At 40.9% G+C, this 117,843-nt stretch overlaps 1 protein-coding gene, 1 long non-coding RNA gene and 1 pseudogene across 4 annotated transcripts; 1 reads left to right on the forward strand and 2 right to left on the reverse strand.

Moving 5' to 3' along the window:
- Positions 1-7,272: 7,272 nt before the first annotated feature.
- Positions 7,273-82,013, reverse strand: RMDN2 (regulator of microtubule dynamics 2). Of its 3 annotated transcripts, XM_027033579.2 has the most exons (11): positions 81,882-82,013; positions 74,800-75,267; positions 50,716-50,890; positions 49,476-49,578; positions 45,729-45,789; positions 39,669-39,744; positions 38,247-38,324; positions 27,314-27,412; positions 18,911-18,964; positions 18,742-18,822; positions 7,273-7,642 (listed from the first exon to the last, which is right to left on the reverse strand). In XM_027033579.2, the coding sequence occupies exons 2-11, from the start codon at positions 75,249-75,251 to the stop codon at positions 7,589-7,591; spliced, it is 1,233 nt and encodes a 410-aa protein (XP_026889380.1). In that variant the 5' UTR covers positions 75,252-75,267; positions 81,882-82,013; the 3' UTR covers positions 7,273-7,588. The 3 variants fall into 3 exon arrangements, with proteins under 3 accessions (XP_026889380.1, XP_053056995.1, XP_014932223.1); XM_053201020.1 differs by lacking the exon at positions 38,247-38,324; XM_015076737.3 differs by lacking the exons at positions 74,800-75,267; positions 81,882-82,013 and adding an exon at positions 67,477-68,618.
- LOC106978957 (PR domain zinc finger protein 14-like) lies at positions 34,804-37,135 on the reverse strand (annotated as a pseudogene).
- LOC113592490 (uncharacterized) lies at positions 67,489-68,966 on the forward strand. Its single transcript, XR_003412378.2, has 2 exons — positions 67,489-67,813; positions 68,342-68,966. It is a non-coding gene; the product is annotated as an uncharacterized LOC113592490 (long non-coding RNA).
- Positions 82,014-117,843: the final 35,830 nt, after the last annotated feature.

A 117,843-nucleotide genomic window follows, 5' to 3' on the forward strand; every position in this document is an offset into this window, starting at 1 on the left:
AGAATCACGACAACCAGTTCGGTCTGGAAATGCAGACAGGGCGTGTGTGGGCGCAGGCGCATGCGCAGTGCGGGGGCGTATAGGGCGCCCCCTTGGAAAACAGACTGGGTAGGAGGACGGGAATGGGGGCTGTCTTCAAAGCCCTGCTGAAGACGTTGGCCTTTATGCTGACGGCAGTCGGAAGAAGATGGAGAAATATTGGTTCAAGTCTGCTCCTAATCGGGGGACCTCACCTGCATGGGTTGTGCCCACCCCCTCCTGATCCTTGTTCCCTCCCCACACAGGAGCATCCCCAGCCCCAGGAAGAAGGGTTGGGGAGCGTTGGTGAGAGGGTCCACTACATACCCTATGGAGGATTTGGTAGCAGGGATGGTCAGTGGGTGGCTTCCAACCTCCACATCAGCCGGCCCTAGTGACAGCTCGTTTCTGGGGCCTGTATCAAGCTTCTGACCTTGACTTTGACTCCAAGGAGAAGGATATGAACAAGGTACTGCTTGGCTCCCTCCTCAGGGCCCCCTATGACCCAGGCTTCGAGGCTCACCGGGACCTCCTCATGGCTGGGGGTGAGACGGGGCTGGGCATCAGAGGTGCCAAGGCGGAGCAGAACTGGACCCATTGAACAGACCATCCGGGCCCAGCCCAGTGTGCTGGAAGGGCTGGAGTCCTCCAGGGCCCGCTCACCCTGGGCAAGCAGTGCTGCGGAGGAAGTCACCACGGGCACTACCAACAAGAAGTGAGGCTGAGAGGCGCTTTTCTAAACCATCAGCAATAAAGAATAAACATTAATCATGCTAGAGGAAAGACCAATTTTTCTATACTCTATCCTCTCTATAGAAAATGATGTTAAATTAATATTATGTGATGAACAAATAGTACATGGCAAAATGAAGGGGAAAAAAGTGGCTTCGAGGTGTGCCGCACCCTTAGTACATAATGATACATTATTTTTCTGGATTTTGTAGTATTTGTGACATTTGTCAGCTTTTAAAATTTTGTAACTTATTGTGATGTCTTTTCTAGGTTTTTTTTTTAATGTTTATTTATTTTTGAGAGAGAGAGAGAGAGTGTGAGCAGGGGAGGGGCAGAGAGAGAGGGAGACACAGAATCCGAAGTAGGCTCCAGCTGACAGCTCAGAGCCTGATGTGGGGCTTGAACTCACGAACCGTGAGATCATGACCTGAGCTGAAGTCAGATGCTTAACCGACTGAGCCACCCAGGCACCCCTGTCTTTTTTATTCTAAATAAAGTTGCTTTCATACCTAATTTTGTATTGGAATTTTTGTATTCTTTTTCTTAACGATTCTCCAAATTGAATAACCTTGAGGCCTCACAAGCTTGGGTCAGCCCTTGGATGATTCCATAATATTAGCTCAATAAATATTTGAGTAATTACTACTGCTATGTACATGGAGCTCCTAGGACTGAAGAACCCTAGGGAAGTAAAGTACATTTCAAATGAAAAGACTAAATAAATAACTGAAATGGTAGCTTGGCTGGAAAGTCACTGTCTTCATGACTGAAACCTTTTAAAAGTTAAGACAGCCAGGGAGCCTGGGTGGCGTCTGTCTCTTAATTTCAGCTCAGGTCCTGATCTATGGTTGTGGGATAGAGCCCTGTGTCGGACTTCACGCTAAGCGTGGAGCCAGCTTAAAATTCTCTTCTTCTTCTCCCTCTGCCCCTCCCCTGCTTGCTTGCGTGTGCTCTCTCTCTCAAAAAGGGAAACTATTGGGACAGCCCATGTTGGGCTCCAGATGAACTCCACACACACCATGCCTACCTGACTCGAAGTGGCTGACCACTTAGGACTCTGCCAGCAACATAGTTATGTCACAATAATTTTGAATGTTCTTTCTACTTGTAACTTTCATCAGCTTCTTTTTCCAGTCAGTTTCCCAATTTAAAATTAGTCAGGTTGTGTAAATATGAAGTATTCAAGAAGGAGGAAAGGTATAATGTAATTCTTCATCTGTTAACTTAATTTGCCAAAGTTTAAGAATGCTATTTAAAAACAAACAAAAAAATTATCTGGCTTCTAGCCCAAGTCTCAGGAAATAATGATTTTCATAGTACAATTGCTCAACTTGTTTTATATTATAGAATGCATACATTTGAACACAATAGGAACTTGTTTTAAAAAGCAATTTAATATGTTTGAGTTTGCCATATAAGAAATAATGGTTTAGAGGCCCGGAAAGTGCTCTAGAATGACAAGTCCCTGAAGTTACAATGTCTGTTTTTCAAAATCCAAATGTGGACAAAATATAGAAATCAGTGTCTTTCAAGCTATTGGACAGCAGGAAAGAAAGGACAATAATCCCTGAGAGATTGTAACAAACGAGGAAAGCCCTACAATTGCCTCAGATTACTCCTCGCGAGAGTTTCCAGACAACACACAGAGAGGGAGCCCTGAAGGAGTCCCACAGTCTCCTTGAGTTGAGGAGACAAATTGATCAACAAAATCCCAAAATCCTAGCTAGATTTTTTTTTTTTTAGAAATTAAAAAGCTGATTCTAATCATTAATACTGATAAATAGTTCAATGGAACAAACTAGAAAGTACATACGTAGATCTACACATATATGGAAGACTGATTTTTGACAAAGGTGCAAAGGCAATTCAGTAGGGAAACAATAGTCTTTTCAGCAGATGGTGCTAGAAGAATTGTCTGTCCATATACACAAGTGAACCTCAATCCATACCTCACGCCGTATACAAAAATTAACCCAGAATGGATCACAGATTTCAGTGCAAAACCCCAAATATACAATTTTTAGAAGAAAATATAGGGGGAAAATTTTATAACCTTGGACTAGCACAGATATTTAGATACAAGACCAAAAACAACATACGTGAAAGTAGAAATCGATTCACCAAGAGGAAAAACTTTTGTCCTGTCAAAGACACGTTAAGGGAATTAACATGAAGGGAATTCTCTCTGCCACAGAGAGAGAGAAAACATTGGCAAATTACGTATCTAATAAAGGACTTGTATCTTTCAGAATATATGAAGAACTCTTAAAAGTCAATAAAGAAGAAAACAAGGATCTCAAGTAAAATAATGGGCCAACAATTGGAAGGGCCATTTCACCAAAAAAGATACACGAATGGCCAATACATACGTGAAAACATGCTCAGTGTAATTTGTCACTAGGGTAATAAAAACCCCAATTAGATAGCACTACACATCTAGAGCAGTAGCTCAGATTATGAAGAGTGACCATCCCAAGTGCTGCTGAGAAGGTGGAGGAGGTAGAAAGCTCATTCATTGCTGGTGGGAATGTAAAATGGGCTAACCAGTTTGGAAAACAGCTTGACAGTTTTTTTTTTAATGCTAAACACAGATCCACCACATAATTCAGCCATTCTAGTCCTATTTATCCAAGAGAAATGAAAGCAGAGGTCCATTTAAAGAATTCATATGAATATTCAGAGACTTGTGATAATCAAATACTGGGCGCTCCCCAAAGGCTCATCAACAGTTGAGTGGAGAGAAAGAACTGTGGTCTGTCCATGCAGTAAAATGCCACTCAGCAAAAAAGGAATGAACTATCAGAACACACTGCAACATGGACAGATCTCAAAATAATTTAGTTGAGTGAAAGAAATCAGGCAGCAAAAGAGAGAACATAATGTACAAGTCCAGTTTTATAAAAGTCTAGAAAACACAATCTATCGTGACAGAAAGCAGGACAGTGGTTGTTTGGGGATGGGAGGTGCAGGGACAGTCAGGAGAGAGGGGCTGCAGAAAGGTGGGAAGAAACTTTTGGGGTGATGGAAATGTCTGCTATCTTGCGATGGTTTCAGGGATACATATGTCAAAAGACATCAAACTATACACTTTAAATATGCATATTCTAGTATGTCAGTTGTACCTCAATAAAGCTATTTTTAAAACTTATGATTTGGCTTCAGGCACCTAGAGCAAGATACTGGTTTGAGAGCTGCAAAAGTCATGGAACAATCAAGATATTAACTATGCTTGGTTCTAAAACGTGACATTGTCTTTAACTGTGAAATAACACATTCTTGTTAAACACCCCAAAATAGGTCATAAAGTCTATACTGAGGCTCTCAGGACACACACCGATCACTTGATCGGTAACAAGTCATTTCAAATGGGTTTCACCACCTCCTTTTTTTCTCTTTCCTTAACTTGGGAAAGGAGAAGGTGGGGATATGAAAACAGATTTAATATAAGGCAAGATATACAACAGGTTGTTGGAAAGTTATTTGAAACCAGAAAATGGGTATCAGTATCCAAAAAATAAATACAAGGAAAGATTTTTCTTCACCTTTACCATTTTTTTTTTTGTATACCCTTTCTTCCTTTCCTGTCCTTTTTCCCGTTCTTTCCTTCCACCTCCTGCCTCTTACCCCCACATCCCACCCCACCTTTGCTGGCAGGGTTGCCCAGAAGTTCAGACTATAGCACGAACTGGAACAGACTGTCCAAGTTCAAACCTCATGCTGTACTCCTGTACTCAGTATGGTATTTAAGATCTCACGCTTTAGCCCCCCCCTGTCTGTAAATAGGGTAATACCAAAAGTTCCTTCTCTCTGGACTGCTGAGGATTAAATGATTTGATATAGGTAAAGCACTTAAAACAGGCAGAACCACGGTTAACAGCATGCAAGTGTTACCGTTCTCATGGCCCCTAATCTACGACAGACATGTTGGACTCCAATCAGTTAAATGTAAAAAGCCCTGGGCTCGGAGAAGACGGCAGAGGGCATGAGATTCCAGGAGCTGGAACCCAGTCCTGGCTTGGCCAGTCCCCAGCTCCCTGCCCCCATCTGTGCTACTGATGCACCAGAGCTTAAACTGTTTACTGGGGAAATGAGGACGGTCTCCATGGTCCCGTCCAGGTGTTAGCACTGCTTTTTATCATTCAAAGTTACATAAATATTATCAAATGAAGAGCTTTTTGACAACTGTTAGGCACAATGGCGATTTTCATGTTACAACGTAGGTCATTCATTATTTAGTAAGAAAGACAAGTAACCTTGCCAATTATATGGACGGAACAACTGATAAAACTTCAGCAGAACACCAAGTGACTTCTTCAATGTTTCATGAGAAATTTTAACACGCAGTTTATCGTCTTCTGAAATGGGACCCATGTGAAGTTCTGGATGGGAACTCCCGCTTCTCAAAGCTATGCATGAATCTCTTGGAAGTTTAAGAGTTTGTGTACTTTGCCTGTGGTGGACGGGGCACCACTGGCTTGGCCTTAGTGACCCCCGTGCCCCCAGGAGAAGTCATTTCAGAAGTGCCCTGGAGCTATTCTGTCTTCTCCCAGGGTGGCAGCAGGAGTGGTGAGTGAAGTAACCATAGAAAGGAAAGCTAGTCAGTTCACATGGCTTCCTTCACGGGAAATTCACCGGACTAAGTGTAACAATAAGTGAAACAACCTACCTATGATGCTGCCATCCAAGACAAGCTCTTGGCTTTTAAAAGGGGGCAGATTTCATGTGGAGACCGTCTTCAGTGGTGAGCCAGACAGCAGGGTTGTAATGTTACTTTGAAGGGGATACAGTATAGCCATGATGAGGAGGGAAATTTCCTCTGTTAACATCCTCCTGCAGTAGTGGTCAAGTGTGTGAGCAACTCCTCACACTTTAAAGATTCAGGTAACTTTTAGGAGTGTTATACTCCCATCGGGTCAGGTCCTTATCCAGAAACGGAATCACTCAATCTGTCCACTGAAGACATACTGACTACAGGGACCAAACAGGAATTTTATTAAAACAAATGGAGATTGATTAGCCCTTATGATGAGTCCCCAGTCCCACGGAGAGGATTTTTGATGTTCCTTCTAATTCCTAGCAGAAGTCCTTGCACTGATCTCTGCTCCCACAACGTGGTTCATTCTGTCATTTGCTGCTAGTGACGTTCACCCGTCTCAACTGGCACATTGTTGTAGCTGTTTCGAGAAAGCCGGAGGTTATCGGTAGCCTTATGGACACTGTGTAATCTGTTGGGGTACGTGCCAGACTCCTGTCCCTTCTAGCTAGTAGTTTCAGAGATTGGGCAAGAGCAGTTGAACTGATTCAGGTATCTCGATGGGTCATTGTAAAAGACCAGAAGCAGGAACTGGCTTAGTTTGATTAAACAGCATCTAGGTTAGGGCTTGAAATTTTGAGTGTATAAATGTATGTGTGTGCCCATATATTTGGGATAGCAAACGGGAAACTCAGATTTTGACCTGATGTCCAAGATGAGGCTGGTTAAAGCATAGTGAGGAATCTTTATAGATCACTGCTAAGTACCATGGGAAAAAAATCCTTTTAGTTTATTAAAACTTGGGAAATATAAGAAATAAAACACAACTCCACAGAAATATGAACTACCAGTTTAGTGTATTTCCAATAGATGCTTTTCTGTGCACATTTTCATATAGTTGAGATCAGATGTATACACTATTTTGCCTCTTACTTGCACTTAAGATGCTCTATGCATTCACTATTTTTGTAATTTTTTCAACATCAAAATAATATCCTACTGTAGTTATATTCCAATATGGTTAACCACTTCCTTATTGTTGGCCATAGTGTTCTACTGTAATAAATAATGCTGTCATAAACATTTGTGCATAAATCATTATACCTTTTCTCCTTAGGACTATTTCCCGGAAATGACATTACAAGATTCAAGAATCAATACATTTTGAAGGCTCAGGACATTTTTAAGGGTATTTTGACACAAACATTTGGTAAAGTGTTTGTGTCAAAATACCCTTCTACCGGCTGTGTATGGGAATGTTCCAACTCGTGCCATCATTATCAGCATTGAATATTTTTAAAGTATTTTTCACGTTTTATTTATTTATTTTGAGAGAGAGAGAGAGAGAGAGAGAGAGAGCCAGAGCACAAGCTGGGAAGGGGCAGACAGAGGGAGAGAGAGAATCCCAAGCAGGCTCTGCACTGTCAGCACAGAGCCCAATGCAGGGCTTGAACCCACAAACCGTTGAGATCATGACCTGAGGCGAAATCAAGAGTCAGATGCTTAACTGACTGAGCCACCCAGGCACCCCGGATATTTCTTGAAAGAAAAAAAATCCTTGCTAATTTAATATTAAAACATTACCTTACTGTAATTCCATTCACATTTCTGATTACTGGTTACAATATATTTACTCTTTTGTTTTTCCTCTTCTGTCAACAATGTGTTCATGACCTCTGCCTATTTTTTTCCGTTTTTCATTCGCATTAATGAAATTTTGTTTTGCCAAGTCTCCACTGAAGCATTAATCAGACACTCACTAGAGGTCATTTTATTGAATTGATTTAAATATTTTATTTAAAGAAATATTCTGAAGACTATAGTTTATTGGTAGGAAAAATAGAAATCATACGTGTTTAAAGATCATTTTGTACTGACATTATGCGAAATCGACTTCTCCAAGTAACATTATTAGTTTCGCAGTGATACTAGTGGGATGCATGCTGCAGAAACATGGTTTTACCTTCAAATCTGAGCACATTACCCTTACATCAGAAAAGAAAAAGGGATAATAAAAAACGCCACTTGGATTAGTTCAAAGTTTAGTAGACCACATCTGATTTGTTGAAGAGTGAGTTCTTTTATTTACCTCTTCAAGGAAGTGCTTATTTTTTTCACTTCTTTCTGTGCATCTTTATCCTATAAAGAAAATACAAATACACAATGAAATTTCACACATTTATCCTGCTACTCTAGCTACTGTGAAACAATCTTTGGTTGAGCGAGGGGATACTTTGTGAGGGACCATTACAAGGAAACTACAGATTTCTGAGATCCAGGCATGATTCAGATCTCCGAGACCATGTGTAATGCAGAGAGCTACTCCCAGGCTGCTCCCCCACCGGGTCTGGAGGGGTGGGATACCGGAAGAGGAGATCCTTCAGTGTAAGCTGACATATTGGCCCTCACCACTGTGTTAATGGTGACATTGATTTTTTTTTTTTCTTCAGCTGTATGATGTGGAAGAAGCCCTAGCCTCAGCAGCAGGATTGGAAGAAATTGGAGATTCCACTGCAAGATCCAGGCTAGCTATACATTTCATCACTGACGTCATCAAGTAGTTTATATTAAAGGTGAAAAACCATATAATATGTTTTCTACATGGTCTAATATATTCCACTTGTTATTTCTTTAAAACAAGAGTGGAGGTTAGAAACAGTGGCAATAAATTTAGATGGCAGGGTACTCCTATGCACTTTTGCATTTAACATTTATTGAGTACCTATAATTAGAAAGAATTTAAGGGATGTAACAAATTAAAACAAATAGATGAGAACAAATGAACAACATAATATTTGGAAGTGGCTGTTAGATTAAACAAACAAACAAACAAACCTGGAAGTTCTTCATAGTTTTAATCATAACATAGTGTCTGGTCGATCAGATGTCTACCTACTAGCAAATCAGTATTTTTTCAAGGTTGTGAGAAACTATGATTAATGAATTTAGGGGATTAATGCATTACTTAAAATAACATATAAAAAATACGTTTATCTTGGTAATTCATGTTTATCTTGGTAACCCTGGGGATAGTTCAGTGCCTGGCACCGATAAGTCCCTCAGTAGGATACCTATTAGCAGTAACATTTCCCATTAATCGATGTTTACGGATCAATTTCTTGCAGAATAATGACATAAGCGAGAGAATCGTTTCAACTAGATGCCTAAAGGAATGAACGTGCACAAACCAGAAGGAAAGATTTAAAATTAAGATCACAGCTTGGCAATATGTGTCCTCGCGCACCCCCACCCCCCCACCCCAATTCAACTGGCAGTGAATGCGCTCACCGCACACCCACAGCCACACCCGCACACACAACACCCCTCCCGTTGTACCTTGTTCCCGGGGCTTCCATCCAAGCATTTTATTTATTTATTTGTTATGTGCAGGTTTTTTAGCTCAAAATGCCAGCTAACGCCGCTACCCCCAAACACGCTTTCCTCTGTTATTGCCCCAAATGTCTGCCCTTCCCACCATCAACCCTCATTGGGTACTCCCCCCAATACCACCCTCCTTGAGCCAACCTCCCACTTTTCCTCTTTTTCTCACACATGTCTACAGAGCTCCCTGGCACTCCTGTTAGGGGACTTGTTTTGAAGTCATTTTTGTATAACCAGCAATGCATTTGCTGAGAATATATTTTGGGGGTAGAGGATAATTGTCCTCTGCCATTTCTTATAGCTGTTAATCTCCTGGTCACCCTCCTTTTACATTTGTTTTTTAAGACTTTGGCACCTGGGTCACTCTCCATGCCAAGGTCTGCCATCACTGTTGGAGACATCCTAGTCCCCATGGACCGTGGATCCCACCTTCCTGGAGTTAGCCTCCTCACCTCTGATGCCCTCCCCCATCTCCCCAGTGAGCGGACCCTGGGCTGTGTCATGACCTACAACTGCCCTACCTCTGAAATAGGTGTCCTGCCCTCTGAACACAACTGCCCGTCTTTTCGTGTCATTTATCCAATTACTCTCAATAACAATAATTTTTCAACTTCCACAGATTGAGATTTTTTTTCCTTCTTGTTCTCTGCCCGCTTTCTCCTGCTTTGACTTATTTTTTTGTTTGTTTGTTTTGCCTTGACTTGTTTTCTACCCACTTTAGACTCTATATCCAGCGACCTTTGAACTGAAAGACAAAAGCCCTTTCCCCCTCTGTGGCACCTGCCCTGGGTCTCTGCAAACCCCCAAGTCCACAAATCCATCAACTTTTCTATTGTGTTGGCAACAAAAAAAGAGAACCCTGATGCCCTCTGGATGCCTTTCTGACCTCCTCAGGGCCTCCCTTATTCTACCAATTATCTCCTCACTCCTTGGTCGTTCTTGAATCCTTCCTTCTTTGCGGACCTTCTCGTCATTTAAATATGCTCCCCTATTTCCCATCTAAAAAAACACAACAATTTCTCACCTCTGGCACCACTTCTCTCTTCCCCATCAAACTGTTGGAAGTGCATCTACCAGCACCGACCGCGTTGTCTCAGTGCTCTGCACGGCCTCCGCGGCTACCGTTCCACTGACAACAGTCTGGGTTAAGATCACCAGTGACACACACATCATTGAACTCAGCTCATTCCAGTCCTGACTTCTCCAGGGTTTCTGACAGAGGTGACCACTTCCACCATCCTTTGGCTTCTGAGGCCCTGTCTCGTGGGGTCACTTCTGCTGGTCTCCCTTGTAGCTTCCTTTTCCTCCTCCCCTTCCATTATGCTGCTGTTTCTCAAAGCTGATCCTCTGCCTGCTGCCTTTCAAACACTACATAACTTCACTGGGTGACCTCTGCTACCTTGTGGCTTCAGACATCATTTATGTGGCAAATATAAAATCAGTTTATGGATTTGAAAATCTCACAAACTCAAAATGTCTATAACTGAGCTCACCTTCTCTACCAAATCTGGCTCTCCAATGCTCCCCGGGTCCTTAAAGGGTACCTCCATCTACCCTGGTCCATTTCTAAAGCCAGGAACCCCGATCTCATTCTTGAGTCCTCCAACTTCTAGATATTCAATTTCTAAGTCTTGTAGAGAACACCAGCCACGAATCCGTTAAGTCTGTGTATCTCCGTTCACTGCTCACTGCCATCATCTTAGTCGGCATCACCGGCTCAGGTCTGTGCTACTTGCGGTAGTTACTCAAATGCTACTCCTTCCTCTGGTTTTGCTTCCCTCCAAGCCACGTCAGTCCCCACAGGGTAGCCAGTGTGCCCGCCCCAAAATCTCATTTGTCACTTGTTGCTTAAGACCCTGTAATGGTTTTTCCCTGCCTTTAAGAAAAAGACACAAGGCTCTCATCTCTTCTTTCCCTCTCGTGCCCAACATTTCAGCCATATTGTTATTTGATTCGACGCTTTTAGGCCTATTTTTCCATTCCAAGCCTTTGTCTGTTTTTAGTGTTTCATAAAATAGGGCATGTCTGCTACCTGCGTCAGTATCACCTGAGATAATGTGAATTACTTACAAAGTGTGTGTTTAATTGTCCAGGTCTCCATTCGCCCTTGCCATGTAGATAACATATTTCAACACTAATATCATCATTAGAACACATTATTTTGTGTTCTACATTTTTTTTCAGTTACATTAAAAGTTGTTTTCTGATTGAACAAAGTTTTTGGAAATATGTTGAGAGCTGCAAAAAGAATAGAAGCTGATAGCTTTCGACAGTGATGTAATAAAGGAAAAATGGCCCCAATACTCAGCATAACGTTTCATTATTTTTTTTTAATTTTTTTTTTCAACGTTTATTTATTTTTGGGACAGAGAGAGACAGAGCATGAACGGGGGAGGGGCAGAGAGAGAGGGAGACACAGAATCGGAAACAGGCTCCAGGCTCTGAGGCATCAGCCCAGAGCCAGACGCGGGGCTCGAACTCACGGACCGCGAGATCGTGACCTGGCTGAAGTCCGACGCTCAACCGACTGCGCCACCCAGGCGCCCCTCATTATTTTTTTAAAGACAAATACCAATGCGTTAGATTTTTTACCAACAATTTTTATTAATCTACTGAGGAGAGGTTATCTTATTGCCCATTACAGCTTACAAATTCTGCATTCAACATTTCCAAGAATGCATCACGGTACTTCTTTCTACTACGTTTATTTTCAGTGATATGTCATTTGCCAAAAGTCTAAATTATAGACTGAATTGTGTTCTAAAGGGTTCTTGATAGTTTCATTTTCCAGTATGAGTTTTCTTATATAAATTGTAGATAAAGGCATTTCTACTTTGACTTGAAGCCTGGGAGACTTCCCAGTGTGAGCATTTTAAGGCTGACTAAGGTTTATGTGATCACGGAAGTCTTTCCTTCCATCATGATACTGAGAGTGTCCTATACAGTGACAATCCTCACATGTCCTGTAACGTTGCTCTACGAGGAAAGGGGTTCTCATGTTCATTTCATTGAATTGCTTCTCTAACATGAATCATCTAGTATTTCCCAAATGGCTTCTTCCTCCTGGTAAAGACTTGCTCCCTTCCTGCTTGGTTTGCTCAGTGTTCTGTGCATTTGAAGCCTTGAGCTTTGGCTGAAGGTGACAGAGTTTCTCCCCTGTGGGAACTCTTGTGTCTATAAAGGTTAAAGCTGAGGCTGAAGGTTCTTCTCCATTCATTAAATTTATAGGGTTTCGCTCCGGCGTGTATTCTCATGATGGCTAAGGTTAGAACATCAGCTAAGGGCTTTACCACATAGACGACATTCGTGTAGTTTCTCTGCCGTGTGAATTCACTCAGGCTGTTTCAAGGATGAGTCGTTACTGGAGGCATTTCTGCTCTGATTATAGGCAAAGGGTTTTCCTCCTGTGTGAATTCTCTGCTGTGAACAGAAGTTAGCTCTCGGGCTGAAGCGTGTGCCACGTTCGTTACATTGGTAGGGTTTCTTTCCAGTTAACACATGCTGGATCAGTTGAGCTGTGGGTATTTCCCCATTCTCAAAGAGCTCCTCTCCAGTGTGAAATCTCAGCTACTAACGGGGACAAGAGAGGATGTGAAAGGCCTGCCTGCATCCACTCGTCTATTCATTTTTCTACATACGAATTCTATGCTGATCCTTCAACGATGGTCTCCAAATAAAGTCTCTGCCGCATTGGTTACACTCACATGGTGTGATACTCTCCTCCGTGTAAGCGTTTTTCTTCATAGCATGTCAACTGCACAGGCATCTGATCAATTCTGGGGGCTTCACTATGTTTCAAGCACTCGATATATTGTCCACATTTGCTCAAATGTCATCTTCTAAGGACTCAGGTTATGGTTTTGAATTCAGGGTATTCCTTCCTTCTCCAGATTCACACTATCCAAACCTTTCTGCTGAAGCAGCACACTTTCTCTCCATTGAAAACACTGCAGTTTCAAATTCCGGGGATACAAGGCTGCTCACATGTGTGAATCTAGGCCCTGGAGCCCAAGGGCTGACACTCTCAATACCAAGTGCAGTGTGACGAGCTTAGGGCTCCCTGGGACATAAGACGTGTCACAAGTAACTATCATGCCAGGAAGAGGTTACAAGTGCCACAAGAAAGAGGCATATGAGGGAAAATATATCAATACTCTCCGCCAAAGGCTTTGGATAAGTAAGAGAGAGACTTACTTATATTAAATGGTTACACTCCTGGCATGTGCGTGATGATTATCAAACATCAACCTGACTAGACTGAGTGCTGGGTAAGAATGACTGATCCCAGACTGATGCCGTGTCACCAGTTATTTTAAGAATATTATTAAAGGAGGTCTAAGAGCGACGCCTGGGTAGCTCAGTTTGGTTAAGCATCCAACTCCTGATTTGGGCTCAGGTCATGATCTCACAGTTGTGAGATTGAGCCTCATGCAGGGCTCTGCAAGAACATGGGGCTTGCGTGGGATTCTCTCTTTCTCTCTCTCTCAAAATAAATAAAATAAACATCAAAAAAAAGAGGTCTAAGAAACTTCTTTAAGGTGTTTTTAAGATCAACCTAAGAAATATAAGCAAGGCCATTATATATCAAGAAAGCTTAACAAGTAATATATTTTGGACTGCCAATAAAAGGTTAGAATCCAAAGAGTGGAAACAGGGGGTTGTAAACAGAGTAATAGTCCCTGCCTGCAACTCATGAAAATGTCTCTTCAGAGAGTAGGAAAAGTGTGTCCCTTCTTTAGTGGCCTTATTCATTTCCTTTTTAAAAAATATTTATTTTTTTATGTTTTATTTTTTATATTTGAGAGAGAGACAGAGAGACAGAGAGCAAGTAGGGGAGGGGCAGAGAGACAGAGGCAGAATCTAAAGTAGGCTCCAGGCTCTGAGCTGTCAGCACAGAGCCTGACGCAGGGCTCAAACTCATGAACAGTGAGATCATTACCTGAGCCGAAGTTGGATGCTTAACCGACTGAATCACCCAAGAGCTCCCCCAAAATATTTATTTTTGAGAGAGAGAGAGAGAGCTCAAGCAGGGGAGGGACAGAGAGAGAGGGAGACAGGATCCAAAGCGGGCTCCACGCTGATAGCAGAGAGCCCGATGTGGGGCTTGAACCCATGAACTGTGAGATCATGACCTAAGCCAAAGTTGGACCCTTAACCAACTGAGCCATCCAGGCACCCCTAATTTCTTTTATTTTTTATTTTTTATTTAAAAAAAATTTTTTTTTAACATTTATTTATTTTTGAGACAGGGAAAGACAGCATGAACAGGGGAGGGTCAGAGAGAGAGGGAGACACAGAATCTGAAACAGGCTCCAGGCTCTGAGCTGTCAGCACAGAGCCGGACGTGGGGCTCGAACTCACGGACCGCGAGATCATGACCTGAGCCGAAGTCGGATGCTTAACCGACTGAGCCACCCAGGCGCCCCCCTAATTTCTTTTAAAATGCACCAGGAAGCATGAATTCTCCAGGCCCAGAAAATAAGTTCAAACCAGAAATAAACAGGCAAATAAGAATTTCTAACAAATGAGACCATGGGCAATATTGCTGGGTTTCAGTAACTGACCCTACTCATACTCTGAGCTGTAGCATTCCCTTAGCTGGAAGGCAGGCTGAACATCTGTGGACTAATTATAGCTTATAAACTTATCTGAGAAACCAATCTCTTAATTAAAAAAAAAATCAAATATGAGGGACGCCTGGGTGGCTCAGTCGGTGGAGCCTCTGACTTCGGCTCAGGTCATGATCTGTGGTCCGTGGGTTCGATCCCCATGTCGGGCTCTGTGCTGACAGCTCAGAGCCTGGAGCCTGCTTCGGATTCTGTGTCTCCCTCTCTCTGTCCCTCTCCCGCTCATGCTCTGTCTTTGTGTCTCAACAATAAATGTTAAAAAAAAAATCAAATATGAGGTCTTAATTAAGACAGAAAATTAAAAGCATGATTAGGATTTTATTACTAAGAGTGGTTACTAATGAGAGGGATGATTCTCCATTTATATAACAGGATGGAAATAACAGCCCAGGATTTTAAACAACAGGTTAACTTTAAAGCCAACTACACAACTTGTTAGCCAGGAAGACGTGTTCTTTACATTGAACACTCCCGGAGTCCTTCTCTTCCTGACACTATTCCCAGTATAGTTTATTTCCTATCCTACAAGAGTTTGTCTTAGAAGAGCAATTAATGTCACTTCAAAATGTGACAACAATTTCAAAACAGTTTTTTTCTTTACCAAATTAGCACATCCCTCGCCGTAAAACAAAAGATTACATAATGCTTCCTGCACCGAACGTTGGCAGCCTGCCCCAGGTCAGTAACTTGGATACTTTGTCCAGGCAAACAACTCCCAGGCTGCCAGAGTGGTCATGATTTCCTTCATCAAGCATTCTCACACTGCCTTTGACACAGGAATCCTTTTTCAGTTTAAAAGTGGAACGTTTCTGGGGCTCCTGGGTGGCTCAGTCGGTTGAGCGTCTGACTCCCATTTTCGGCTCAGGTCATGATCTCATGTTTTGTGGGTTCGAGCCCCACGTGGGGCTCTAAGCTGACAGCATAGAGCCTGCTTGGGTTTCTCTCTCTCCCTCTCTCTGTCTGCCCCTCCCCCATTTGTGCTGTCTCTGTCTCTCTCAAAATAAGTAAATAAACTTAAAAAAAATTTTTAAAGTGGAACGTTTCTCAGGACCCGAGATGACCTTCCTAGAGTCAAGAAAAGGCCATGTGAATAATAAAATACTGTAGTTTCAAGTTCTGGGGATGTAAAGTTGCTCACATGCAGGAATCTGGGCCCTAGAGCCCAAGGGCTCACACCCCCAATATCAAGTGCAGTGTGGTGAGCTCAGAGCTCCCTGGAAGGGGCAGAAGACATCACAAACGACTCCAATGTCAGGAAGAGGTTACAAGTGCCACGAGAAAGAAGCAGGAATGTCAGGCAGGTTCACATGACAGAGGGAAAACTGATGGCTGGGTTGCCTTCACTGTTATTAGTGGCTCTGCTGGACATTTTGGAAATGAACAGACTTGTCAGCAAAATCACTAATGGGGTGGGTATACTTCAATCTGGAAAAACTTACAGAGATAGGGGGACTGCAGATAACTCTCCTCAGTCTATTTTCTAATTGAAAAAAATTGATATTCCTGACATTACATTTACTACTCAAAACAAAACAAAACAACAAAACAAAACAAAACCTCCTAGAAAATATAAATGGAAACATCATTGGAAAAATAAGTAACGCAGGAAATACTTATTAATGCTATTTTGCTTATTACCTAAATATTTCCACAGTGCCCAGCTTTTTATTTTTATGCTATGAGTCTTCTGATTTTTCCTATCAGTACTTATGGGTGCTTATTACATGCCAGGCATGGTAATTGGCACTGGGAATAGAGGGGTGAATGAAACACACTTAGCTGTGACTTTCCTGGAAGAATCACACAAACAATTATACAACCACAAACCGTGCTAGATGATGTGAAGGAAAAGTACGAGGTACTTTCTTGCCTGGGAGTGGCAAGGAAGTCTTTCCTAAAGAAATGACATTTATGGTGAGACCTGAAGGGTGAGTAGGAATAAAGCAGGGGAAGGGAGTGGAGGGCTTGGGTGGGAGTGTTTCAGGAAGAGGCAAGAACAGGTCCGGAGGGTGTGAAGCAAGGAAAGGCATAGTGCAGAGGTGGGGGGAGTGGGCAACAGAGATCAGAGCCTTGAGGGACATGCTAAACATTTAGGACTTTATCCCCAAAGCAAAGGGTTTCAAGTAAGAAGTGACAAATTGAGGTTTACTCAATCTGTTCCTTTGCTGCTACTGAGAGCCAAGAATGGCCTGGTGGAAGGAAGAAAGCCAAAGACCAGTGGGAGGCTCGCACGTCGTAGTTCCGGTGAACTCGGGTGGTTTCCTGCTTGGAGCGGTAGCAGTCGAGTGAGAGGGCAGTTGGCTAGCTCAAGGCATGCTTTAGAAGAGGAAGACTGAGACTTGGTGAGTGGGTGGATGCCTGTGTCGGGAGCTGAGGGAGCTGATTCCCAACTGATGGACGGATGTGCCATTTACTAGAGAGGAAGTTGGAAAAGACGAGATCCAAAGGCCCAATGACGAGTTGAGTTTGAGATGTCTGCGAAACATCTCGGTACAGATGTCAAGTAGGAAGTTGGATACTCAGATCTTAGGGCTCAGAAGGGAGGTCTAGAGATACGAATTTGAGGACTCCTGGCAGGTAGATAGCATACAAAGCCATGGACCGTAGGTTTGTGGGGCAGGAAGGAGGAGAGAGGAGAGGAAAGGGGAGGAGGGGAGGATAGCGGAGGGGAGGCGAGGAGAGGGGAGGCTTAGGGACCAAGGACCAAACCCTGGGGGGGGGGGGCATTGATATTTAGCCCTTGTGTGACAGCTCTGGATATCGTGCACAACTATTTGCACGTGAAACCAGGTATTATGCCTCACTATCATACTGTATGCTAATCTCAAATTCTAAAAAGAACGCACAGACCCTCAGTTTTAAATGACTGCATATAACCTGAAACATCATTCAGGAGAGGTGGAAAAGATGGCAGGGTCCCCACCGCCTCTATGGAGCAAGCAACCAGAGGGACAAAATCTGTTTTCTGCCCAAACAATTGCACAAAGTGTCTTCCGGAGAAGTGCCGCTCCTGAGCCGAGGCTGTTGTGCGCCTCGACCAAGTGAGGGATCGAAATGAGAAGGCCAATCAACCCCTCAGGAAAGCCCAAACGTAAGCCGTCCGAGACCTTGCACGGTGGTTGCCAGCAAGGCCCAGGGAGGCCTGATCAGCCCTGTTTAAAGACGGAGGCATCCCTGAACCCTGAAGTTCCCGGCAGGTCTTATTACGCTCCCCCCTTTCTTCCTTGTTTCCCAGGACTGCGCTGAACACCCCTGCCCCTCCCCCTCCAGGCAAACAAATCTCGCTTTTCCACCTCTGTGCCTTTGTTCACCACCTGCGAGGCACTTAACTCTCACCTCCACCTTGCGTACACTCTCAAAGTCCACCTCTGATGCTACCGGACCTCTTCCAGGTGGAAATAATTTCTCCCTTTCCACTATTTCCATCACCAGTTATTTGCACCTCTCTGAGCGCTTCAGGCTTTCCACCCTGGGCTACAGTTACTTGGGTATATGGCTTATATTTTCCCCCAGGCTGTGAGCTGCTAGAGAGCTGTGGGCGTGTCTACATTTGAGGTTCACAACAACCATCGGAGCCGGTTTTGCTTCCGCAGAGAAGACAAGGGATGCTCCTTTCTGAGGCATTTCTTTCCGCTGTGATTCAGAGGACGGTAATGTGCGGCGGTACGAGAAGGGAGCAGGAAAACACTGATCTATTTGCTTGTATTCCTATAATACCAATATACGGCTCACAGCAACACAGACTGGGCCATTAACTCTGAAATTCCTAAAACAGAGCACATCCAGAATCCTGAATTAGTGAATAAAAGGGAAAGAAGCAACGGGATAGTTTCTTCTTCGTTAGCGGTAGGCATTCAAAGACCAAGAAAATGTCAATGCATCATTTTTAAGCTTCTTCACGGTAGAGGATAACCACACCCTACTGTGAGCAGGAGACTGAAGACGGCAGACCCCTGGATGGTCTTCTTGCAGTCTAATGCTTAACAAGCATCAGTATATTTTAACTGCTAGCCCATGATTTGTGTGTCCCTTAAAGAGACAGGGAGTCTGCTGGTGAAGGGTTACCCACAGCAATTCTAAAAACTTCACAGCACATGTTCAATCCCAGTGAAATCCCAAATGTTTTAGTATGGAAGAAAAATCCAGATGCATCTAAGCCAGCTGTTCCTATCTGGAGCTAGAAAAGTACTGGTGAAAATAACAGCCTTCGCTGTCCCTGTTGGGACTTACCTCTTTGGTAACACAAGGGAGCAATACTGCCAAATTACAAAACTTCACAGCGTCATCTGTTTGTTCAAGATCGATGTAACACTAGAAATGAAAAGTTGACAATGTGAAAGGGAATCCCATTTTTATGTAATGCATTCAAAGTGATCTTAAAACAAGTGGTCTTCCTTACCTTGGCCAAGAACAAGTAATTGGACTTAGAAAAACCAGGGTGTAGCTCTTCAACCTGATTTTAAGAGAGAACAGAAAAAAGAATAAATGGGGCAATATTATAACAACCAGTAAAGAATCAGATATTAAGCAAGTTGTCTGAAAAATTTAGATTGGTTGTATTACATCTGACTCGTTTGATCAATTCAAGTATGGTGGAAATACAGCTTTTGAGATTATCCATTAAAATGAGATTATTATTGGGGCGCCTGGGTGACTCAGTCGGTTAAGCGTCTGACTTCGGCTCAGGTCATGATCTCACAGTTTGTGGGTTCAAGCCCCACGTCGGGCTCTGTGCTGACAGCTCGGAGCCTGGAGCCTGCTTCGGATTCTGTGTCTCCCTCTTTCTCTGCCCCTCCCACACTCATGTTCTGTCTCTCTCTGTCTCAGAAATAAATAAACATTAAAAAAATGAGATAATTATTATTATGCTCATAGAGCTTATGAAACAATGAGATCCTTTAAGATTTCAGGATTCCTTTGTATAACCTATCCTTTCTCTTTTTTTCTTTTCGAGGACAGAAACAATTGGCGATACATGCTCCCAAGACAAGTCCTATACAATTTAGTCTATTTAGGAGACAATTAGAGGATGATAGGTATCCCATGACAAACATCCTCCACCACGTTAGTATTTGATTTCTTATGATTTCAACACATCCCACGGGCTGAATAATATCTAAAGTCCATCGCGTCAAGTATTTTTGAAGAAAAGACAGACCCGGGAAACAACTAGTCCAAGTAGCAGACCTACTTACAGATTTTAATAAGTGGGTATTATGAAGGCACTTTACTAAACTCTTATGCACATCTACTAAACTTTTTTTTAATGCTTATTTGTTTTTGAGAGGGAGAGAGAGAGAGAGAGAGAGAGAGAGAGAGAGAGAGTGTGAGCAGGGGAGGAGCAAGAGAGAGAGGGAGACACAGAATCCAAAGCAGGCTCCACGCTCTGAGCTGTCAGCACAGAGCCCAGTGTGGGGGTTCGAACTCACAAACTGCAAGATCATGACCTGAGCTGAAGCTGGATGCTTCACTGACTGAGCCACCCAGGCACCCCACACATCAGTTCCCTTTCTTTATCAGTTCCCTTTCTTTATCTCTGGTGAATAAGAATTCTTGCAGGCGTCTGGCATTGTTACTAGAGAGCACTTCTTAGAACCTAAGTTAATCTTCGGTCAGCTGCTGCTGTATTAAGGGCCAATGCAAATAAGCTCCCAATCTGACCTTGGAACCCAACCCAGAGAGACGTAGAACCCAAGCGAAGGAGGTTACTTTTTTTTTTAATGTTTATTATTTATTTTGAGAGAGAGAGACAGCAGGGGGAGGGGCAGAGAGACAGAGAGAGGGAGAGAGACAATCCCAAGCAGACTCCGTGCTGTCAGTGCAAAGCCCAATGTAAGGCTTGAACCCATGAACTGTGAGCTCACAACCTGAGCCGAAACCAAGAGTTGGATGCTTAACTTCCTCCAGGAGCCCCAAGAAGGTTACTTTAACAAATTTACAAAGATATGCATGTTTTACAAGATACAAGTGATACGAACATTTCCAAAACTAAAAAGTGAGTGCTTCTTTGTTCTGACTTTATTTTCAATTTCAATCTCATCTCCCAGGGGTAACCACTATCAACAGTTTGACATGAACCTTACCAGACCCTTTATCAAGCATACACAAGTAAAAAAAAAAAAAAATTCACTTTGGAAAAAAATGAATATGGGACCATTTCTGTATATCGGTCCAAAACTTTTTTTCCCACAACATATCACAGACACATTTCTGTGTTTGCATACACAGATCTACCTCGTTCCTAAGAGGTGTATTTCATATTACGCATATGCCGTAATTAAATTAAGCATTCTTTATTACACATTTAGACTTTTTTTTTACTGTTACCAATAATGATCAGTGAAATACTTTCTCCTGTATACTTGTGTACAAGTGTGATTATGTCTGTAGAAGAGATTCCTGGAAGTTGAATTGCTGAGTCAAAGGATACATGCATTTTAAAGATGGATACTATTGGGTGGATCTAAGACTTAGGGGGCTGAGGAGTTCACATCTTTGGTAAAGGGCATATACTCTACAAAACCCAAAAGGGAAGGATCCTAGGATAAAGTGTCTTGGGCTGGAGAGTCAAACTGGGTGTTTATTCTTTAGGACCGAGTAGATGAACAGTGTGTGGATCTGGCCAAGAACTTGCTAGTGAAACAGCAAGGCTGCCAACAGATGGGAGGACACTGTCAAGTTCAATCCTAGCCACAGCCTAGAAAAGCCTAGAGAGCCACCCATGGTATTGATGAGTTCTGGTTCTGCTGGTTCTCTCTTGTCCAATCATTTCCATCTCTACTCTTCAAGTCTACTAAGTGCATTTTTTAAGTCTCTCTAAAAGGAAGACTTTGATTAAACTTTGTTCTGTTGCACCTTCTTCTACGTCCAGTAGTTGCCCAGCTCTGTCCAAAACCTGTTCATAAAACTTGCTTCAACATATGAGAATAAGCAGCTTATTTCTTTTTTTTAGTTAATTAATCATTTTTAAATTTACATAAAAGTTAGGCTATAGCGCAACAATGATTTCAGGAGTAGATTCCTTAATGCCCCTTACCCATTTAGCCCATTTCCCCCTCCCACAACCCTCTGCTTGTTATCTATATTTAAGAGTCTCTTATGTTTTGTCCCCTCCCTGTTTTTATATCATTTTTGTTTCCCTTCCCTTATGTTCATCTGTTCTGTGTCTTAAAGTCCTCATATGAGTGAAGTCATATGATATTTGTCTTTCTCTGACTGACTAATTTTGCTTAGCATAATACTCTCTAGTTCCATCCACATAGTTGCAAATGGAAAGATCATTCTTTTTGATTGCTGAGTAATACTCCATTGTATATATATATACCACATCTTCTTTATCCATTCATCCGTCAATGGACATTTGGGCTCTTTCCATACTTTGGCTATTGTTGATAGTGCTGCTACATATATAGGGGTGCATGTGCCCCTTCGAAACAGCACACCTGTATCCCTTGGATAGATACCTAGTAGTGCAATTGGTGGATCATAGAGTAATTCTATTTTTAATTTTTTGAGGAACCTCCATACTGTTTTCCCGAGTGGGTGTACCAGTTTGCATTCCTACCAGCAGTACAAAAGAGATCCTCTTTCTCCACATCTGTTGTTGCCCGAGTTGTTCATGTTAGCCATTCTGACAGGTGTGAGGTGGTATCTCATTATGGTTTTGATTTGTATTTCCAGGATGATGAGTGATGTTGAACATTTTTTTTTTATGTGTCTGTCTGCCATCTGGATGTCTTCTTTGGAGAAGTGTCTATTCATGTCTTTTGCCCATTTCTTCACTGGATTTTTTTTGGGGGGGGCGGTGTTGAGTTTGATAAGTTCTTTATAGATTTTGTATACTAACCCTTTATCTACTATGTCATTTGCAAATACCTTCTTCCATTCCATTGGTTGCCTTTTAGTTTTGCTGATTGTTTCCTTCGCCGTGCAGAAGCTTTTTATTTTGATGAGGTCCCAATAGTTCAATTTTGCTTTTGTTTCCTTTGCCTCTGGAGACGTGCTGAGTAAGAAATTGCTGCTGCCGAGGTCAAAGAGGTTTTTGCCTGCTCTCTCCTCTAGGATTTTGACGGCTTCCTCTCTTACATTTAGGTCTTTCATCTGTTTTGAGTTTATTTTTGTATATGGTGTAAGAAAGTGGTCCAGGTTCAATCTTCTGCATGTCGCTGTCCAGTTTTCCCAACATGATTTGTTGAAGAGACTGTCCTTATTCCATTGGATAGTCTTTCCTACTTTGTCAAAGAGTAGTTGGCCATATGTTTGTGGGTCCATTTCTGGGTTTTCTATTCTGTTCCATTGATCTCAGTGTCTGTTTTTGTGCCAGTACCATACTGTCTTGATGATTACAGCTTCGTAATAAAGCTTGAAGTCCGGGGGTGTGAGGCCTCCAGCTTCGGTTTTCTTTTTCAAGATTGCTTTGGCTATTTGGGGTCTTTTGTGGTTCCATACAAATTTTAGGATTGTTTGTTCTAGCTCTGTGAAGAATGCTGGTGTTATTTTGATAGGGACTGCTTATTTCTTTAATATTGGCATTTTAATCCTGCATATATACCTTAGCACTTATGTTTAATTAGCCATCCTGATTATAAATCAGAACATCTCTTTCTTTTTGTGCTCATGGTTAAAAAAAAAGAAGCCGCCAAAGGTACACAGGCTACTAACAACACCAACTTCCTAAAATGGAGCAGATTCTAACTTTTTACCAAAGGGCTTGCCTAAATAACAAGGAAGGTAGTTATTTAGGTAAGTACCTAATGCTCAGTAGAATGTTCTAGTTAAGAAGCAGTTCCTAGCTAGGCTCTTAGAACACCCTATAATAATACCTGGCAGAGAATATTGTAGCTGTTTATTTGGTCTTGGCTGTACAAGTTCCCTGGAGACAGGAGCTGCATTGGTCATTTCTGCATTCCCTACATTGGCCATGCTGGTACTAGGTATGTGCTTAATAAACATTACTGAATATGTAGCATTGTTTTAAAAACATCTCATAAACTCAAGCCATAGCCCTCTACCACATCAGGGCATAGAAGAAGGCTCTGCAGGTGGGAAAACCACTCAGGGAGATCCAGAGGTCTTATGTTGCAAAGAGTGAGTGAGTGAGATCAGGGCCGCCCGTCTATCCCCCAACACTGTCACACCTGTTATCTACTACACACACCCGGGCACTGATTTCAGGCTCTCAACCACGCCATGGGCTGCACAGGAATAGCTCTGAGAGCTTTAAAAACACTGATCAGGTTTTAAAAACACTTTGTTGTGACCCAATAATTCCATTCCTAGGTACTTACCAAAGAAAATTAAAAACATGTCTACACAAAAGCTTGCGTATGAATGTTCATTGAAGCTTTATTAATAATAGCCCCAAACTGGACACAACGCAAATGTCCACCAATGGGCAAATGCATAAGCAGACTGTGGTATATCCACAAAATGGAATATTACAAGGCAGTAAAAAGGAACTATGGATACACCGATGAAATGAATGAATCTCAAAACATTATGCTGAGCAAAGGAAGCCAGATACACAAAATAAAAGCTCAATGATTCCATTTATATAAACTTCTAGAATAGGTCAAAAAAACAGAAAAGCAGATCAGTGGTTGCCTGGGGCAGGGGCTGAGGGAAATTGACAGCAGAGGGGCAAAGAGAACTCTTGAAAGTGATGGAAATGTTCTAAATCTTAAAATGGTGGTGGTTACCTGAGTGTATTAATTTGCCAAGCTTCAATGAACTGCACACTTAAAATAGGTGCATTTTATTGAATATAAACTATATCTTAATATATTCAAAGATTCTGAAATAATTAGTCTGGGTCATGGTCTGGGCTGGCATTTTTTTTTCAAAGTTCACCCACTTATTATTTGAGAGAGAGAAAGAGAGAGAGCGAGCAAGTTGGGGAGGGGCAGAGAGAGAGGGAGAGAGAGAATCCCAAACAGGCTCTGTGCTGACAGTGTGGACTCCATGCAAGGCTCAGTCTCCGCTCTCCAGATGATTCTAATGTACAGCCAAGGGTGAGAACCACTGCCCGAGGGAATTATGCCAGAATTTTGGATGAGGTGGGAAGCATGCTATAGTTTGAAAGAATTCCCACAGAGGATTCACAGATGACTCCTGATCTAAAATCACCTCCCTGGATTGCTGTGATGCTATGGGGGATAAGATTTCACCAGTTATAAGAGCAAAATAATAGCAGTGAATGTTTATTTGTAGTTAGAGTAGTTAATGTGCAAGGTTCTGGGCCAAGAAAATTACAAGCATTATTTGATGAATTGTACCACAAATCATATAAAGTAGGTATTCATCTGCTTCACAGATGAAGAATTTAAGATTAGGAGAAATAAAGAAACACGGCCAGGTCACAGGGACAGGGAGAGGCCCAGATCTCAAACTGATTCTAAAGCTAATGCTCTACATCTCTCCAGAACTGAGATGGATGGTCTAGGGACACATTCCTGGCCCCTATGAATCCTCTTTGGAGAGACAGAGCTGGGGACAGGAGTCCTACAGTCTAGGGTCCAAAAACACGACTTCCTACTGGGACTAGGGGTTGCAGACTCTCCTAGGGCATGGGATCCAAGTTCCTTCTCCTCCCCACACCTCCCAGATTTCTCACTTCCTCCCCAGCCTTTGCCCTTAGCACTCTGGGCTCCTCGGTACCCCCAGATGTTGCAGTCAGTGTAGAGGGGAGCTTTCCTGATGCCTTCTGACTCTCTGAACAAACACCACCAAATGCATTTTCAGACAGAATCTAAGTCAAGACTGAATGGGGAGGTCCCCAAGATGGTTTGCCAAGGTGTTTACATTTTAATAACATTAACATTTTCTGAGCTGATATGGAGCACTTCCTAGGAGCTAGGAAATCGCTAAGTAATTTACTTGTATTAACTTATTTAACGTTCACAACAACACTCTGAGTCAGGTACTATTCTCTCCATGTTATTGATGAACTTGAGAGAAAGGTTAAGAAACTCGTCTAATGTTAATCAGCCGGTAAGTGGCAGAACTGAGATTTAACCAGGTGGTCTATAGAGTTCTAGAGGTTGCAATCCTTACCTCTACATCGCTGGGCCTCTGATCACTTTTGATTTTATCTGTGTAATATTTCAGGTACATTAGCACCTTAAGAATTTGGGGGCAGTGTCCTAAAGATCTGATCCCCCATTTATAACTGCTACTATGGAGAAATGAATTTCAAGCCCTAACGACATTTTTCCTAATTAGCTTAGCACCTTCTATGAACCATTTAGCTTAAATATACCCATGATCTATATTCTTTTTTTTTAAATGTTTATTTATTTATTTTGAGAGACAGAGAGAGAGAGAGAGAAAGAGAGAGAGAGAGTGTGTGTGTGTGTGCGTGTGTGTGTGTGAATGGGGGAGGGGCAGAGAGCAAGAAGGAGAGAGAGAATCTCCAACAGACTCCACACACAGCATGAAGTCCAACTTGGGGCTTGATCCTACGACTGTGAGATCATGACCTGAGCAGAAATCAAGAGTTGGTCACGTGACCGACTAAGCCACCCAGGTGCCCCTACTATGATCTGTATTCTTATAAATTTAAAATGAAATAACAAATTACCAGTGGTGGATAAAAGGTGAAGAAATAAGGATGATACAGTTTTAAACTACATTCATGTCTTTGGTCTGCCATTGTGTGACACTAGAAAAAATTAAGTTCCTGGGGTCTTGATTTCCTTTTTTTAAGTTTTAATTTAATTTAATTTTAATTTAATTTAGAGAGAGAGAGCACAGGTAAGGGAGAAGGGCAGAGAGAGAAAGAATCTTAAGCAGGTTCCATGCTCAGTGCAGAGCCCGATGTGGGGCTCGATCCCATGACCCTGGGATCATGACCTGAGCCAAAATCAAGAGTTGGATGCTCAACTGACTGAGCCACCCAGGTGCCCCTTGATTTCCTTTTTATAAAACAAAAAAGATCACATTAAATAAAAAATAAGAAACATCTGGCCCTTGTACTTTTATTCCCTGTACTTTTTCCCACTGGACTCATGCTTAAGCTCAGAACATTTATTTTTTTCCACAGAGCACAGTAGGTAGGCACTAAGCATTCATTCGTAAATGGAAAGTACAATGAAATGTACTTGTGATCTTAGAATATGTGTTCTCTAAATCCCTTTCAGTTCTACAAAACGGATCCCTAAGATACAACAAAAAAATATGAGAAGGTACAAAATGTTGGACAATACAATTTAGAGTCTGATTTTGTCTCTATTGTTACAAATCTGAAATAGGTAGACGAAAAAGATGAAACATCTTAGTCTCTATAAGATTCTGTAACTGGTTCCAGAGAAAGATAAAGGGATTAGCCTACCAGAAAGTTGATTATATGCACACACATATATTACTGTTTAGAGTTTTATTATACATTTTAAGACAGGAATGAAAATACTGGTTTGGTCTGATACCCTAAGAATGTTCTAGAGAACTGTCTGCAACCTGTAGAATGGCTTTTGAGATAACTCTCCCTTTTGGCATCTTTTAGTTCTTTAAGATTAAACTGGTTCTATATTAGGCTCATTACGAGAATTTGGAACCAAGTCTAATAATCAGGGCATGAATGCTTTTGCACATGCTCACACAACCTGGAGAGCTGCTCTTGGATTTGGTAGTAAGGGCTGTACCTAGGACCTAGGGAATAACTAGCTGCTCTGGGAAGCAGTTTGGACATGCTAAAACTAGGACTCCACCCCAGGCTTCCATTGGAGATCTACATGAAGAAGGGTAGGGGGGACTAACGCAGATCATAGCCAGTTCGATACTAAAATAATGGATACACAAAATATACCTTAAGGAAATTTTGCAAAGCTTCTTCTACAGTTGAGGATGGTATTTTTCCAAACAGAGTAGCAGCCATTTTTTTCTCAATCCAGCTCAGTTTCGAGACCTGCAAATATGAAGCAACATCATTCTTAGAGAGTTTTCACTTTTTGAATGAAGAATCTCTCCTCAGTTAGATGTGTGTGTGTGTGCGTGTGTGTGTGTGTAGGTGTATATGTGTGTGTATGCGTATAATACATAAATATGAACATATTCCTAAATAACATACATGACAGAGATCAACTTAATGATATTAATATTGTACCTTCCCTTTTTTATAATTCTAACAAACTATGAGCTCTAAAAAGCACTGGTTACCAAACCAATTTAAAATACTCATGATGAGGGGTGCCTGGGTGGCTCAGTCGGTTAAGCATCCGACTTCAGCTCAGGTCACGATCTCACGGTCTGTGAGTTCGAGCCCCGCATCAGGCTCCGGGCTGATGGCTCAGAGCCTGGAGCCTGCTTGGGATTCTGTGTCTCCCTCTCTCTCTGCCCCTCCCCCATTCATGCTCTGTCTCTCTCTGTCTCAAAAATAAACGTTAAAAAATTAAAAAAATAATAAATAAAATAAAAAAATAAAATACTCATGATGAGATGTGTGTTCAATCAGAGTCAGGGGTGGGGATGGGGAATAATGCTGATCCTGTTTGTTCATGTGATTCAAGAGTCTGAGATGGCCATACAGTATTTCTTTGCATGGAGTATAGGAGCTACCAGACCCCACCTTTTCTTTCTTACTGCCTACTTCCCGCTGCCAACCTGATCCAGAATACAGCATCACAGAAATGTAAATAGAACAAGGATCCTCAACCCAGGGGGAGTGTAGAGTGAGGTCTCAGTATACATATTTACAATCCAGGAGAAAAAATTTTTAACCAATAACCACCAAAATTCAATTTCCTATTATCATTTATTTTTTGCTTCCTTCCCCCATCATTTTATTTTAATTCCAGTTGAGTTAACATACAGTGTTATGTTAGCTTCAGGTGTACAATATAGTGATTCAACACTTTCATATATCACTCAGTACTCTACGAGATAAGTGTACTCTTAATCCCCTTTACCTATTTCCCCCATCCACCCGCCACTGCCTCTCTGGTAACCATCTGTTCGTTCTCTTAGTCAAGTGTTTGTTTTTTGGTTTGTCTCTTTCCTTATTTCCCTTGTTTGTTTCTTGAATTCCACATGTGAGTGAAATCATAAAATATTTGTCTTTCTCTAACTTATTTCACTTAGTGTTAAACCCACTAGATCTGTCATGTTGTTGCAAATGGCAAGATTCCATTCTTTTTATGGCTGAATAATATTCTACGTGTATAAATACCACTTCTTCTTTATCTATTCATGTATCAATGGATACTTAGGTTGCTTCTATAATTTGGCTATTATAAATAATGTTGCAATAAACATAGGGGTGCATGTATTCCTTGGAATTAACGTTTTTGTATCCTTTGGTAAATATCCAGTAGTGTGATTACTGGATCAAAGAGTAGTTCTATTTATAATTTTTCAAGGAACCTCCATACTACCTTCCACAGTGTCTGCACCAGTTTGCATTCCCACCAACAGTGTATAAGGGTTCCTATTTCTCTATATCCTCACCAACACTTGTTATTTCTTGTGTTTTTGATTTTAGTCATTCCAATAGATGTGAGGTGATATCTCATTGTGGTTTAGATTTCCATTTCCCTGATGATGAGTGATGTTGAACATTTATTCATGTGTCTGTTGTCCATCTGTATATCTTCTTTGGAGAAATGTCTGTTCATGTCTTCTCATGTTTTAGTTGGATTATTTGTTTTTTGGGTATTGAGTTGTATACGTTCTTTATATATTTTGGATACTTAACCCTTTATCAGATATGTTATTGGCAAATATATTCTCCCATTCAGTAGGTTGTCTTTTAGTTTTTTTGGTTGTTTCCTTTGCTGTGTAGAAAATTTTTATTTTGAGGCAGTCCCAATAGTTTATTTTTGCTTCTGTTTCCCTTGCCTCAGGAGAATCATCTAGAAAGATGTTGTTATGGCCAATATCAGAGAAATTACTGCCTGTGCTCTCTTCTAGGATTTTTATGGTTTCAGGGCTCACGTTTAGGTCTTTATTCCATTTTGACTTTGTGTATGGTGAAAGAAAGTGATCCGGTTTCATGGTGCTGTCCAGTTTTCCCAACACCATTTGTTGAAGAGACTGTCTTTTTCCCATAGCATATTCTTGCCTCCTTTGTCAAAGATCAATTGACCATGTAATTGTGGATTTACTTCTGGGCTTCCTATTCTGTTCTATTGATTACATGTCTATTTTTGTGCTAGTACAAACTGTTTTGATTGCTACAGCTTTGTAATATAACTTGAAGTCTGGAATTCTGATACTGCCAGTTTTGCTCTTCAAGAATGCTTTGGCTATTCAGGGTCTTCTGTGGTTCCATACAAATTTTAGGATTGCTTGTTCTAGTTCTGTGAAAAATGCTGTTGGTATTTTGATAGGGATTGCATCAAATCTATAGATTGCTTTGGAGAGTACAAACATTTTGACAATATTTGTTGTTCCAATACATGAGTATGGATGTCTTCCCATTTCTTTGTGTTATCTTCAGTTCCTTTCATTAATGTTTTATAGTTTTCTGAGTACAGGTCTTTCACCTCTTTAAGTTTATTCCTAGGCATTTTATTATTTTTGTTACAATAGTAAATGGAATTCTTTTTTTAATTTTTAAACATTTTATTCATTTTTGAGAGACAGAGAGAGACAGAGTGTGAGTGGGGGAGGGGCAGAGAGAGAGGGAGACAGAATCTGAAGCAGGCTCCAGGCTCTGAGCTGACAGCACAGAGCCCGACATGGGGCACGAACTCACGGACTGCGAGATCATGCCCTAAACCAAAGTCAGACGTTCAGCCAATTGACTCACCCAGGTGCCCCAGGATCATTTTCTTAATTTTTCTTTCTGCTGCTTTTAGAAACTCAACAGATTTCTGTACATGGGGATTTCTTGTCCTGTGACCTGAATGAATTCATTTATTAGTTCTAGCAGTTTTTCGAGGAAGTCTTTATTTTTTCTATATATAGATTCTCCCAACTGCAAATAGTGAAAGTTTTACTTCTTCCCTCCCAATTTAAATGTCTTTTATTTCTTCTTCTTCCCCTTCTTCTTCCCCTTCCCCTTCTCCTTCTTTTTGTCTGATTGCTGTGGCTAGGACTTCCAGTACTATGTTAAATAGAAGTGGTGAGAGTGGACATCACTGCATTGTTCCTGACCTTAGGGGAAAAGCTCTCAGCTGTTTTTCCACATAAGGCCTTTATGATGTTGAGGTAGGTTTCCTCTAAACCAACTTTGTTGAGCATGTTTATCATGAACGGATATTTACTCTGCCAAATGCTTTTTCTGCATCTATTGAAATGTTCATATGGTTTTTATCCTTTCTCTTAATAATGTGATGTATCACACTGACTGATTTGCAAACAATGAACCACTCTTGCATGCCAGAAATAAATCCCACTTGATCATGGTAAATGATTTTTTGAATCTATTGTTAGATTTGGTTTGCTATTATTTTGTTGAGGATTTTTGCATGTATGTTCATCAGAGATATTGGCTTGTAGTTATTTTTTGTAGTGTGTCTTTATCTGGTTTTGGAATCAGGGTAATGCTGGCCTATTAGAATGCATTTGGAAATTTTCCTTCCTCTTCTATTTTTAAGAAAAGTTTGACAAGAATAAGTATTAACTCTTCTTTAAATATATGGTAGAATTCACCTGTGAAACCATCTGGACTTTTATTTGTTGGGGGTTTTAAATTACTATTTAATTTCACTGCTGGTAATCAATTTGCTCAAATCTTGCATTTCTTCCTGTTGCAGTTTTGGTAGGTTATATAGTTTCTAGGAATTTATCTATCTCTTCTAGGTTGTCCAGTTTGTTGGGATAAATTTGCATAATATTCTCTTATAATCCTTTGTATTTCTGTGGGGTCAGTTATTTCTCCTCTTTTGTTTCTATTTGAGTCCTCTTTGTTTTTGTTTTTTTTTTTTTTTTTTTTTTTTTTTTGATGAGTCTGGCTAGAGGTTTATCAATTTTGTTGCTCTTTTTAAGGAACCAGCTCCTAGTTTCACTGATCTGTCCTTCCTTCCTTCCTTCCTGCCTTCCCTTCCTTCCTTCCCTTCTTTTTCTGTATCATTTATTTCTGCTCTAATCTTTATTATTTCCTTCCTTCTGCTGGATTTGGGTTTTGTTTGTTCTTCTTTTTCTAGCTCTTTTAGGTGTCATGTTAGGTTATTTGAGATTTTTCTTGCTTCTTGAGGTAGACCTGTATTGCTATAAACTTCTCTCTTAGAACCACTTTTGCTGGACCCCAAAGATTTTGTATTATTGTGTTTTCATTTTCATTTGCCTCCATGTATTTTTTTATTTCCTCTTTAATTTTTTGGTTGACTCATCCATTGATTAGTAGCATATTATTTAACCTCCATGTATTTGTGTTCTTTCCAGATTTTTTTCTTGCAGTTGATTTCTAGTTTTACAGCATTGTGGTCAGAAAAGACGCATGGTATGACTTTTTGAATTTGTTGAGACTTGTTTCATGGCCTAACATGTGATCTCTTCTGGAGAATGTTCCATGGGCATTTGAAAAGATATACTTATTTTTATTGCTTTTGTGCTTTCTACCTTTCTTACTCTTATTGATGGTTTTTCCTTTCCACTCACAGAGTCCCCTTTAACATTTCTTATAGGGCTGGTTTAGTAGTCCTGAATTCTTTTAATTTTTGTTTGTCTGGGAAACTCTTTATCTTTCCTTCTATTCCGAATGATAGCCTTGATGGATAGGGTATTCTTGGCTATAGATTTTTTCTTTTCAGCACTTTGAATATATCATGCATCCCTTCTGGCCTGCAAAGTTTGTGTTGAAGAACCTGTCTCTAGCCTTATGGGGTTTCCCTCATATGTAACTGTTTTATTTTCTCTTGCTGCTTTTAAAATTCTTTACCACTGCTTTTTGCCATTTTAATTACTATATGTCTTGGTGTGGACCTCCTTGGGTTGATTTTGTTGGGGGATCTCTGTACCTCCTGGATCTAAATTTCTGTTTCCTTCTCCCAAATCAAGAAGTTTTCAGTCATTGTTTCTTCAAATATTCTGCCCTCTTTTTCCTCTTATTCTTCTTCTGGGATCCCTATAATGCAATTGTTAATTACATTTGATGGAGTCACTGAGTTCCCTAAATCTATTCTCATCTTGCATAATTTCTTTTCTCTCACTTGCTCAGCTTGATTCCTTCCTATTACTCTGTCCTCCAGATCACTGATTCGTCCTTCTGTTTCTTCTAGCCTGCTATTTATTCCATCCAGTGCACTTTTAATTTCAATTATTGAGTTCTTCAACTCTGATTGGTTCTTTGCTATTTCTGCGTTAAGGGTCTTGCTGATGTCCTCCACTCTCTTCTCAAGTCCAGTGAGTAGCTTTGTGATCATTAATCTAAATTCTCTATCAGGCATATTACTTATCTATGTTTCCCTTAGGTCTCTTGCTGTCATTTTGTCCTATTGTTTCATCTGGGATATATTCCTCTGTCTCCTCATTTTGCCTAACTCTCTGTGCCTGTTTCTCTGTGTTAGGAAAGTCAGATATATCACCTGCCCTTGAACATAGTGGGCAGGGTGTGTACCCTTAACAAGGTGGTGCTGGTCCTTTTCCACAGGAGATGTGCAGCTGCTGCCAAGACAGGGGCCAGCTGGGCCACTCTGCAAAGCACATGTGGGCAGGGGCACGGTGCTTGGAAGTTGTGTGCGTCAGTCCTCTTCTACAGGGGATGCACAGTATTTTTTGCTTCCTTTTAAAAACTTTTCTTTTTTCCCAAATATGAATATTAGAGGTTTACCATAAAAGATTAAAAGGATTCAGAAATGAATACTTCGAGGGTACTGATACTCTCTCAACCCCATCAAGTGCCTTCCTTCCCAGTATCATCTTCTAGGTTTCTAGTAGCCATTAACCTCTATTAAACAAAATTATTCCCTTGCTTTCCTACATAGTGTTACTTATTGCTCCGTTTATTTTTGCTTTTTTTTTTTTACTTAAAAAAAATGATCCCATGTTGTTTATTTCTTTCTATGACTTATTTTTTTCACTTATTATAGTTTTAAGATTTTATCCAGGTTGCTGAGTGTGACTGAAGTTCTGTCATTTAAATAGCTGTGAAACATTCCATCATTTAAACATATGTCAGTGATTTTTCATCCACTCTTTTGTAAATGGACATTTGGATCTTTTTCATTTTTTTGCTCTTAGGAACAAGGCTGCTGCAGGCATTCTTGTACATGCCTTCCAGAGTACATTTGCAAGACTTTCTCTAGGGTAGGCACCACTGTGGGTCATATGGTAGGCAAGTAATCAGATTTAAAAGATAGTATCCGATTATTTCCAAAGCAGCATGCTCCTACAACAATGCAAAAGTTCCTATTGCTCCATATCTTTGCAACATCTTACACTGATATTTATAAATTTTATCAAATGAGTAAGAATAAATGGCATCTCCTTGTTGTTTTTTAATTATAATTTCTTATTTCAAGACTTACGTTTCTTAAGTTGTTTTATTTCAAAATTTGAATTTAATTGCATTATGATCAGGAAACCTGTTTGATATCAATCCTTTGAAATTTATTAAGACTTGCTTCATGACCTCATATTGATCAATGTTGTCAACACTCTACATATACTGGAAAAATGTGTACCCTCCAATGGTACATTATTTTTATATGTGTATTAGATCAAGGTTATTAAATGGGAAGCTCCAACGTTTTACATGCTTAATATGGTTTTTTTTGCCTTCTTGTTTTATTAATTACCAAGAGCACATGAAAATTTAGCACTGTGCAATATCCTTTCTTCCCTTCTATGTCTTTTTATCTTTCCTTCATATTTTCTATCTCTTTGTTCCTCTGTGCTGCACTCCAGGCAACTTTTTCAGATTTACCTTAAAGTTCACTAATTTTCTCTTTAGTGGTGCCTATCAACTGCTAAATCTTTCCACTGAGTTTTCTTTTAATGTGAAATAATAGACTTTTATACCAAAATTTATCTTATCTTTTTTCTAATCTACCTGGTCAGTTTTGTAGTCTCATGCTCCTCATCCATTCCCCTCTCCCCGATTCCTTTTATTTGAAAAAAAAAAAAACCCACACTGTATAAGTAGCTATTTAACATTGTATATTCCACGGTTCCAAAATCTGAAGTCCTTTTAGATCTATTCCTGATTTTGGTTTCTGTTGACTGTCATACTTGATGCCTTATTTCTTTGTATATTCTATTATTTTTGACTGTGACCTCATCATCCTTGGGCTACTCTGCAGTTTTATAAGACCTATGTGCATGTATATTCTTCCAGGGAAGATCAACATTAGCTTCTGCCGTTTGTTTATGCCATGAAGATCAGGATCCACTTTAAATCAGAATTTCCTTCTTGGGTTTTTTGGAACTTTTAAAGAATTTATTCTATGAAAAAGAGCCCAGGTGATGGCCACAGGCATAACAATTGGGGTCCAAAACAGAGAAAAGGTCTTTTTCATCACAAAAATCAAACTCTACTCCTAGTGTCCTTCTCTCAGGGTTTGTGTTGAGTTTCCAGACCCTTAAGCTCTATTAAGAGCCAGCTTTCACTACTTTTAGGTAAATTCACCAAAATTCCGTTCTTGTTAAAAATTGTGAATAATAATGGGGCGCCTGGGTGGCTCAGTCGGTTGAGCATCCGACTTTGGCTCAGGTCATGATCTCGCGGTCTGTGAGTTTGAGCCCCGCATTGGGCTCTGTGCTGACAGCTCGGAGCCTAGAGCCTGCTTTGGATTCTGTGTCTCCCTCTCTCTCTGCCCCTCTCCTGCTACATGCTCTGTCTCTCTCTCTGTCAAAAATAAACAAACATTAAATTTTTTTTTTAACTGTGAATAATATTTCTGTGAAAGCTGGTGAAATCAGTTAAACTCAGCTTTTTGGCCGGTTCCATTTTTCTGTTTCTCATCTTAGTATAACTATCATCTGTCCGTACGACACACCCATAAGCAAGGAAAACAAAGACAGAATCCTAGCTTTTAGTTTTTACATTGTCCCCATACTCTCTGAGGGCTAGTAGCCTTCATGAAGCTTCGTGTGGGAGTAGAAGGCTTCTTGATCCGGGAAGGATTTTCCACAGATGCTGCCCAAGCAGCCATCATCCTCCTTGCGTGAGTGACGGACGTGGCTGTCATGGGCAGCGTGGGATGCGAAAGATTTACCAGAGTGCTTGCATTTGAAGGGCTTTTCCCGAGTGTTGCCTGATATATGTGCAGAGGATGTTAGAGGCAGTGAACCTCTTTGTGCAATACACACACTGGGATGGTCTGTCTCCAGAGTGGATTCTCATTTGTTTGTTTAGGCTGGAAGACTGAGAGAAGCATTTCCCACACGTAGAACACTTGTGAGGCTGGTGCTTCTCATGAACGTGCAGGACAGGGATCCGGAGCTGGTCCCACTTCTCAAAGGATCGTTTGCAGACAGAGCAGGGAAATTTCCTATCACCCTTGTCCACACAAGGGGTGTGCTTGAGGTGCTTATCTCTGTAATATTTGTAGGTAAATACTTTTCCACATCTTTCACACCTGTAGCCTTCTGCAGACTCTTCAGAGGGCCCAGGCTCCTGCTTCCTCTGTTCTGTGAGCTAAAGGCTCAGGGGAATGTCCAAAAACTTTCCATAGCAGTCTCCATACCACACAAGGAGCTCTTGGTTCTGGCAGATATCCTTGCAGCTCTCGTAAGATATCTGCCTTCGACATTGCAACCAGGCTCTGCTCCTTGGGGAAACAGGCACAGTTGACAGAGGACATCCAGTTCCCTGCACCTCCTTTTCCATCTATAAAGTGGCTCAAATGACCATCTTTGACAGTCTCGCACATCAGAGAAATTGTCTCCATAGGTCTTGACTTCACTGGCATTGACCACTTTACCTTGAAAAGGTCCAAACCTGACTCCTTTGGCAACAAGGCTACTGCAGAATGCACCAAAAATGCCACACTTCACCAAACATCGTCTGCTTGAGGCAGAGACCTTCTGGTAGTTGAAGGAGTCTTTACCCTGAGTTCGACAAAGAGAAGCAGATCCAGAGCTGTCTGTGGGGACCAGGAACCCGGAGAGACGACTTCCCTTGCTGGTTCAGGAGTTTGGAGCCCTCCTCAGACCGCTTGCTGGGGGAGCAAGATAATAACTGGGAGGCCTCCACCCCCTCAGGTCACTGGGAAGCGTTCGTAGCCAGCAGGGCATGAAAATTTCAGGTCCACGGCATTGGCCACTGTCACGTCGGCCACCAGTATGGCCCAAGCCTTCACTGGTGGCACCTGTATACTCGTGGCTGCTGTTGAGGAAGTGGGGCACCTCTCTGGGGAGCTGGGGAACTGGGTACCGTGCTGGCGGCTGGCTGTACCAGGGCGGATCGTAGAGCTGCTCCCACCACAGGGCCAGGTTGGAGCTCAGCAAGGGAGGCATGGACCGCACCGGAAGGCAAAGGGGGGGGCATAGCGTGGGATGCAGGCACGGTGGCCTCCAGCTGCGGAAAAGTTGGACATCTTCCCCCGCAGCGGTTAGCGTGTTCCCATAGCGGCCACAGGCCGGGAAAGGTGTGCAAGAGGCGTCCAGGTGTTGGGGGCGTCCTGGGCCGCCCTAGGCAGATAGCACATGTTGCCCTTGGATCCGGTCTCACCTGGTGGCCGCAGAGCCATCCCGGGGCACAGCGCGGGTCGGGTCTTCCAGAGGGCCACCACGCAACCAGCACCTCCATGGCGGGGGCTCCGCACTGGTAGGCTGCAGGCTGGTGTTTGTTTTTAACAGCCATTTATTTTTGAGAGACAGGGAGAGACAGAGCGTGAGTAGAGGAGGGGCAGAGAAAGAAGGAGACACAGAATCCAAAGCAGGCTCCAGGCTCTGAGCCGTCAGACGTTCGAGGCGGGGCTGGAACCCACAGACCATGAGATCATGACCTGAGCCACCCGGGCGCCCCTCCTTCTTGGGTTTTTTAAGCCTAAACAAATAATGGACATTCAAGCCCCAGACTCGTGTGAGGTCGGGTTGGTGGGTTTTAAGCCTTTGGAATCTTGTACCTTCATGAAGACTCAGATTCTTAATACCAAAAACTGGCATGATAAAAACTGCTTACAGGGCTGTTTTAAGGATCAAAGGAGATAAGAAATATAAAGTATAAACTGCACATTTGATACATAGCAGGTGTTCAACAAAAAAGCTTCCTTTTCCATTCCTAATCTTCAAACCTCAACTAACAAGCTTCCTCTTTTGCTTATGCTAATCTTCTCATTCAGAAATAGCATTTCTCTTAAGCATAATTTTTTCATGCATCCCTGAAGACGTATTTTCACATTATGTTAATTTTCTATAAACTAATGTCACTTAACACACCGGGGCTTAGACTCGCCAGCTGCCTTTATTTATTCCTGTATATTTCATGTCCTTTTCTAAATTCAGGTCTTTCAAGGCAAGAACAGTAGGCACATAAATGCTCAAGACACTCTGTTAAGTGACAAAGTCCTCTCACGAAACAAAGAGTAGGACACCAACACAGGGCACACGCAGGTAGGTGGCTGATCGCCAATTGAGAGAGCACAAAGGAGACGGTGTGATTGTTGTGAGGGGAGATGGAGAGATGGTGAGTGGAAAAGCACAGACATCTATGTATACATATAAAACCACACGCCATATGTAACATGGTATATAAACCAATCAATCATAAACTCATAAAACACGTACTGATTTTATCATTTTCCCTACAGCAGGCACCTGGTGAGACAACTAAAGAAAGAATAAGTCACTAAAAATATATCACGTAATCAAAGTATATTGAGATAAGAATTATGGATAAAAAACATTCGGCTTACAGTATAACAGTATCTTCCTTTGAGGTAATACAAAAAAGGTTCTTCGGGTAAAAACTGGATTGCTTTATCCAGATGCTCCTAAAAGAAAAGTCCAAAACAAATACCATCTCTCAGGGTTCAGGTGGTGCTGAATGCAGCTGTGCCGAAATTCAAAGGGGCTTTACGGTGTTGTTTAGTCCCCCTCCTTAATCCCTACCGTTAACATAAGAAGTCATACCAATAATTCAATTATCAGAAATGATTGCTCACAACTAGAACCTGACTGTGATGATGATTTCATTAAGCTATGCATAATTTAAAGCCAACGTCACTATAAAAAGTAGAAAACCTCCAAGTGACGCTTTTGTCTGCCCATGACTTGCCTAGCTAATACTGATTCAGCAGCATACTTGCAAGTTTCAAATGATTAGGATATAATGGAAGACAGAATAGCAGAACTGGGTTGTGGAGGAAGCTATTCCCCTGACATTATTAAAATGGGTATAGGGAGCTGGGAAACAAAGAAACTTCTTAGCTCATTTATTGAGCTATCAAAGCTACGGGCACATTACAAATGATTTACACGTATATTACTTATTTTATTCACTTATCACGGTATGTTGAAGTCCTAGATTGGATTCTATTCCCCCCACCAAATCAATATGCAAGTAATGTTAACTAATTAGTCCCAATCATGTTTCTGATGTTGGTGAACTCATCACCAAAAGACTAATCCTGTCTTTGAAAAAATAATACTCATCTACTATGTAAGTTTTTTCAAGATCTAGAATAATAATCTTCAATCACTCAAATAGGTTTCATTTTTTTGGCACAGTACTATTTAAAGACTGTCACTTCATTTAAATAAAAAAGATAGGGACACCTGAGTGGCTCATGCAGTTAAGCATCTGACTCTTGATTTTGACTCAGGTCATGATCTCACAGTTCGTGTGCTGGAGCCCCACCTTGGACTCTTTGCTGACAGCATGGAGCCTGCTTGGGATCCTCTCTCTCCCTCTCGCTCTGCCCCTCTCCCCTTCTCGCACATGCTCTCTCTCTCTCTCAAAATAAATATATAAACACTGAAAAAATAAAATAAAAATTAAAAAGATAAACTTCTTGAGATTGAGATTAATTTGGGTTTTATAACTTTTTTTTTGAGAGACAGTGAGAAAGAGAGGGAGAGAGAGAGAGAGAGAGCATGAGCAGGGGAGGGGTAGAGGGAGAGAAAGAATCTGAAGCAGTTCCCACACCCAGCATGGAGCCTGTCATGCGCTCAATTCCATGACCAACAGATCATGACCTGAGCCAAAATCAAGAGTTGGACGCTTAAGTGACTGAGCCACCCACACACCGTGAGAGATCCATTTATTAAATAATTTGATTTATGCCTTTTAATGGAACACATAGCTACATTAAAATATCTTTAATATCAAGAAATACCTTGAAGCGATGTCCATAGTTGATTTTATTTTGTAAGCCCTCAAACTCGGACACATAGCCACACAAGACTGCATACCTGAAAAGGATAAAAACAGTGGACAGTGCGTGAACTTTTTAATCAAATATACCAAATAAACATTTTAAGAATATCTCTAAAGCGTTCATTAATATTGATGAAAGGATTCAGACAGATACAAGGGCCCTAAAAATAATAAATACTTGACATTAACATGAGGCTGGTTTCCTCAGCTATTACTGAGGATACTCACACCATCTACCTCATATGTGTGCCACAAGGGCAAGGTACCTAAAACGTGTAATTGCTTAGAATACTACGTGGCACACAGTGAGTTTCAAGAAATATTAGCTGCTTCTATCACCATCATCAGCATCAAAGTCACAAAGAGGCTCTCAGAAAAAGTCTAGTCATAACAGTGATAAATTGAAAAAATATATTGTGTCATCATATCCCTGTTCTTCCTTAATAGAATTAAAAATAAAAATGTCACGGCCTCCCTTGATATCATTTGAAAACAAAAATAAGTATCATGACTAAAACAAACAAAGTCAAAGGTAATTTCAAAATACACTTTTTTTTTAAAAGTTTATTTATGTATTTTTGAGGGGGGGGTTGTAGGGGCAGAGAGACAGGGAGAAAGAGAATCCCAAGCAGGCTCTGCACTGTCAGCATAGACCCCAACACAGAGCTCGAACTCACACACCATGAGATCATGACCTGAGCTGAAATCAAGGGTCAGATGCTCAACCCACTGAGCCACCCAGGCACCTCCACTTTTCTTTTTCTTGAAATTTTTTTAAAAATTTGTTTATTTATTTTGAGAAAGAGAGAGAGAGAGAAAGAGAGTGAAAGTAGGGGGAGGGGCAGAGAGGGAGGAGAGACAGAATCCCAAGCAGGCTCTGCACTATCAGCACAGAGGCTGACGTGGGGCTCAATGACAAAAACCGTGAGATCGTGACCTGAGCCAAAATCAAGAGTTGGACGCTCAACCATGTAAGCCACCTAGACGCCCCATGAATACGCTTTTCCAAAAAATTCCCCATGACCTTCGATCCTTCCTTGGAAACACTGCATACGAGAATATGGCATCCCATGAATTACTTTTTTTTCCCACTGGGAATACAAAAGTTACATCAATAATTATTTGAAATAAGTTGGGTGCCATATTTGTTTAGCAATTTGCTCACTCCAAAACCTGGGGATATATTACTTTTCATATTCAGAGGGTTTCTGTCTGTGCAAAATATTCATTTACCTAAATCTTTCAAGAGTAGGTATTAATTGTTACTTGCATTATCATAACTGAAATGAAAGATGTAACTTTGGGTATTTATCTTGATCATTTCTGTGGATAAGCATAACTTTCAAGTACAAAAATGAAGTGAACAATTTTCTTAATTTGGAACAGTGAGACCATTCCTGAGCACAAAAGATCCCACAATTCGCACAACTTATGACAAACAATAAAATGGTCACTTTTCAGTTATGACTTTTTTGACCTCTTAATTTTCAGTTTCTATACAGTCAACCAAATCTGCAACAGTAGAAACAAGAATGATGACTAAATCAACCTATCAAAAGTGACCTGAGAACTTAACCAGATTAGGAGATGTTACTATTCACAAATTCTACCATCACATTGCCTGACACATACCTCTCACCACCCACCAGAGATTGTTTGTAGGAATAGATTACTGGACTCGTGAGTTCCCCTGGAAAACCGTTACTGTCACCTCCGGTCTGACCATGTTCTTCTGAAATTCTCTCTGTCGTTCTGCTTTATCATTCCTCCAAGGGAGTTCCAGAAAGTGGAGCAAATTTCCACACAGCTACATCCCCAAATTCCCCCATTTCTGTTGTGGGCATTATTTGTATTTAAAACCTTAGGTCACTTTATTTAAAAAAATAAGCTTTTATTTATTTAAAAAAATTTTTTTAATGTTTCTTTAATTTTGAGAGAGAGAGAGAGAGAGTGGGCAAGGGGTAGAGAGAGAGGGAGACACGGAATCCAAAGCAGGCTCCAGGTTCTGAGCTGTCAGCACAGAGCCTGATGTGGGACTCGAACTCACGAACTGTGAGATTACACCCTAAACCAAAAGTCTGACACTTAATCGACTGAACCACCCACGTGCCTCAATAAGCTTTTATTTTAAAATAGCTTGAAATGTATAGAAAAGTTGCAAAGATGGTAGAGAGAGTTCCCATCTACCCATACTCAGTTTTCTCTACTGTATACATCTTACGTTACTATAGTACATTTATCACAACTGTACTAATACTGTCAGACAAGATTAATATGTAATTTTTGCAATGTACCAAAATTAATGTTATTGTTAACTAAACTCCCCACGTTATCCAAATTTTCATGTTTTCCCCTAAATTAAATTTTGACACTTTTCTTTCCATCCCTCCTTCCACGTTTATCTCTATTCATTCACATATATGAAAATCTTTTGTTTTTAATGTGAAAGTCGTTTGAATTACTCTTGTCACCCATCATACACTCTGTTCCTCATAATTTTGTGTTACTTGCAACTTTTATTACATACTTATTCTATCTTCATCCACTGACAAAATTATGGAACACACTAGTGTCTAAGATACAGACTTGGAATCCTGGAATCGTCTCCAGGTTGATAGTGATGTTGCCAACAGTTACTCTGTTGAACAACTGGCTTAAACCCTTCTCTCGATATGGGTAACCCAGAGGCCTGCCCACATTTCTATATCTTGCCCACAAGAATGTGGTAAGTAAACTGACCTCACTGCCTTGCTTAAATTCACCTATACTAGTTCCCTACTCTCTACACTGGCAGAAAAATTAAAAAAACAAATCATGTCACATTTGTAGAAAAATCTGTTGGATCTATATGAACTTTCTCAACCAGAGATTTATAGAACGAAACATTTGTACTGGAAGCAAAAGAAAAGAATCTGTGTTCACTGATCTAGGATCAATCATCTATTTTCTGAACATCAGCATCAGGTTGATGTAATGCACACCTCAAGGCATTAATAGTGCTGTCTCAGCACATTCTCTCCAACTGACTCTGCGCGAGGAGAAAAAGGAAAAACAAAAACTATGACTTATGAATACCATTGCATGAAACACGCACATTTCCCTTATAATAATCTGTCCTACAGTCTTACGCATTTCCCAATCTGTTTTGAAGTTTTTTTCTTTACAGCCTAAAATATTATTTATCTTTCTAGATATCATAAATTCAAAGTTCACCTGACCACTTTTTTCCCAAAGGATCATCATTTCTTTTCTGGCAATCAGTTCCACCTATGTCTGTGTGTGTGTGTGTGTGTGTGTGTGTGTGTGTGCGCGCGCGCGCGTGTGTTGTTGTTGTTGTTCTTGTATATTGTTCATCTTTAAAAATGTAATTTAAAATCTTATTTCATAAACCATCTCATGTTGATGGGAACGCTGAAGAATGTTAATTCGCAATATGGTCTTTTACCTCCATCTAGAGGTCATTCTCACCATACATGCTTTGACAAAAATTCTGTATTTTCTTGGCATTGATATGGAATATATCTTTAATAAGTGACACACATTCCTGTGTCAACAACTACTAAAATAACTCCATTACCTCCCTGCGGTACTTCTGATTCAGCACAAATGCTATTTATGTCGTGAGAAAGCAGAGGAAGAATAATGTAATAGAATACCGAGTATATACGAATAAAAGATCTGGTGTTTGCTTTTCTACTTACTGTGTGACCCTTGCTCACTAACAACCTATCCCCCCCCACACACCTCCCCCATACACTACCTTGCTCACCCTAACCCCTAAAACGGAAACAGGTTGTTCTGTAAATCACATGCTGTTAAGTCATGTGGATACAATTTGTGAACAATAGAGCACAACAAATATGTAAGATATTATTTGTAATTACGGTCAAGCCTATGGGGCTGACAAACTACAAAGCCACAGCGACTTTACTCTCTTGATCCTAGAAGTATTTTGGGCTGGTTCAACAAAAATAACATTTTTGTGGACAGCTTTATGAAGACTTAAAGTTTTGAAGCTTTCTGGAAGAAATGAAGATGGAAAACAAGTCTTAAGATGCTATTTGTTTTTCAACCATCCCCTCAATGTGAATCCTTTCTGATAATTATTCCTGAAGATTGCATCTTGTATTTCAAACTGAAGCTTATAAGCCATCACATAGTCCTTTCAGTCATGGATGTGCAAAGTTGTGCTGCAGGGCCAGGTAGCAAACATTTTAGGCTTCGGGTCAGAGAGACAAGGTTGCAACTACTGAACTTCACAGCTGTGCACAAATGCATGGACGGGGCTGTGAGCCAGTAAAACTATTTATAAAAATAGGCGGTTGGCCTGGCCAAAGTTTGTCATTTATGACAAACTTATGGGGGGAGGAGCAGATCAGAGTTAAGAGGAGGGCTTGGGTCCTTTTTCTGCCTCTAAATCTGGCCAATTAGCTTCCAAACACTCCCAATATCAGAGGACATGAAGAGAGTGTGGCTTGATCAGTACAAATTCATTATAGTTACCACTAAAAGTGGAAGAAAGGAAGTACTTTAAGGCATACATATGTTAATTTATTAATATTAATGTGCAAATTAGATGAGAAGGTAAATTTGGTTATAGAAATAATACCCTCATACATTGGAAAAATGACCCTAAAGATATGTACCAAGACGCTAACTGCAAAAGTACCTTTCTCCTGGCGGGAGGTGGAGGAGTGAGGGCTCCTGTGGATAGAACTGTTCTGGGGACTGTGGCTTCCACAGTCCTGTGGCTTTCCCCTCGTGGAGGGGGCCGGGGCAAGCTTGCACCTCGTCTTAGGCAAAGTGAGAGCAGGTCAAAAGATCTATTTTTATTTTGGCCTGTGTCCCTCCAGGGACATAGAAAATGTCCTTGACTCCTAACCAGAGAGGCTTGAAGAGGACAGTATGAGTGGAGCTCCCCCTGCTGGTGGCAGAGTAAATAAACAGGTTTGCACTTGAGAGTTGGTGGAGTGAAACCAATTCCCTGTGGGGCAAATGCAGACCTGTAGAAAGGGAACCATTTTTGCCTCAAAGTGTTCCAGGAGAATAAAATAATTCTGAAGAGGGGTGGATTTCTGGAAACCGAGGTCTGAGAGAAGGGTCATAAATTAATTTATTACTGTTATCTTTCTAGCACCTGAACTACCTGTATTGCCGCAAAAAACTAAAAAATGTTGTAAAAATGCAACTACAAAGTGTTAATTAAAAACAATATATGTCTTCTTATTTGTGTTTTATAATTCTAAACAAACAAAGGATCCAAAATAAAACATATTCAAGAATATATTTGTTTCCCCAAGGGTAGTCAGCTACACCCATCCAACGAATTAAATTCCCTTTGTTTGAGCTTTCTTATATTATACACGATTTCTCTTTGACCTGTAGTATTAGTATACACAAGCTCATTAAGGTATAAAAAATGAGCGATATGCTTTTATCCTGTGAAGCATTCTTTCCACATTTCATTTAGAAGCATGATATCACTTTAATATTTGTTTTCAAATAAAATGTTAAATCACACTTAATTAGAATTTATCATGTTCGAAGGGGCTGCACTTGGTAGATTCACTTATGAAATCTTCGATGAAAGTTTGCCTTGAATATATTTAAAATATACATATTGGGGCGCCTGGGTGGCGCAGTCGGTTAAGCATCCGACTTCAGCCAGGTCACGATCTCGTGGTCCATGGGTTCGAGCCCCACGTCGGGCTCTGGGCTGATGGCTCAGAGCCTGGAGCCTGTTTCCGATTCTGTGTCTCCCTCTCTCTCTGCCCCTCCCCCGTTCATGCTCTGTCTCTCTCTGTCCCAAAAATAAATAAAAAACGTTGAAAAAAAAATTTAAAATATACATATTGTAAAATACATGAGACTAAGAATAGTTACTCTGCTATCTATTAAATATATTTTTCAGTGAATGTGACTGACAGGTTAAAGGGTCAATAATATCTTAAAAATCAATCGTAACTTATATAGAGGCATATGAGAATTCTAAAAGACTGCGTAAGTTCTATGTACTTACCACAGATGACAATGCCCATTCATGGGCGCTCTAGTAATAGCTTTTTCCCCCAATGTCTTCCCTGAAAGAAAAATGTACTTGCATTTAGTACCTTCACATGAGTCGGTGGGGGGGGTGGGGGGGAGGTAGATTACTGAATTAAGTCAGTGGTTCCTAAAATATGCTCCTAAGACCAGAAGCATCACTTACAGAAAAGCAGATTTTTGGCTAAAAGAGAGACTTACCCTATAACAAAGTCTGGGGCTCAGCAATCTGTTTTAACTAGCCTGTAGAGATTCTGATGAATGCTCAGGTTTTAAGCTCACTGGACTAAGGCGATGTAACCAAGTGCAAGAAAAGTCATCCAATCATTATTTAAAAGCATTAATAAAAATCGTTCTATAATTGACCGACATTTACTGTATGCCTTCTGAGTGTCGTATCATAATCTCTGGGAATAAAAAGTCAAATTAAGACACAGTTTTTGACTTCCAAGGGTTCACATTTCAGTAGAAAGCAGGTATATAAGCAAACAAATTGCGTGTAAAAACCAAAAGTGAGATGAAAAACAGAGAGAGCATGTTAGAGAACAGAGTGTTGAGATGTAGAGAGAACTCCATCCAAAGGGAAGGCTTCCCAGAGAAGTGCTTACCTAATCGTGCACAAAAACGAACAAGCTCGACACATAAATCACCCTGCCAAATCATTCCACTTAGTTTTAGAAGTAACTTTTCGTAATGTCATAATTACTTTGGATAGAGGTTTGTCTAGCGGCCTGAAAAACCAAAATGCTTGCAATGAAACTGGACAACATTCTGAAAATCCTTCTCTAAAAGGGGCTGCTTTGTTTTATACCATCTCCCTTTACCCTGCTCCATTTTGTTGTTGCTCTTGCCTTGAAGAGAATATCCAGGAATCTGCAAAATGCTCTTCTAAGTTAAGTGGATGATGTAATCTTTATAACAAGGATCCTTAATCCTAAAACCATTCTGTTAATTTGTTAAGGTGGGACACTTCTATATTTTATAGCTCTATTCATTAAGGGAAATATCTCATGTATAAATCTACCTAAAGTGGAAAAAATTAAAAAGTGAAGTGTTTTAATACTGACATTACATTGTAGACCTATATTCAAAGAGTGATTTTTAAATAAACAATTGAAAAACACAGCTTTAAATGTACAAACGTTAAAAATGAAATCAGCATGTAGCTACTTTGCCAAATGAACAAAAATAGCTTTTGATGTACAACCACCAGCCTAAAATAGAGGAGAGTCCATAACCCTGAGAATACAAAAGGTAGGAAGCTGGGTCGGTCATATGCAGGCTGGTTTTGCAGCCTCGTTTATGTAGCTGAAGTCTGAAAGGAAAGCTGTTTCACTTACAAAATGGTACTTTGTGATCTATTTGAGGCACATGGATCGATCACTTAATTCTGGAAATTATAATAATGTTCCTTTAGATATAAGATTCATAGTTTACTTCGAATACAAATTATGATCAGAGTACTTATATGACACACTGTGTAATGCTATACCCCATCCTGAGTTTTATGAAGGAATTCTGTGCTCTCCAGTGATCAAATCATGCCTTGGGGTAACAATTTTAAATATGCTATTATGGGGAAAACGAGTCACCACTTCCTCCTCCCGCACACTGAGTTCCAGTGTCCCCCAACGCTGGTCTCAGCTCTAGCACACTGTCATCACCTTTCCTAAGCACTCACTACCCGAACACTGAAGTATATTGGGCTGTCTCCATGTTGATCTATCTAGCAAGTTCCTTAGCATGGCACCAACTTAATCACATTTACCTCCCTCCTCTCTTCCTTCTCTCCCTCCCTCTAGCCCTCATTTTAACATCACTCCCGGACACAGTAATTTCAAATAAATATTTCCTAAATGGATAGAAAAAAAAAGAATTATTTTTAATATATTTCAATACGTGAATGACTAGAATACATCGTAGGCTTTTACTCATTTGTCTTGACACTATAAAGGTTTCTCATTTTTTAAGATACATCCTATTCCAATCTCCATTTTTGTCCCCAGATTTCTTCCCGCCTATTTCTTTTTCCATTTTTACCACCTCTTCCATGAACTCAATTAAACTTCTCCGCCGTTTAAAAATAGAGATTCCAAGTGATTTCACCTAAGTGAAACTCTTACTTTCACAGTAAAGACTTCCCTGCATCAACCCCCAGATGCTGCCATCATATCCTTTCTGTGATTACTCTTTTAACACCTTGCATTCTCCTCTACTCACAATGTATTTCTGTTTCTTTATAATATATGGTTATTTCAGTGATACTGCTCCCCCCCGCTCAAAGCCATAAGCTTGTCTACAGTCTGAGAAGATGTGATTTTGCTCTCATTTCTACCTCCTATCTCACACAGGACGACCCCTGATGCCCAGGGTAGGGCAGGAGCTTACAGGCAATAAAAAGTCTTTCCTACTTTAGCAGTTTACATAGCGAGACTGTGATTTTCTCAGGAGATATGAAAATAAATCAGTTTTTTCTCTTTGGTTAAATTTTTATTTACCCTAGAGTTAACAAACCTCTTTTCTAGAATTCGATTTTGTGTATGGCCTGCAAGATGGATCACTACAGAAAAACTGCCCCACAAAGCTGATGATGAATAATGTGGCAAGGAAATCTACAAGTGGAAGGAATATAATTACAAGGAGTTTGGAAATACTTCCTTCTTGGAAATAAAAAAGACAGGGAACTACCGTGGAATGAGATGTGTAGTATCATTATTTTCGTGCTGTTTCTTCCTCATGCTAACTTAAAGAAAGAAAGCTTAGAGAAGAGAAAAGTTTAGAATGAAAGAAGAAATTAAAGAAGTCTGATGTCAGATTATTGCCCCGAAGCTCAGAGAATTGGCAGCTAACGGGCTTTTTGCAAGAAAGAGTTTTGATATTAAGTGACAGAAATAGATATGTATAAAAGCTTTGACATTCTGGCTATTACTATGTTGTTACACGCTGTTGTTATTAGGGAAAATTTCAAAAAATATGCATAAAATGTTAGAGGACAGTATCATGAACCATCATGTACTGGATCAGTCAGCTTAAACAATGATCAACTCAAGACTAATCTTGTTTTATTGAGATAAATTTTGAAAAAAAAAAACAAAACACGGGGCTCCTGGGTGGCTCAGTCGGTTGAGCGACCAACCTCAGCTCAGGTCATGATCTCACGGTTGTGAGTTTGAGCCCCGCGCAGGGCTCTGTGCTGACAGCTCGGAGCCTGGAGCCTGCTTTAGATTCTGTGTCTCCCTCTCTCTCTGCCCCAACCCTGCTCACGCTCTGTCTCTCTCTGTCTCAAAAATAAATAAAACATTAAAAAAAAAAAAAGAAAAAAAGGCATTGAAGTTTAAGTAGTTATTTCTTTGTGGCACCTGAAGTTCTCCCTTATAGGAGTCAAGGAAGGTTTTTTTAATTGTGCTGGAGATACCTAACCTCTGCCTCTTACTGTTCCTCAAATATTACCTAATTGTCTTTCTGTCATAAACTTAGTATCTGAAATTTGAGTTTTTCAGCTGTCTATTTTAGTATACTCAAATATTTTTAAAGAATATATACCTTAGTCCTGAAAAAAATTTCTGGCCTTAGACTACATGTATTTTCCAGTACTAGGATATATAAAATAGATTAAATATATTGGTTTTAGCTAAGATAATTTGGCTTTAATTAAAATTCATTGATGGGTTATTATAGATAACAATTGTCACTTGAGAATAATCAGTCTTTATAAAATACTTACCAATATTAGCATAATGTTTCTTTTCTTGTGCATTCGTAGATAGCTCATACATGTCTCCATAAGCGCGAGCAAACCTCCAAATAAACTCTATTTCATCTCTAAACTGAAAAGAAAAAATAGCACTATACATTAGATTAACTCAGTCACTTGATGAAACTATAAATGTTTTCCACTGTAACTTTTAAAAAATTAGGCAGATGAACTGGTATTTATAGATGACTGAATCTAGTCACGTGCATACAATGAATTTGTGCATAAAATTTGAATTTTAAATTCAAATATTCAGGCTACAAAAAGTGATTTAATAGGGTTACATTTGGATCTCAAAAATAATGAATGTTATCCAGACTCTACCTCTACACCAACATGGAAGAGAGAAATGATAGGTACCAGAATTTGTAAGTTTTCCCTGGTGGTAGTATCTTCTTCTTATTTCTAAGTTACCTACCTTCAATATGATGTCTCAGTGAGCATTAGAGATCACATATACTCGAAAGAGCAGTCACATTTTTAACCTATATTACCTAAAAATAGAATCATAATGCTGGAGATTTAAAAACTTTTAAACAATCTGTTTAGAGTTGCTGAAGCCTCAGACAAAGGATTTAAATTGCTCATGGGAAAGAAAGATTCATTGCTCACTGGGCTATTGAGAACCTCTTCTTACATCTGTCCTTTCTTTTTTCCTTCCTTCCTTCCTTCCTTCCTTCCTTCCTTCCTTCCTTCCTTCCTCTCTTTCTCTGTCTTTCTCCTTCTTTCTTTTTCTCTTTTTCTTTTTCTTTTTTTTGGTGGTTGTAGTGGGAAGGATGGGCTTTCCCAATTCAGCCCAATGTTAAACATTGAAAAACAACCATTAGTAGAAATGGACTGAAATACTGTACTGATAGCTGTTACATTAATAACTACAAGACAGAAAACTTAAAATGTAGTTTTTCCTGCCCCAAGAGGAGTATGTCTTATTCTTTATCTTACAGAGTATGTATTAAATACAACAAATTAATAAGTATCAAATAAAAATAAAACTGTATAATCATATCTCTGGTTCTCATATTCATGATCTTAGAGCATAATAAACTCTTAGATTTACTTTTTTAGAGTTTAGTTTAGATTATAGAAAAAATTTGCATCAACCAATTTGGCTTGGGTAAACTAACCCAATGGTTATGGTCATAACATAAATGGGATAGCAGATTAAATAAAAATTAAAATCATACAGATGCTATTATCTCACATCTCTTACCTTTTCTTTGTGGTCACAAAGTAGTTCAAAACTCTCCATCTTGCTAGATTCATTCATACGTAAATTATCAACCTTCTGAAGAAGGACATCTAAATTTAATTCCTCTATGTGTGTGTTAAATGCCTTAGGGACAGGAAAACTCTGTTCTTCTGTGTCAGTATTAGCTGTAATATACCTAAAATTGCAGAAATAATAAATAATGATCAACTCTCTTGAAAGTTATAATAGCCAGAGTGATCCTTTTAAAATGCAAGATATGCTATTAGTACAGGAACAGATGAGTGACTGATGGAATAAAACAAAGGCCAGAAATGGATCCATACATATATGGAAATGTGGTACATGACAGAGTTGGCAGGTGAGATCAGTGGGAAATTAAGGGATTGACGGGGGGGGGGGGGGGAATGGCTACTCCTATAAAAAACCAATGAAATTGAATTTCTATCATATAATATAAAAACAAGTCTGGATGATATAAGGAATTAAATGTTTAAAATAATTTTTTAAACTCTTAGTAGAGAGTATAGGTGAATACCCTTTAGTCTTTGGAGCAAAAATTTTTCTTCACCAGAATATGAAAGCATTAATTATAAATGATTATTAATTACACATGATTAATCAGTTTGACTATATTAAAATGAAAAACTGTTGCTAATCAAAAGACACTTTAAAAAATATAAAAACGCAAAATAAAAACCAGGAATGGATAGTTTTGCAACACAACTGGAGAACACGGATATCAAGAACACATAAATACTTTCCTAAAATTCAATAATAAAAACTCAGTGAACTCAACAGAAATATGCTTGAGAGATATAAATAGGCTTTCCCAAATGAGAAAATACATATAGTCAATAAACATAAGAAAAGATGTTCAATGTTCAGCCAATTAGAGAAATACTAGCAAAGACCACAAAGAGATATTGCTTTAAGCTCATTTTGTTGATAAAAGCTAAAAAATCTGACAATACCAAATGCTGGGGAGGAAGTCAATCCACAGGATCTGATGAAGTGTAAATTGGTGAAACCCTCAGGAAAACACTTTGGAATTCTCTTTTAATACTGAACTTTCACATACGCTAGGACCCAGTAACCCAGGTCTCTTGCCTATGTGCAGAAAGAGATGTATAATAAAAAGAGCAGTACTTTCAAATAGCAAACACCAGGAAACAAACTAAATGCCCATCCAAGAGTGGATGAATATTACACAACAGTCAAAATGAAAGAAACACAGTGATGTGCAAAATTATGAAGGAATCTTTTTTTTTTTAATGTTTATTTATTTATTTGGAAAGAGAGAGAGAGAGTGTGTGCATGCACACGCAGTGAGGAGCAGAGAGAGAAGGAGACACAGAATCCCAAGCAGGCTTGGATCTGTGCTATCAACCCAGAGCCCAACGCAGGGCTTGACCTCGCAAACCGTGAGATCATGACCTGAGCCAAAATCAAGAGTCAGACACTTAACTATCTGAGCCATCAGGTGCCCCAATATGAAGGAATCTTAACAAATTTATATTAAGTGGGGAAAAAAGCTCTTAAAATTATATACAACACAATCCCCATTCCATAAAAACAATCGAAATTAAATGTGTTTTAAGGAATATACACATGGATGCAATAAAATGATGTATTAAGAAGAAGGAATGAACAATATACATTATAGATTCACGATAATAGTTATCTTCAGGTGAGGGGAGGCAGGGGAGCCAAATGTTTGATGAGGACTACTGTCTACATCCTATCTTTTGTTTTAGGACGTGGTTTCATGGATGCTTTCACATTATTTATAATAACTAACTAAATGAATAAAAGTGGCACATACATGGACCAGTCATGAGAGTTTGTAAGAGCTAAAAGTAGTTTTAGTCCAATTCTATGCACCTGAGGTATAAGAAGAAAATAATAACCAAAAGGTGTAATTAGTTGAATATCGGGCAGGATACTCTTTAGAGCAAAAAGCTTTAAATCTAAAGAGGGACACAAAACACTAAAAATGGTTCAATTTATGATAAAGAAAGAGCAGTTTTAGACTTCTATGCATCTACAAACACGAGTCTCAGATATATAGAAAACACAAATTAACACATACAAGGAGAAACTGAATCCACTATCAGAATGGGAGATTTGTAACATAAGATTCTAATTGATAAAGTGTGAGAGAAAGTAAGGATACAATTTAAACACCGTATGAACTAGCTTAAATGCAATCAAGATACTAGAACTAGACACAGAACCCCTGGAAAACAATGTCTCTTCCAGTATATATGGAATATTTATGAAAACAGCCACGTACAGAGGGCCATGAAGCAAGCGACAAATGATAATAATCTATTGTGTAGACCACATTCCCTGTTCACAATGCAACTAAGTTAGAAAATCACCAGTAAAAGGTAGGAGAGAAAACCCCAATATTTAAAAATAATTGATGGGGCCCCTGGGTGGCTCAGTCAGTTAAGCATCAGACTGAGCTTGTGGGTTTGAGCCCACGTCAGGCTCTGTGCTGACAACTCGGAGCTTGGAGCCTGCTTCAGATTCTGTGTCTCCCCCTCGCTGCCCCTCCCCCACTCATTCTCTCTCTCTCTCTCTCTCTCTCTCAAAAATAAACATTGAAAAAAAATTTTTTTAATTAAAACAGTTCACAGCTCCAATCATCATCTCATTCATATAAAATCCTAATGAATCCACAAAAAGTTATTAGAACTAATAAACGAGTCCAGTAAGGTTACAAGATAGAAGATCAACTTATAAAAGTCAATTGTATTTCTGTAAATCTAGCAATGAACAATCCAAAAATGAAAACAATTTCACTTACAATAGTATTAAAAAGAATAAAATTCTTAGGATTGCATTTAACAAAAAATGTGCAAGACTTGTACACTATATAAAACATTGTTGAAATTAAAGAATACGATCTAAATGCATGAAAAGAAATCTCATGCTCATGAATCAGAAGATTTAGTATTATTATGATGGCAGCACTCCCCAAATTTACCTACAGATTCAAAGCAGTTTCTACTAAATCTCAGCTGGTAACATTTTCCCCCAGAAATGAGTAAGCTGATCCTAAATTTCATATGGAAATGCAAGGGACCTAATAAGGCCAAAAGAATTTTGTAAAACAAGAGCAAAGTCAGAGAATTCACACTTGCAATTTTCAAAATTTACTATCAAGTCATAGCAATCAAGATAGTACTGTCAGAAGGCTGATAGACATGGAATAGAGATTAAGGGCCTATTAAGAATTAAGGGTCCAGAAATAAACCCTTATGTTTATTATGAGCAATTTGTTTTGGCAAGAGTACCAAGACAACTCAGTGGAGGAAACAATTTTATTTTCAACAAATAGTACTGGGACAAATAGATATCCATATGCAGAAGAATGAAATTGAACCTATACCTCGCACCATATATAAACATTAACTGAAAATGGATCAAAAGTCTAAATGTAAGAGCTAAAACTATAAAACACTTAGAAGAGAACACAGGAGCAAATAGTTGTGACCATAGACTAGGCAATGATTTCATAGATATGACATTATAAGCACAGGTGACAAAAGAACAAATAAACAAAATAGATTTTATCAAAACTTAAAATTTGTGCTTCAAAGCAAATTTTTTTCATCAAGAAAATGAAAATATAATTCACAAAATGGAAGAAAATACTTACAAATCATATATCTGATAAGGGACCTATATAGAGAATATATAAAGAAACCTTACAACTCAATAATAAAAAGAGCTGTATAAAAAAAATAACTTAAAAATGGAAAAAGGATTTAATAGATATTTCATCAAAAGATGATTAACAAATGGGGGCGCCTGGGTGGCGCAGTCGGTTAAGCGTCCGACTTCAGCCAGGTCACGATCTCGCGGTGCGTGACTTCGAGCCCCGCGTCAGGCTCTGGGCTGGTGGCTCAGAGCCTGGAGCCTGTTTCCGATTCTGTGTCTCCCTCTCTCTCTGCCCCTCCCCCGTTCATGCTCTGTCTCTCTCTGTCCCAAAAATAAATAAACGTTGAAAAAAAAATTAAAAAAAAAAAGATGATAACAAATGGCCAATGAATACACAGAGATGCTCAATATCTTTAGTCACTAGGTAAACGAAAATCGAAACCACAGTGAAATATCACTTCATAGCTTCTAGGATGGCTAAAATAAAAAAGACAATCACAACTGTTGATAAGAATATGGAAAAACTGGAACTCTCCTACACTGCCAATGGGGATGTAAAATGCACACGCATCAAGTTTGGAAAAACAATTCAGTAGTTCCTCAAAATGTTTAACATGAAGTTATCATATGACTCAGCAATTACACTCCTAAGTACATATCCAAGAGAGCTGAAAACATATGTCCACACAAAAACCTGTATAGGAATGTACATAGAAACTTAATTCATAATGGCCAAAAAATGAAAACAACCCAAATACCCATCATCAGATGAAAGGGTAAACAAAATGAATAAACGATGAAATATTATTTGGTAATACAAAGGAATGAAGTACTATTGTATGATATGACATAACAGCCCTTGAACACATTACTTAGTGAAAGGCCACGTATTATTATGATTCCATTTTATGAAATGTACAAGATAAGCAAAACCATGGAAACAGAAGGTAGAATAATGGTTGACAAGGCCTGAGGATGAGGAGAGAATGAATGGATACACAGTACAGGGTTTTCTTTTGAATAATGAAACTGTTTGGAAATTAGAGAGTGGTGATGGCTATATAACTCTGTGAATAAACTAACTCCCACCAAATTATACACTTTAAAAGGGTGAATTTTATAGTATATGAGTAATATACTCAATAAGGACTTTATTTTTATAAGAAAAAACAAAAACATGAATAGTCCTATAGCCATTAAATAAATTAAACCAAAATCTATTTCAACACACACACACCACAGATTGAGAGAGAAAGAGAGATAGGGAGAGAGAGAATCAATTTCCCTTAAGGGGAATTCTATCAAATATCCAAAGAATTAAATTTATTCAAATTCTTGCAAGGAATTCAAAAAGAGGGAAAACCTCTTAGCTCCTTTTTTGAAGCTGATAAAACTGACACCAAAATCAAACAAAGATAGTGTAAGAAATGAAAATTATAGACCAATTCCACACATAAATACAGATGTAAAAATATCAACCAAAGGTGTCAGAGACATCACAAATATCAACCAAAAACTGCAACAAACGTGAAAGAATGCATCATAACCAAACTGGATTTCTCCCAGGAATTACAAGCGTAGCTTAATATTAGAACATTTCTCTAGCACAACAAGTAGAATTAGAAAAACTGCGTGATCATTTCAGTGGTTACCGAAACTTTTTTTTCAATAAATGCAATAATACCATGTTAGGACAAAGGAATACCAAACCCATAAATAAGGAATAGAAGGGGTCTTCTGAACACAGTAAAGGTTATATGCCGATAACTATAATACATTTCACACTTAATGATGAAACATTAGAAGCATTCTCCTTAAAATAAGAAATAGAAAAGGACGTTCAATATTGTTGCTTCTAATCATCAATGTACTGCAGGTCCCGTTAGCACATTAAAAGAAAACAAATAAAAATTATAAGAATTGGGAAAGAAGAAACAGAAGTTTGGAGTTTATTCAATAGAAAAAACTCTAGAAGAAAAATTACACAAAGCTAATCAACATTTATGATCAATTTTTGAAAATCAATCATGTTCTTATATCTATAAAACAAGTTAGAGAATGTAACTTCACAAATTATAATATTTACAATAGCAGGAAAAATACATGGTACCTAGGGTAAAATTCCACATTGGTTTTTGTTTTTACTTTTCAATAGAAAATTATAAAAAATACTATTTGGTGACCTTAAGAATATCTAAATAATTAGAAAAAGATACCATGGATAGGAAAACTTAACATTGAACCAATTTCACATAGCCCCAAATTTAACTACACTTTAATGCAATTCCAGTCAAAACCACAATGTTTTTTTTTTCCTATGGAACTTACCTGACTCTAAAATCAATATGGAAGGGCAAGTACAAGAAGAGCAAAGACACTTTTAAATAACAGCCATCAGTGCTGTAGTATAAAGGATAAAACTATAAGAAATCAATGTGGTAATGGCATAGCAATAGACCAACTGGCCAATAAAACAAAAGAGAACATCTAGGCTAGTCTCTTCCCCACATTTAGAAACACTCAAGTGGGGGGAAACTGTTTTCCTACTTTGGACAGTAATCTTCTACTTCTAACTGGGCATTTATCAAAAATTATCAAAAAGTTTTAAAAGCAAATTTTAAAAACAGGGCATATCTAAACAGGTCTGGGAAAATTCGAACATGTGTTAATTTTGGGTTAGAGCTCAGATCTGGACTAGGCCAGGGAAAGGCAGTTCATAGATTATTGGATGTCAGAATTTTCTTTTAGCAGGTCTGGAGAGTCCCACCTTAAACTGTCAAATTTACTTACAAACATTTGTCATTTCATGTACTTTTCTGGCCCTATTTATTGCTCCCAATTTGAATAAGAACTATGCCTTTTCCCCTACGCCTTCATTTCTTCTGCACAATCAATTACTTGCTTCGATAGCAACAATAGCATCTCTAAAGGTATCACTGCACTATTTAAAGAGAAAATGACATTATTTTATAGGAAAAGAAAGTAGTGTGTTTACAAAAGTATATCAGTAGTGAGCAGCATCAGAACAGGCAAAAACATGCCTGGCTATAGCACTGTGTCATCCCCCACATCAGGCACCCTGATCAGTTCCTTTTGTTCAGCCTTACCTAACACTTCATTCCCTCCAACATTTTTTTTTCCAAAAGATACACACCAAGAGAGACTGATGTCAGCAAGATGGTGGATAGGAAGCTCTAGGCTCTCATTCTGACATGGAAACACTAGATGAACAACAGGCAGAATGAAACGGCTTTGTGGGAGATTTAGAAGCTAGTCAAAGATTTGGAACAACAAAGTGAATGTCAAATCAAGAAAAAGCCATACTCGCAGTGGTAGGAAACTTCCTGGCATTTTTGTTCACCCTTGCCTCACCCCTCCCTGGCATCATACAGCATAGACGGGAAGAAGTTGTCCAATTCTCAGCTCCTCCCTTGGGACAGGAGGAAAAGAGTGGATCTTGTTTGCAATGTCCTGGCATGTCTGATGGCTTCCTGAGAGACTGGTTTCTGTTTTGCTTGCCTTAGAGCTTAGACAGAAACGAAGGCATCATTGGATATCAGACTGGAGATTGCTAAAAGCAGTGGCAGGCACCGTGGCATGTGAGAACTATAGGAGTCTGCAAACTCATGGGTGCATTTGTGAGAGATTATGAGGAGAGGAACACAATGAGATCTAAAAACAGGGGTAAGGCTCACTGAAATTAAGATATTTAGGGATGCCTGGGTGACTCGGTCGGTTAAGTGTCCAATTCTTAATTTCAGCTCAGGTCATGATCTCATGGTTGTGAGATTAAGCCACATGTTGGGCTCCACACTGGGTATGGAGCTTGCTTGGGATTCTCTCTCTCTCTCTTTCTGCCCCCACTCAAAAAAATAAAATTAAACAAAATTGAATAAAATTAAAATTAATTAAATTAAATAGATATGTAAAAAGTCATGTATATAGGATAATTAGGAGGAAAATACACACAAACAGGCCCAGGGAAAACTAATGACTAGAAAAGACCTGACAGTCCTTAAGCCCTTGCACTGGGCTAATTAGCGAGGGTCTTCCCCTGCATGGAGTCAATCTACAAAGGCCAGGCTATGTGGCTGTTTTTCAAATTTGTAATTTTCAACAGAAGATCATGAACCATAGAAAGAAATAGGGAAAGATGGACAAAATAAATGAACAAAACAATGAACAAAATAAATTTCCAGAACCTGACTCTAAAGAAATACAGGCTTTAGACTTACAAGACAACAATTTTAAAAACAATGGTGATAAGTATGCTCTAAGAGCCAAAGGAAAACATGGAGAGAGAACACAAGAAAATCAGGAAAACAATATATGAACAAAATGAGAATATCAACAAAGAGCTAGAAATTATTTTTTTAAAATCAAACAAATTTTGGAGCTGAAAAAATAAAATAAGTAACTTAAAAAATTCACTAGAGAGGATCAACAACATACTCAAACAAGCAGAATAAAGTGTCAGCAAACTTGAAGACAGATTATTTTAAATTGATGAATCTGAAAAGTCAAAAAAGAAAAGTGAACAGAGCCTAAGAAACTCTGCAGAATAACATAAACCAGACCAATATACATATTATTAAAATACCAGAAGAAGAGAGAAAGGGACACAGAGCTTATTTTGTGGAATAATGGCCAAAAACTCCCCAAATTTAAAGAAAGATATAGATACACAAATATAAGAAGCTCAGTGAATTCCAAGTAGGATAAATCCAAAGAAATCCACACCAAGACAAACCCTCAAACTGTGGAAAATTAAAGACAAATTTAAAAAATCCTGAAAGCAGCAAAAGAAAATACTTATCACATATAAAGGATCTCCAATAAGATTATGAATGGATTTCTCAGCAGAAACCTTCTGGCCTGAAGGCAGTCGGATAATATATTTAAAGTGCTGAAAGGAAAAACAAACTGTCACCCAAAACTTCTATATCCAGCAGAACTGACCTTCAAAAAATAAGAGAGAAATTAAGACATTCCCAGATAAACAAAAGCTGAGTGAGTTCTTTACCTCTAGAACTGTACTACAAGAAATGCTAAAGTGAGTCCTTCGAGTTGAAATGAAAGGACATTAGCAGCAACTTGAAGCCATATGAAAACATGAAGTTTTTGATGAAGGTAAATACATGGATAAATTTATTATAATTTTGGTTTTTTATTATAATTTTGGTTTTATTATAATTTTGGTTCATAACTCCTTTTTTATTCTTTTACATTATTTAAAAGAAAAAAGCATAAAATAATGATAAATCTGTATGGCTACATTATATATAAAGATATAATCTGTGATATCAATAACTAAATGAGGGGTGGAGCTATCAAAGGAGAAGAGGTTTTTTTTTAATGTTTTTATTTATTTTTGAGAGAGAGACAGAGTGAGAGCGGGAGTGGTGGGAGAGAGAGAGAGAGGGAGACACAGAATCTGAAACAGGCTCCAGGGTCCGGGCTGTCAGCACAGAGCCCAATGCAGGGCTCAAACTCAGGAGCCATGAGATGACCTGAGCCGAAGTTAGAGGCTTAACCGACTGAGCCATCCAGGCACCCCAAGGAGAAGAGCTTTTGAATGCAATTGAAGTTCCGTTGGTATCAGTTTAAAATAGATTGTTATAACTTTAGGATATTATATGCAGTGTCCATGGTAAACACAAAGAAAATATCTACAGAATACACATGAAAGGAAATGGGAAGGGAATCAAAATGTGTCATTGCAAAAACTCAAGTAAATGCAAAGTAAGGCAGTAGTAACAGAGGAAATGAAGGATTAAAAAAGCTATAAGACATATAGAAAACAAATAATAAAATGGCAATAGTAAGTTAATCTCTATTAATCAATTTAAATTAGTAATTATTTGGTCATTAATTTAAATTACCAATTAATTAGTAATTAACTTAAATGTAAATGTATTAAATTCTCTAATCAAAAAACACAGGTTGGTAGAAAAGATTTTTTCTTTTTTTTTAAGTTTTTTTTTTTTTTTTTTTTTTTGAGAGAGAAAGAGCACCAGCTGGGGAGGGGCAGAGAGAGAGAGAGAGGGAGACACAGCATCCAAAGCAGACTCCAGGCTCTGAGCTGTCAGGACAGAGCCTGACATGGGGCTTGAACTCATGAACTGTGAAATCACGACCTGAGCTGAAGTCAGATGCTCAATCGACTGAGCCACCCAGGTGCCCTGGTAGAAAAGATTTTAAAAACCAGGATCAAGTATATGCTGTCTATAAAAGACTCACTTTAGAACTAAAGACACATATGGGTTGAAAGTAAAAAGATGAAATAGATGCTTCATGTAAATAATAACCAAAAGAGAACAGGGTTGGCTGTATCAAACAAAAATGACTTTAAGTCAAAACTTTACAAGAGACAAAGAAGGACATTATATCTCAATAAAAGACTCAATTCATGAGGAATATGTAATATTCTTTACATATTTACATTAGAGGTCCTAAATATATGAAGCAAACATTGGCAGAATTGAAAGGAGAAATATACGGCAACATAATAACAGTAGAAGACTTTTATATGTCACTTTCAATAACGGATAGAACAACCAGATAGAAGATCAATAAGGAAACAGAGGATTTGAATATCATTATAGAACAATTTGACCTAACAGACAAATACAGAATAGTCCACTCAACAACAGAAGAATACATTGTTCTCAAGTGAACATGGAACATTCCCCAGCATACATCATATGTTACACAAAACAAGTCTTAATGAATTTTAAAAGATTTAAAATCATACAAAGCATATTTATTGATTGCAATAAAATGAAAGTGTAAGTCAACAGAAGGAAAACTAGAAAATCCACAAATAAGTGGAAATTAAACAACACACTCTTAAACAACAAATGAGTCAAAGAAGAAATCACAAGGGAAATTAGAGAATATCTGGAGTCAAAAGAAAGCAAAAACACAACATACCAAAATGTGCAGGATGCAGTGAAAGCAGTGGTAAGGGGGGAATCTATAGTTATAAATGCTTTCATTAAAAAGAAAGATATAAAATCAACAATCTAAATTTACAGCTCAAGAAACTAGAAAAAGAAGAGTAAACTAAACCCCAAGTTAGCAAAAGAAAGGAAATAAAAAGATTAGAGCAGAAATTAACGTAATAGAGAATTTCTTTTAAAGAGAAAAATCAACGGAACCAAGAATTGGTTCTTCAGAAAGATCAACAAAATTGACAAACCTTTAGCTGAACTAAGAAAAAAAGGATAGAAAATCACATCACTGAAATCAGAAATGAAAGAGGAATATCACTATCAATTTTACAGAAATAAAAAGGGTTATAAGAGAGTACCATCAAGGATAGCATGCCAACAAACTGGATAACCTAGATGAAACTGACAAATCCCTAGAAACATACCACCTACTAATCCTTTCTACTAAGGAAGAAACAGAAAATCCAAACAGATCTATAACTAATAAGGAGACTGAATTGGTAATCAAAAACTTCCTAACAAATGAAAGCCCAGGATCACATGGCTTCACTGGTGAATTCCACCAAACATTAACTAGTTCCTAAAACTCCCCAAAACATTAACTAGTTCCTAAAGAATTAACTAGTTCCTCAAACTCCCCAAAAAGTTGAAGAGAAAGGAATATTTCCTAGCTCATTCTATGAGGAGGTCATTATTATCACGATCCCAAAGCCATACAAATATGCTATAAGAAAATCACACCAACAGCTTTGATGAATACTGATGCAAAAATCCTCAAAAAAATAACAGCAAACAGAATTTGAAAGCACATTAAAATGGTTATACACCGTGACCAAGTAGGAATGCAAGGACAGTTCACCATATGAAAACCAATGTGATATACCACATTAACAGAATTAAGGGGCGGGGGGGGGGGGGGGGGGACATGTGAGCATTTCAATTGGTGCAGAAAAAAGCACCAGACAATATTCAACACCCAGTCATGATAAAAATGTGTAGCAAACCAGCAACAGAAGGAAACTACCTCAACATATTATAGGCCATTTATGAAACGCCCATAGCTAACATCATACTCAATGGTGAAAGACTGAAAGCTTTTCCTCTAACCACAGAAACAAGACAAGAGTGACTGCTTTTGCCACTTCTATTCAGTACAGTACTAGGAGTCCTAGCCAGATCAATTAGGCAAGAAAAAGAAATAAGATACCTACATCAGAAAGGAAGAAACAAAATCATCTCTTAGCAGATGACATGATCTTATATGTAGAAAATCCTAAAGATTTCACACATGCGCGCGCGCACGCACACACACACACACACACACACACACACACACAGAGTAAGAATTAATAAACAAACTCAGCCAAGTTTCAGAATGTAAATCAATTTGCAAACACCAGTTGTTTCTATACATTAACAAGAAGCAATATGAAAAGGAAATAAAGAAAATGACTCTGTAATAACATCAAAAAGAATAAAATACCTAGGAGTGAACTTAACAAAGGAGATGAGAGATTTGTACACTTAAAACTATAAAACATTGCTGAAAAAAGTTAAAGAAGACTCAATTGAAAATCTCATGCCATGGATTTGGAGACTTAATATTGTTAAGATGTCAATACTACCCAAACAATTTATAGATTCAGTGCAATCCCTCCCAAAATTCCAACAATGTTTTTTGTAAAGGTTGAAAAATCCATCCTACAAGTCATATGGAATCTCAAGGGACTGCGAATAGCCAAAACAACCTTGAAAAAGAATAAAGGTGGAGATATCATACTTACTGATTTTAAAACTTATTACAAAGCTACAGTAATCAAAATAATGTGGACTGACATAAAGTTAGATATATACATCAATAGAACAGAAAACCCAGAAATAAACTCTTACAAATATGGTCAAATGATTTTTGACAGGGGTGCCAAGACTACTCAATGGAGAAAGGGAAGTCTCTTCAGCAAATGGTGCTGGGAAAGCTGGATATTCACATGCAAAAGAATGACATTAGACCCTCTATATGCAAAAATTAAAAATTAACTCAAAATGGATCATTTAGTAAATGTAAAATCCAAACTATGAAACTCTTAGAAGAAAACATAGGGGAAAAACTTCACGACATTGTATTTGGTAATGATTTCTTGCATATGGCAACAAAAGCACAGGCAACAGAAGCAACATAGATAAACTGGACATCTAAATTAAAATAAATTAGACATCAAAATTAAAATTAAATTCTGTCCATCAAAGGACATAATCAACAGAGTGAAAGGCAACCCACGTAATGGGAGAAAGTATTTGTAAATCATATATCTGAAAAAGGATTAATATCCAGGATATATAAAGAACTCCTACAACTCAACAACAAAAAGCAAACAACCCAATTAAAAAATGGGCAAAGGGTTTGAAGGAATATTTTTCCAAAGAAGATATACAAAAGGCCGTGAAAGGCACATGAAAGAATGCTCAATGTCACTATGCATTAGGGAAATGCAAACCACAACAGGATGCCACCTTGTTAGGATGGTTACTGTCAAAAACTAGAAAAGAACAAGTGTTGGTGTGGATGTGAGAAACTGAAATCCTTGTGAGTTCTTGGAGGACCATAAAATGGTGCCTCTGTGCTATGGAAAAAATACAGCAGTACGTCATAAAATTAAAAACAGAATTGCCATACAATCCCAGTAATTCCATTTCTGGATATATAATCAAAAGAACTGAAAGCAGAGCCTTGAAGAGATCTTTGTACACCCACACTCATAGCGGCATTATTCATCACAGTCAAAAGGTAGAAGCAACAACAAAAGTGTCCATTAACAGATCAAGAGATAAGTAAAATGTGGTATATACACTCAAAGTAATACTACTCAACCTTAAAAAATAAGGAAACTGTCACATGTTGCAACACGGAGGAACGCTGAGGACATTATGCTAAGTGAAATAGCCAGTTACAAAGAGACAAATACCATATAATTCCACTTCTAGAGGAAACAAATTCACAGAGACAGAAAGTAGAAGGGTGGTTGCCGGATGGGAGAGTGGGAAATGATTGTTTATTGGGTCCAGAATTTCAGTTAGGAAGATGAAAAAAATTCTGGAGATAAATGGTGATAATGGTTGCATAACCATATGAATGTATTTAATGCCACTAAACTTAAAAATGGTTAAGACAGTAAATTTTATGTGATGTGTATTTCACCACAAATAAAACACTGAAGTAGAAAAAAAACTTTTTTAAGATACACGCTAAGGGGCGCCTGGGTGGCTCAGTCGGTTAAGCGTCCGACTTCGGCCCGGGTCACGATCTTGCGGTCCGTGAGTTCAAGCCCCGCGTCGGGCTCTGGGCTGATGGCTCAGAGCCTGGAGCCTGCTTGGGATTCTGTGTCTCCCTCTCTCTCTGCCCCTCCCCCATTCATGCTCTGTCTCTCTCTGTCTCAAAAATAAATAAACGTTAAAAAAAAAATTAAAAAAAAAAAAGATACACACTAAAAGGAGGAGAAAAACGCAAAAGCAAAAGTAACATCTTAGCCCAATGATATAGGTTTAGGGGGCATTTTATCATGACATACGATTGAAAATAATGCCAATTCCTTTCCTCTACAAAGACTAGCTATATTCTAACTTAAGTATTTTTAATGGCCTATATGCGTTTTCCATTCATTACTTATTCTGATAAACATTTATAAACTTTAATATAGTGTGAAAAAACTGAAAAATATTTACTCAAAAATAAAATTTTGGGAGACATTTTTTAAAATAAAAATTTTATTTAAAAAATTGTTTTAATAAAAATTTTGGAAGAAGTCTGAAAAATATTCACTTTTAAAAATAACGACTAATCTATGAATCTATTACCTCTGATATCGAGTTCTCTGAAGTCCCAGACATGCACACACAAATGTATATGAAAATGATTTAGTCAAAATAACTGGTTTCAATATTGAAATATTCTACATATTTCCATTATAATATGTGTGTATTTATAATTTGATCCTTATATTAGTAAAAATATCATCTGTCAGGGGGATGTCTGGCATGAGAAATGCAGCTAACAAGGCTAATATAAATGAAAATTTGCGAATTACTGAATATAGCTCTAGAGATGACATAGGTAGGAATACTGTCCCTCATGATTAGAGTAGGATAAAAGAAAATGTTAAAACTCTCAAAGAATGTCATATATTTAGAAGACCTATATATCAATGTTTGATGTTATTTTCAGATCACAGAAATATTACAATCATCGCCCAGAAGTTTGAGACTAGTCAATTTGTAAGCAATTTGTTAAAAGCCAGAAACAGATTAATAACCTTTGACTTCCAAACTCCAATAATGTCAATAAACTATCTTTCAAAAAAATTACAGCAGTTACAGTTAAATTTAGAATGCAACATGAAGGTCTTTTTTTTCCCCAAAAATGCAGTGAAACTTAGGAAGACAGAAGATTTCTGTGAGAACTTGAGCAACAAATACCATGGACTATGGAGCGTGCCTGGTGGGAAAATTTCTGCTTTGAGCTACCCTTCAAAGAAAAGGCAAACTCTGAGGCGACCTTATTTTAGGAACTGTAATAGATAAAGATGTGTCTTCATCTTGAGATGAAATAGCAATGTTTTCATCTTCCAAGGAATCTGAGGCAATGTTATTCTGAGGTGGGATAAAGCTGGTAGCATTTTTACAAAGTGAAGAAAATCCAACATTACAGAGAAACAGGGGAAGTTACTCTTTGAGAGGGATGCTATTGAATCCTAGGTGGAAAATGAAAGATACAGTGACTTTGAGAACCAGGATGAAAGGAAACTTTCCTTGATTGGCCTCTTCCTTCGGTATCAGTCACAATCTTGCTTTGTTGACAGGAATAGGAAATTATAGTGGGAAGAGAAAGTAAGATGGCCGTGCTGTGTTGGTAGATGCTTCCATCAACAGTGTTCTGATGGGTTGAAGAGTTAGCTTTTGCTTCAAAATTCATAGAACATCTAATGTTATATTTGGGACAACAAGGGCTTATATATTTTTCAGCACTAGTCATACTTGAGCTTTTAGAAACTGTTTCAACTTCATCTGGATTAAAGATTTTATGACATCTTGATTGAAGATCAAAAAAACTAGTGCTCTCGTAACAGGAAATTATACTAAGTCTCGGGGCAGAGAAAAGTCTTTGGGATCTAAGGCCAAAATGGTTTGAGGAGAATTTTACATCACTGAAGCTGCTTTTTTCTTGAGAATCAAAATTGGCTCTACTTTGTTGACAGTCGGGGATAATACCGCTTTTCTGAAATTTCACAAGTAAAGAATGTTTTCTCCCAGAGAAAGATGAGTGAGTAGATGCACTTGATGAAGAAGATAAATTTTTACTTCCTCTGCGTGAACTGACTTTACATACTGCAGATAGACGGGTTCTTTTAGGATCAAGAGATATAGTTCGATGAGTAATGGAAGAGAATCCAAGGTGCCGGTGGTCTGAAGTAACTTGATCTGCAGGATAATTTGGTAGCAAGCTCTGGTCGTCTTTGCAGTGGCTGGAGTGAGAAAAGTGTCAAATGAGGCAAAAAAATAGGGAGCAGAGGTGGAAACCTGCCAAGGCTCCTGAAGAATAATATCCACTTTATCAATATGGAAACAATGGGGAATGAGAAAATAATGGCGTCTGAATTCATGGTCACCCAGATGTACCCCCACAGAATGCCCTAGTCTAAAAGATTATCTCTACCAACACAATACATGCCCAATCTACTAAATTGGGGGAAGACAAGTTGAAAGACTCAGGGAAACAGGCAGAAAGAAAGATCAGGGGAAATATACGAGAGGGCTGGAGAACAAAAGTCTCCCCTGAAGAAAAGGGTAGGTCTTCCTGTTTCAAATAATAGTATCTGTTTGAGACTCTTGAACTACTATATTTAAAGGAGTTAAGTAGAATAAATTTATGCCCTGTTGACTACTACATTTTAAAATATTAACCACGATGGATGAAGTGGGACCTCTCTAGAGAGAATACTGTAGATAAATATCCACATATTCCAGAGATTCAGTTACTATGGGAAAGCAAAGGAAGCGATAAAGCTTGGTTTATGAATGCTTCAGTGTTCTTTAGCACATGAAACATATGTAACAGTGGGTTTTCTTTTTCTTTATAAAGGCTTACCTTAAGCATTTTCCCATGTTGAATTTAATCCAAAGTAAATCTCTCCCTTCCTTTCTAAGCCATCATCCTTAAGCCATAAAATGCCCTGTGTAGGTGGAACAGGTCAGAAGACTGAATGTTTAAGCTCCACGTGGAATTAACATGGCAATAACACAGAATGTGATGACAGCAGACTCTAGAATCTAATGACATCAGGTCAGGATAAAATTGTTCTGTGGCTCGCCTTTCTGAAAAGCTGCAATTCACGTGACTGGGGAATGTATTCTCTAACTCCATCGTGTTCGAGGAGTCAGCCAACAAATCAAGGACGAGAAAACAGTAGGATAAAGGCAGTAATGTATATAATATCTGCACAATCCTTTGCCCAGGACTGTCTCTCTCACTAGCTGCCCTACGCACCCCTTGGCCTACTAATTCATTCTACTTTCACACGAACACTCCTGAAGGCTTTTACACCCTCCGCTGATATGGAATAGTGACCATTACAGACTTTGGTCAAAAGATGTATCGAGAGGCAAAACAGAAACATAAATAGCAAACATCATTCCCCCCAAAATGCAACAAACCTTATCTACATTGGCAGCAAAGGCTGCCATCTGAAAGTGTGGGTCACATGCGCCAGATTACAGAGATCTGTGTGCGACTGTTTCTGACCCTGGGAAACAGCTTATACTCATTTCAAAACAAGGTTAACAGAGTTTTCAGAAAAGAAATACTGTCCTCTCCTTTTCCAAACCAACCTGGAGCATTAGCTGTATAACAAGTGTGTGTGTGAAGTCATGGATGACATAAAAAACTGCCTCAAAAACGTTTCTACTCCTCAATATCCTAAATACCCTGTTACTATCTCTTGTTTCTGTTTCAGGGTTTCTCACCACAATCCTGAGATTTGGCCTCAATAAACGGGTCAGGCAGACCTCACGCCCTTCACAAAAATTAGCTCAAGACGGAACACAGACCTCAGTATAAAATGCAAAACTGTGAAACTCCCAGAAGATACCACAGGAGAAAAAAAAACCTAGATAAATTTGGGTGTGGCAATGACTTTTTAGATGGAACACCAAAGGTCTGCTCCCACTTCCTGGATCAGTCTTCAGTCCTTCTTTGGCAGGCTCACCCACTTCTGCCCGTTCCAGTCGGTACTGGTTCCAAAAGGCTCTGTACTCCACCTCTTCGCTCTTCCCATGTGACCCATTCTGCCCGAGCAATGTCAGCCGTTCCTAGAGCAACAGCATCGTACACATTCTGGAGGGATGCCTGGAACAGGAGCAACTTTCCCCAAAGACATGCTTCTCGCAGCCCCTCGGCTGCTTCCTTTCACAGGCCTCAGGCGGGTGAATGCCCAAGCTGGCAGTGACTTCCATCTATTGCCAAGTCCTGCCCAGAGGGTCTAACAACTGGCTCTACAATGCAAGGGAAGACTTGGCCCTTGTTGCTGTTGTTGGCCTTTGGGGCTCCGGCTAAAACTGGAATACAGTGTCTCTCTTTAACATTCTCTTACAATTTTTTTTGTTAATTCTGTTTGTCTTGTGAGGCTTTGTTTTATTTCCTAATGGATCTTGAGTGTGAACCCAGTGCCTAGCACAGAGTAGACGCTCTCACTGAATGAATAAAAGGAACGCCAAGTTTTACCTTCCTTTGTTGTTTCATTTTTATTTTTATTTTTTATAAAGTTTATTTATTTTGAGAGAGGGGAACAGAGAGAGAGAGAGAGAGAGAGACAGAGAGAGAAAATACAAGTGGGGGAGGGGCAGAGAGAGAGAGAGAGGGAGAGAGAGAATCCCAAGCAGGCTCTGCACTGTCAGCACAGAGCTGAAGGCAGGGCTCGAACTCACAAACAGTGAGATCACTACCTGAGCCGAAATCAAGAGTCGGACACTTAATGGACTGAGCTGCCCAGGCGCCCCTCATTTTTAAAAGAAATTCACAGGGGTGCCTGGGTGGCTGAGTCAGTTAAGCGTCCGACTTCAGCTCAGGTCACGATCTCACAGCTTGTGGGTTCGAGCTCCACGTTGGGCTCTGTGCTAACAGCTCAGAGCCTGGAGCCTGCTTCGGATTCTGTGTCTCCCTCTCTCTCTGCCCCTCCCCCGCTCATGCTCTCTCTCTCTCTCTCTCTCTCTCTCTCTCTCAAAAATAAATAAACATAAAAAATTTTTTTTAATAAAAAAAAGAATGAAAGAGATTCACAGATAAGAAGACCAAAATACAAATAAACTATGAAAAGATGCTCAATCTTATTAGTGTTCAGGGAAATGCAAACTGAAATAATGATTAGTTACTACAACCATCAGATTGCCTAAAATTAAAAAGTCTAACTATAAGAATTTGTATGGGAAAATAAGAGTTCTCACAAACTGGCACACTCTAAAGAATAGTTTAGTTATACAGAATAACAATATATTTGGTTTACAATCCAGCATCCAATTCTAAGTATATACTTTCAAATCATTCCACATGTACCTAAGGGAATATAAAGGTGTTCAATAAAGCATTGGTTAAAAGAACAAAGAAATGGTGACCTAAATAAACATCTATCCAGGGGGAGAGAAATTAAGGCATATACCTACGATGAAATGCAACATAGCAACCGAAAAGAATGAGATAAATTTACATACATCAGCATGGAAAAAATCTCAAATAAAAACATTTGATGCAAAAGTGAGTAACAAAATGCTCTATACCATATAATGCCATTTATGTAAATCTTAAGACCCAAACACCATTTATTCATTGTTAACGCAAACATGCACACCTAGGGGAAACATTCAGACTTTCAAAGGAAGAATCTGCACTAACTATAAGACAATAGTTACCTCTGAGAGAAAGGACTGCAAAAAGGATTTCGATTACGTGTAGTTTTTTATTTTCAAAAATCCGATACAAAAACCAATTTTTGTGTGCAAATGTGTACTTCTACAACATGAAAGAATACAGAAGCACCCGGGGCGCCTGGGTGGCTCAGTCGGTTGAGCTTCCGACTTTGGTTTAGGTCATAATCTCACAGTCCATGAGTTCGAGCCCTGCGTTGGGCCCTGTGCTGACAGCTCAGAGCCTGGATCCTGCTTCAGATTCTGTGTCTCCCTCTCTCTCTGCCCCTCCCCTGCTCATGCTCTGTCTCTCTCTGTCTCTCAAAAATGAATAAACGTTAACAAAAAATTAAAAAAAAAAAAAAAGAATACAGAAGCACCCCATCATGAATATCTGAATTTGTCTTTCTCTCAAGGCCTTGAGAAATGGAAGTCCAACCTTAAAACAGACTTAGCAAAAGTAAAAAGTAGTAAGAATAAAAAATGTAAATGAACTAAAAGCAAACATTGTATTTTGACTCATGAAATGAAAATGTAAGGAGTTTTCAATAAAATCTCAAAAGTCTGTTTCTGGGGCGCATCACCATTCCCTGTATTTGCAGAAGTACTAGGTATTACAGCTTGTATTATGGCCCGGTGTTCTTTTGGGGGTAGATTTGTGGGGTTTTTCTTTTCAAATAATCAGAATTGTGTCTGTTGAAGCTATCACATGATGGAAAATGCCTAAGACAAGAAAAAAAGAAAGAAGGCCCATAGGGTCACTATACAACCCTGATTTACCTAACAGAATTGTCTCATTTTGAAACACATGTATTCTTTGTAAAGCCCAGTTGAAATGAAGAATTATGAGTTTATTATGGGATATTACTTTAATCCAAACTGTTAAAAGATGGAACTGTTGTAAGAGAGGTTTCTAAAGCTTTACATAACACTGTGATTTAAATAACCTTTTAGGAGCGCCCGGGTGTCCTGTTTCGGCTCAGGTCATGATCTCATGGTCCGTGAGTTCAAGCTCCACGTCAGGCTCTGTGCTGACAGCTCGGAGCCTGGAGCCTGCTTCGGATTCTGTGTCTGCCTCTCTCTCTGCCCCTCCCCTGCTAGTGCTCTGCCTCTCAAAAATAAATAACCATTAAAAATAAATCAAGAGCTTTTTAGACTCATGGTTCAACAGAGCAATATAGATAATGGTTGACCGAGAAAAGAACTGTGAGCAGCCTGAAAAAGAAGATGAGCTAAAAAGGTTTCAGAAGCAAGGCAGGACTTCAGTTTACACTGAAAAACACCAACATGAACTTGTGACCTGAAAAATACCGACAAGACTTTTCTTCACCCTGACCCTAAATGGGCCCAAACAAGCTCCGGTATCATCCTGCCTACAAACAGTGTGTGTCTTTACACCCAGATGCTGCTTTCTAGTACTACTTGTCACTGAAAGGAACCGATGCTGCCAAGGCAGTGACTGACTCCAAGCCTTGGAGCAGGGACAGAAACAAAATCAGCGAGACATAATATTACCAAGAAGCACAGATGCTTTCCAAGATGTTCGTGCTGGTGCTAAGAAGGAAAAAGAAGAACCCTGATGGACCCTCCGATGGCCCCGTTATGAGAATTTGAGCCTCAGGCATGATCGGATCTACAACAAAGTAGATGAAATCAGCTAAATCCAAAAAAGGCATAAATCCCTAAGTCCGTGATGATGCTGTGAAGCTAAGACATCATGCAGAAAACGCTAATAATATTTGCAGAAAACACATTCTACTGACCTACCCACTCAAGCTGTTGACGCCCCCGAAGGATACAATTAGGTTTTTTTCCTTTCCTTGTGTAAAACAGTGTCAGCAAATTGTGACTGGCATCTCTTTCACTAAAAGAAGTCAAAATCTCTGGGAACCTTTAGCAAAAGATAAACTTTACATATGGAACATGCAATTGTCATTTGATGTTTTAATTTTGCTGTCAAGGACATACCCCAACTTAAATGTGGTGATGGGACTAGGGCAGAATCTGACCATGACCAGTCATTTCTGTCCCATGCAAGGTTTATAAGGACAGGCAATCTAAACTTTACACAAGTATACTTTATAAGGACTTTGTTTTTATTTTATCTTATTTTAAAAAATGTTTAACGTTTATTTATTTTTGAGAGACAGACAGACAACATGAGTGGGGAAGGGGCACAGAGGGAGGTAGACACAGAACATGAAGCAAGCTCCAGGCTCTGAGCTGTCAGCACAGAGCCCGATGCGGGGCTCGAACTCACAAACTGTGAGATCATGACCTGAGCCAAAGTCGGACGCTCAACCGACTGAGTCACCCAGGCGTTTTTAAAAAGTACTTTATTCACTTAAAACGTTTGACTCTAGGTTTTCATTTAGAAAGATGTGTTAAAAATATTTATCTTATTCCACTCTCTCAAAAAAAAAAAATCCAAATTAAGTATTTGTTTGGTTGTTTTCTTTATTTTATTGAAGCACTGCTAAATAGGAATAAGTTTTCCTCTACTCTATCAAGAGCCATTCACTGTAATCTAGTCCTGGTCCTTATCTCTATTCTAGTGTTCTGTTGCTAACAAAGGCACCTAAGCTCAATCTTGACATCAGTCTTAAAGTTTTTCTTATCAGCTGTCTGTGACTGTTATCAGAAATTTCACAAATCCTTTTGAACTCACATAAACAATTTATGCCTACGCTGCTACTTGAAGTTACTTAAGTCCCACAATGACCTTCTTTTCATTTGTTCCAAACTTATCTCAAACTTTATCAAAGGTTGCCTCTCTTTCTAAAATTTTAGAATTTCTTGAACAAGACTGCGCTCAACCATGGTCTTTTTAGATTAAGGGCCCCTCGGCCTCTTGATCTCCACTCCTGCACCAGGACTGCCATCCCCCCTCCCAGTCTAGCGGATTTTCTCTGGCTGGTCCTTAGTTCCATTACATCCTTCCTGAGATGCGATTGCCAAAGGGACTCCTCAGGAGGAAATGCTACAGAGTATGTAGATAAAGGTTGGATAACCGCTGCTGCTCTTCAAAAACTCTCATCGATGTCTAATGTTGTATTGGGATTTCTGTCTTCATGAGACTACTGAGCTGCTATTCTCTATACCCTTAACGATTAACTGATGTCTTTTGGAAGTTACAGTTCTGGATGATTTAGAACTATTTTCGGTTCCTTTTAAACACTCCATTGCCAATTTTCAAAATCAGTCCACGATTTGTTGTTGCTCAGGAACACAAATGTCTAAGGGCTTCTTGTTATCTGGATCTATCATGTATCTTCCAGTATCTGAAAGATATTTTCATGTAGTTATGTGTCCGGTTTATGTATAAAAATGCTAAGTAATTCCAGTCCTAGCATGATGTCAAAGACCTGATCAACCATTTACATTTCTTTATCTATGAAATCACACTTTTATCCCTCCTGGTTGTCCCTTCTCGCCAGATCCCTTCTCTCAATTCCATGGTGATTTAGCAGAATACTCACTCGTTCAAGAAATATTTATTGGCATCTACTCTGCTATGTACAAGAATAAGGTGTTAAGAACATGGCAAAGGAAACAGAGTGTCCCTGCCCTAAAGAATTTCTAGCGATTATTTATTTATCTGCCTATTTTACTCCCTCACAAACACTAGTTAGGCACGATTTCTTTACTCATAAATCATTTGTTTTTCTTCTAAAAGAATATTATTTATGTTCTTGGCTTTAGAACTCAAAAGATGACCACTGAGGACAGCGAAGATGACAATGAATCATGCTAACACTTTCAAATCTTTCTAGGTCTGCACTGCCCAATTCGGTAAGCCACTAGTCCTGTGGCTATTTACATTTAAATTAATTACAATGAAACAGGATTAAAAATTCAGTTTCTCAGTTGCACGAGCTACATATCAGGTGCTTAACAGATATATGTGGCTAGTGGCTACCATATCGGCAGCATCGATTTAGACAATTTCCATCATCACAGAAAGTTCTTATATAAGGGGTCATACCATGGCCACATACAAAAACAGGTTACATATTTTACAAATAATTACTGGCTTTTTCATTACTCACATGATGTCACCTCGTACTAGTAAGTTACTTACATTCCTCTCGTCAAAGGAGTCTAAACTATCTTAAATACAGACCACGATTGAGTGTAGTTTTAAGTATGATGTAAGCCAAAATAATCATTCCTTTTTATATCTTATTAATAGCAGGATATATAACTGGACGTGCATAATGAAAGTACCCAACGGGGCGCCTGGGTGGCGCAGTCGGTTAAGCTCCGACTTCAGCCAGGTCACGATCTCGCCGTCCGTGAGTTCGAGCCCCGCGTCGGGCTCTGGGCTGATGGCTCGGAGCCTGGAGCCTGTTTCCGATTCTGTGTCTCCCTCTCTCTCTGCCCCTCCCCCGTTCATGCTCTGTCTCTCTCTGTCCCAAAAATAAATAAACGTGGAAAAAAAAAAAAAGAAAGTACCTAAATAATAGCAATAATGAAATCATCAATTCAACATGGGAAACATCGTCAAGAAACTTACCCTCCTTCACTTTCTGCTTCCTCTGAACTATTACCTGTTGTGGGACTTTGAACGGTGGCAAGCCTTCTTTTTCTAGCTCTGTGTTGAGGACTTATCCTATGAACAGTTATTTTCCCTCCAAGTTCACCTTGTATATATTCCTCCAGCTTTGGAACGATTTCTTTAAGGACTCTGATTTCCTCTTTGAGTTCTTCCATATTTGTCAGTAATTCATTTAACTTCTCCAGTATCTGAAGCTGCCTTCCTTGAAAGATTGCTACTGTTCCACGGCCATTATACATTTCATCTTGAAAAGTCATCGCATCAAACTTACTACCCAGAGAAAGAAATTTAGGTAAATTCAGTGCTGTCCTTGATTTACGAGCCTTGTGGTACCATAAGAGAAGCAAGCTGATTCCAGTAGTTCCCACCATGATGCCAAATATCAGTTCTTTATTTGTGGAATGAGGCATTTCTTGGGTTTTGTTTCTAAAATTGAAAGCATAAATGTAAATGAATGTCGTTTCGGTCTTTGCCCAAGACAAAAATATGAAGGCTTTCTCAATCAACAAAAGCCAAGTCTACAGGATAAACAACACACAAGCATACACACACACAATAAATCATAAATGGGAATATGTTTACCTCTGAAAATGTAGTGGCCCGATAGAAATATTTGCTTTAAGGATATCACTGAAGTGCGGTGAAAAGTAGCAACTCCAATTCGGAATCTGTATTCTACATGACTGATTTGAAACGTACTGTATCATGTATTTTTAAAGAGTATGATAATGGTAAAAGAAAAGCATCATTATACATTTCTGGAAAAAAAAAAAAACGACTTAAGAATTCCAACTGTGCTTAACTGTGTTTGGACCCCTTATAAAATGAGTGTGCTGATTTCTGGGTCTTATCTTTAAGGAAGTCCAAGGAGCTTTTTCTTAGCACCCAGTTCACATGTATACTTAGAATAATAAACAACATTTTAAAAGCCCAAGGATTGAGAATATAAAACATAGAAAGCTCTGGCAAGTTTGTAACGCACCTCATCTCTGTTTTATTCAACATGGAGAGCAAAACTGCTAACATGTACAGGCGTTATCTCTGGTCTTCTTTTTACCCGGAATTCCTCTGCTCCTTACATGTCTATTTCTGTCTGAAGTCCTAATGTTGTTATTTTCTTTAAATTCTCCTATTTTTTAAAGTAACAAGAATGTCATTTCTTAGAGTCTTTTCTCCATCTGAACTTTCAGTGTTTGCATGTAAGGCTCAAGCCTTTGCCTGCCTAATTCCACATAAACTCAGCTACTTTGACTGAATGCATCATAATCTTTCTTTGGTGTACCCCATCTTCACTAGTTTTATTGCTCATCTCTGGTTTTAAAATCAGAAGACCATTAAAGGCAAAAAAATATAAAGCTCCCTTTTCTTCCCAGACTTTAAAATGGCAGTAAATATATTAGTACTGTGATAAACTTCTGTGATTAGAGCAAAATACACTGAGGCTTTTTATAGACTTTGAAGTTCTCACAATTATTTTCCCATCAATTTCCACTATTGTGTAAACAGGTAAACATCTATATTAAATGTTGTTAGCAACTTGGGGAAAATGTTACAAATAATGGTAAACTGTCCATTACAGGTATTTAAATTCACAAAATTTTTGGTTTGTTTTTCTTGACACTTTCTCCAGGAGATTAATCACTTTGATTCCCAAGAAAGAGGAAACAAACGAAGTTAAGTCCTATGACCTCCCAGGTTATTATTAATTGGAGGCAACTTCTGGACTATGGCACAGAAGGGGAAATCCAAACAAAGCCTGGTAGTTTACTGAGTTGAACAGAGATCAGAGTTCAGAGAAACCGAAGCACCTAGAATTTGTGTCACACGATACTGAAGATGAAGGGGAGTATGTAGACAAAGAGCTCTAGAAATATGCATAGGGGTCTCTTAAGTCTTTAAATGAATACCAGTGTGCATATGCACGGAGTGAAACCCCATCAGACTAGTCAAAAGAACAATTTCCAGAAAGCATATAATATATATATATATATATATATATATATATATATATATATATATATATATATATTTGCCTAAGATAAGAAACAAAAACAAAAACAAGCACAGCCTATGGGCAATATCAAGTAGTCTAACACATATATAAAGTTACAGGGAGGAAAAAGGGGCATAAAAAATATTTGAAGGAAAAATAGCCAAAAATTTTCTAAATTAAAATCTATAAACCCAGAGATCCACAAAGGTCAACATAATCCAAGCAGAATTAAGTAAGCAAAAGTAAACCCAGGCACAATGGTATTAAAACACTGAGACCAGTGATAAAGAAGAAATCTTAGAAGTAGTCAGTGGGAGGGGTGCCTGGGTGGCTCAGTCGGTTAAGCGCCTGACTTCTGCTTAGGTCATGATCTCACAACTCAAGAGTTCAAGCCCCGCATGGGGCTCTGTGCTGACAGCTCAGAGCCTGGAGCCTGCTTCAGATTTTGGGCCTCCCTCTCTCTCTGTCCCTCCCTCACTTGCACTCTGTTTCTCTCTCTCTCAAAAATAAATAAACATTTAAAAAATTTTTTCCAAAAGTACTCAGTGGGGAAAAAAATGACATATTGTGCAGGGAAAAAGGGATAAGATTACAGCAGACCTTGTCTCAGAGACATAGCCTTAGAAACTATTCAAGCAAAAAAACCAATGAAAGTACTGAAAGAAATGGTCAACTTACATTTTCATATCCAGTGGAATATTTTCTAAAAATGAGGGTAAAACAAAGACTGTTTGGGGCAAAAGTTGAGAGAATCCATGCCATGAGACAAGCACTGCAAGAAATCCTAACAAAGGTTCTTCAGGCAGGAGGAAAATGATGACAGAAACTTGATCTACACAAGAGATGTAATTCACCAGCAGTGAATTACACCAGCAGTGGCAAATACGTGGGTAAATACAAAAGTCATTTTTCTCACTTTAAGATTTCTTTATAAGGGTGCCTGGGTGGCTCAGTCGGTTAAGCATTCGTGGGTTCAAGTGACGCATCAGGTTCTCTGTTGTCAGTGCACAGCCCGCCTGAATCCTCTGCTTCCCCCTCTCTCTGCCCCTCCCCCGTGTGTGCGCATGCTCTCTCTTTCTCTCTCTCTCTGTCAAAAATAAATAAAAACACTAGAAAGTAAAAAAAAAATTTTCTTTACAAAATATTGGCTTATTACAGCAAAAATAATAGTAAACTATTACATAGAAGTAAAAAATTAGGACAACTGTAGCCCAAAGTATGGGAAGGGACAAGTAGGATATACTGTTGCAAGGGTGTTGGATTATAATGCAGTGTCATAATAATAAGTTAAAAGATGTACATTTGTAAATCCAAGGGCAAACACTAAACAAACAAACAATAATAACAGTAAAAAAAAAAAAAACACCTCTACAAAGGTATATATAGTAAGTCAAGAGTGGAGATAAAAATGCAATACTAAAGATATTCAATTAGTCCAAAAGAAGCCAGGGAAGGGGGAAAAAAACAAATGGGCAAACAGAAAGCCAGGAAAGAGAGAAGAAATCATGTCATGACTCTACAGGAAAAATGGTGCCAAAAAAGATGGAGAAATAACAGTATTTCTGTTTGGGAATGGACGAAATCCAATTTTTTTCTAAAAGGAAGATAAAATGATGAAGTAGAAGAAAGATCAGAGAATCACAGCAGCAGTGAACTTGAGAAGGCAGAGGGTTGGAGGGACTGCAGTGCCCAAGTACAAACATTGACCTTTGATGGAAACACAAACCATTCATTCATAGTAATGAAAGAAAAGGCAGATTATGTGAACAGATTGAAGGTGGGTGGATGTGACAGTGGGAGCTTATGAAAGTCCTTTGTGGTTGCTTCATTGTTCTAAGTGAAATAGGAAACAAAATAAACAGCCGAGAGTGAAAACAGGGGAAGGCACATTGGAAACATATGAATTCCTATGGTCTATATCCCATGATCTCACATACTTAAGCAACGTATTGTTTGGGGGGTTTTTTAATTTCTTTTTTTATTTTTTTAACGTTTATTTATCTTTGAGAGAGAGAGAGAGAGACAGAGCATGAGAGGGGTAGGGGCAGAGAGAGAGGGAGACACAGAATCCGAAGCAGGCTCCAGGCTCCGAGCTGTCAGCACAGAGCCCGAGAGGCTCAAACTCACAAGCTGTGAGATGGTGACCTGAGCCGAAGTCGGACGCTCAACGGACTGAGCCACCGGGGCAGCCCAAGGCATTGTTTCTTACACTCTAAATGACCAACTAAATGTGGTGTTTCAAATGATGCCCTATGGGAGAGCGAATAAGAATATTTCCAAGAAGTCTGCCTAAAAGAATGTCTCTTTAGATTCCTAAATAATACATTAGATGATACACATGGAACACACGGAGTATCCTATCTGGATGTTCTATTTCATTACAGGTCTAAGTGTAAAAAAGAAGGAGTAATGATTTTAAAATAATTTTCTATGGGGCACCTGGAAGGCTCAGTTGGTTGGGCATCTGACTTCGGCTCAGGTCACGATCTTGGTTTTGTAGGTTCAAGCCCCACATTGGGTTCTGTGCTCACGGCTCAGAGCCTGGAGCCTGCTTTGGATTCTGTGTCTCCCTCTCTCTCTGCCCCTCCCCTGCTCACACTCCATCCCTCTGTGTCTCTTAAAAAAATAAAACGTTAAAAAAATTTTAAATAATAATTTTCCAGAAATTACCTCAGATGTTGGTGAATATTATACCCAAGGGAATTAAGAATCCCTTCTCTTAAAGCCAAGGATTCCAGTAGAAAGCCCATATGCTTAATCTGGCCTGCCTGACCTCAGCGTAGTTTGCCTAGAATTGATTTTTTTAAGCAAAAAGCATTTTTACCTAGTTGGTAGAAACTGAACTGTAAGTCTAACCATTTGCCCACACCCACCCCATCCAGGAGACATGCCAGCAATAGATTGGGATCAATTGTAACTTCAGGTGAAGTTGTAGGTAATTATTATTAGCCGTACTCTTTTATTTCCACAAAATAATGTATCACCAAACTAAATTATTTTGAAAGACTATTGCAAAAAGGCAACAGATACAAGAAAAGGCCCTACATGCTCATGGCTTCCATTTGCATCGTTATCTAATGACCATGCGTAGAGCTTGGACATCTTGGCTTTTTGTCAATAAAAAGATTAATGCAGAATGTTCATATGCTGATCTTGAAGTCTATTAAAAGAAATCTTCCTATTCCGATTGTTTCTTGGCTCATTCCTGCCCGGCCTTCCTTGACTTTTACGTGAAAAAACGTAGCCTACTTTGAAAATTTTTTTCATTTAATAAGTAAATAAATGGAAGTCAAAATCTACCCAGGAAGGCGATCTTTTCCCTGAGATCGTACCAGTTTAAGGAGATGGCAAAGAGTATCAATTTTGTTTGAGCTTTTCTTTAGGGATTACACCAATTCCAAATTACCTCTTTGAGGCAGGTCCTATTATTACCTCTATTTTGCAGATAAGCAAACTGAGGCATACAGCTGTCAAGTCATTTACCCAGGCCCCATCCAACTAGGACAGGAAAACTGTCACCTGGGTAATTCCTGGATGTACTGGGGCATGAGGAAGATTCCGAAAGCATCAGTAAGGACATGAAGGAGAATGCTGGCTGGGCAGAGATGTCCAGAGCGGAAATATGACTTCAGAACTATTAAAATCAACTGGGGTGGAGGGGAGACTAGAATCAATGGAGCAGGTATTGCTTTTAAATAACCACAATTAGAGCCTAACAGTGCACGATATGTTTGAGTTTTTTATCAGCATAAAATAAATGTGCTTCTAAGCCACGAATTTGAAAAATGCCACACGTTAAAAACAGTAACTAGCAAAGTAATAAATCAGAATACTTGCTTGCCTGCAGTATAATTTCAAAGGTTATGTTATTTACGCAACTTTTATGTTTAATTATCAAATTAGCACACACTCACACTTTAGTATAAAAACACATTAAAAAAAATCTATTGACTAGATAATCAAATGCTTATCATTATTCCTGTTACGAATTTCGATTTGTAAGGTGCTAGTAATAATGGTGGAAAATGATGGGCATTATTTTAGTAAAAATTATTGGCATCTAAAATTAATGGGCAATACATAATTATCTGCAGATGAGAACCAAGAGTCTTACTGAAGTAATAAATCATCAAAATGTTAACATTAAAGAAATTTTAGATATGTAAAATTTTTAAATATGTAAATCATGCTTTACCCAGTTACTTAGAATGTTTTCAGCAATATCCAGCACATATCTTCGTTTAACTCATCAGCGGAATCTCAGGGGGAAATACATAAAATATGTAATTCTGGTACATGAGATGTATGAAAAATTTTGCAAGGATACAGGAACATCATGGGTTACACGCAGGCCTGAGGTTTATTTCCCAAGGGATTGTCTCCGAGACCTTGACTTGGCAATCAGATTCCCCACAGCGACCTGGATAACCCGATACTTTCTAAATGAATTCTAATACTCCTATTTTATCTAGGTTTTCACTGTTTTTCCTGTAATTTCTTTTAAATTTAGGGGTCGCTGACGTTTGGCTTATTTGCAAATGTTTGTGGCACTGAAAATCTGGCCTTCTTTTCGTGTAAAACAAAGAATCGGAGTCTCAGCAAAACACAACACAACACAAATGTTTGCCAGAGGCTGAAAGGTCAGACCCAGGGGCGAAGGCTAAAGGCGACCCAGCGTCTCCGGCTGAAACTCCCCGGGTCTGCAGGGACCCGCCGGGGCCGCGGCAGCACACCGCCAGCTTTCCGCGCACCCACGATGGGCGGCCTGCGTGGAAACACCGGCGAGCCCCAGGGCTGAAGCTTCCAAACGCCGACTCGGCGGGGCCGCGCCGGGGAGGAAGCCGCCCCAAGCCTAATCTGACGCACCACGGCGCCGGCCAGCGGGAGGACGCCTCGCAGGGAACCGGTGGCGCGGAGCACTCGCGCAGTATCCGGAAGTGCCGCGGCTGACGCCGGAAGTGCCGCCTCAGCCCTCCGCACCCCGGCCGCGTCCGGCCGCGTCCGGCCCCCGCCCGCCGAGTCGCCCGCTGCCCACCTCGGCACGCACCTGAGTTCGCCGGACGGGCCTCTCCGCCGTCGGAGAACCGGGGCCGGGACCTGCGGCCGAGCGGACGGGAGCGGAGAGGAGCGGCGGGCGAACAGCAGCCCAGAGCCCGCGGGTCCCCTAGTCCGGCCCCGCGGCCGCCGCGTCCTGACCCAGATAGCGGAGGCGCCGGGGGAGGAGCCCGCGGCCGCTAGCCCTACGGCTCCCGCCTCTTCCCGCGGGGGGTTTGACTTAGCCGGGCGGGCGCCCAGCGCACCTTTCCCAGAAGGAGAGTGCGCTCCCCGGGCGCCTCGGCCCGCACCTCACATTGTTGCCGGGATGTCGCCTCCCTCCAGGCCCGTCTCCCCCGGGGCCACCTGCCCTGGCTCCGGGCCACCCGCGCCTGGCTCAGCGCGTTCCATCCCATCTCTGCAGCTCCCCGAACCCGCTGGCCCCCGCTGGCCCCCTTCCGGCGCCGCCCCCTTCCCCATACCCTTCTTAGTTCCCCCTTCGGGGCACAACCTTGAACTTTGATCTGCAATACAGGGTAGCTCAGACGTCTTACACTACTAAGTAATCGTGTCCGCAACCACGTTTTCCTGACTTTAGCTCACGTTCCATTTTAATGGAGAAAATCCCCATCCTCTTCGTACCCCCACCATCCTGAGTTGCCTTTATGTATGTGAAAACCACTGTCTTCTCAGATTTTACCCAGTTTCGAGATTTTACCCAGTTTCACGTTCTGTGGTTTGTATAATGAAAACAAACTGCCAAATAAAAACTACACGTTCAAAGAGCCGCGGTGGAGGATAACTGAAGCTCCAAGTTTCCCAAGTCAGACCTGGAAACGGGGGAGAGCCAACAGCCACAGCAAAAATACGTGTTACACTTACTTCCTGCTTCCTTCATCATACGAATTATCTTATTCCATCTTCCCAGCAATGCAGTGAGATAAACAACATTGCAGGTGAGGTAACCAAGGCTTGGGAGAGGTGAAGACACTTGGCCCCGGCCACACAGTCACTTTTAGAGGCAATAATCAGGGGCCCTTGGGTGGCTCAGTCCGTTAAGTGCCCGACTTCAGCTCGGGTCGTGGTCTCATGGTTCCTGAGTTGGAGCCCTGCATCAGGCTCTGTGCTGTCAGCATGGAGCCTGCTTGGATTCTGTCTCTTTCCCTCTCTCTGCCCCTTGCCTACTCTCTCTCTCTCTCTCTCTCTCTCTCTCTCTCTGTCTCTAAATAAATAAATAAACAAACTTTAGCAGCAATAATCAAACCTAGCTTTGTCTGAGAGCCTTTCCTCTTGACCACACCCTGTGAGCCCAGCCTGGACTGCAGGCCTCCATGCCTGATGGACCACTTGACCAAGGAGGCTCAACAAAACAGCTTTCCTAAGCACATTACAGCAGTTCTTACGTGATACTGTCCTGTCAGAATCTCCCACCCCAGTTATTTGGGATTCAACCCTCACTGTCTCTTACAGGAGGAACTGAATCTCCAGATCAGAGGACTTTATCCTATGGGGAGCTTCTCTCTAGGGGTTTACCATTATCTCTAAGCCACAGGATGCATACAGAATTATGGTGGCTCTATCGTGTTCAGGTTAGGCTAGGAATAGACTTGGGGAAAAGAGGAAAAATAATGCTGTGTCTAATGCAAGCAGGGTGTTTTGGGGGCATTTTTCCTTTTGGGGGACCCCTGACACAAGAAACACAAGAAAGTTATTCCCCCCAAGTGATGAGATTCCTATGATTAAATTGGACCTTCCAAGGGAAAAATGCTTTTTTTTGAAAAAGGCATAAGAATAATTTTATTAACTGTTTCCACAAGCCTAAGTAATTAGTGTAATAAACTACGTATTCATCACTTAAATACAATAAAATAGTTGACCCAATATTCCTGTGCTGAATAAATCTTAACAGGTATTTTAGAAAAGTATGTATGAAAGAAAAATTAGCAACAATATTTATGTAATACTAGTTAGCAATTCAATTGAAACAATTTATTAAATATGGTTACCTCATTGAAATATGGAGTTCATTTTAAAAACTTTCCGTCTGGCTAGAAAAATTAAGTTTTTCTGCAGTGAAGAAAGTCATCTGCAGAAAGGCATATACTTTGCCTGATTGATACTAACCTTGTCGACGATGATCAGTTTTTCCGGCACACTTGAAGAGAGGAATGAAATTTCTTCAGAAATTGCAGAAAGCTTTTTAAGTCACATTCTTACACTGAATTTTTTTTTTTTTTTTGGTCGGCCTGTTCAAAGTTCAAAGCACAGCCTTGGATCCACTTGAAAATGGAACTCAACATATTCAGAGTATAGAGTAATTTTGCCCCTCCCCTCTGCCTTTTTTCTTCATCTTGAGAGAAAATGTTCAGGGACATTCTTGCTGATTTATATGTCAACTTCACAGGGCAAGGTCAGTTTCTTTGTGGCAGATTCAAAACAAAATCAAATGTTCATCAGTTAGGCAAAACACTGTTGCAATACGTGTATGTACAAAGTAGTTAAGATAACTGGATAGTTTTAATTATACATAAGGAGAACAAAAGATTTCATTTTGAACCTGGGTGATAGGCAAATTTTGTAGGAGGTTCTGCTGGGGAAAATTTAGGTTAGCAGTTTCCCAGACCCACTCTCCTCAGACTATACAAACAGAAGTCATTTTCTCCTTAGACGCAGATCTCTTTCAAAAAATTATTCAGTAGACACAGCCTCTTGGTATGCAAATAAATCTGTAGGAAGAATTCATTCTATGCCACAAGAGAGACACATTAATTAACCAACCATTGTTAAAACTTTTTCCATTTTATAAAGATTGTAGTCCCATCATTATAATTAAGACATGTAGACTCTCATTCAGAAAAGTGAATCTAAAAACAGATGAAGATTGGAATTCATTCCCGTAATGATTTTAGAAGAAAACTTGCTTCATAAAGCAGGTGACTAACCCATAGGCATTATGATCCAAAATAATTGTGGTTTGTTCAGAACTTAGAACATATCTTACAAAAATCATGCCATAATTGTGCTTTGTTTTCTAACTAACCCCATAAAATCCTTTGTAATCTACACAATAACATACTATATGGTTTCAGTTGAATTCTCACTCAGAACTGCTGATGTCAGGCTATCACCAATCTGTAGCTATGGCCTTCGCTGTTTCCACTTAAGAAAAAAAAAGAAAAAAGGGACTTGTCCCGGCCGGCTGCAGCAGCTAATAACTGTCCGATGAAAAGAGAGACCCCATATTGTAACTATTGCATCTGCTTACCTGCTAGTTAAAAAAAAAAAAAAAAAAATTCTTCCTACCTCCAACCACAGGATCTGCTGAGTTTTCTAGCAAGAAAAGAACTATCCATTCAGCCACAGGGTAGTCACTCATGGTACTGGAAGTATAACTCAAGGGGTGTCTGTATTTAATAAATGAAAGACTCTTAAACTAATTTTAATCATTGAGATATTCACATAGAAAAATGCAATGCAACTTTCTAGAGTGACAGTAGTTTAAAAAAGTATATTTAATTGTGAGAACCCAACTTTCTACATAAAAGCACTTCTATCATTATGGTTTGCTAAATACTTGTTATTGTATTAAGTAGTAGTATTTTCTCCTCCTTTTAAGGGGTAAAAGCTGTAAAGATCTTTCAACAAGATGATATAATTGCCAGGGTGCCTGGGTGGCTCAGTGGGTTGAGCGTCTGACTTCAGTTCAGGTCATGATCTCACAGCTCGTGAGTTCGAGCCTGGCGTCATGCTCTGTGCTGACAGCTCAGAGCCTGGGGCCTGCTTCGCATTCTGTGCCTCCCTCTCTCTCTGCCCCAACCCACTCGCATTCTGTAAACTCGCATTAAGTAAACATTAAAAAAAAAAAAAAAAAAAGATGATGTAATTGCCACTCTGGCTCAGGTTAGAGCTTCAACAGCATCAAATATCTAAAGGAAAAATGAAAATTTTAGTTGATCCAAATATTTTTAAATACTTAGCTACCACCAATTATCCTTCCACAAAAAGCTTCTTAACCCTGCTTTGCCTTTGGTGTTTATACCTTATCTCACATGGGGAACTACCAAAAGCTGTGAGAGAAAACTTTCCATTCACAGACTTCGCTTCTGGATCCCCCAACCATTTATCAGCCCAGTGCAGGAAACCACTAACACTACTCTCACTAAGGCGACAGAGTCTCCTGATTTCCCAAATTAGTGGCTTTTGATCTCTTTGGAACAGGGTTTTTCAACCGCAGTCCTACTGACTTTGGGGACTAGAGAATTGTTCGTTGTAGGGAGAATTCCCTGTTGTGGGATGTTTAACAGCATCCGTGGCCTCCACCCTCTAGTTAACAGGTAGACCTATAAATTGACATGTAACTTCATGGAATCTCAGCCCTTACTTAACAGTGAATAGCCCAAACACTCGTGCATTCTTCTAAATAATTAAATACCCCCTGGGCAAGCTTGTTAAGCAATGCTGCAACATTGAAAGAATGTGATGTGAGTTCTGAATTTCTAAGGTTAGATCATTTTTCTTAAAGCATGGGCCCAGGTCTGATTCATTTTTCTACCCTCAATACTTGGCATTCACTAATATACATCTTGAATGAATAAATAGACTGATGGATAAATTCAAATACCTCAGCATCTATATTCTTTAACCTGAATTCTCAACCTGAAGTTTGGCAAGTTTGCACATACGTACCCAGCCTACGTGATTGCTTTAAAAAATGTTTTTTCGTAAATGGCTAATGCCAGGTAAGGTACGTTATGGAGGAGAAAGGACCATTGGTCATGGAATATGGAATTTGTGGGGAAACGGAGAAAGGACAACTCAAATATCCAAAATTAAATGGAATTTTTGACTTCACCTCAAAGACCTAAATTTTGCCTGAAGCTAGCTCTGGTTATCAAACCACTTTTTCTCATCAGGATTATACTATCCTGTGTTTGGAATTCTTTCTAAATATGTATACTTCAGAAAGGTTTAGTGTCACTGGTTTCTGCTTTGCAAGGCCCATTAGATCTTGTAGGTAGCATTTGTAACTAAAATAGCAAAGTGAATGATTAGTACATTTATGTGCATATTCATCAACTAGACTGCTTGCTTATTTTGTAGACTCTGACCACCAAGACTTCAGATTCTTAGCTTTTTGTTTGTTTTGTTTTAAAATACTTTTTTTTTTTAATTTTTTTAACGTTTTTTTTTTTTATTTATTTTTGAGACAGAGAGAGACAGAGCATGAACGGGGGAGGGGCAGACACAGAATCGGAAGCAGGCTCCAGGCTCTGAACCATCAGCCCAGAGCCCGACGCGGGGCTCGAACTCAAACTCACAGACCGCGAGATCGTGGCCTGAGCTGAAGTCGGATGCTTAACTGACTGAGCCACCCAGGCGCCCCTCAGATTCTTAACTTTGAGATGGGGCCCAGGAACTTGCATTTCAAAATATAATTCTGGGGCCCCTGAGTGGCTCAGTCGGTTGAGCGTCCAACTTTGGCTCAGGTCATGGTCTCGCACTCTATGAGTTCAAGCCCCGTGTCGGGCTCTGTGCTGATGGCTCGGAGCCTGGAGCCTGCTTCAGATTCTGTGTCCCTGTCTTGCTCTGCCGCTCATCTGCTCCTGCTCTCTGTCTCTCTTAAGAATAAATAAGACATTAAAAAACAATTAGGCAAAATATTATTCTGACTTGATGTCGCATGGGCCACCCTTTGAAGAAACTTTGCACTGTAACAGTATTTCTAAAGTAAAAATGAGATAAGGCAGCGTTATACTGGAGGAACCACTGTTAAATCTGTTCTTTATTCATTTTTGGTGTTTTGTGCAAAAACAGAGGTTCAAAGACCGTGTTGAAAAAAGAAACCAAATGAAATTCAGGTTTGGGAATCTGCGTACCTCTTCAGGGGTCCTTCTTGCAATTTTTCCTGTGCACAGGGACGAACACGTGAACAAGTGCAAAGATAAGAAAGGGTAAGAAAGGCCCACGAGGATCCATTCTCAAGATTCCAACTCTTGGTACTTTTCATTTATCTTGTACACTACGGCTTAGGCACTTATTAGACTCACTTCCTGAGATCATCAATTAGATCGTTGAAGGGAATACACAGGGGATTTCTTTAAGAGTTGTGGTGGGAAGAAGAAAACTGTAAAGAATGAAAATCTAGATGCACACAGTCACGAAAAATAGTACAGAAGCTCTCCACTCTGTGCTCATGTATGTTTGCAATATCTGAATACCCAGGATGATAAGGAAATCACCTATTTGGTCTGTCTTGGTACTATGCAAGAGCCATTGAAAAGCACCATGGAGTGCCAGAGAAACCCCTATGGGGAACAGATCTAGACTAGGAGGAAAAGCTCTGAGAGGGGTGGTCCTGAGAGGACAGAGGGGCTGGGAGTAGGGTGGACCTCCAGAGAGAATGAAGCATTTAGCTCTGGAGAATAAAATGGAGGTGAAAGGGAAGGGCACTCCCTCCTTTTAAATCCAGGACAGTTAGAACACAACCTAAAATATTTTTATTCCATTTTCACAGCGTATGGAAATTAGTTCTCTTTCCTATGACTTTTAATGTATTGCTTGCCTGCAAGTAACAGAAAACCAACTTGACATGTCTTAAACACTTAAGGTTTTTATCATCTCGTATCTCAAAAAGTCTGGAGATCAGACTGATTCAGCATCTCAACAGTATCATTAGGAGCCAGACACTTACCATATTTCCAAGCTGCAACCCACTGCGTGTTGACTTTTGCCTTAGGCCTGCGTCCTCATGGTTGGAAAATGGCTGCCCCAGCTCCAGGAATCAGGCCCTCTCACCATTGCTTCAAAGGGCAGGAGGGAAGAAGGAGGCCATCTCTTTTTCTGTTTTTTTTTTTATGACTAAGGACAATTTCCCTGGGTGTTCCTTATGTCTCAGTGGTTGTAACTGATCATACCCACGCCATCACCGTAAGGGAGCTGTTTCAGAACAACAAACAACTGTCCTTTGCACCTCTGTTGCAGGAGGCAGACTTTGTCAAACAGGAAGAATAGGAAGGAGACTGGCTATTGGGCAGAGCAACTTGTGGGTGAGCAAACAAAATTGTTTCATGAGCAGATATAATGTTTCTGCCTAGGTGTTTCAATACAAGGGAGTCAGATTTCTAAACCTGGCTTCATATTAGAATAGCTCAGGCCCAGATATTTCCTATCTCCTGAGAGCAATTCTAGCCCATTAACTCACTTTAGAGAACAGGGTGTTGGTTATGAGCTCGCTCTCCCACTAACACGTTTTTTTGCACTTGAAGGAGCAATGTCTGTGTGAAAAAGGAGACTGTGTTCCAACATGTTATGGTTGCCAGAAACACAGTGAACAGAGGTCCAAAAATATGGGAGGTCAAGAAAGAGTTGTTTTGTAGAGATCACATTTGTAGTCATGCAAAAACAGCTTTCACTGCTTTTCCTTTTGTACACATACAAACAAATTTCCAATTGGCCATGAAAGATTTGTTGAGGCGCCCCGTGTCTAATGCCACTTAAAAAAAAAAAAAAAAGGATTCTGGCTTTTACCTTCACAGTCAGGGAGTTAGTGGATCCTTACGGAGATCTACCACAGTATCTTCAGTAAAACAAAATATCGCTAGTAGAGTAGATAAGCCTTTCAGTCAGAAGATTCAAATATGCAGAAATGTCACTTTCTTTATTAATCTGTACCTGAACTCCACGCTGGATCTTTTAATCCTGGCTAGCCACGCAACAGCAGAGATTAATATCACCGATTCAGGGGAACTCGGTTGCTTCTAGATTTTAAGTCTGGGAATCTTCCACTCCAATTCACCTTCTCTCCTTCTCCCTGAGGGTGAGCTAAGCTCTTAGGGAGGCTCATGTATCAACCTGGCACCTCACTAGTGTGGCCATGCTCTGTTCCCATTCACTTCTCATGCCAGGGAACTTGTTTCTGCCCCCACCCCCCCAGCCCTCCCTCCACTCTGTCCTTGGGCTCATGCTCTGGCTTCAGGAGCTGGGGTCCATGGCGGCCTTTGGTTTTCTAGCGTTTTGTTTTCCTTTGCATCACAACTGCAAGGTTTTTCTGCTCTCTGGCCCTCCCAGCACTCTGCACGCCCCCTGCCCCCTCCATCCTTAGGGGTCTTAGAAACTCTTGCCCGGCTTTCTTACCTGGGTGGGGTAACAGACCTTTCTGAGGCAAACTGGCCCATTCATTTAAAAAAGAAAAAATGGTGACACAATTAAGCACAGCTATCTAATGAAAGACTCCCGACCTTGAGATTTTCCAAATCCTCACTTTCCTTTTATACAGTTGTGTGCACGTGGAGATTTATCACAGAGGAAAATTAGAAATCAGCCTTGCTTCCGACACCACAAGCACGGGTCTGGGAAAAGCAGGAAGAATTTGATCCTCTCTTTTTAGATAAGGGAACAAAGTCAGAGATAAGATAATGTTGCCTTGGGAAAAAAATGTTTCCTTTCAGTGGTTTTCCTCCTGGGAGCCCGATTAGTCTGTGGGGATTCAATACTCAGAGCTGAGTCAGTGTGGGTTTCTGTGCCGGTGAGCTGTGCACCTAAAGCATTCAGTTTCGGGGCGCCTGGGTGGCTCAGTTGGTTAACCGTCAGAGCCTTGGTTTGGCTCAGGTCATGATCTCACTGTTCCTGGGTTCAAGCCCCACGTTGGGCTTTGCAATGACCATGTGGAGTCTGCTTGGGATTCTGTCTCTTTCCCTTACTCTCTGCCCCTCCCCCCCTTGCTCTCTCTCTCTCTCTCTCTCTCTCTCACAATAAATTAAAAAAAAATTTTAACGTTTATTTATTTTTGAGACAGGGAGAGACAGAGCATGAACTGGGGAGGGTCAGAGAGAGGGAGACACAGAATCTGAAACAGGCTCCAGGCTCTGAGCTGTCAGCACAGAGCCCGACTGGGGGCTCGAACTCACGGACCGCGAGATCATGACCTGAGCCGAAGCCGGCCGCTTAACCGACTGAGCCACCCAGGCGCCCCCAAAATAAATTTAAAAAAAGCACTCAGCATTCTGAAATGAAGAGTTGCCGAATACTAAGTACCCCCACATTGAATCAGCACCACCAGGCTCTGGGTACCCTGGGACCTGTGTACTGGAACTAAAGTTCTTGTGTTTTAAACAATAAAACACAGAGGGGGCTCCTGTGTGACTCTGTCGGTTGGGCTTCTGACTCTTGATTTCAGCTCAGGTCATGATCTCACAGTTCATGGGATGCAATTCTCTCTCTTCCTCTCTCTCTGCTCCTACCCCGCTTGTGCGCGCTCTCTCTCTCTCTCTCTCTCAAAATAAATGGATAGACTTAAGGAAAAAAAATTAAAAACAAAACATGGAAAGAAAAAGCTGACGGATATAGTTTCATAATTTCTAAATATTCTTTCATACGAGTTACAGGAAGAGTTTTGAATGATGACGGTCTGTGTGTTTAAGTACATACATGTTAAAGGTTAACATTTAAGCTAGGAAGAAGTTTTGCATGGATGTAAATCTATCAAGAATCGTTCTGGGGGCAGTGGTCACCAGGGTTGTTTCGTCTTGGGCTGTTTTGGCGGAATAAACCTGGGAGGGAGAGCTGGGATGCTGTGTTGACCTCTGAAGTCCATTTGCCTTGTGACTTCAGGGAAGCCACCTGAAAGGATCTTTGTCACGGATGAGTCAAGGACCTAGCCTGGAAGTTGTACTGAGGACCAAAGCAGACAGACCTGTCCGTCTGAATGACTGGAGCTTCTCGGAGGGGCAGTGCCGCCGAATGAAGAGGTGTGACTTTCTCGTGCCCTGGTGAGCCTGATGGGGACCCATCAGAGCTGGAAGAGGCTTCTGAGGCCACCCAGCCCAGCCCCCTCATCTGACAGATGAGGAAGCCAGAGAGGGGAAAATAACTTAGCAGGGTCACGTAGCCAACGAGCGCGGGACTCGATCCATAACTCGGGTTTCACGGTTGCCGTCGGGGTTCCAGTGTCTTCCATGTCTAGTCAGGAATAAAGAGTTTATTTTACGGTTCGAAGCAGGGCGAGTGTGCTCACGGTGCTCTCAAGGACACGCCAGGCTCCATGTCCTAGAGAACATGCCTTGAGGAAACACCCCCAGTGAGCCAGGCAGTGCTTCGGGCATGCGGTCTGGTCCATGCTGGCCTCCCTAGCAATGGGCCATCTCTCAGGCTTCGCCTTCAAGGAGAAGCAGCCCAAGGAGTTCTTTGTGTTCCTCACACCAGAGATTTGACTAGGGAAGGCAGGAGGAAGAAAGCACTGAGTAAGCAAGGCAGGCTGCAGGGTAGGAGCAGAGGTAGGCTGCCCCTGGGCACAGAACACCTCACAGCTGAGGTTGTCCAGGCATCGCGTGTGTGTTGCTTTTTTGTTTGTGTTTGTGTTTGTTTTGTTTTCCTGGGGGTGCTCTGAAGAGTTGCTTTGAGGGATTCAACCGTTAGATCTGACGCGTGTAGTAACGATGTGATACCTGATTAGGAAGCCGTGTTCTCTGGAACTGGGAGCTTCGGTGCCCAGACTCTGAGTGACAGCCGACGGATATTGGGAAAACAGTATCTGGTGAGAATGTTGGCCAGGGGGAAGGGGAGGGGAGGGCAAGGGAAGGGAGGGAAAGAAGGGGAGAAGCAAGCCGAGGAGAGAGCAGACAGAAAGGGTCCTCCCTCTTCTGATGGAGCAGGGCTGTCGCCTACCTGACAGACGGGAAGGGTAGGTGATCCCTGCGCTGGAGGGTGCAAGGCCAGCTTCTGGGCCAGCGCCCTGATAGGGTTTGGAGGAAACAGGCAGGATGGAGTCACACTGGAGCATTTTCTAGAGTCTCTGAGTAGCTGGCTGTTCCAAATGGAGCCTTTGGGCAATGGATGCTTCCATCGGGCTCCAAACGACTCCGTCTCTAAGATACAGCCCTTGGAACCCTAAAAGGTCTGGACTTGATAATAAGTAATAAGCAATATGTATTAAATCATGAGGGAGCATAAGGCAAGCTGACAGGCCACAAACACTCCCTCCCCTGCCACCCCCCCCCCCCCCCCAAACCAGGTGGGATCTGTGTGATATTCCTCGGACACTCCTGGCTGCCCAAGAACAAAGGAAAGGGGAAAAACAAATGGTTAACTGACAGAGTAACCAGAAAAGATTCTTGGTAGATTTACATCCACGCAAAACTTCTTCCTAACTTAGATGGCGTGATAGAGATCATAGTCTCCATCACCCCTCCATAGTGATATGGGAAACAAAGGCAGAAGGAAATGGCAGAGAGAACTAACTTTCCTTACAACCTGCAGCCCATTGACGAATACTTGAGGCTGGCAGAGTAAAACGTTTGTCCAGGAACTCTTTACTGTCTGAATGCTAATGCTTTGCTAGAGGGAAACACCTCCTTAGCTTGGCGATAGCTGGCCCTCCACTCTCTAAAGAAGACTTCAGCATATGAAAATCTCACTGGAAACTTCCCCTGGGCTTCACCTCCCCCAACCCCATAGTACGCAACCAATCTCTCCTCGCAGTCCCGGGCAGCTCTTCCTGCCCACGGGTCCTCTGTCCCCATGCTTCACTAAAATCACCTTTTTGCACCAAAGGCTTCTCCAAGAATTCTTTCTTGCTTGTCAGCTCTGGACCCTGCGAACCCCACTCTCATCTCCAAAAACCCCATCATTATGTACTTCCACGTGTATGAAATGTGATAAGCATTTCTCCATGATCTGTCTCATTCAATAATCACAACAAACTTTGAGTTAAACATTGTTATCCTCACTTTGCAGGGGAGGAAATTGAGGTTTAGAGATGTAAAGTAACGTCCCAAGACTACTCGGCATATAAGCGGGCAGAGATTCCAATCCAGCTCTGACTTCAAATTCATTTTTTTTATTTACAAAAAAAATTTTTTTTATGTTTGTCTTTATTTTTGAGACAGAGAGAGCATGAGCAGTGGAGGGACAGAGAGAGAGGGAGACACAGAATCGGAAGCAGGCTCCAGTCTCCAAACTGTCAGCACAGAGCCCGACGCGGGGCTCAAACTCATCAACTGCGAGTTCATGACCTGAGCCAAAGTCCGAGCCAAAGTCCAGCTGAGCCACCCAGGCGCCCCTCCAAATTCATTTTTAATCGTTACGTCACACCACCTTCCACTGGGCAGATTATTAGCTCCTGGGGATGAAGTAAGAGCTTATTCACTCGAGAGGGATCAATGAGCATGTACAGTAACTTCAGGACTCTAGCAGGGTCCAATAGGGGGACAGAGATGGGGCAAAGTGAGTGAGGACTCTCCACACTTGGGTTCTGCCCCTGGGGTCTGGTCCAGACTCTTCCTTTGAGATATACCAATTCTGGTTTTTTCTGACCTAACCTGCCCATTCCAAGCTCCATGTCAGGAATCAGAAACTCTGACTGATTAAGGAAGAGAAAGAGAAAAAGGAGGGGCGCCTGGGTGGCTCAGTTGGTTAAACGTCCAGGTTCGGCTCAGGTCCTGATCTCACAGCTCCTGGGCTCGAGCCCCACGTCGGGCTCTGTGCTGACAGCTCTGTGCTGACAGCTCGGAGCTCGGAGCTCGGAGCTCGGAGCTCAGAGCCTGGAGCCTGCTTCAGATTCTGTGTCTCCTTCTCTCTCTGCCTCTCCCCCACTCACAGTCTGTCTGTCTGTCTGTCTCTCTCTCTCAAAAATAAATAAACATTTAAAAAAGAGAGAGAGAGAAAGGAGGAGAGTGGTGGATTGGGGTGGAGAAGCAGTGTGTTCATGGAGCCTCAGAGCGTGCATCCGGCCTGCATTTCTCTGTGGCTTTTGATTCTTAGTCTCTTAAAAAAAATTTTCTTTAAGCTTTACTTATTTTTGAGAGAGAGAAAGAGAGAGAGAGAGAGGGGAGCAGAGAGAGGGAGACACAGAATCTGAAGCAGGTTCCTGGCTCCGAGCTGTTAGCACAGAGCCCGACCCACGGGCTCAAATTCACAAACCTTGAGATCATGACCTGAGCCAAAGTCAGACGCCCGACCAACTGAGCCACCTGGGTGCCCCGATTCTTGGCCTCTTAATAGCTCTCATCTTCTGGAAGTCAAAGGACAGGATAGGCTCTTGTAGAGAGGCCAGGACCAGGGGTCTAGTCAGACAGCTGTTTGTTCAGGCAGAAAAGGAGACCAGGTAATGTAGGGCATTTCTGTGCAGATGGCCAGTCCGGGGGTGGTGGGGGCAGAATACAGAGTCAGGGCATCTCTGTGGGAGGGAGGACCAACCAGCAGGAGGGTCTGGAGCAGATGAGAGAAGTCTTCGGCTCCATGAGATCATCTCTGTCAGGAGGAGCACAGATAAAGTTTCAGGCGAGTAAGCCAGGCTAGAGTGCCTAAGACTTCAAACAGAAATGCTAGACAAGCCTAGTGGGTCCTCTATACTGTGTCCTGGTAGAAGTTCAATGGTACAAGTTCTCAGAGCTGCCACCAAACCTGGACAAGACCACGGATCCCAAGACAGTCCGTCTGCACTCGCTCATCTTGGCTGGCTACTGTGCTCAGTTTGGATGGGAAAATTTGGCCACGAGAGGGCGGTAGGGAGCCACTGACACCCTTAGGTGCCGTACTGTGGGGGACTAGGTGCCTCCAAACCTGGGAATCAACTGACTTGATTCCTTGGCCTCACCCTGGACATTCTGACTCAGTAGCCTGGGTGGGGGCTGGCGGTCTGTAGTCTTAACTGGGCAACAGATCCACAGTATCCTAAAGTACTCTGAATCTTCTATTATCTTGAGCTCCCTTAACCCAGGACGACGAAAACGATTGTTAGGAGAGTAATGTGTTAAAATGTTTTATTGAGAAAAGAAATCATGCAACAATGAATATCTAAAACATATGCTCATTTCAAAGTGTAGTAATAAAGGGAAGAACTGTGCTGACACCTGGTAGGTGGAAAAGTAGAATGTCATCTGCACCTTCGAAGCCCCCGTGTGTCTCTCACCTCACAACTTTTCCCTCACTCAGGAGGTGACCATAATCCTGAGGTTTGTACAAATCACCTCCTTCCTTGTCTTTAGAGCTTACCACCTCTGGTTTTCGTTCTGTTTTGTTTTGTTTTGTTTGTTTGTTTATCCCTAAATAATAGATTATTTAACTTGGGCTGATTTTGAATTTTTAACAAAAGGAATTCTTTCTTTCTTTTTTCTTTTTTCTTTTTTTTTCAACGTTTATTTATTTTTGGGACAGAGAGAGACAGAGCATGAACGGGGGAGGGGCAGAGAGAGAGGGAGACACAGAATCGGAAACAGGCTCCAGGCTCCGAGCCATCAGCCCAGAGCCCGACGCGGGGCTCGAACTCCCGGACCGCGAGATCGTGACCTGGCTGAAGTCGGACGCCCAACAGACTGCGCCACCCAGGCGCCCCAGGAATTATTTTTTTTCAATGAACAGTAAGCTTTTGAGAAAAATCCATATGGACACATGTGTTTGTAGTTCACTACCATGTACATGCCTACATGGATTTATCTCCTCTCTCTCTCCCCCCCTCTCTCTCTCTTTTAAAGTAAATTTTACCGATAATGTGGGGCTTGAACTTATCACCCCAAGATCAAGGGTCATATACTCTACTGACTGAGTCAGCCAGGCACCCCTCATCTCCTTTCTCAATGGACATTTACAGAGCTTCTGGGTTTCTCCCTCCACATTTCTGTGACTATTCCTGTGCCTGGAGAATTTCTCAAGAGTTTTTCTGGGGCATACATCTAGAAGAAGAATTGCTGAGTTTTAGTGTATGCACAATAAGCACTATCCATAAAAGAGACTGATACATTTGATCACATCAATATTTAAAGGTAGTGAAAGGCAAGCCATATCCTGGGATAAGATGTTTGCAATAAAATATTGATAAAGGACTAATATTCAGAGTATACAAACAATCATGAATCCATAAGGAAAAGGGAGACAACCTAGAAGAAAAATGGGCAAAAGTCACACATGCTTCAGAAACAAGGAGATGTAGAAGGCCATTAAAAATGTTATGTCCGGGGGCCCCTAGGTGGCTCAGTCAGTTGAGCATCTGACTTCGGCTCAGGTCATGATCTCACAGCTCATGAGTTCAAGCCCCGCGTCGGGCTCTGTGCTGACAGCTCGGAGCCTGGAGCCTGCTTTGGATTCTGTGTCTCCCCCTCTCTGTGCCCCTAACCCACTCTCATTCTGTCTCTGTCTCTCTCAAAAATAAATAGACATTAAAAAAAATTTTTTTAACAATATTATGTCCAATGTCATTAGTTATCAGAGAACTGTGAAGTGAAGCCACAAAGAGATATCAGCACATAGCTTGTGGATTGGTCAAGATGAATCAGCCAATATTAAGTGTTGTCGAGGTTATGGGACAATAGAAAAATCCACTCACTGCAGAGTAAATGGTATAATCACTTTGAGAAACACCAACATTATCTAACTAGTCCTCTCAAAGCTCTGGTCTTATAGGATAAGTTGGAGAATGTGATGGAATCTGAAAATCCACGTGTCTAGCTCTGATGTGGGGCTATGAAGGGGAACTCATAAGAGGGTCTATAGTAAGCTCTCACCCTGGTGTAGCTGTGGCCTCTGTGGGTTCACGGCCAAGCATCTGATGGGAGGCCCAGGGCTGCCATGGCTCAGCAGGGCCTATAGTCTGGAAGAGCTAGACATCTAGCCAAGGAGAATGAGGCCAACCTGGATGGCCTCTGCAGGGCACCTAATCACGAAGACTGTCTGAGAGAAACAGCTCCTGCTTCACTCATTCTCACTTCCCAAATCTTGTCCAAGTTTGTCTTTTGGCCAACTCTAACTGGGACATACAGGAAAGGGGATTCTGGGAAACATGGTTCCAGGGTATTTGTTTCCTATTACCGCTGTAACAAATCACCAGAACCTCAGTGGCTAACACGATGCAAACTTAGCTTGCAATTCTTGAGGTCAGAAGTCCAAAACATGTTCCACTTACTTAAAATCAAGGCATTGGTGGTGCCCCACTCCCTCTGGAGACTCTGTGGGGGAGTCCACTTCCTTGCCTTCTCCAGCCTCCAGAAGCTACCTGCACTCTTGGCTTGTGGCCCCTTCCTCCATCTTCAAAACGTGTCACTCCAGCCTCTGCTTCTGTTGCCACATCTCCTTTCTGATTGTGATCCCCCTGACTTCCTCCTGTAAGGACCCTTGTGATTATATTGTGCCCACCTGGATAGTCTAGGATAAGCTCCCCATCTCAATATCCTTAACTTAATTACATCTGCTAAATCCCTCTTTTTTTTATCAAAAATTTTTTTGTCAATGTTTATTTATTTTTGAGAGAGAGACAGAGCATAAGTGGGGGAGGGGCAGAGAGAGAGGGAGACACAGAATCTGAAGCAGGCTCCAGGCTCTGAGCTCAGCACAGTCCAATATGGGGCTTGAACTCATGAGCCCTGAGATCATGACCTGAGCTGACATCGGACGCTTAACCGACCGAGCCACCCAGGTGCCCCAATCCCTCTTGCCATGTAAGGAGACACATTCACAGGTTCCAGGGATTAGAACGTGACCATGTTTGGGGGTTTGTGATTCGGACCACCACAGTGACACAGCCCAGCCATCTTCCCACCAACTGGAGCCTTTTTTATTAGATGATTTTCAACTTGCTCACCTAGGTTCTCACACAGAGTATGGCTCATTTTTTTCAGGGGTGAGTTTGGCTGATAATCTATGGATCCTCCGGCTTGTTGAGATCTTTTTAGACTTTCTTCTCTCTCTCAGGCTTTGCTTCTGTCTCACGTTTTGGCACACCCTCCCATACTCTGAAGCTATGAGAATTCTTTTTCACCTAGTTATGTAGAAGGTGTCCTTAGTGTTTTCCTTTTAATCACCCTTGTAGCTATGTCTGTTTTTTAGGATTTGGGGAGTTTAAATAAAACTCTGTTGCCACAAGTTCTTGCTATCTGAATGGTCTGCACTCTTGCCATGGTTTTGAAGTCATGGACAGGTATTATTTTTTTAAGTGAAGTTAGAAAATAGGTATCATGATAAAGATTAATGAAGGTTTTCAAAAGACCTTTTCTGAGAATGGATTTCCTAGCCAATCTCTTCCCAAACCATCCCCTAAAATATGACTCAGCACTAAACTTCAAAGCTGAGTAGCTACTTATACTACTAGAAATAAAATTAGATAGAGAGTTATGTGGCTAAGATATCCTCCCATTATGGTCAGAAATGGAATTGCGAAGGTTTGGGGTCAGGATATTTTCTCAGTTGAAGTATCAGTTTCAAATACCTATTTTCAAGATTCTCAAACAAAGCGGTTTGATTTCCTAGTGTCCTGTAAGTGCTTGGCTTCACTTCATCCCAAGTGAGATTTTAGACTATGAACCACATTGAAAGAATCCCTTGGACCACCTACCTCAAAGCTTCTGCTTGCAACCATGGAACACACAGAGACACACACACACACACCCCACCACAACCACACCATTTGAAGTGTCTGCCTAGCGTGTGACCATCTTTGTGGTTACAATTGTCAAATATCTATTTTTGTACCCTTTTTATGGAGAATTCAAATCTCTAGCAAAAAAACACTCTTCGAACAAAACCTACTCATTGCATTTGGGCAACCGCAGACCACCTGGAGGGCCTTCAAAGACCAGATTTCCAGAAACTACAATTTAGAACAAAAAAAGAATCATGGTGCCTTGAGTTGAGGAGGACCAAAAAGATACCTGGTACAAGCTCACCCCAAATTTGAAAACTGGCAAAGCACGCAACTTGCCCTGGTTTCCATATTGTACAAAATGTCTTAAAGGGATTAAGTATGGAACCTACAATTCATCTAAGACCACCTTGCCCATTGGGGATTTAGGAAACTTTCTAATGGAACTTGGGCTGAGCTCCTACATTCACAAATGTTTTTCTGTTTTGTCTCTCCCTCAACCTGGAAACTCAGAGCCTTGGAAACTTATGTACCTGGTCATTCTACTCAATCATCTCTAGACGTTGATGGTGTAAGAGAGGAGTCAGAGGGGTCATCTGATGCCACACCCCACATTCTGACATCTCCCATGTCTTCCCTTCTTCTCTTCTTCCTCTTCCTCTTCCTAACACCACCTCCCTCCCTCCATAGAAAGCAGACAATTCCGTCTCCTTGCACTGTCTGCCCTTCCCACGTGGCCTTGTCACCAGTCCCCACCCTCCTCCCCACTCCCCAGATGAATCTCCTCTGAGTGGGCCTATTGAGTATTTCCCCAATAAGAATGGGACTCCTGTGAAGAGGAATTCACCTACCAGCTGCTGGAAGAACAAAAATGTCTTCATCTCCTTACATATATGGCAGGCAAAACAATCATAAAACCATGAAACTACATGAAGAGTTATTCAGTCTCTTCCTCCACAGAAGAAAATCCACACAAAAAACTCAGACAGGCGAGGACAAGTGACAGAATGTCTACAGGCTTCTCTCTAGAACTCCTTCCATTAGCAGGTTCAGAAAACATGCATTGCCTGAAGTTTTCCCCCCTCTCCCAATGCTACAATCAGAGCAGGCTGTTCTTCTTTCTTCTGCATTCTTTCCAAATCCTGGGGAAATCTTCCCCATTCATTGAGTCTGTCATTCTATTCTACCTCCTTGGCTATGGGTACGCATCCAAGAAGTCAACTTCCTACTGTTAAGTTTTCTGTTTATTTCACTTGCTGAAAAGGCAACGTGGCAATGAACTGTACTTATCAGTAGAGAAATCAGTTAAGTTCTTACGACCAAAAAAGAGTGGGTTCTTATATTTCTCATGATGAGTCCCAGGGGTGTGTGTATTGTTTTACTGACAGGGCAGCAAGTTCCTGGGACCCTGTCTTGTACTTCTTTTCAAACTCCACCTAATCTAGCTGCCACCTACTTGCTTCAGAAATGAACATACATCACTAAGCTTCACTGGGCTGCTTCCTGCTAAGTCAAACAAAAGAGGGCCCTGTTTTTATTCACAGGACTTTAAGAAACAACATGTCGTAATGGGAAACATTGGATTTAAAGCCTGAGGGCCTGACTTCAGAAACAGCGCAGGCGGGTTATCGAACCTCTCTGAGATTCTTTGGTTTGCTTGTTTGTAAAATGAGTAATAATAGTTACTGCCCAGCATGGGGTTGTTGTGAGAAGCAGATACAATCGTGCATGTTAGAGTCTTGTGCAGCCCACAAAACGTTTTACAATATTGAGAAATCAAGCCGGAGTTCAGCCACCAACATAAGCACCAAATAGGATGTCAGAGGAAGGAATCAGTTAATTCTCGGAGTCTTCAGGTACGTTTCTGAGGACCTGAGCTTCAAATCCCTTCCCGCAGCTCAAGTGTTTGTACAAACTTTTTCTTTACCTTCAGTAGTAGCCTTGAGTGCATGATGCATAGGCCACAGCTTGGCGACTGAAAACGTCTAAACAAGCAGCTTAAACTTAGCCCTCACGAAGAAGCGTCCCACTGAGCCATGGACGGTCCGGCACTGATTTGCTCACCTCTCCATGGCTGGAGACGCCAAGTCCATTTTTGTGGATTGTGCGTTTCCTGCTTTCCCGGGCCTTGTCTGAGCAGGACACCAGTGCAGAGACTGAGACACAGTCTGGGCAGCCGAGCTGGGTAACTCAATCCTGGGCACATCTTCACCTCCCCGTTCAGCCGAACCCTCCAAGGAGGGCCACCCCCATATTCCATTGCACACTCGAGGAGGCTGGATTGTGAGATATGGCAGGGGCCTGACCAGGGAGGGCGTGACAGTGACTTACCAAGGCGACAGCGCTGGGTTGGGTCTGGAAGTCCGCTGTTGAGCCAAGGCTTTAGCCCTTTGTTGCCAGATCGGGGGGAGATCCAGGGGGAATGAGAAAAGACAGAAGGGTTTGCATAGTAAGGGTAGGGAGGTTGTAGGGGAGCCCTTAAGGGAAGTGTGCCAGCAGCCTCGCAGCCACCAGTAGGCAAGTGTTTCAACACATTAAGACCTGGAATGTTCTGGTAGGAACACACAGGCCAAATACCAGCCCAAGTATTGAGACGTCATCCGGTCTGTCCCTCTGGCTTCACCGATGAGGAAGTTGAGTAATTGGACCAGGTCACTTTTCCAGCAATGGCCTCTTTGCCCCATTCTCTCCCGCCAATTGTCCTCAGTAATCCAGGCTTCAAAATAGGAGGACTGAAGGGTGCCTGGTTTCCATGGCAACCAGAAACCAGCTGCAATGCTGGCACAACCCTTTATTTAATCTATTAAACTCTTGTTACTGGCACCTTTGATTTGATTTCCTAACACTTCCTCTGGTTCCTTCATCAGTAATTTACATCACCATAACTTTATTAAGCAGCTACTTTGTAGAATGGACTAGATTTTACAGGACCTTCAGAGGACCAAAGAGCCTCTGGTGTATGTATATTTATTTACGAATTACATATACCTTGTACCAACATTTTAAATATTAAACATTAAGCAAATATTAAACATTAAATATTAAACATTAGCAAATATGTTTTAAATATTAAACATTAGCAAAATTTAATTACAAATGTTCTTTCTTCATAACAGTGGAATATTTACATGATCTTTGATGACGGAAATGGATTCTACATCCATGGTTTTCCTATGTGTGGATCTTCTTTGGTGGAAAGACTCAAGACGTTCTACCAAACACATAAAGCGTGTTAACTTTTCTCCAGTGTTCCATAATAAGATCATCATCTGCCTCACATGTAATTATTGTTGCCACCGTATGTAGAAACCGTGACTCCAAGCTCCTAACTTGTGTGTTTGCCCATTGATCTTATCTCACATTGAAGAGCATGGTGCCTTCCTTCCTTGCATGGCAGCGTCATGATTGTTAAAAACACCAAAGACGTCAAACGCATACGCAAGTCTGGCTGTCTCATTCACATCTACAGAAGCTTGGACTAAAGTGGTTTCTTACCTTGCAGAAACACTTTGAGCTCATCTCACAGTTCAAACATCCCTGAGTCGCTAGAGCTTTGCCCCTCCATAGCCATCGTGCCTCATCAAGAAACTATTGTTTTTTTATGGATCAGCATCCATATTAACACATAATAATGATTTGAGTTGGACTTATCAGCCAGGATGTCATTCCACTTTTTTTCCTGTATCAGTAAGTACATTGCATAGTTTAGCCAACTTTTAAAGGATGGTTAATAAGATTTTCTTGCTGAATAAAGCAGTGAGTTGATTCACATTCACTGGTGTGAGCTTCTTGGTACCAAATCAGTATGCAGAAGCTTGTCTAACCTAAGCAGTCAGCTTCTTTCTCCTTCCTAACCGGTGCCTGGGTCTAGAGACCAACACTTTCCTCTCCCCTCTTTTAAAAAAAATTTTTTTAAACGTTTATTTATTTTTGAGAGAGACAGAATGTGAGTGGGTTAGGGACAGAGAGAGAGAGAGGGAGACACAGAATGGGAAGCAGGCTCCAGGCTCTGAGCTGTCAGCACAGAGCCAGCTGCAGGGCTCGAACTCACGAGCTGTGAGATCATGACCTGAGCCGAAGTCGGACGCTCAACCGACTGAGTCACCCAGGCGCCCCATCCTCTCCCCTCTTTTTTATTTCCTATATGGACTTTTCTGGTCAATAGGGGTTTTCACATGTCAAAGAAGGAAATAACAGAATGTTGGAAGAACTTTCTCTCTCTCTGAATTAAGCTTGAGTTTTACTCGTGGTGTTTTACTACAAAATCCTGTTTTTAATAACTAAAGCTATGATCCAAAATATCAAACTTTTTTTTTTTATCCAGTTTGTGCTCCTGCTGTAATAATCTTAATCCTAGATACAGGTGATATTTCAGGCTGCCAAGGGAAAAAGACGTGTACTCCAAAAAACGTAGAGAGAAAAGCATGTTGACATTTCTGGAGTTCTTTACAGAGCCCCATCAGTTGGCCACAGACATTTTGCAGTCTTCTCTACAGATCGTGGTTTACTGGCCTTGTGTTGTGACACTACCAGCCGTGTAATGCTGAAGCTTGGGGCTCTCCGAGGGCTCTATATTTGGATTCTCTGTCATAAGTGTTTCCCCCGTAAGATTCCAACTTCAGTAGCTCTGGGCTTTGTTCTTTCATCTTTTCTTGCCCATTGCCACTGGGGACGCTCTCACCCACCCTGGGAAGTCTCCGGTTCACGGATGGTCTGTTTGGCATGTCTATAAGCCTAGCATTTGAAACCCAGAACCCATTTTTCTGTAGAGAGGATGTTTTAAGTGTTTGTTGGGTCTCCAGGTCAACCCACAAAGACTCATTCCACCCCTAGTACAGGTAATGAGTTTTCCCTTTGTTCCTTTTATATGTATCATAGAATTACAGAATGTCAGGGTTGAAATGGAACTTAGACCATTGTGTTATACATTGCCAACAGAGTTGTTTTACAGTGTGTTCTATTACAAATGCCCCACATTCCACCTACTTTAGATGTTAAGTAGGGTCCTGTGGTCTAGCCTGGAAACCCAGTCATCCTTTACAACATGGTAAATGAAATAGTCATAAAGCAAGAATGGTCTTGCCACAGAGAACTTCACCTTGGCTCCTTTTCTTTATAACCTTTGAGGCACACTGCAAGGGCCAGGACTTTGTCAATGGTGTCTCTACACAGTCACGGTCAATACTTACACACCTTAAATCAATGTGATCGTGGGAGCCGCATCAGGAAAACCTCTGCTGAGCTGTGGGAGCAAAGGCGTGAAGGAACACCTTCTGGCATTTGCTGAGCCAGGCATATTTGCATCTTAGGAAGCCCTTATCTCTCCTGTCCTTTTATCTTTCCTGTCCTCTCCATCTGAAATGCTTTACCCCAGATATCGTCATGGCGCAGTCTCTCACTTCATCAGCTCTTTGCTCAAGTGTTGGGAAATGTGCTTGTAGGTGAAAGAATGAAGCTGGTAAGCACTGGACCAGATGCTCTGTATACGTTATTTCACTCAGTACTCAGAGCCCTTCCAGATGACAGGTTTCTTCTTTGACAGCTGGGTGGCCGAACACCCTTAGGCTATAGCAACTTCAGCAATACAATTTTGTGATTCATATAAGCATTTTATCAGTTTCCAATTGTTGGGGGGGTTTTTTGGATCTTAGTAAAATCCTTTCATATTCCCTATAGAAGACATTCGAATTAAAAGAAATTCTCTCTAAATTTAGTTATCAAAAAGGGGGAAGGATGGCATTTTACAGTGGTTTGTGTCTAAGGACAATTTGGAGCCCAAATGTCCATCGAGTGATGAATGGACAAAGAATATGTGGTTTATATATACAATGGAATACTACTTGGCAATCAAGCCAATAAATCTTAAATGAATGATGACCACCATTGCTGGCAGGGTAGAATTTAAGGTCTTTGTCCTCAAAAACCTTATAGAGATACCATCTCTATAGTATGTAACCATTTTTCACTCATCCATTTGTAAAAAACTTTGATAACACAGTGAGATAATAGTAAAAGAGAGGTCTGTGTAAAATGCTATAAGGACACGTGGGCCTAAACGCATATCATCCCTTTCATTCTTGGTTATGGTCAAGGTTACGTGCCAAACTCTCTAAACTTCTTCCTGAAATTACTTTCTTAAATATACATATGCATAGCATGGTTAGGCAAACTTGGCTCTTCTATGCAAAGAGATATACGCACCAGACCACAAAGGATGGGGTCCGTATCAATACCAGATTGCCCCCAAAATGAACATCCACAGAAAGATATCAGAAGGGAATGCAAAGCCATGTTTTGTGAGTTGTCAGGAATGAGAACAACTTTGGAATCAGTTGAAAAATTGGGTTTAAACCTGGTTCTCACTTAGCTGTGTATAATTTTGGGTGTGGTCTCTCCTATCTCAGAAGCTCGCCATCTCACAGAATTGCTATGAAGAAAATTCCTAGCACAATCTGATACTTAACAGGTGCTCAGTAAATGTCATAGAACAAAGCTACCTTGTTCTCTAGCTTTGGGGTAAAATTTACATCTATCATTTAATCAGCAGAAGGATCTTATAATTATTCATATTTTACAGGTGAAAATCTGAGGGTAAAGGTAGCCGTATATTGACTAAGTGGTTTAGCTGGGAGCCTGTATTTTCCTCTTCCAAAGTTAGTCCTCAACAAAGATAATTCTATTTTTATTTCATCTGGTTCTTTCTGCAAGTTGCTTAAGGAATTCATGATCTAAAATAAAAAATATGTGTGCACGAATTTATTAGTTAGGTCCCCGGGGATGCAAAATTTCTTTCCTGCACTACATAACCCCTAATTTCATTGACAAGTTATTACAATGCTTCGCGATTTTATTTCTTGACAGTAGATGGCGCTGATGGTTGTCGAAAGAGACAAGATGCGGCCAAACACCCCACCCCCCTATTCCTTTCCTTGGCCATTACAACAAAATAAAAAACAAACAAACAAAAAAAACAGTGAAAAGAAAGTAAAGATTTTCATTCAAATGAAAGGTTGAAATTAAGAATTTGGAACTGCCGTGTAATTGAGCTGGATGCATATGTGATCCATGTGTGTTTAATTTAGGACTCTAGGGAAGATCTTCTGGGCTCCTTGCAAAATTTCATTAACAGGATTAAAACAAAATATAGTAAAATGTAATTATCCCGGCAAACAATAAATTTGGAGTTACTTGTCAGATTTTATTTTCTGCACCATAATTCTAGGAAGAGATGAATATTAAGACAACTAAGAATGCAATTAAAAATATATATAATATACATATATACTAATATATAAAATATACAGAATATAATATATATTATATGTTTTATTTATAAATATATATTCTAAGTTACATATATATATCTTCCAGAGTGTTGAAGACAGTACAGAAGAATACAGTGGTCAAGATGAAAAATAAAACAAAACAACTTAATTATATGACTTTTGGGTAAGTTAACATCTTGGAACATAAGTTTCCTCCTCTTTAAAGCTGAAATGTTTCTTGCCTAATTCACAGGATGGTTGCATAAATCAAAGGCAGTAATGTAGTATAAATGCCTTGAGAGCGATCATGTCCTACATCCAGATGAGCCTTCTTTTATCCTTTCCACACATTCAACCCAACCTCCTCTAACGCACACTGAAATTCAGAATAAAAGCCTCGAGGGTTCAATTTGCTCATCTGTACATGAACAATGTAATGGCCTTTGGTGTACTAGATTCATGGAAGACCCGGGACCAAGGTGTTTTCAACCATAAAAGGAACGTTTAGGTTAATATTCAGCTCTCCAGAGAATTAAATAAAAGCACCCTTGACTCCAAAGGATATCAGTTTATTGAGGTAGCCTGCGCTCTCCTTCTCACTTTCAACTGTCTTTTCTTCTGTAGGAGCGTGTGTACCCGCGTGTGGAGGTGCTGTGTGTGCGTCTGTGGGGCACGCGCTTGTGGGGTGCAGGTGAAGCAGGCTACCTAAGCGTATTTCCACTGCAGCGACAGTCATAGGTCTGCAGAAGCCTACGTGGAATTTCTCCCTTGATTTTTACAAGAGGCATAGGCGTCCTTTTTTTTTTCTTTTTTAATAGCTTATTGAAATATTTTTGACATGTAAAAAAAAAAATAGACATGTCTCAAAAGAAGAAATTCAAATAGCTAACAGCTTCTCAGCGTCTTTAATCATCAGAGACATGCAAATAAAAACCACAAGGAGATATCCTCTCCCACCTGTCAAGGTAGCTATTATCAAAAAGAGAGAAGATAACAAGTGTTGTCAAGGATGTGGAGGAAAGGGAACCCTTGTGCACAGCTGGCAGGAGCGTAAATTAGCGCAGCCGTTATGGAAAACAGCATGGAGGTTCCTCAAAACATTAAAAATAAAATTACCATAGTACCCTCTGTTCTTCTTTGAACAAAAGATTCACAAATATTTGTGGGTGAGGGTAGATATATTGTCATGTCTGCTTTAGGAATCCTGGGAGTCTCATGGCACTGGTTCCTGGGCCTCAAGCTGCTGTCCCCTAGAGGGGAGTACCTTCTGCACCAGGGACCTTAGGCTGCTAGTTCCAGCTTCTCAATTCCTGCCAGAAATAAGTGACCCGTCTCCATGCGCCGCTATTTAATCTGGGCTTTGGGGACATAAAGCATCCAGGCCAAGGCCAAACAGTGTCTGGCTGGATTCTAAAATCCGGGGGGTGAGGAGGGGGGTCAGATTCCTGTACCCTGCCCTTTTTCTTGCTTTAACAGATTCGGTCACTTCCTCAGGCAGGACTCCTTGCCTGGCCTCCATCGTATTCCCCACCCCGGAGGAAATATTCCCTTACAGCCTTCCCACATTTGTGATTAGAGAGCTGTTTCCATGGTTGTTTATCTCCTCCCCCTAGACTCTACGTTCCGGGGGATGTGACACAAGTCTGTCTCTTGTCCTGCTGTGTCCTCGTGCCTGGCACAGGGCCCAGCAGAAAGTAGGTGCTTGGTGAAGGACCGCTGAATGAGTGAAAGAGTGATTGACTTTAACCTACCCTGGGAAAGGCTGGCAGGCATCTAAGGGTCAAACTGACCCAACCACTAAGCGCCCAGACTGACCGACCACCTTTATGCCACTTCTCAGGCATTTCAAGAGGACAGACTGGTGGAAGACAAGGGAGAGTTTTTGGTTGAAAAAGGCCGGATTTGTAGACATCCAGCCCCCCATGCTCTAAGCTCTCCAGAACCTTTCCTGCTAAACCACTCACCCCCCAGAGGGCCCCTTCCTCCTCTTTCCATCATTGCTCCCTGCGGGCATGGGGCTGGCATGGAACCTGATCCTAAGTAAGAGTCTGTTCTAACAGGAAGCAAATAATGTTCCTCCCCTGATGGAGGTGTTTCCTTCTTAAAGAAGTTACAAAGGGCTCTTTTCAGAGAGAAAGGGGGCGGGCATGGTGTGTGGGCCACACCGCTGTCTGCCCTGTGCAGATTGAAGCACATTCTGGAGTCAGGGCCTCTGAAACGAACCCCAACGCTCAGTGGCCCAGGCTCTCTGAGCTCCCTTTACCTGTTGGTTACAAGCATCCCCCGGAATCCCCTAGGGTCCTTGTGAATCTTTTTCTTTTCTTGACTTCCAGGATAACAGCAATCTGGGTTTTCCTCCTGTTTTCTGGAAGTCCCCTTGCCGGATCTGCTTCCGCTTTGTAATCTCTGCACTGTGGGTGCCCCAGACCTCTGTCCTGAGGCCTCTCTCCCCTAGCCACGTTCACTTTGGGATGAACACACCGAGTTTCATGGCCATAAATTCCCTCTGTGCCCTGAGGAATCTGTCATGCTTGTTTCTAGCTCTTGCTTTGTCCCCGAGTCCAGATTTTTATAGCTAGCTGCGGACTCTACCCCCCCTCCCTCCCCTCACTGGGTTTAACGAGCGACAGGACATCCATGTAGAGCCAATAGTTGACCTCGTGTGCAACAATGAAAAAATAGGGGCCTTCATGTTAAAGGTCAGGAAGAATGGAAAGAGGCAGCCATCTTGATGCTATTTAAACAATGAGCAGGAGGGGCCCCTGGGTGGCTCAGTCGGTTAGGCGGCCGACTTCGGCTCAGGTCACGATCTCGAGGTCCGTGAGTTTGAGCCGCGCGTCGGGCTCTGTGCTGACGGCTCAGAGCCTGGAGCCTGTTTCAGATTCTGTGTCTCCCTCTCTCTGACCCTCCCCCGTTCATGCTCTGTCTCTCTCTGTCTCAAAAATAAATAAACGTTAAAAAAAAAAGTAAACTATGATCAGGAGCTTCTAGTCAATTAAATAAAATGAGGGGAGAGGATAGAAGAAAGGAGGATGAAAATTATTATTTGCAGATGACATGATTGTCAACACTGCAAACCAAAGAGAATCTAAAAGAAAATAATATAAAAGAGAGATTAATCAGGTAACAGGAAATAAATGTGCATATATTAATACCTTTTATACTAGCTCTAACAAATTCAAAATATAATGAAAAAGGTGCTGTATATGGCAGAAGTTTTTAAAAAATATATAAAATATCTCAGAACCAACTTCTCAAAGAGGCATAACGTGTCCATTTTGGAAAATTTAATGTAAACTACATGTAATTTTTTTCATGTTTTTTTTTAAATTTTTTAATGCTTATTTATTTTTGAGAGAGACAGAGACAGAGTGTGAACTGGGAGGGTCAGAGAAAGAGGGAGACACAGAATCCAAAGCAGGCTCCAGGCTCTGAGCTGTCAGCACAGAGCCCAAAGTGGGGCTCAAACTCATGAACCACGAGATCATGACGTGAGCCGAAGTTGGATGCTTAACCGACTGAGCCACCCAGGCGCCCCTAATGTTTATTTAGTTTTGAGAAAGAGAGAGAGAGAGAAAGCTTGAGGGGGGGAGGGAAGAGAGAGAAGACACAGAATCCGAAGCAGGCTCCAGGCTCTGAACCGTCAGCACAGAGCCCGAAGTGGGGCTTGAACCCGCAAACGGCAAGATCATGCATGACCTGAGCCAAAGTCAGACGCTTAATTGACTAAGCCACCCAGGTGCCCCAAACATAAACTACATTTAAAAGCAAGTGACAAATCAGGAAAACAACTTCCCAGTAAATGACAAATCAAAATTTTCCTATCTCTAATATATAAATAGTTCTTATAAATAAAGAACAAAAAGATAGAATCCCAATTAAAAATTGCAAAGGGAAAGTGATTCACAAAAAGAGGAAATAGTCAGTAAGTCTTTTAAAAGTGTTTGGCCTCATTAGCAGCCAAAGAAGTACAAATTAAAACCGTAAAATGGTATTCAAGCCTTGTCAGATTATAATCTTTTTCTACAATATTGTTAGCTTTGATAAGATGTGAAGAAACTGGCATACTTCTATGTTGCTGGTGGCATATAACTGGCTGTGATTTTCCTGAGGGCAACACGATAATATGTATCAAAAGCATTAAGGCATGCTTTGACCAGAAATTTCACTTCTAGGAATATAATCATACTCATCATAAAAACCTTTGCTACAACAGAATTTTGATAAGGGGAAAATTCTGGCAACAACCCAAATGATGAACAATAGGGGACTGGTGAAATAAACTGGGTCCCTCAAAATTAAAGAGACCATAAAGCTGAACTCTTGCTCCCACCCTTCCGGTGCTCCCACTGGCCTTGGTCTTAACCTTCCCCACCTCAGTAAGTGGCTCAGTCCCAAAACCTTGCAGTCATCCTTGACTTCTCTCTTTCCTTCCCAGTCGGCATCTAATCCATGGGCCTGGAGGCTCTACCTTCAAAGTGCATCCCTTGTTTGACCTCTTCCCACCACCCTGAGACACGCTAGGCTTGATGGAGAACAAGCCACAGTACCTCCCCCCCGGACCACCTCTGCAGTCTCTGTCTCTCTGCTCCCCACTCTTGCCCTGCTATAGGCCATTCTCTATACGGCAGGCAGACTGATTTTTTTTTAAGTGCCTGCTCGAAACTATCAGGGCTTCTCTCACACACGGAATAAAATTCAAACTCCGTGCAAATGTCTAGCCCGCTTCGCTGGCTCTGGTCCCCGCGTATCCTCTGACTTCAGCCTGTATCTCTGCTCCAGCCACGCGGAACTTCTTGGCACTCCCCAGACTCACAAGCTTGTTCCTGCCTCACATTTGCACCGGTGTTCTCTCTCTGGAGTTCTCTGTCCCCGGTTCTTTGCATGGCTGTGTTCTCAGAAGTGCAGAGACGGCCTCATTGGGCCACTTAAGTAAAATAGCTTCCCGTCACTCTCCATTCCCTCATCTGTCTTTTTGTCATTGTACTTCTGACTACCTGTGCTAGGAGTAACCTATCCTTAGGCGAAAGCATGAGAAACCCTGGCTAGTTTAAGTAGAAGAGGGATTTGAGAAGAGACAGAAGCTGGAGGAATGGTTGGGGAGGCTCAGCGGTTCCTAGCCAAGAGCAATGCATAAATCATGCCAGTGGGTAAGAATTCTGCTGCCCTTCTGCCAGAGGGTGCGTCACCGGTGCTACTGTCCCAGATGCTGGCTCTGCTGTACCCACTGCAATCTTCATCCCCCCTGCACATGCCACCACCACCAGGGAGGATCTTCTGCAGGTCCTGTGTCCTTGAATCACCGGTTCCTGTCCCAAAGTATGTGCTCGTATGTCTGATCGGCCAAGACTTGACCACAGGTCTTGGCCCGTTCTGCAAGAGAGGCTGATCAAACTGTCTGGTGGTTTCTATTTCTATGTAGTGGGCCATGGGCTCTGCATCCCCATAGGTACAGACTCCCCAGGTATGAGATGGAGTTTCAGATTCTAGGCACCAGCAAAAGGGTGATAAATGTCTACTGCATTAGCTGGCTTGCTACCGTATGTTTATTTGTCTATTGCCTATCTCCTCTACTAGAATAGAAGCTTCACTAGGTCGGGGACTTTGCCCGTTCCCCCCGTACCCCAGGAGTCCAGCACAGTGACTCCGCAGAGGTGGCCTTCCATTAATATGTGTTGGTTGAGTATCACGTACTATATTGAAAGTGTTGGCAATCGTAAAGATTAAATAGTCCAGTTGTTACCACTCTTTCTTTTGGTGATGGATGCTCCTGGCCCCTCTTCTGGCCCGCTCCCCCTCCCCTCACTCCTAAAGCAAAAGCGTGCCAGTCTAGCCTGACGTGGTTAGAAATACATTTCTAGGTAGAGACTGTCAGAATCGAGTTGCATTGTAGGACATCCAGCTGATGTCACAAATTGCTTGGTGTGGGGAGAAACCTTCACACGCTTGGTGACCAGAAATGAAGCGCTCTCATGTGTTTAAGTCAAGGAGACACAAAGGGAGGAAACACTAGAAGGGAAGAACTGGGTTTTTCCCTACACGGAAGGAGAAAACGGGTTTTTTTTTCCCTTACAAGGACACAGACATACAGAATGTCCGTGATGGTGGGGGGGGGGGGGGGCGGGGAGAGTGAGATGCAGAATTTTCCTCTTTTAATGAGAAAGAGAGAAAATGATAGTGAAAGTAGTGTCGGGGATGGATTGCCTGCAGGACAAGGATGGGCGGAGGAAGGAGAGAGAAAGGGAGTGGGGAGAGGGAGAAAAAGAAAAAAGGAAGGGGGCTCTATGAGGGAGAATCAGGCTGCCCATAATATCGAAAGAACGCTTCGTATATTCTATTTATAGATTCTAGAGACCTTGTAAGAAGAGACAGCGTGAGTCGGTTTAGCTGTGTTAAAAGATTACTAATTACAGTCATTTATGAGAATCGCTGCTTAGCATTTCTAGCTAATCACTGTGCAGGCAAGCATTATCTATATGGTGAATATCTGCCAGAGTGTCTTTTGTTGTAAATTTTATTTGATTGCAACACCTGCTCATGAAGATTCCCTCTGTTCTGGGGCAGCATAGCTGTTCAGGGCTGAAACAAAGCAACCCAGAAGGAATGCTTTCCAAGAATAAAGGAAGAAAAAAAATGCCTATAAATATGCCACGTAATTTTTGTTATTTGGGGTGGCGGTTGCTAGAAGAAGGTCAACAAAGCACTAAGATTTTTTTTTTTATTTGTGCAGCTTCTTATGTCCCCCATTCTCTATTCTCACCATATCATGCACACGCACACACACACACACACCACTCTTTGCACACTAAGTCGACGACAGATTCAGAAACTGAAGCATGTCATCTGCAGTCCTATCCATTATGGTGTTTTGCAGATGGACAGAAGTTGCTTTTCTCATTAAAAAAAAAAAAGTGCCGGCTACTAATGGTGCCTGGGTCACTCAGGAAACCTGTGACATATGGAGCAATGTAGGGTTTGGATTCGGACAAAAGAAGGTTAAGTTGAATGCAAGCAAAAGCATCTTGACTTTTAGCTTAGAAACGTGTGCAGTTCCTTCCGTTAGATTCAGTTTTGCAAAGTAACTTTCCAAAACACATTTTGTGGGCGTGTGTACCTGTGTAGCCCTTAGAGTAGTTTGGAAAGAAGCAAGTCAACACGGCCCCCACTCTCAGCTCAGTGCCTGCCACCTGATCTCTGCACCCAGCAGATAAACTGGGGCAGCCGACCAGGACTTCTCTACCAAGGTTGGAATGCAGACGGGGAATTGCATACATAGAAAAAGAAAACAGATTGGAATCACTTAGTTCCTCTGTACATTCATCAACTTCTATCCAGTCAACATTTGGCATCAGCGCCTGGGGATCGACCTTTCCAGGCCTGTTGTTCAGATGAAGACATTACAGAACGCAAAAGGCACGTCAAGTCCTCCAACATGGCAGTGGGCCTGAGATAAAAACCAGACTTTGGAGTCAGAGTGGGAACAAGCTATACTGTTTTAAAATGTTACTTACTGCTAAAAAAAAAAAAAAAAGTAATCAGGAGTCAGAAAATTAAATATAAGGGCAAGATTTAAAAACTTAAGCATTTCCTTCTTACAAATACTACTTCTATGTAAAATATCTACTTGACCCTTAGTTACCCCCCAATAACTGGGTTATTGGGGATGAACCAAATGACGAAAAGTTAAAAGTCACCGAGAGCAATTCTCACCTGATACTTGGATCCCTCTTTGTGCCCCCAACATCTTGCCATCTTGCTTCTGGCTCAAAACTTTCAGTGGCAGCAAGCCTGCTGCCTCCTGGGGCAACTATCTGTCTCTGGAACTTGCTGGTTGAGAGGCAGAACTCTCTGCTACCCTATCTCCCCATAGTGCTGGAGATGCCTTTTGGAGACGCGCAAGTCCAATCTCTCTTCCTTGCTCAAGCCCTTCCTTTGCCATTAGGAAACTTCAGTTATATGCCTTTCAAGACTATCTATCTATCTATATATAATATTTTATTTATAATTTATTATAAATATTTATTATATATTATTATTTAATATTATATTATAATAAAGTATTTATTTATATAATATATATTATTTATATTTGTTTATATAATAAATATATAACATTTATTTATTTTTGAGAGGCAGAGAGAAACCGAGTGTGAGTGGGGGAGGGGCAGAGAGAGAGAGAGAGAGAGGGACACAGAATCTGAAGCAGGCTCCAGGCTCTGAGCTGTCAGCATAGAGCCCGATGCAGGGCTCGAAACCACAAACTGAACTGTGAGATCATGACCTGAGCTGAAGTCAGACGCTTAACTGACCGAACCACAACCACCTAGGCACCGCTCTAGATGATCCTTATGGCCCCAAGTCTACAAATACTCCTGAGCCATAGTGCCAGGCTCCAATGCTGACTGTCTTGGTTCCAGTTTGCAAACGCTCCTCTTCAGTGTGACGCTGACCACCAAATCCATCCCACAGCCTGAGGTCTGACCGGGTTCGGTAGATACCTGCCATATTTTTGACCACCCAGAAACTTTTAAATACCCCCTCTTAGGAGCCTGGTTATCCTTAAGAAAGAAGTCAGAACTTGCTTTTTTTTTTTTTTTTTTAGTTTTTAAAATTTTTTTAATGCTTATTTATTATTTTGAGAGAGAGAGAGAGAGAGAGAGAGAGAGCGAGCACCAGCAGGGCAGGGGCAGAGAGAGAGGGAAACACAGAATCCAATGCAGGCTCCAGGCTCTGAGCTGTCAACACACAGCCCAATGCCGGGCTCGAACTCACAAACCTTAAGATCATAACCTGAGCCGAAGTCACTTAACCAACTGAGCCACTCGGGTGCCCCAGAGCTTGCTTTCCAAGCCTCCCCTGCAGCTAAGGTTTGGCTGTGTGATCCAGACACCTCTGATCACATACGACCACAGAGATGGTGATTTGGGAGCTATGGCTATGAAGAAGGATTGCACTGAAGCCATTCTGGTAAGGGTAGACATGGTGACATCCAGAATTTCACAGACAGGGCTTGTGAGATCCTTCAGTAGAGGCTTTAGCCCCGAATTTAGAAGATGAGCTACTGTGCCAGGCAGAATAATGGCCTTCCAAGGATGCCCGTGGCCGAATCTTTAGAACCTGAACGTGCATCTGGGACTCATGTGGCTGATGTGACCAAGCTCAGGATCTCAAGATGGGGAGCTATCCTGGATTATCTGGGTGGACCTGATGTACTGTGTAGAATCCTCATAAGAGGGAGGCAGGAGGGTCAGAGTCCGAGAAGGTGATGTAAGGAGGAAAGCTGAGGGAGCGAAGGGGACTTATCCCCTTGCCTGAACCCATGTGCACGGTCACTAAGAGCAAAAGCTCTGGTGTTAGGGACACCTGACTTGGGTAAGTCCTTCACTATGTGGGGCCTCCTCTGTAAAGTAACAACCACAACACCTTCTTCCTGGGTAAAATGGTGATTTAAGAACTCCTAGCTCATAGCATTGCCATGTAATGAATGAAATGAGACAATGTATAAAGATGCACTTGCCTCAGTGCTTGGCATAGTGGGCATGTGATTATACATGTGTCACTCCCCACCTGTTCTGCCAATACTCCCCTATCACCCCTGCATTTTCATGCTGACATTTCTTGTAACTTCAAAGTCCTTCCGGCCTTTTCTTTTGCCTGGCAAAACTATTCCAAGATCGAGCTCAAATATTATCTCCTTGTGGAACCTTCTCTTTGACTCCTTCAAGCAAGTCCCCACCCTGAATGCCTCATCTGATTCTGTTGCCATGGCTTGCTTACAAAGGCACTTCTGCCATTGAGAGTCTTTTTCATTTTGAGGTAGATAAAGCCCAGCGTGACCTCTCCAGCAAACAGGAGCCTCTCAAAAAATGTCAGGTGAACATTCCCAGAATGATGCAATGATGGAGAGGGGAAGGTTGGAACTGCCACCTGCCCTTTCCGGAAAGTAAGGTTTGGCTGGGAGCATGAAAAGTTCAAACCTGAAACTTCACGTGATTGCATAGCAAACCTATGGAGGTGTTCTAGGTGGGTTTAAAGGAAAACAACTTTGAGAAAGTTGAGGATTATAGGTGGCTCGGTTGGTTAAGTGTCCAGCTTGATGTCAGCTCAGGTCATGATCTCACGGTCGTGAGTTTGAGCCCCGCATCGGTCTCTGTGCCGACAGCATGGAGCCTGCTTAGGATTCTCTCTCTCCCTCTCTCTCCCTGCCCCTCCCCTGCTTATGCTTGCATTCTCTCTCAAAATAAATAAACGTTTTTTAACAAAAGAAAGTGTAAATTACATAATGGGTGCGTATGAGCAATTATTTTACAGAGGATTTTTAGGTGCACAAAAGAATTGTTTTCTCTAGAGAGGAAGTCATCCCATTGCTATAAGCAATTATCTGCTTAACAATTCCAAATGCAGGCAGGGCAAAAAGCCCCAGTGGTAGAGGCCACTGCCAAGTGAGGTTCTATCTGAAATTAAGACAAAGCACCTCAGAGCTGAGTGTCAGTGAGAAAAAGACATTGCTGGGCGTGCAACTATTTACACGTTTGTGCAAAGTCAAGTGCATCTGAGTGATATTTGACTGTTTTTTTTCCCAGAAGTCAGCAAGAAGTTTCAAACCCTCCAATGTATCTTTATTTTCAATGTCAAATCACAAACGGCAACTAAGATCACTGGGCAAAGGGTTATTTTGTAAGTTACTCGGACTTTTAAACAAAATACACAAAAATGGAGATCACAAAAAAAAAAAAATAGAGATCACTCCTTCAGGGCCCTATGAATTGGTGAAACAAATGTAGTTTACAACTCAATTGGGCTGTGACCCACGAGAGGCCCCGTCTGCCTCCACAGAAACCTCTTCTGTCAAGTGGGAATTACACTTAGAACCACTGGTCCACTCTTACCCTCAGCCTGCTGACATTAGGAACAGAGTTGCATTCAGAAATTCAGAGACAAGAGAAACATGGTTGGGGTCACTCGGGCCATGGAACCTTTGTAAGAACAAAAAAAACAAAAGGTCATGACCTTGGTTGCCTCTAAAGTAAAGACTTCTCTGTTTTAGATTATAAACTGGTTTGGATGAAAACCAGCTGATGTGTGGACAATCTGATGGGTTCAATAGGCTTTTTTCAACCTTTGTAATTATCTCTTTGCTAAAGTAAATGTTAGCATAACCATTGACATTTGGTAAGTTATTCTGTGCTACTCAGGATAGGAGACAGATAAACTTTTATCATTTTTTTTTTGAGTAGTTAATATACACTTCCTATCACAGAACCCTATTTTGTTTCGTCGCTATGCTGTGTAGAAATATATTTCTATACAGTTAAGTTCGAATAGTTGCACCTGGGTGCAAATTCTTCTGTTTTCCAGTGTATGCC

This window comes from Acinonyx jubatus, chromosome A3 (genome assembly GCF_027475565.1).
Source record: "Acinonyx jubatus isolate Ajub_Pintada_27869175 chromosome A3, VMU_Ajub_asm_v1.0, whole genome shotgun sequence".
NCBI classification, from domain to species: domain Eukaryota; kingdom Metazoa; phylum Chordata; class Mammalia; order Carnivora; family Felidae; genus Acinonyx; species Acinonyx jubatus.

What these genes read in the sequence shown, in the direction of transcription:
- RMDN2 (XM_027033579.2), bottom strand. Translation starts at nt 75,251, where the DNA reads ATGCCTCATTCCACAAATAAAGAACTGATATTTGGCATCATGGTGGGA. An exon ending in GAAACATTATGCTAATATTG is followed by an intron (nt 45,790 to 49,475) that starts GTAAGTATTTTA and finishes TTTTTCTTTCAG; the next exon opens with GGAAGACATTGGGGGAAAAA. An exon ending in AAGGAAGATACTGTTATACT is followed by an intron (nt 27,413 to 38,246) that starts GTAAGCCGAATG and finishes TCATATTTGCAG; the next exon opens with GTCTCGAAACTGAGCTGGAT.